Source organism: Elgaria multicarinata, chromosome 8, assembly GCF_023053635.1.
Source record: "Elgaria multicarinata webbii isolate HBS135686 ecotype San Diego chromosome 8, rElgMul1.1.pri, whole genome shotgun sequence".
Lineage (NCBI taxonomy): Eukaryota > Metazoa > Chordata > Lepidosauria > Squamata > Anguidae > Elgaria > Elgaria multicarinata.
Window position 1 is genome coordinate 85,182,774 of NC_086178.1, and position 144,179 is coordinate 85,326,952.

The 144,179-nt window shown below is 42.9% G+C and overlaps 1 protein-coding gene across 1 annotated transcript; it reads right to left on the reverse strand.

The window, feature by feature from the left end:
• Positions 1-18,809: 18,809 nt before the first annotated feature.
• On the reverse strand, positions 18,810-109,274 carry LOC134403173 (lysosomal acid lipase/cholesteryl ester hydrolase-like). The gene is made up of 10 exons (XM_063133281.1): positions 108,727-109,274; positions 68,358-68,478; positions 62,128-62,245; positions 50,595-50,793; positions 50,095-50,204; positions 49,358-49,494; positions 48,009-48,149; positions 46,420-46,491; positions 43,944-44,015; positions 18,810-19,107 (listed from the first exon to the last, which is right to left on the reverse strand). Exons 1-10 carry the CDS (start codon positions 109,272-109,274, stop codon positions 18,874-18,876), a joined length of 1,752 nt encoding a protein of 583 aa, XP_062989351.1. The 3' UTR covers positions 18,810-18,873.
• Positions 109,275-144,179: the final 34,905 nt, after the last annotated feature.

A 144,179-nucleotide genomic window follows, 5' to 3' on the forward strand; every position in this document is an offset into this window, starting at 1 on the left:
CATGCAAATTGACGGAGCTATGCCAAGGGGTCTGAATGGGGTGCCCGATTGTCAAAAATTCCCCAAAAATCAGGGGATGATGGGATTGCCTTGAAACTTGGTGTGCGTGTGTATACGTCCATGAGGTGTCATGGTGCCAAATGTGAGGTTTCTAATTTGAACAGAAAAAAAGTTGTTTACTTTTTTAGCTTTCAATGCAACCCTATGGGGGGGAAAAACGGAGCTCCGATCCAGATCTGGAGCTCCGAGCGGAGCAGAGAGGAAATGGGCAGAGCGGGGGCGGGGCGAAGCGGCCTGATCTGAAAATCACGGATCTGGAAGTGAAGTGGAGCGGGGGGTCCGTGCACACCCCTAGTTATCATGTATAATTTCAGATTGGTGTTTGTCAGTATCACCAATCATTTCCTTGTTCTTGGTTTCCTTCTTAACTTTTGGGCCTGCTTCCTGCTTAGGACTTTTGTCAAGAAGTTTGAAGCGTTTCTCAAATTCCATTTTCTTGTATCTTACAGGGTTAGCATTTTTTACATCTTTGGTCTTCTTTAAATTATTGCCCCCTTTCCACCCTGAACAACCCAACAACATACCATGAGTTCTCAAGTTGGCTTGTTCAAGGAAAAAAAAGCCACACTGCATGGTTAATAAGCCACCCTGCAGAAAATACATTTTTGTAGAAAACCTATACCGAAGTGGGAAAATGCAAGAAGTGGATTACATTGTATTGACAGAATGGTATGAGTGGATCATAAAGAATATGACTATTTCCATTGATCTGATAGTTTACCTGCAGACCTCTCCTGAGATATGTTATGAGAGACTGAAATTCAGGTGCAGGGATGAAGAGAAAGTCATTCCCATGCAATATTTAGAAGCTATTCATCAGCTCTATGAATAGTTTAAGTTTAAGCACTGTTTAATTTTAAACACTGTTTAAAATTCCTTCTCCAGTGCTTGTACTTCTGGCTGACCACGGCCTACAGGCTATGATGGGAACATATGACAAAAATTGGCAACATGCAGCATTTGCAACATGCAGCATTGTCTGCAGAAATAGATTTACCCTGTCATGTATGGTTTATAGAAACTGTGCTTTGTTTTTTGCCGAGAGAGAGAGAGAGAGAAAGAGGAGAGAGAGAGGTACCTGGCATACTGTGCATGCTCAGTTGGGCTTCTGACAACTGTGCTAGCAGCATCCCTGTGCACAGCATGGCTGGTGGGTTTTGAAACCAGAGCGAGTTTCCGAAATGGCTTTGCGTTATCATTGAGAAGCTGGTGTCAAAGAAGAACCAAGATGGCCTGTTTTGTCCACAGCTCAAGAGGTTCTTCGTATTGTGGCCTGCACCATGCAAAACCTAGCTCCTTGCACTCACTTCTCAATCTCAGGGTTTCCTTTTCAGAAGGAACAGCTCCCCCATCCTGAGTCCCCCTGTGTTCTTGGTTCTCCCCCCTCCCAACCAAATGCAGTTTGAGGATTAAGTGTGAGACATTTCCAAAAGAGGGAAATGACACTTGCTACCCCTGAGTTCTTTTCTACTTAATTTTTGTGAACCGCCCAGAGAGCTTCGGCTATTGGGTGGTATAAAAATGCAATAAATAAATAAATAAATAAATAAATAAATAAAATGTCCTGGGTTCAAACAACACGCTAACCAATGGTTCAACAAACAACCCACACTTAATCACTGATATCCACTCAAAATACATCATACTGTTGCCTTACAGAAGCCATTTCTTGCCCAATCTACCTCAAAATTGGTATGAACCATCCCCAAAAAACTTCTTCTGCTAATTCCAGATATGTCCATTGAATTGTTTCCTCGGGGTAACCCATAGTACCTACTCCCCAGTTCTGGTTATAATGGCTGGATGCAATTTACCCTTAACACAGGCAGTGGCCCTCTAATGTTAGATATTTCCTATTAGAAATATTTCCCTGTAAGACAAATGTTTGCTGTCATATCTGTGATGAGTTTTCCCCTACCCTGAAATAAGTTTGAAGAAATACCCATGGACTCTGCTATTTTAGATTTGCTTCTGATCAGTCAGAAAACATAAAGCTAAAAAAAATAGTAATCCAAAAATGAAAGTTGACAGGTTTTAAATTATGTTGTTCTGCCATATGAAATGTACTATAATAACGTAATCACATGAAGGTCCTTTCCCAACCCATAGCTTTATTAATTACCATCATAATTAGCAAGGACAGCCCTATTGCAAAGAGCGAAATAATAGGCAACATCAAAGGGATTTAGTTATTCATCTTCAAATATTCTTCATCAATTGCATGTTTGTTCTGTTGCATCAGAACAGTGTTGTGGATATTTCTTCATCCAACTGATCAGCTCAGCTGCAGTAATATTTCAAAGCAGTACTGAGTTGCATAACTGATTTGCAGTCGTAGATATTAGCCGTGTGAACAATTTTTCAAGACTTCCAAACATCTCCTACTAGAATTAAATCTTCTTCATGATCTCAATCATATCCATGTATCGAATCAAACCCCCAAAGTGTTGCCATTCAGGAAAGTCAGGTTGCTTACCTGTAACTGAAGTTCTTTGAGTGGTCATCTGTGCATTCACACTGAAGGGCTCTGTGCCTGTGCGGAGCTTCATTCAGGAAACTTCTATAGCCTAGAGTTTTGGCATGAACCCAGTCCGTATTGCGCATGTCCCCAGGGGTTCCCGCCTGAGCCCCTCAGTTCCTAAGTGATCGACATTGTGGCCAACCCAGTACTGAGAGGAATTAAAATTTTGCAGTATGCAGATATACGTACATAGACGCACATAACACCATAGTGGGGAAGGAGGGTGGGTTATGTGAATGCACAGATGACCACTCGAAGAACTTCAGTTACAGGTAAGCAACCTGACTTTCTTCTTCGTGGTCTCTGTGCATCACACTGATGGGTGAGTAGCAAGCTAACCTGCCTTGGAGGTGGGATGATGTTGTCAACATAGAATCTCTGAAAGAACAGCTTGACCAAAAGCACAGTCCTGTCTGGCACGTACATCGAGACGATAATGTTTTATAAACGTAGAGGGTTTCACCCATGTCGCCGCTCTACAGAGTGCTGCTAGTGAAACGCCTTTTCCAAAGGCAACTGACGTAGCAACCGCCCTTGTTGAATGTGCTCGAACTTGTGAGGGGATAGGCAGCTTTTCAATTTTGTAAGCTAATCTAATAGTTTGCACAACCCAGGTTGCCAGTCTTTGAGCAGAAATGGCTGATCCCTTAGACTTACCCCCATATGATATAAACAGTCGAGGCGTAAGCCTAATCGATTTGGTTCTGGCTTTGTAAAAGGCCAGGGCCCTGCGAACGTCTAGGAAATGCAGAGTACGTTCTAGTGGTGTTGACGGTGTAGGAAAAAAGGACGGAAGAATAATGTCCTGACCTAAATGGAAGTCCAAAACGACTTTAGGGAGGAAAGTGACATCAGGATGCAAAATAACCTTGTCTTTATGGAATGCCAAGTATGGGGGATCTATCCTGAGAGCTGTCAACTCTCCAGCTCTTCTCGCTGATGTAATCACGACTAAGAAGGCTAGTTTAAGAGTCAAAAGCCTCAGATCAATAGTCGCTAGAGGCTCAAATGGAGCTTTAGTGAGCACATGTAAGACTACCAATAGACTCCAGGCAGGGACTACGGAATGGGTTGATGCAGATGTATTCCGCAGACCTTTCAAGAAACTTCTCACAAGTGGATGTGAGGATATCGGATATGAATTGCTGTGGCCCTGATATGCTGCAATTGATGCTAGATAGACCTTTTGGGATGCTGGTTTAAGACCCGACTGGTGTAAAGAGTAGAGAAACTGTAAGACTTCAGGCACTGATGCCAATAGGGGTTGAACTTGGTATTTTGTGCGAAGACTGTAAATTTTTTCCATTTCGATGCATAGCGTAGCTGGTTTCCTCGATACAAGTATAATATGTTGTATTGGCTCTGGTAAGGATTGAGGATCTAAGGTATGATCCTCCAAGCTGTTAGTCATAGTGTCTTAATGTTGGGATGTCTGACTCTCCCTTGATGGATTGTCAGCAGGTCTGGTAGTTGAGGAAGTTTGTAAAACAGGTTGTTGGAGAGGAGAAGTAGCTTGGTGAACCATGGTTGGCGGGGCCACCAAGGGGCTATCAGGATACAGTTCGTGTTGTCTTCCTCTATTTTCGACAACACCTTGGTTATCAGTGGGAATGGGGGAAAGAGATAAAAGAATGTCCCATTCCAAGACAGGCTGAAGGCATCACCGATTGAACCTGGACTGTTGCCTGCTCAGCTGCAAAAGCGAGGGCATGCCGTGTTGAGTTGTGTAGTGAACAGATCTATCATTGGTGATCCCCATCGAGTAAATAGACGGGTGATGACTTGATGATGCAGTTTCCACTTGTGTATGTTTCGCATAGTGCGGCTCAGTAGGTCGGCGATAGTATTGTCTTGGCCAGCCACGTGTATTGCTGTCAGATGTATATGGTGCATAATGCAACATTTCCATATCGTCTTGGTGAGGCAAATGAGGCGGTTGGAACGTGTTCTTCCTTGCTTGTTCAGATAAAACACTGCTGTGGTATTGTCCGATGCCACTGTGATGTGTCGATGCCAAAGGGTAGTAGCTAATGATCTTAGCGCTTTCTCTATCGTGAGAAGTTCCAAGTAATTGATGTGGTTGGCAGCTTCTGCTTTCAACCAAAGTGCTTGTATTCTGAGTGGGCCGCAGTGTGCTCCCCAGCCGGAAAGTAAGGCATCTGTTGACACCATCCTGGTTGAAGGTGGTTTGCAAAATGGAACACCCCTGGTGAGGTTGTATGTGTTTTCCCACCATAATAGGGAGGTTTTTACCTTCTCGGGTATTCGAAGTGTGGTGTGCTGGTTGTCAGATTGAGCATCGAAGACCCGTATGAACCAGTTTTGAAGGTCTCTCATGTACAGTCTCGCATAGGCAACCGCAGCCGTGGTCACTGCCATGTAACCCAATAGTCTTTGAATGGTATGAGCAGAGACTGAATTGCGATTTTGCACTTTCCTGGCCAGGGAGGATAGCACAAGTGCTCTTTGAAGGGGAAGAAATGCTCTGTTTTGTATGGAATTTATGTCTATTCCTATGAACCTGATGACATGGGTAGGCTGCAATACTGACTTTTCTGTGTTTACGCACAGACCGAGGTTGTACAATGTCTCTAGAGCAACAGAAAGATGGTCTTGGAGTTGTTGGTAGGACTTTGCTACTAAAAGCCAGTCGTCGATATACGGGTACACTTGTATGCCTAGAGTTCTTAGATGAGTGCATACAACGGCCATACATTTTGTGAATACCCGTGGTGCGGTCGCTAGGCCGAATGGAAGTACTGAGAATTGGTCAAACTGGTTCCCAATCGAAAAGCGGAGATATTGTTGACTTTTCTGTCGTATGGAGATGTGAAAATATGCGTCCTTGAGGTCTATTGTGGCGAACCAATCACCTTGCATCAGAAGGGGGGTGATAGCTGCGAGGGTTACCATCCTGAATTTATGTGTTGTTATAAATTGGTTCAGATCCCTGAGATCTAAAATGGGTCTGAGGCCTCCATCCTTTTTGGGAACTGTGAAGTACTGGGAGTAAAACCCTCTGAGTATTTCGTGCTGGTATAGTGGCCGAATGGCCCCTTTTTGTAGCAGGGAGTCTACCTCGTTTTTCAGTACAGCAGACGGGGTTGTTAATTTCAGTCCAGAAAAGGGTGGAAGGCTGTCGAACTCTATTGCATAACCACTCTGGATTATGCTGAGTACCCACTTGTCTGTTGTTATGCTTTCCCATGCATGCAAAAATCTGGATAGGTGGCCGTCGAAGAAGATGGTGGTTGCATTGTGTAGACAACGATGGTAGTCAAATGCGCTTATTTTTTGAGGGATCCTGGCGATTACGGTAAGTTTGGAACTTCCCTGAGCCATATTGGGTGCGTTTAGCTTGAGATTGTTGTTGTTGTTGATGGCGAAAAGGACGGTCCGCTTGAAAGTGGTTAGGTGGCTGGTACTGCTGTCGGTACCAGCATCTTTGTCTGAAAGGTTGTTGAAGTGGCATTAAGCCCATCTTTTTAGCATTAGCTCTAGCTTTCTGAACAGAGTCCATAGTGTCATCCATTTTTGAGTGAAATAACCCGATGCCGTCAAAGGGAAGATCTTCTATTCTTGTCTTTGCCTCCTGTGACAAGCCTGTGGAACGGAGCCAGGCATGCCTTCTTAGGGCAATTGCAGCCATCATTGTCCCGGTTCTGCAATCAGTTTGGTGTCTGGCTGAATGTATTTGCTGTTTAGCAATCTTTGATGCTTCAGCTTGAAAGATCCTAGCTAAGTCTCTACGATCATCGGGGAGTTCGTCACACAATGCCCCTATCTTCTCCCATAAAAAGAGCTGATACCGAGCCATTGTGGCTTGGTAATTAGCTACTCTCATAGTGAGAGAGGCTGAGGTATAAACTCTATGCTCCATGAGGTTAAGTCATCGTCCCTCCTTGTCTACAGGGGATGCATGCACTTTCCGAGACCTTCCCTGAGATGACTCTACTATCACCGAGTTAGGGGCTGGGTGTTTTGAGAGAAACACCACTTCTCCTTCTTGGACTTTATACATATTATCCAGGCATTTAGAGGCTGGAATCATTGAGGATGGGTTGTTCCATGCTTGTTCTGCTGTTTGCAAAAGTGTGGGCAAGTACAGTATGGAGACTGATGTTGGGCTCTCTGTCGTCACTGCGTCGAAAATGGGGTCTTTTGGACGTTCTACTTGCTGTTGTGTCTCTAAGCCTAATGTTCCAGCCATTCACAGAATGTGTTCTGAAAAACTCGCTATATCCTCAGGTGGAGAAGGAGGCTGCTGTGACCCGACTGCGGCATCCGGCGATGGAGTGGACGGCGCTACGGATGGTACGGAGGAGGAGTCAGACTGATAGTCATCAGTGGGGGATTCATGTGACTGAATTTCCAGTCGTCGTAGAACAAGGTTAGTATCTGTTGCTGGTGACAGTGGGCGGCTCAGTATCAATAGCGTGCCTCCATGCCGTATCGGTACCGATGGTTGCCTTCCGTAATCTCTTTGTCTTTCCTGTCTTGGCGTCGATGGTGATCGACGTCAATACGGGGCGGGGTCAGATCGGTGTGCGTGCCTTGGTGGCGAGGAAGACCTGGGTCAGTACGGAGTGGAATGGTAGTCCTGGTATCGATGTGAGTCATGCTCATAGCGAGGTGGGCGATAGTATTCCCACTCTGAATACTCTGGTCTCCTGCTCTGGGAGTACTGAAATGATCTATCCCAATGAGGGGATCTGGGTCTGTCTCTCCGATATCAAGTTTGGTCAATTCCTGTTTCTGCTGGGATCGAGACCAGAGGCTCTAAATGGCTAGGTGAGGCTGGTAAGGTAGCCTGTTCTGCCATAATAGGTGGTGATGGTTCCACCAACTCTTCTTCAGAGACCGAAGCTGTCGGTAGTGACCGAGATGTCGGTACCGGGGGGGATAACCGAGGAGGTGTAAGTGTTCTCCTCAGTACCGATGGTTCTTCTGTCCTGAGGAAGCGGCTTTGCAACCAGCCACTTTTAAACTTATCTACATGGGCTGTGTGCCCAGACTGGGAAGACCGCCAGGTACCAGCAAACACACCAAATGAAGAGATAACACTTAATTTGTATTTCTCACACAGTTCAAAACATAAAGAAACAGAACAGTCTTTCTGTGCTTACGCCGAAGTCAAAGCCAGTCCATAAATCCATCCAGTTGTCATAAAGGGTCTGGGAGAGAGGGTCACGAAAGTCCACAAAGCCAGTCCAAGTTCCAAAGGGCAGGAGAGAGTCACAGAGTCCAAGAAGTCCGTAGTCCAACCGGTATAGCACAAACACGACAAGGCCAAGGTTTCAAGGTCCAGAGCTTTCTCAGGCAAACCAGATTAAGTCTGACAAGATCCTGGCCTGGGCACTGTTACTTAAATACCCAAGCCCAGAATCACAGCTGTTCCCTGTTTATCTGGCATTTAGTAGCAATACGCTTGGATCTGCATAACACCTCCTTCTCCGCCCTTTGTTGTTTGAACGATGGCACCGGTAAGATGTTTGTTTGCTCTTCCTCTAAGGCTGAGCTGGAGGGAGCCTCTGCTGGCTGCTGCCCAGCCATGCTGGTACTGGGTCCAGCCTGCGGCTCTTCATCCCCAGACTCCTCATCATCAGATACCTCACAGTTCCTAACATCTTTCTCCACCGGTGGCGTGGAGGGCACCGGGGTTATCTCTCTACGGTACGGAGATTTCTGCTCCTTACGTCTCTTTTTCTTTTGAGGGTCGAGATGCTTGGTCTTCTTGACTTTTTTTGCATGCTGTTTAGCCGCAGAGGGCTGAGGAGGTTCAGGCATAGTAAAGATTGAGGACGACCTAGCCAGGGAGACTTGTATTATGTTCAGCCCGCTATTATCCTGAGCTTCTCAGGATAATAGCAAGCACCATCACAAATTGCAGTGCAAGGTAAAGTATTATAACTACCCCATGCCTTGGATTCTCTTTTCTTGCCACACCCTTCTCTAGATTCTCTGTTGACTTGCCTTCCTCAGCTAGATTTTGGCAAGCGACACCTGTTCACAGCTTTATTAAAGTCAATGCAGCAATATCACTCCATTGGCTGTCAAACAATGGCTGGAGAAAGAAGGAAACCCACCACTGTCACATTCCCTTTTACCCTATGGGACGTTAGTGCTGGTGTGCTTCTCCCAGCCCCCTCCTTCAGCCTTTTTCTTTTTGGCTGGTCAACCTTTCTCCATCTCTACTAAAGGAGCTTGGGTGTTGGCAGGTGCCAGTGTACCCATATTTGCTATATTGCTGACTCTGTTTCAAGAGAATCCCCTGTACAATAGAGCTTATTATTCAGACATATTTATTGGACTCCCATGTCTGGTGCTAGAGGTCTTATAGCACACAAGAGGATTCTGATAGCTTATAGGCTGACACAGGTAAATTATATTGTCAACTTAGGCTAGGTGCATGCACAGCAAATCTCCATTTCAGAGGCTGAGGGCCAAACTGAACTTTATTATTCATTTGTTTATTTATTGCATTTTTATACCATCCAATAGCCAAAGCTCTCTGGGTGGTTCTGTATGTACAATGTAGAATTTTGCAAAAACAAAAAATGGGGGGGGGGAGATGGGAGAATGAGACAAAGGTTTAATCCCCCCCTCTCAGACTTTCTCAGGGTGTATCAATATGAGGGGAAAAACCCAGGGTGGCGCCGCAGTGGCGCTGTGTTGTTTCTAAGACACAGAAACCATTGCAGGGCCATCCACTGGCTCCCCCCCCCACCCCACCCGAAGATCCAAAATCAAAAAGTCAGGGACTTAACCTGACTTTTTCCCTCTGCACTGAAGCGATGATGGCACATCTGCCATCTGTTGCCATTCTGTACTTGTGGCAGGGGTGTGGCTGAGCAGATGGTGACCCCTGATTGATCACCATCTGCCCGGACAGGGGGGAGGGGGCGAGCCAATGAGATAAATGGTCACTGGAGCACTTCCACACTCCCCATGCTGGCATGGGGAGAAGGAGAGGTTTTCTTTTCTCCATCTCCCCTTCTTCTGGTTGCAGCATAAACAATGGGCATTGCATGAACAAATGGAGGTCTTCTACTAGCAGTGAGGTGGTTGAGTAGACCATGGTACCCCAGCTTTGCACCCCCTCTCTTGCTGTCTGATCATTGGCTCCCAAACCTGTTAATCACCAATGACCAGGAAGTGAGCCAATTGTATCAGTTATACATGCGGGGGAAAGGCTTGGCCTGATCTGTTGGTACTCCCTGGGTTTAGTTAGGATGAGAAAAGGAATGCAATGTGACAGGATGAAAGCCAAAGAGATGGAAATGGGAGAAGGAGGGGGAAAAAGAGAAAAAGAAAGTAAACATGGAGGTCCGCGCAGATGCTCAGTGGCGCCTGTGTGGTAATGTGCAGTTGCACGCCCATGCATGGCACAGGGGTGGCTCCTCTGATGCAAACCTCATGCTCGCTCCTTAGCATGGGGACAATCCACAGGAGCACAAGCAAGGTGTTTTGCGGGCTTGTGGTGCCAATGTGTCATGATGAAGACAGCCTCTCAGTCTTGAGGAGAGACAGAGCTCTGCAAGTTGGCCTTGGCAGCGTCCAAGCAAGCTGTTGGGGATGGATCCTCTTGCTGGGAGAAGAGCCTGTTTTCCATCTGGGCAAACCAGTTGAAGCTGTTCGTCTCTCTCCACATCCCTCCAGGTATTTACTGCATCTTGGCAGAAATGAAAACCTTTGGCAGGTACTAAAGAGCAAGAGGCTTTCAACTCTTAGCCTGTGGCTTTTGGTCTGTGGCATCAGTGGCGATTGCACCAGAAACATTATATAAGCCCAGCCCAATGCATCCCAGTAACCAACCAGAGGAAACTGCAGTAGCCAGAAGAGCAGGTAGGGACATTCCAAACCATCTAATGGCTTAGTGCCTATTCCTGCACTGAAAGAGGACCAAGGCCAGCAGAGAAGTCCCTCCTCCATTACCAGGGCCAGTGCTACCATAGAGGCCACTCAGGCGAGCGCCTAGAGTGCCAAGCTAAGAGGGGCACTGGGCGCCATGCAGCACTCATGCGTGTTGTTGGCTGTGAGCTGGCCCAGCCTGGCCTGAGGATTCAGCTGGGCCTGGGTGGGCGAGATGGTGCCCTGCTCCCGCCCAACCGAAGCGAAGCCAGGGGCGCTGGGGTGGGGACGGCGGCTCCACGTTTGGACTTCCTCCTGGAAGCCGCCCTCCCAGAGCCACTCTAGCTGCCCATAAGCTGCCCTCCCAGAGCCGGGAGGCCGCCACTGCCAGAACAAGAAAAAGCACGTGGCAAGCTCGACCCTGGCCCAAGCCAGCCTCTGCCTTACTCCCGAGGAAAGGGCACTGGGTCACCTCACCTCTCTCCTCAAACAGGCCGCGATGTCCAGGCAAGTGGGCAAGCAGGACTCCCTCTCCCTTCCCCAGGAAAGCTAGGGACTTGTGGACTCCTCGCAAGGCAAACTCTCCTGCTTCCTGATCCTGTGCGCGTGGATCAACAGGACTTGCATCTGAGAAAGCGTTGCACCAGGAGGCACCAGTGCAGCCCGATCTGCCTATGCCTCCTTACTCGGAAGCCTTATTCCCCCGAGTAAACATGCGGAGGCGATCAGGATGCTAGGCTGCATAGTGGGTTGCGTTCGCACAGAAGTAAGTCCCAGTGAATTCCAGACTGCTCGGTCCCAAATCAAAGTGAGCCAGTCCCAGCTCTCCACTCAGAACACACGTTCGGACTTCCACGCAATTTGGGTGTGTGTGTGTGCAAAATAGTCTGGCCCTGGCCCTGTCCATTACCGATCAACATCTGGCTTTCATTTTGGGAGGGTGCTTATCTGCCAAGGGAAAAAAAGATTTCTACCCGGTGGCAGTGGAAAGTCAACAGAAATGTGGAAAAGTGTTATCTTAAACCAAAACCAAACCTGAAAACAAAATAACTTTAAGGAAACTGATAAAGACAATATTTCAAATTTTGGTATGCTTATTACAATAAAATCATATTGTTAGTAGAAAATATTTTAAACTTGAAACAAATACATACATTTAAAATTTAAACAGAATACTCCACATACAACAGTGGAAAGTCACCAGGGAAGAGCAAACAGCAGTAGGGTACTCTATGTCGCCTGGTCTGCCTTTCAGATGTGGGTCAGGATGCAGCTGGCAATGTATGCCCTGGCAGTGGGCTTTCAGTTTTTTTCAGGGTTACCAAGGAGACAAAAGTAGCCAGACTCTTAGGTTTGCTTACAAGGAGACTAGCTTACTGGCATATTTCAGCACATTCAAGCATATCCCAATAAAGTGGACCAGACTGCGAAAGCTCTCTCTGCACAGAAGACCCTTCGAGCAGTCTGAACCCCCACCCCTGGGCACAAAAACAATTATACTATAACTGAACTTGGCATTGCTGCCAAGTTAAGCAAGTGACTAATTGCATGGGATTAATAACAAAGCAGTTCTTCTCATCATAAGAATAAATCGCATAAATCTACATTGCTAATGATAAACAAGGCACTACTTAGCATTTCTTTGGCTCACATAAGCACCCCCTTAATCCAGGTTAATTGGATGGAAAGACTTGAAAGTCAGCTTGTCAGAGACATACAGTACCAGGCTACATAGATGTGATCACTGTAATTGTGCTTTTGACCCATCTTTCCCATACCATAAAGGAATGTTGCTGACTGGTACAGACTGAAATAACAGTTTGCTAGCTTAGAAGCAGAAGCAGCCACTCACCCAGAAGCCTTTGCGGGCAGCCATGGTTTGCAAGCCTCTAGGCCGTACAGGCACACACGCTTTATCTGTGCAAATGCACTCTTGGCCACCGCCAAGACCTGGACATCCAGGCTCAGGGCTGAATCCGGAAGTACACCCAAGCTGCGAACCTGTGTCTTCAGGGGGAGTGTAACCCCATCCAGTACAAGCTGAATTCCTATCTGCTATAGGTGCTAAACTGGCGGCTAAATGCTCCCAAAGTACTGACTGATAGCACAAAGTCTATTAACCACACACTGCCAAGTTGCAGGTCAGTTCATTGAACTCTTTTCTCAGAATAAGCCATAGTACCTAAGTCCCTGTTTCTGGTTATAATGGTGGAATCCAACACAGGCAGAGGCCCTATCTTAAATATTTCTTATTGTAGATATTTTCCTATTAGAAAAATGTTTGCTCTCCTATCTGTGATTGGTTTTCTCCTCCCACATAATGAGTTTGGAGAAGGAACCAAGGATGCTGTTATTTTAGATCTGTTTCTGATCAGTGGGACCACAGAAAAGTAGAAAGAAATCCCAAAATGAAAGATGCCACACAGGGCCTTTCCCAATCCATAGCTTTATTAAATACCAACAAATTTACAAAGACAACCCAATTGCAAAGTAGAAAAGAAACAGGCAGCAGAAAAGAGATCCAGTTCTTCATCTTCAAAGCAGCAGCACTTCCTGGATGACAGATACTCATCATTATCTCCATGTGTGTGGGGGGGGGTTTGGTTGCATTAAAGAAGCCTTATGAAATTCTCTTTGTTTAAATCATCAGCTCAGTTGCAGTAAGACTTCTAAGGAGCACTCAGTTATATAAATGATTTCCAATCCTACCCATGTAACTCATTAATCAAGACTTCTAAACACATCCTAATAGAATGAAATATTCTTCATTTCCTCAATCATTTTCACGGACATGCGCTCAGTTGCATCAAGCCCCAAAACGAAGTCTTGGTGTTGCCATTCAGGAATATGGTTTTCATAAATGAGATTCCTAGTCCATGGCTGTAACATTGCAACTTCTTTCAGGTGCAGAAAAAAGACTCTCTCTCCAGTTCAGTAAGCAATAGGAGATATATATATATATTCCATCTTGTACAGTGGAGGAGTTGTCTGGGGACAACAAGAAGAGTTGAGAATGCTCAATTTGCAAATGGATAATGTAGGAATTTTCACATGAGTTTTTATTATTCCTGATAGAAATGTCTGGAGCTGACTTTAAAAAAAAAGGGGGGGGGGAAGAGAAGTTGTAGCATTAGAAGTTGGTACTATATAAATAAATAATTGATTGTGCAATAATAATAATAATAATAATAATAATAATAATAATAATAATAGTTATTCTATTTAATTATACCATACCATACATCTTTATTGTGATCCATAGATCCATGAGAAAACAAGAATCAAACATGAAACATCAGACAGTTAGAGCTATTGTCAACTTTCGTCTAATACACAGAGAGATCTAATCCTGGCCACCACTGTAAGAAATTTAGCAACAGCCAAAGTTACTTTTGAGGACTTATCTTCCAACAGAAACTTAACATAAAATTTGTCTGAACTTCTGGGCAGTTTACTCAACAATGAGTCATAAAATGAGTCATAAGATCATAAGATGACGGGCCTGATTATAAAAGCTACAGGACAGAAGGATATGCTCCACTTCCATATTCCTACAGGGGCACCATCGTTCCTGATAAGGGACATCAGCATATCTGCCCCGAAGTAATTCAATAGAATAAACATTGCATCTGGCCTTGGAGAAAGCAATACGATATTTAGCCACTGACAGGTTCTTTAAATAGTCAGCCAGCTGAAGAAGCCCAACGTAATGAATGTGCAATGCACTGGGAGAGCAAGAAACTTAAGAGCGAGTGTGTAAGTCGCAGAAGGCTATGTCCCACAGTCTTTGTTTAACAGATTTAAAAGCAAAATTCAAGCCCAGATTAAGGAGGAGGGAAGAGGAGAGACCGATTGAAGCTGCCTTCCTGGCAAGAAGCCTGGACCAGCTGTTCACATAGTTGTCCTGAGCTAGACACGGAAGCAGACCTGAGCCCCTTCCAAAAAGACTAACTTCCATCCAAAATTTTAAGGCAGACCACCAAGCCCTAACCGAAAGAGAGCTTTCCCCGGTTTCCAACAAAAGTACAGAATTAGGGACACACTTTGGGAGTTGAAGAAGGGTCCTCAAAAACCTTGTCTGTAGACTATCTCAGATGTTGGAGGTATATAAAAGCTGGGCTGCAGGCTTGGCATTAAACACTTTGATGGCAGACAGTATAAACATTCCCCCTTTAGTAAAGAAAAAACGTGTTATTGCGGCTGAACTGACTGAAGCTTTATTAAGGGTGGCCGATCTATGGGCACTCCAGGACAAGGTATGATGGAATAACAGCCCCAGGTAAGATAATTTTTTCACCTGTTCCAGGATATGCCCATCAAGGGACTACTGGCATTGAGAAAATCTATTTTCAAAGACTATGACTTTAGATTTCTCAAAATTAATTTTCAGATCGTTAGTCAAGCAAAAGTTGGAGAATTTCATTAAAAGATGTTTCAAACCAGGTCTAGAACGGGAGAGAATAACAGCATCGTTTGCGTAAAGTAAAATAGGAATTTTCTTTGCGCCAAGTTTGGGCAAGTGTCCTTCATGGTCAGACAGGGCCTCCTCAATATCGTTTATGTATAAGTTAAATAACGTGGGTGCGAGGATACAGCCCTGCCTTACTACTCTAGACATAAGAATTTCAATTGAAAGCTGTCCCTGTGTGCCACATCTAACTCGCATCCTGCTGTCGCTGTATAGAACCATTATAAACTTAAGAAGTCTTTTGTCCACCAGGATTTTATCTAATTTCTCCCATAGTTTGGTTCTAGGGATGGAGTCAAAAGCAGACTTCAGATCCATGAAGGCGACAAACAGTTTGCTACGTAGAAATTTAAGATATTCCTCCTCTAAGTTAAAAAGAATCAGACCATGATCAGAGGTGGAGTGATTCTTTCTAAAGGCAGCTTGGGCCTCCGTGACAACATTATTGGCCTTGAGGATGTCAGTTAGTCTATTAGATAGAAATCGAGCATAGAGCTTGCCTATTATTGAGAGCAGGCTAATAGGTCTAAAATTCCCAGGGTCCTTTGGGTGTCCCTTTTTGTATATCGGAACCACAATTACGTGTCTCCGACTGTCAGGGATTTTGCCAGATTGATTTATAACGGTAAAAAGGGTGGCTAACAAAGGGGCCCACCATTCTATTTAATTTGAAAACATTGATCATTTGTTGTGTACTGAAAGATCTCTGTGCTTGGTTTAGGTTTCTGCTGATCCACAACAATGATAGCTTACTGTAGTGTGAACACATATACTCCTGTGTGTTAGAAATACATGTGTGCACGCATGCACGCGCGCACACACACACACACAAGTTAAGTTGCATCAGAGAGTTGGGCAGATCCTAATCATTTGAAATGTATGACATGACTTGGGCTCCACCTGATGGCCTTTCAAGGGTGAAGAATTTCCAGATGGGTGGAGATGTGGGTTGGAGAATTCAAAAGTCAAACTGAATCCACAACCTCATTGTACCAGAATGGAAACATCATCTGATTCGTTAGTAAGAAAGGACTGGTCTGGTCAACAACTGGTCACTGGATGATTGCTCTAAAGGCAGTCAGAAAAAGAATAAGTCAGAGGGGAACCAAGGCCCCATCAGTCTGTTCCTGACCAGACCATCAACTTGCTTTTGAGAGACAACTATTCTCTTACCAAGAACTGGGAAATTGGTAAGATACCATAAGATATCATAATTAGGAATCATTAAACAACTTTTGTAAACTGGCCAGAGAGCTTCGGCTATGGGGCGGTCTATAAATGTAATAAATAAATAAATAAATAAATCATGTGTACGCTGTTTTATCTTAAGTTTGCTGTGAATAAACAATGCTCTGAACTTGCATTCTGAGTCAAGTATCTCTTTGCAACATGGGCTGCCTCACTGTCTCTGGGAACAATATATAAAATCCATAGATATCTGCAGGAAATCTTTACTTTGGTGGGCAAGTGACCTTCTTGTGCATCTGTCCAGCTGTCCGGTATAATGTCAGACAGTAATATTTGTGTTTCAAGACTCCAGAGATCTTTCCTACCAATAAATATGGAGCGTCATCAGATGGGGGGAAATTGCGTTTTGCTACAGTTGCTTTTCTGTCCCACAATAGGGATGAACAGATTTCTTTTCTTCACATCGGAAAGAAAGAGGAAGCAGCAATGACCACATGGCCCATTAAGTGTTTTTTTTTTTTAATTTTTTTTGCTGCTTTTCCTGCCTGCTCCCGGGATCCCCTGTGTATCATTTACATGAACAGGGATGACCCCGGGATGATCCTGGGATAAACCTTAGGTCTAGCTAAGGCCTTAGTATTTACAGAGAGTTGGATCCAGTAAGCTACTGTACTGGCCCTGCACGGGTGTCCCAGGGGCCATAGAATACATCAGATTAATTTGCCCCCAGGGTCTGAATTCAGCTTGCAGGCTGCATGTTGCCCACCCTAGTCTAACACTATGGACATCTCTAATGTCTTCAAACATCTTGAAACTTAATTGTGTTTTAAAAGCAGGAAAAGGGTGTGGAAGACGGGGGAGGTGCCGGACAACTGGAGGAGGACTAACGTTGTCCCTATCTTCAAAAAGGGCAAAAAGGAGGAACCTGGGAACTACAGACCAGTCAGTCTGACATCCATCCCTGGGAAAATTCTGGATCAGATTATAGAGAAGTCAATCTGTAAACACCTTGAAATCAATGCAGTGATTACTAGAAGCCAATATGAATTTGTCAGGAACAAATCCTGTCAGACTAATTTGATCTCATTTTTTGATCGGGTAACCTCCCTTGTGGACTGTGGGAATGCTGTGGATGTCATATATCTTGACTTCAGCAAAGCTTTTGACAAAGTACCACATGACATTCTGATTAACAAACTAGCTAAAAGTAGGCTAGATATTAGGTGGATTCACAGTTAGCTACAGAATCGGACTCAAAGAGTACTTATCAATGGAACCTTCTCAAACTGGGGAGAGGCAACGAGTGGGGTACCGCAGGGCTCAGTCCTGGGCCCAGTGCTCTTCAACATTTTTATTAATGATTTGGATGAGGAGGTGCAGGGAATGCTTATCAAATTTGCAGATGACACAAAATTGGGTGGGATAGCTAATACCCTGGAAGACAGAAACAAACTTCAAAGTGATCTTGATAGGCTGGAGTGCTGGGCTGTAAACAACAGAATGAAATTTAATAGGGATAAATGCCAAGTTCTACATCTAGGAAATAGAAACGAAATGCACAGTTACAAGATGGGGGATACTTGGCTCAGCAATACTACAAATGAGAAGGATCTTGGAATTGTTGTAGATCACAAACTGAATATGAGCCAACAGTGCGATATGGTTGCAAGACAGGCAAATGCTATTTTGGGCTGCATTAATAGAAGTATAGCTTCCAAATCACGTGAGGTACTGGTTCCTCTCCATTCAGCCCTGGTTAGGCTTCATCTTGAGTATTGCGTCCAGTTCTGGGCTCCACAATTCAAGAAGGATGCAGACAAGCTGAAACGTGTTCAGAGGAGGGCAACCAGGATGATCAGGGGTCTGGAAACAAAGCCTTATGAAGAGAGACTGAAAGAACTGGGCATATTTAGCCTGGAGAAGAGAAGATTGAGGGGAGACATGATAGCACTCTTCAAATACTTAAAAGATTGTCACACAGAGGAGGGCAAGGATCTCTTCTCAGTCCTCCCAGAGTTCAGGACACAGAATAACGGGCTCAAGTTAAAGGAAGCCAGATTCCAGCTGGACATCAGGAAAAACTTCCTGACTGTTAGAGCAGTACGACAATGGAACCAGTTACCTAGGGAGGTTGTGGGCTCTCCCACACTAGAGGCATTCAAGAGGCAGCTGGACAAGCATCTGTCAGGGATGCTTTAGGGTGGATTCCTGCATTGAGCAGGGGGTTGGACTTGATGGCCTTGTAGGTCCCTTCCAACTCCGCTATTCTATGATTCTATGATTTAGAAACAAGTTAACACCAGCTGCATTTTTTGGAGAAATTCTAGACCTCTAAAAGTTAGCAGATTTGTTTGCAATTATTCCAAAGGGTATGCTTTACATTTGCTTATATTGTTCTTTACTTGTTGCAGAAATTTGTCACCATGGTGGAAATACAGTTCAAAAACAAATACCACAAAGCAATATGCAGTATACAGCAATGAATCTCCTTATCCATCCCATGTCTAAGGCTGCAGCCATATGCAGACTTATTTGCAATTTAGTCCCATGGAATTTAATTGGCCATACACTCAAGTAAACATGGATCAGTCTGGGCTGTAAGAGTGCAATTCCTACAACTCCAAGCATTATCCAGTCAGCCGTGCTAGCCGAGGAATGCTGGGAGTTGTAGGATTTTCTTCTGCCTAAACGTGTATAGTTTTAAAAAGAAAAAAAATCAACAAACTTCTGCTAGTATGGCAGATCACTCAGCTGCTGTTCAATTCTGCCACCTTTTTGTGCTGGATTATGCATGTTGCTTCATCAGATAGATTATTTCATTATACATGCGCTGAGGGGCATCCAGACCCCAGATGAAATCTAGGTGAGCCCATTCTGGGACTAATGTATACGAAACCAGATTTTTGATTTGCGGGAGTAATAGAGAAACATCTTTTGGGTCTGAAAACAGGTCATTTCCTCCAGACCACACTGCAGTTGGTACAGTCATGTCTTCCACTTTATATAAAGGAGGGGTGATCTAGAAAACACATATATTAAAAGAAAAGAAATTAGTGAAGACATTGCCTGTTCTTAAATTAAAAACTTAAATAAATGGATATATATTTAACACATACTTTCCCTTCTGAATTATAATAATCTCTTACCTCTTTTGAATTGATCTCATATCATTCTCCATCTTTACTAAGGCCTGGATGCAAATTTATCCTGGCTCAATGGCGTAATTTGTTCCTGACATTACTCTTTTTTCCAAAACAGAATAATGTTGGGAACAAATTTCACAGGACTAGGCATCAGATGTACGATGCCCCTCAGGCTGCAGATGTATAGCCAATGAGAAGCTTCAGTTGTGCCATTTGGTCCAGCCTCCTGCTGTGACTGAGTAGACTTCGGTCTGCTACACTCTGAGACAGCGGGTCAAACTACAAGTGAAGTCAGCTGAGATGAATGATTGCATTTAATGTGCAGCGTTGTTGTTGTTGCTGCTGTTATTTTTAAATACAAATATCATCAGCTTAGCTTGGGTGTGTGTGTGGTGGAACTCAAAATGAATAATCTACACTGTAGGCAAAAATTTATGTTAACAGGTGCTATATGTTAGCATTTACATTTACACACACACACACACACACACACACACAGAGTATATATAGATAGATATTATGTACATTGTTTTTGTTCTTACTGTTTGTGGTTATTTTTCTTGTATTCATGTTTTCATAAAGAATATGACTAAAGAAGTGTATATGTTAATAAAGCTTCAGAACATCACAGCCAATGACAATGGGTTATACTGAATCAAACAAATGGTCAACCTAGCTCCCTCTTATTCACATGGGGCTAACCTATTCAAGACACCTAACATAGAATTAAAAATTGTGTGATTGGCTTTTAAAAATAAATTCCATGTTTGGGGAGGGGAGGGGTACCTGTCAAGATTGTGGAATGTGGGCATTAACGCTTTGTCTCCTGGTGTGATAAGGGTGACCAGATGACCCGGAAAACCCGGGAGACCTCTGGAAAAATGGAGATCTCCAGGGCAACCGGGACTGGCATCCAATTTCCTGGGGAAAAGGGCTGAGGGGGAAGGCCTCCATCAGCCCTGGAAGGGGTTGGGGGCCGCGTTTTTGGACTTCCTGGAATGCAGCCTCCAGTACTCCCATGGCGATCCTCAAAAGACCTGGGCTTTTTTGACAGAACATTTATATCCCACCCGCCACCCAGAAACGCATGGTGAACTACAATGGCCTTTCCCAATTTTGTAATAACCCTGTGGGATAAGTTAGGTTGAAAGATGTGAATAGCCACAGGTCATTGTAAGCTTCATGATGGAATGAGACAGGCCAACCCCAACAATGCCATCATAGACTGATATTTTAAGCACACTATCAAACCACATGACAACTATGGGCTTCTGTAGGAAACCATCTTTGCAGAACTTCACTCTGGATTCTGAGAAAGTTTATTAAATGTTCCAGTTAGTACAATGAAAGTAGTTTATTTGATTGCATTCACACACATAGAAGTTGCCTTTCGAGGCAATTTCCCGACATTAGATAGTGCCTCATTTTCCTCACCCGTAATTTTCTTTTCCAGCTAATTTTGGGAATATGAACTATGGCCTGGAATGGGTAACAGAACCTGACTTTCATGGAAATTTCAGAGGTTATTATATCAGTCCCATCTAGTAATGTGCTTCTGGTGAGTTTGGTTGACTTACCTCATTGGGAAGCTGCCGTTGCGGCTCGTTTTGGGCAATATAGACTTTTGCCCGGAACGGGTATCTGAACGTGGTTTCGGGGCAACTTTTGGAGCTTTTTACATCTGTCCCACCTAGTAATGCGTATCTGGTGAGTTTGGTTGACTTACCTCATTGGAAAGCTGCCGTTACGGCCCATTTTGAGCAATATGGGTTTTTGCCTGGAATGGGTATTGGAACCTGGTTTCTGGGCAACATTTGGAGCTTTTTATATGTATCCCATCTAGTAATGTGCATCTGGTGAGTTTGGTTGACTTATTGGGAAGCTGTCGTTAATGTCTGTTTTGAGCAATAAGGACGTTTGCCCAGAACGGGTATCTGAACGTGGTTTTGGGGCAACTTTTGGAGCTTTCTATTTTTGTCCCACGTTGTCATGTGCATCTGGTGAGTTTGGTTCACTTATCTCATTGGGAAGCTGCTGTTACGGCCCTTTTTGTGCAATACGCGTTTTTGCCCGGAATGGGTATCTGAACGTGGTTTCGGGGTAACTTTTGGAGCTTTCTATATTTGTCCCACCTAGTTATGTGCATCTGGTGAGTTTGGTTGACTTTCCTCATTGGGAAGCTGCCATTACGGCCCATTTTGCGCAATACACGTTTTTGCCCGGAACGGGTATCTGAACGTGTTTTTGGGGCAACTTTTGGAGCTTTCTATATTTGTCCCACCTTGTCATGTGCATCTGGTGAGTTTGGTTCACTTACTTCATTGGGAAGCTGCCGTTACGACCCGTTTTGCGCAATATGCGTTTTTGCCCGGAACGGGTATCTGAACGTGGTTTTGGGGCAACTTTTGTGGCTTATTGCATCCCTGCCATTTAGTTATGCATGACTAGTGAGTTTGGTTGATATCGCTCGTTCCCTAGTGGCCGTTCCAGCCATCCCATTCTGTTCCGGACGTCGTTTTGGGAGTTTTGGGGTTAATAGTGATATAATTTTGGTATGATTTTAGTCCTAAAATATTGTTCTCAAGTGTTGCTAACACATGCCACTGTTTTTGGTATGGTTTTTTAATATAATGGTGCTGTTCCAGCCTGTTCCGTTCCGTTCCGGCTTTTACATCATCCCTATAAAAAACTCACTTAGGACTACTAAATATGAATTATTAATTGATTTAAGACACTAGAATCAACAAATAATGTAGTTAGAGCATTTAAGCATTGATATTTGAAAAGTTCCTTTACACTAGAATAATTCTGAAAATTTATACATGGTGCAGCGACGAGACTTCGAAGCCACAGTTGGTGGGTCAATCTTCCTAATCACTAGGGGTGTGCACGGACCCCCCGCTCCGCTTCACTTGCAGATCCGCCATTTTCCGGATCGGGCCGCTCCGCCCCGCCCCCGCTCCGCCCACTTCTGCTCCGCTCCGCCCGGAGCTCCGGATCCGGATCCGGAGCTCCGTTTCCCCCCCCCCAATAGGCTTGCATTGAAAGCTAAAAAATTATACAACTTTTTTTCTGTTCAAGTTAGAAACCTCATGTTTGGCACCATGACACCTCATGGGGATATACACATGCATGCCAAGTTTCAAAGCAATCCCATCATCCCCTGATTTTTGGGGATTTTTTGAAAATCGGGCACCCCACACACAACATCCCTGCGAGGTGGGCAGGGGAGGAGGGAGGGAAGGCAGGCAGGCATGCAGCTGGCATTTCTGGGGGCATAAGGAAGTGAGCCAAGGATAAGCCAGTAATGCATATAAAATGGAATAAATCAATAAATAAACAAAGGAGGGGTGGAATTAAAAGCAGCAGTGTTGCTCAATAAACAGCAAGAAGAATTTTTTTAAAAAGGCTATATCTGTCTTTTACCAGCAATAGGGGGACGTGCCCGGGGGAGGGGGAAGTAGCTGCCAGTTCAAGACAGCCACCAACAGCTCTGAGAAGAAGTAAAACGCTCACTTCAACTCATAACAGGCATTGCTCCACCACTGAAAAGTGACCATTCACTTCAACTCATGATAGGCATTGCTCCACCGTTTTACTCTCTTTGGAAGGCTCTAATGGCCTTCCAGTGCAGGAGAGAGTGGGGGCACGTCCACAATGAGATGCCCTAGGGGAGCTCATCCCCTTGCACCACATCTATTCAGTTGTTCACCAAGGTTAGGGTGGGGAGCAGTGCTGTGTTTCTATCTCTTATTCTTGGCTTAGTATATGATTTCAGGTTGTGTTTGTGCATTTGGTGGGGCTACTGTGTTAAAAAACACGGGGAAAAGCCCGTTCAGATGAAGAAAGAGAAGTTTCCCAGAATCCCAAGTTACCCGTTTTGCCTATGCCCTCCTCCAACTTTGGGATCATCATGACCGGGAGCTGACTCTGCCCCTCAGCCCTTTGAAAAAGGTATTTTTCCCGCCGATTTTTTAAAAACTTCTAGCGCGCGACCTGTACGATGCAGAAAGTTGAGAGTAGTCTCAAAATGACCCCCATCCACGACTCTCTGTGCACAAGAATTTTCAGAATGATAGCTTAAACCCCCCCCCAGTTATCCCCAATTCTTTCCCTCAATGCAATCCTATGGGCGAAAAGCTGAAAACGCCGTTTGAGCCGCGCGGTTGACCCGATTTTCAAAAAAATATAGCACGCGACCCAAACAACGCAGAGAGATGAGAGTGGTCTCAAAATGACCCCCATCCACGACTCTCTGAGCACAAGAATTTCTAGAACGATAGCTTCAAAAACAACCTAGTTATGCGCGATTATTTGCCGCAATGCAATCCTATGGCGAAATGTTTTCAAGATGGCGACCGGAGCGCTCCGCCTGAACTAGGAGCTCCGAAAAATGGCCGCTTCTCTTCGCCTTGCTTCTAGGGAGTCCGCGGTCCGCTCCTACTCCGCCTCTGGGTAAGGCGGAGCAGGCCAATCCGCTACTGCTTCTACGCTCCTAATCGGAGCGGATCACACTCCTACTAATCACACCATTAAAGGAGTATGTAATACAATCAGGAGTGTGGGGCCACTTATAATGATATTTGTTGGCAGGAACCATTACATTCACTTTAACTCCATCCATGCCACAGACTTCCATAACACTGCCTGGGTAGGCCACCTTATTATAACTTACCAAGCATCAAGCACCTATATTGAGTTTCACATTTGAAGTAGGCCTAGTAACAGGAACAGATTCTTCACTCTCCGGGGCATGGTGTTTGAAGGAAATTAGATTGTTTGGTTTAGCCTGCACAATATGATATGATGCTATCCCAGGCACAGTGATAGTTCCTTCCCAAGGCTTGTCTTTCTCTACTTGGGAATGTATTTCACTCTGGGAAATGTACAGAGTGCATATTGAGGGAGCAAGTTCATTTGCTAACTGTGCAAACTTCACTGCATTCTGTACGACACTGACATTGCCTTGGCTCATGGTCTTTTGTCGTACAAGCCTTTTCATATTGCCTCCCACACCATCAACTAGTCCTTTGCCATGTGAGGTGGCAAAATATTTCCAACTGAACTTTCTTTGGTATTTTTTTGCTAGAAGCTTCAGCACATGCACCATGTATTTGTTCTTGAATTCGGATGCAGGTCCATCACTCCAAATGATGTCCTGAGTAACACCAGCTTCTTCACTCATTATCTGATAGAGTTTCATCAGCATTACATACACAGTGTGTTTGAACTTCTGTGTTATATCTGAGCACAAGAGGAAGGTTCTACAAGATCTATTTAAGAAAACAGCTGCAGTGAAAAGTGTTACACTTCCTCAAGACCAAAGGGCACTCTGAATCTCGTTCTGATACTCACAGCTATAAGATATAGCAAAATCAATTTGCAGCACTCTTATACTTTCCAGTTTTTGATCACTTAAGAAAGCATTTGCTTGTATTCTTTTTATGTGAACATGACCCAGAAAGTTTTCATAACTTGAAACAATATCTTCGTGTAATTCACCAGCACAACCAACTTTCATGCTTAACACTAGTCTTCCCTCAGCATCCTTTTCCCACTGCTTCCATGTGACGTGCTTTGCTGGCTCTTCAGGAAATGGAATATTTTTTCCACTGAAACATTTTTCACATGTATTTAGCCAACAGTTGGAAATTAAATTGTCATCACATAAAACAGACTTTAAAAATCCTGGGTCCCCTCCAATTCTAAGGCCCTTTAACTTGAGTTTAAAATTTTCATGGATTTTACATGAATGGATTTTACATCCACTGGAGTATCCTTCAGTAGAAGAACATTTTTTGGACGTAGACTACAAAATTTTGCAAAACTCATTTTAACTTCAGGGTGGCCATTTTTAAATACAAAAAATGCCTCTCTTAAAAACATAGTGAGAAAAAGTTTTTGAAGTCTAAGTTTCTTTCCTTCTTCCCAAACAGTTATGCAGTCCTTCAATCCAGGAGCTGTATAAACAATATCATTGCGAAAAAAGAAGCTCTTAACAATGTTTATGTCTTCCTTTAACATGCCATGCCCTTGTGAGAAGGAACTATGCATTTGATTAACTAGTTTAATATCTACTCTTTGTGCTAAACCACTGACTACAGCTCTCTGTTTTCTTGGTGATTTCGGCAATGACTTTACAGTTCTATTCACAGCTTTTCCATAGCTCCGTCTGCTCTGGTAAGGACTTACTATTATATTTTTTTCTGCATCACTGTCAGCAATAGTTTGGTTTTTTTTTTGCGTGCTCTCCGCAACCTCTTTTGATCTCTTTCATACTTCTTCCTCTGCAACTTCTCTCTGATACTCATAAACATATTTTTCTTTCTTCTCAGTTCTTTTAACCTTTCATTTTCCTTTTTTTTTTTGAAATTCTGGATCCTCCATCTTCTTCTTTAGTCTCATTTTCTTCATTCTTTCAGCACTAGTGCTCTTTTTATTTTCAGTTGACACATTCATTGTGCATTATCTGCATAATAAGGGTCACGTATGGGACAATAAATAAAGGGACGTATAAACTGTTTAAAATACAAAATTAACATTAAGAAAATATTTCATTCTGGACAACATTATCTTTGTTTTAAATCTGCTTTACTACATTTTAAATGCTACAAATAACACATATAATCTAAAAAATGCACTTTTTCATGTCATGTATGGGATAGCAAAACTATATGCATAATTAGCTATATATCTGCTAATAAACACACAGTTTCTAGTGTTTTAACATGTAGGCAGCTACTTTAGGACCTTACCTTTGCTATCAGAATGAAAACAACATTTAATTCACTATACAATACAATGCTAACACTTAATCAAATATAACCTCATTTAGCATGTGACTGATCTTGACAATGGTAGCCATTTTGAAAACCAGGTTGTGCAATAATAATAGAAAAAAAACCTGTCTTCATCAAAATACCCTCTTTCCACTATATATAACTAATACAGTACAAAATATTAACTAATTTTTCATTTTGAAATTTCATGTGTTCTGTCCCTGTTTCAGTGGAATGCTCCTGTAAATGCTTATAAGTGCCATAGCTTCCCCTCAAAGATGGCTAGGAGAATTATTCTTTTTCTTCTCAAGGTGCTTAGAATTATGTATTAGAATTCCCATGAATTCCATTCTGCTTTTGAAAACCACCAGGTGGCAGCAACAATGAAACACTGATGGGAGCAAAGCATCCGTTGTTGAAATAAACCCCACATATCAAAACAAAATACATTTGTATTTTATACATTTATTTCCGCTGCCGTAAATATAACTACACAGGGTTTGGTATGATATGCACTTTTAAAAAAAAAAACTATTAGAAAATGGGATCCCTGCCTTTCCAATGGTAAAAATATATATAATAAAATAAGAAATTAGACCAAAACTGGTTGCTAGCCCCTTAATTTACTTATATCCAATAATATAAGCAATAGAGTTTTCAAACAAAAAGAGATTTTGAATTTGAGTACACAGAATGTTCAAGCACACATCTTTTGAGGAGTCATGTGAGGAGTAATAGTGGGCTGGGTTCGCTTGCCCCACTCCTTTAGCACTAGGGATGGATGGAAGCACTGGAGTCCAGAGTTGCGAGGGCTCATGGCCGGGCCCCACAAGCTCCCTGGATTGCTCAGCAGGCAGCCTGCGAGCACCCACAGCCTTCCGCTTCCCCCTGCAAGCCCACTGTGAACTGACATTTTCTGTATTAGCTGGGCTTTCAAAAGAGCACAGATGTGATCTTGGGCACAACGGCTGCCATAAATGGCCATTTCTGCAAGATTAAAGCCAGTTCTGGACCCATGGGATTCCTGGACCCAACCGGATGCCCACGACATCCTTCCTTAGCACATCTCTGTCGGCACTTCCAGTGTATGGAAGGAAGGGCAAAATCTGCAGTGAGGAGTGTGTTGTCCTCATGCAATTTGTGCAATTTAGAACCCTGATCTTGCTGGGTTCCATATTGTGCAGGGACCATACACAAATACAGCAGGCTCCCTGCTGCAGACATTCCCCTTCTAGTGGAAAAGGCAAGGAGCGCATGACAGAGGGGATGGGATGAATGAGTGCAGTCCTGCTCTCTGTTCTCATATGATTCCCCTCATGGGTGATCTGTTGCCCAAATTAGCTTACATATTCATAAAACTGTAGCATGATTCTAAAACATCACATTCAGCACACATCAGCAAGCATCCAGCCCACCATTTTTCTACACTGTGGCTTCTGTAACATGGGTGTCCACTCTTTTCAAAACCAATTCCCAACATCTGAACATCTTTTAACTAGGTTCTGCTCCACTACAAAATTCAGAGTGGAACTCAGATGAAGATCCGCACCATCAGATTACCCCTCAGAGCTCTGATCTGTTTTCAGATAAACATTCTATTATAGTCTATGAGATTAACAAAAATGCTTACATCTCCGTCATTTTTAAAGATAAAGAGATGAAACCTGCCACCATGATAGCTCTTAAGTAGGCTTTAGCCATGATAGCTCTGCTTGAAGAGAGAAAAGGAAATAAAAGTCATAGCATGCAGGTGTTCTGGGAGGCACTTCCAAACAAAAGGGGTAGAAAAGAAACAATGGCAGAATCATCTGAGAGAACAGGAGATATTCAAGGAGAAAGATGCTTAGGGCTGCTTACAACCTGTCCTTCAACCTTCATTCATCAGTGAAGGTGGGCACAGAACACTTCTTTTTAGGATGGTGGGAGGAACTTACTATTTGATGAGGCGGCTGAGTGGTTTCTGTATTTATTTATTTTACTTTAAACCATTGTTGGCTGCTGCACTCAGCAGCTGACTGCCAGCCATATTAAAAATATACTTTTTTTTTAGGGATGGAGATGGGACATCACCACTTGATGATGTAGTATGGCTCCTAGCGACGTTGGATAGGAAAAAAAGATGGCTGCCCCCTGGGCATGTTGGAGCACCCATTTTTCTCTCCTTCACAATGTTGCCTGGAACCATGCTACATCACCACAGAGCAATGTTCCCAGTGCTATTCTGAAAAAGGTGCAGCAGCTTGCCCTTATTGAAAGTAAAAAAAAAGAAAGGGGGGGATCACTCAGCCACTTCAGTAAATAATCGTTCAGCCCTTTTCTGACCTTTGTGAAGGGTTTTGTCCCTCCAGCTCGCCCACTGAAACTGCCAATCATCCCACCGGCAAAACATTCAGATCAGATGTTTTTCAGATCTGTGCAATTTGAAGAACCCACTTAATTTCCATTCCTGGTTTGATGGCTGACTGTAGTCAGATGAGCCATCTAGAGTTTTCTGAAAATGTAGATCAGATTAACAGATGCATACTACAACCATAGAGTATATGAGAAGCACAGTGTCCTCTTCCTTGAAAAATAAAAGGTACATTGATGGGGAATCATATTAGGACATGACTGTAAGTGTGGACTGAAGGTTGTACCTTTTGGTTCTTTCCAGTCAGGAAGGACAGCCCTCCACTACGCCTGTGAAATGAAGAACCAGGCCATCATTCCTTTACTAATGGAAGCAGGTGCTGATCCTTCCATAAAGGATAAGGTAAGATAAAACTTAAAACAGCTACAGTTTTGACTGTTTACACTTAAGCCTCTGGATCACCCTATGGTTTGGACTACCACAGCTCTTGTGAAGGAGGTACCTCTCTCTGCACATTTCTGGAAAAGGAGGGTAGTGTTCTCTTTCCCTGTTGAAAACACAGCTTGTTCATTGACCTGCCCCCTACCCCACTTGCAGACTGAGGAAACCCTTAATATTCATCCATTATTACAAAACTCTCTGGGTGGTTTAGAAAGATGAAAAAAACTTTAAAATTCAATATTGTAAACAATACAAAAGCTGTTTACATACAAACATGAAAACAGACAGTACACACATATAAATCCAAACAGTTTTAACAACCCACAATAAAAAATATCCCATGACTTAATTTAAAAACTTATCATATTCTGCCAAATGCTTGAGAACACAGGAAGGTCTTAACCTGATGCTGAAAAGGTAGCAATCAAGTTGTGGAGATCATTCCATAACCAGGGGGCCTCCACTGAGTAGGCCTTCTCCCTTGTTGCCACCTTATGAGCCCCGCCTCGGAGTAGGACCTGAAGGAGGGCCTTATATACACTTAGTGGCCTTGTTCAGACAACATACTAAACCATGCTGCTTAACCACAAAATGGTTAACGGAATGCATTCCATTAACCATTTTGTGGTTATGCAGCATGGTTTAGCATGTTGTCTGAACGGGGCCACTATCTAAAGTATTGCACTCCCAAGCCATGTAAGCCTTTATAGGTCAAAACCAGAAGCATACCTGCACCCATTGAAAGCAGGCCAGAATCAATATTATATGTTTGGACCTTCTGGACCCTGTTATTAATCTGGCTGCTGTATTTTGCACAAGCTGCAACTTCTGGACCATCTTCAAAGGCAGCCCCAGATAGAGCACATTGCAGGAGGCTCTCATAGCATACATGACTGAAGCCAGGTTATCCCTGTCCAGATAGGGGCATAGTTGGGCCACCAACCCAAATTGGTAGAGAGATACTCCATGCCACCGAGTCCACCTGAGCCTCAGAATTAGAACATCAGTGAATATTTTGATCAAAGGTTATTCTTTCCATTGTAATTCTTTTGTATTGAGTTTAAGTAGGGGAGATCAGCTTCAACGAATAGCTTTAATGCATTAACTTTGAGCATTAATTTTAGTGGGGGGAGGATTTGGACTATTTGTCATCATCCCCAGAACCTACAGGAATTTACTTTGAGCCTCAAAAGTTGGCCACTGTGGGCACAATCTAAAGGAAAAGTCTGCTGCACAAGATTGGCCCTCTTGCCCCCAAATACTCTTTCATATCCAGTGATATGTACAAGATATCTTTGTTGTTGTTCACTTGTCATGTGAAAATGTCCTGTTCATAATCCCAACATGAGCAGATACTTTTTAAAGAAATGTTTGCCTAAAAGAAGGAGGAGGAGGAGCAGCAGCAGCACTTTGAAATGCACATTTTTGAGAGAAATAAAAAGCTTTTCCAGGCTTTAGTCAATGGGAGTAAAGTGCTTTGTTGGTTGTCCCATTCCTAGAAATTGCAAAGGATAATTTCTGTATGGATTGTATACATTCATACTACCTTCTCTAATTACTTTTATGATTGCTTGTTTTACTTCTTCATTTCAGGAAGAAGAGACTTCACTGGACATAGCAAGAAGACTGAAGTTCAACAATATAGAATGCATATTAAAGAAAGAATCCTAGAGCATAATGGGACATTATCAAGTTTGTTATGAAAAGAAAGCTACGATGTGGCTCAATTCACTGTAATATGTGCTACTGCATTGCAATGTTGATCTCATGTTTACAGCAGCTGACAAGTTTATGCAACATAGAGTGCATTAAATCTGCTCTCTGGGTTCATGGGGTTGTGATTTGATCAGAAGGGCATGAACAATTTTGTAAACATTAAGAGGTTTAGCGGTTTCCATCTTCTTACCAAAGTACGACGTTTCTAAGAGTATGAACAATACTATTTATTTGATCTATTTGTAAAAGTTGTGATTCAAAACTTTCATCAATAAAGACCTGTTTTGTAATTCTCCCATTGCGCTTCCCACCCCAGTATGCCATAAGGGGTATCTGGTGCTTTTTAAATACAGAGAATAACAATAGAATTTGAAGGAGCCAAAATACTCTCTTGTCCAAGAATATTTGAGCACCTTAAATTATTTCAAATTCCCAGGTCCAGATGAATTGCATCCTAGGATGTTGAAGGACCTAGTGGAGGGACTTGTGAAACCTCTTATTGAGAAATCCTGGACAACAGGTGAAGAGCAAGTGTTTGTTGTTTATTCGTTCAGTCATTTCCGACTCTTCGTGACTTCATGGACCAGCCCACGCCAGAGCTTTCTGTCGGCTATCGCCACCCCTAGCTCCCCCAAGGTCAAGTCTGTCACCTCCAGAATATCATCCATCCATCTTGCCCTTGGTCGGCCCCTCTTCCTTTTGCCTTCCACTTTCCCTAGCATCAGCCTCTTCTCCAGGGTATCCTGTCTTCTCATTATGTGGCCAAAGTACTTCAGTTTTGCCTTTAATACCATTCCCTCAAGTGAGCAGTCTGGCTTTATTTCCTGGACTATGGACTGGTTTGATCTTCTTGCAGTCCAAGGCACTCTCAGCATTTCCTCCAACAGCACAGTTCAAAAGCATCTATCTTCCTTCGCTCAGCCTTCCTTATGGTCCAGCTCTCGCAGCCATAGGTTACTACAGAGAATACCATTGCTTTAACTATGCGGACCTTTGTTGTCAGTGTGGTGTCTCTGCTCTTAACTATTTTATCAAGATTTGTCATTGCTCTCCTCCCAAGAAGTAAACATCTTCTGATTTCCTGGCTGCAGTCAGCATCTGCAGTAATCTTTGCGCCCAGAAATACAAAGTCTGTCACTGCCTCCACGTTTTCTCCCTCTATTTGCCAGTTGTCAATCAAGCTGGTTGCCATAATCTTGTTTTTTTTTTTGAGGTTTAACTGCAACCCAGCTTTTGCACTTTCTTCTTTCACCTTTGTCATAAGGCTCCTCAGCTCCTCCTCGCTTTCAGCCATCAAAGTGGTGTCATCTGCATATCTTCAAATAGAGCAAAAAGGAAGATGCAGGAAAGTATAGACTAGACAGTCTGACATCAATACCAGAGAAGATTATAAAGCAGATTATGTAGCACTCTGTCTGCAATGATCACTGGGAGACAGCATGTATTTGTCAAGAACAAGTCCTGCTGGACTAATCATTTCATTTTTCAATTGAGTAACTTCCTTAATAGATAATGGAAATGCTGTGGACATAGTACATCTTAATTTCATCAAGGCATTCGATAAAGTGGCCCATTATAGTTAAGTGTGGGCTGGATGGCATTATTACTAGGTGGATCCATGGCTGGCAGGAGAACTATACTCAAAGGGCATGTCTACACCAGCACAGTGTAGAGGGAGGGAGGGAGGGGGGAATCTCGCAATATGGTGATCGCGAGATCTTCAACCCAGTCTACATGTGGTGCGCAATGTCCTGGGAAGACGGAGCATGTTGCACCCACCATTTTTTTTAAAAAATATATATTCAAGATGAGTGCTCTAGCGCAAACAGTGAGATGTTTTTTTAAAAAAACAAACAGTTTTAACAACCCACAATAAAAAATATCCCATGACTTAATTTAAAAACTTATATTCTGCCAAATGCTTGAGAATACAGGAAGGTAGGGTGACCATATGACCAGATTTGCCCAGATTTGTCTGGGCTTTTGATGGCAAATCCGGGAGGAGGGGAAATCCGGATTTTTTTCAAAGAGCAGCTCTAATGGGAATTAACAAAAATGCTTATAACTCTGTCATTTTTTAAGATTAAAGATATGAAACTTGGCACAATGGTAGCTCCTAGGAAGGGCTTTAGTCATACCAAATTTGAAACAGATCCGTTCATCCATTGGTTTTTTAGGATTTTTTTAAAAATTGAGGTTTTAAAATTATTATTTTCAAAATCGTCATTTTTAAAGATAAAGAGCCTAAAGTTGGCACCATGAAAGCTTTTAGGTAGAGCTTTAGCCATACAAATTTGAAACAGATCTGGGGGCAGTAGCAAACCCTGTTAACAACAACAGCAGTTTGCAATGAATGAAGATACAGTCAGAAAAGATATTTGAGGGAAGGGGAGAATGTAACACACAGAGTATAGCAAAAGCTTCAAAGTACAGCAAAACCTACAAAAGTAGGAGTGAGTGAAGTTAATTTCAGATACATTGAATCTCTCACTTGTTCTTTATTTCAGTGATTTTAACATTAACATGTTATGTAGAACAGATTTGTCTTAAATGTGTGCTGTAAAATCAGACATGTGACCAAGACTATGTTTGGGTGGGCACGCCCCCTTGGTACTGGACACACACCCTTGGGAGGCGACCATGTTGTCCTCCTTTTTGGTTTCCAAAATATGGTCACCCTATCTTAACCTGATGCTGAAAAGATAACAATCAAGTTGTGGAGATCATTCCATAACCAGGGGGCCTCCACTGAGTAGGCCTTCTCCCTTGTTGCCACCTTATGAGCCCCCCCTCGGAGGAGGACCTGAAGGAGGGCCTTATATACACTCAGTGGCCTTGTTCAGACAACACGCTAAACCATGCTGCTTAACTACAAAATGGTTAACGGAATGCATTCCATTAACCATTTTGTGGTTATGCAGCATGGTTTAGCATGTTGTCTGAACGGGGCCACTATCTAAAGTATTGCACTCCCAAGCCATGTAAGCCTTTATAGGTCAAAACCAGAAGCATACCTGCACCCATTGAAAGCAGGCCAGAATCAATATTATATGTTTGGACCTTCTGGACCCTGTTATTTATCTGGCTGCTGTATTTTGCACAAGATGCAACTCCTGGACCATCTTCAAAGGCAGCCCCAGATAGAGCACATTGCAGGAGGCTCTCATAGCATATATGACTGAAGCCAGGTTATCCCTGTCCAGATAGGGGCATAGTTGGGCCACCAACCTAAATTGGTAGAGAGATACTCCATGCCACCGAGTCCACCTGAGCCTCAGGATTAGAACATCAGTGAATATTTTGATCAAAGGTTATTCTTTCCATTGTAATTCTTTTGTATTGAGTTTAAGTAGGGGAGATCAGCTTCAATGAATAGCTTTAATGCATTAACTTTGAGCATTAATTTTAGTGGGGGAAGGGTTTGGACTATTTGTCATCATCCCCAGAACCTGCAGGAATTTACTTTGAGCCTCAAAAGTTGGCCACTGTGGGCACAATCTAAAGGAAAAGTCTGCTGCACAAGTTTGGCCCTCTTGCCCCCAAATACTCTTTCATATCCAGTGATATGTACAAGATATCTTTGTTGTTGTTCACTTGTCATATGAAAATGTCCTGTTCATAATCCCAACATGAGCAGATACTTTTTAAAGAAATGTTTGCCTAAAAGGAGGAGGAGGAGAAGCAGCAGCAGCACTTTGAAATGCACATTTTTGAGAAAAATAAAAAGCTTTTCCAGGCTTTAGTCAATGGGAGTAAAGTGCACATTTTTCATAAGTATGACTAGAAATCCACAGTTTCCCCCTACAAAATGGGCACTTTCCCATTTCAACAAGCCAAAAAATGACCTGAAACAAGCTTCAAAGTGATTTTTGGAGAATTTAGGTAAGCTTGAAAATTGTTGGTTCTCCCATTCCTAGAAATTGCAAAGGATAATTTCTGTATGGATTGTATACATTCATACTACCTTCTCTAATTACTTTTATGATTGCTTGTTTTACTTCTTCATTTCAGGAAGAAGAGACTTCACTGGACATAGCAAGAAGACTGAAGCTCAACAATATAGAATGCATATTAAAGAAAGAATCCTAGAGCATAATGGGACATTATCAAGCTTGTTATGAAAAGTAAGCTACCATGTGGCTCAACTCACTGCAATATGTGCTACTGCATTGCAATGTTGATCTCATGTTTACAGCAGCTGACAAGTTTATGCAACATAGAATGCATTAAATCTGCTCTCTGGGTTCATGGGGTTGTGATTTGATCAGAAGGGCATGAACAATTTTGTAAACATTAAGAGGTTCCATCTTCTTACCAAAGTTTGACATTTCTAAGAGTATGAACAATACTATTTATTTGATCTATTTGTAAAAGTTGTGATTCAGAACAATCATCAATAAAGACCTGTTTTGTAATTCTCCCATTGTGCTTCCCACTCCAGTATGCCATAAGGGGTATCTGGTGCTTTTTAAATACAGAGAAAAGCAATAGAATTTGAAGGAGCCAAAATACTCTCTTGTCCAAGAATATTTGAGCACCTTAAATTATTTCAGATCCCCAGGTCCAGATGAATTGCATCCTAGGATGTTGAAGGACCTAGTGGAGGGACTTGTGAAACCTCTTATTGAGAAATCCTGGAGAACAGGTGAAGAATCAGAGAACCGGAGGAGGGCAAGTGTGCCTATCTTAGAGCAATAAGGAAGATGCAGGAAAGTATAGACTAGACAGTCTGACATCAATACCTGAGAAGATTATAAAGCAGATTATGTAGCACTCTGTATGCAATGATCACTGGGAGACAGCATGTATTTGTCAAGAACAAGTCCTGCTGGACTAATCATTTCATTTTTCAATTGAGTAACTTCCTTAATAGATAATGGAAATGCTGTGGACATAGTACATCTTAATTTCATCAAGGCATTCGATAAAGTGGCCCATTATAGTTAAGTGTGGGCTGGATGGCATTATTACTAGGTGGATCCATGGCTGGCAGGAGAACTATACTCAAAGGGCATGTCTACACCAGCACAGTGTAGAGGGAGGGAGGGAGGGGGGAATCTCGCAATATGGTGATCGCGAGATCTTCAACCCAGTCTACATGTGGTGCGCAATGTCCTGGGAAGACGGAGCATGTTGCACCCACCATTTTTTTTTAAAAAAAAATATTCAAGATGAGTGCTCTAGCGCAAACAGTGAGATGTTTTTTTAAAAAAAACAAAAACAAAAAACACCTCCCACCCCCTGAGGAGCTCTGTGCCCCATGCCCAGCTCCTCACAGTTACTCGTGAGGTGCCAGGATGAAACTGGGACGGGTGCCCACATGTCCTGCAGTCTCGGGACGATCCTGAGACCGTGGGAAAAACCGGGACAAAAGTGATGCCTGTTATCCCAGGGCAAGGGAAGGATCATCCCTCCCTGCCGCTGGGATCCCCTGTGCATCATATGGATGCACAGGGATGATCCTGGGGCAATCCCCGGGATAAACAGTCATCTAGCCATGCCCAATGGTCCCTCAGCAAACTGTTGGGAGATATCGAGTGGGGGTGTGGCAGGGCTTGGTCCTGGGCCCTGTACTCTTCAACATTGTTATTAATGATTGGGGGAAATGCTTAGCAAATTTGCAGATGACACAAAATTGGGTTGGGATAGCTAATGCCTTAGAAGACAGAAACAAAATTCAAAATGTTCTTCATCGATTAGAACTGGACAAAACAAAATAACAGACTGAAACTTAACAGACAGAAGCACAAAGTTTTTCATTTAGGAAAAAAGGAATCAAATGCACAGGCAGAAGATGTGGGATGACACAATTGTGTGTGTGAAGAGAATCTTGAAGTTGTAGTCTATCATAAGTGGCATATGAGTCAGCAGTGTGATGTGGCTGCAAAATAAGGCAAATATTTTTTAGGTTGCATCAATAAGTATAGTTTTAAAATTACTTTGGAAGTGATAGCTTCACTCTACTCAGCACTCATCAGACTACACCTTGAATACCGTGCTAGTTCTGGACAACATTCTTTAAGAAGGATTCAATAAATTGGAATGGGTTCAGAGAAGGATAACAATGATGATGATTATATTTATTTACATCCCACCTTTTCCCCAGTACTGGGACTCAAGGTGGTTCACAAGATTAAAACATGTGCAATTAAAACATATAAATATAAATTCACAAAAGTTAAAATAGAATTAAACCTAACGTTATTTATTTATTTATTGGGGGGAAAAGTAACAGATTAAAAGGGGGGATCCAATACATTAACACAGGTCCAGAGCAGTTCCAAACGCCTGCCGATACAAAAACGTTTTTGCTCCTCTCCGAAAGTGTAGCACAGAGGGAGCCAGCCTAGCCTCCCTGAGAAGGGAGTTCCAGAGCCTTGGAGCAGCTACCCAGAAGGCCCCCTCCCGCATACCCATCAGATGTGCCTGGGATGTTGGTTGGACTGAGAGAACGGCCTTCCCAGAAGATCTCAGAGCATGGGCAGGCTCATATGGGAGAATACGGTCCTTCAGATAACCTGGACCCAAGCCGTATAGGGCTTTATGGGTGATAAACAGCACTTTGAATTGTGCCTGGAAGCCAGTGAAGCTGTTTTAATAGGGGAGTTGGATGCTTGTTAACCTTCTCTTTGCTGAACTTGTTCCCACACTAGAAGTGTTCAAGATGCAGCTGGACAGCCATTTGTCAAGTATGCTTTAATGTGGATTCCTGGATTGAGCAGGCGGTTGGACTTGATGGCCTTATAGGTTCCTTCCAACTCTACTATTCTATGATTCCATGATCAGGAGACTAGAAACTAAGTCCTTCAAGAAAAGATTGGAGGAAATGGGTATGTTAGGCCTTGAGAAAAGAAGACTGATGGGTGATACGACAACTTTTCAAGGACCTAAAGGGTTGTCACACAGAACCTGTTCTCTGTCATCCAAGAATGTAGGACAAAAAATAATGAGCTTACAAGAAAGCCATTTTTGGTTGAACATCAGGGAAAATGTCCTAATAGTCAGAGCAGTCAGACCATGGCACCAACTTCCCAGGGAGGTGGTGGGCTCTCTGTGGAGATATTCAAGCTGAGAGTGGACAGCCAATTGGCTGGGATGCTTTAAACTGGATTCCTGCACTGAGCAGAGTGTTGGACTCAGTGGCCCCTTCCAGCACTATGTTTCTATGATAAGAAATGCAGTTTGTTTACCTGTAACTATAGTTCTTTGAGTGATCACCTGTGCATTTGCACATATGGGCTCTACACCTGCACAAAGACTTGAGTCAGGAAACTTCTGCAGTTGAAGATCATTTTGGCAGGAACTCTCCCTCACCACCCTACTGTGCCTGCTTCTGGCAGGTTCCCATCTAATCCCTCAGTTCATTGAGCCTGCCTAATGTGGCCTCAGATCCAAAGGCAGCACATAGTTCAAGACCAGTATTGCTACCAATACTGACACCAAAGCAGGGACAGTGAGTGGGTGGTGTGAACGCACTGATGACTGGGGTTCAGGTCACAGCAGAGATGGTTTAAATCTAGGCACAGCTCAGCACACAGGCAGGCAGGCAAGAGGATCAGGCAACAACAATAAGGGTGGTCATGATAACAAGGAGGTCAAACACTGTAAATCACTTAGGTACTTTATACATTTCAGCAACAGGGGCGTTAGGCAGTCCAAAAGGACAAGAAGCACAGCATTGATCACAGGCCTGGTTCCAGAGACAAGATGCACAGTAAAGGCAGGATAGACCAAGTTGTTCAATCACTGGGTTTTCAGTGAAGGCTTTTAAACCCAAATCCTGCTGAACCTCACCCAGAGCTCAGTTGTAGTAATGAAGCCTCCCTTTCCAGAGCCTTACTCCTGAGGAATCACTTTCGCCTGAGGAGACCTTTTCTGGAGGCAAGCACTCCTTCACAAAGGAACCGTACTCACCTGTCACTTGATGTGGTGAGGCTCCCAAAGGTCAGGGAGTTGCTCAGCCTCTGCCTCAGAGGCAAAGTCCCTTTTCCCTGACAGGGTTGGTCCTGCAACCATTTCCCCTGAGGCTCGAGCTCCTGTGGGTCTGGTGGGAGCCTCTGCTCTGGAGTGCCCTGGATTTCTGGGGCCCTGGCTCTTCCTCTAAGGAGGACTCCTCCAGTGGGGGAATGACAGGGAGCTTAAAGCCTCCTCTCCTGAAGAACCATGATCCTGCTCTAAATCAGGGCCCCACACACTTCCACAGAGGTAAAGTGACCTAGCACCCATAGCTCCACAATGCTGGCTAAAGAGAATATTTTGCTAGAGATTGGAATAGCTTTAAAAGAAATCTAGACAAATTCATGAAGGATGAGGCTTTTAATCACTACTCATTGTGGCTATACAGTACTTGTAGGATCAGAGCCAACTTGCATCTGAATGCCCATTGAGGGGGGAACAACAATGGGAGAGGGCGATTTATTTAATGTCCTGATTTGGGACTTCCCATATGTGTCTGGTCATCCACAAATAGGCCTTTCATCTGGTCCTTTAAATAAGGAGCCCAAAGTCATCACAGTTGATGGAAGGAATTGAAACAAACAGCAGGTTGAACAATATTAACCTACGAGATCACTTTTCATCTTTCCTAGTCGACATGTTTACCTAGCAGACAATGTTTGCTATCTTACCTCTGATGACCTTCCCCTGTCCTCTAGGACTCTGAAGAAATAACCAGTGACTCCAATATTTTAGATTTGTTTCTAATTGATGAGACAACATGAAACTAGAAAGATACCTCAAAATGAAAGACGCTAGGTTTCAATGATGTTGCTTTGTCATATAAAATGTACTATAATAATGTAATCACACAAAGGGCCATTCTCAACTCATAGCTTTATTAAATACCAACAGAGTTAGCAAGGGCAGCAAAGTATGAAACAAGCAGGTAGCAGGAGAAGAATTCACTTCTTAATCTTCAAGGAAGCATTTAGTGGATAATGAATATGCTTCAGCATGTGCATGGGTCTGTTCTGTTGCATCAAAGAAGCATTATAGATGTTTCTTCCTCATCTAAATTATCAGCTCAGTGGCACTAAGACTTCAAAGCAGTATTGACTTGCATTATGGCTCTCTCATCTTATCCATGATCTCTGTGTATACGTAGTACATTTATCAAGACTTCCAAACATCTCTTAGTAGAATTAAATATTCGTCATTATCTCCATTATTTTCATGTACATTTGCTCAGTTGCATCAAGTCCGAAGACGAAGTCCATGTGTTGCCATTCAGGAATATGTTTTTCATAGATTAGATTCTTAATCCGTGGCCGTAATGCTGCGACGTCGTTTGGATGTACAAACAAGTCTCTTCCTCCAGTCCAGTATGCAATAGGGGTTTTTATATCTTCTACCTTGTATACAGGAGGAGTTGTCTGGGGACAAAAAAACCAAAACATCAATTTGCAAATATATCACAATATAGGATTTTTCACATGAGAGTATTATTATTATTAATTATTATTATTAATTATTATTATTATTATTCCTGATAGAAATGTCTAGAGCTGATTTAAAGGGGGGAGTTGTGACATTAGAAGGTATTGGCCCCATACACACACACACACACACACACACACACACACACGGGTGTAAGTATGGGACCAGTGCTTCAGGGAGGGGTAAGAAAAACACTGCAAGGGGGGCCATCACATGACCATGAATGACAGGCTGCCCTGTGGCTCACTTACTTCTCCCTGCCCTTACTCCTCCCATGCCATCCTTACTCCTCCCTCCCATGTCATCCTCTTTCCTCTTGGTATCCCAATGGCAGAGGGTGGCCAAAAATGTGCATGCCAACCGCTACGTATACAATATAGAAGGCAGCAGTTGAAATAAACAGCAAAAAGTGGCGCTAACCAGCATACAAACTGCAATACTAAATGAGAAACAGAAATGGGGTAAATGGTTTAAGGAAACATTTTATATAATATCAAAATAGTACCACAAATTATTTACAATGTAACAGAAGGTTGTTAACAGTACCAAGCATGTAATGTTTACCACACAAACAGAAAGTTATTAACAGTTAGAAGTTATTTATAGTAGCGAGACGCTTGATAAGAAACTTGTTATACTCAATTAAACAAAGGTTGTTTATAGTTGCGGGACGCTTAGTAAGAAACTTGTTTGTAAGAAACTTGATTAACAGGCTGCCGGCTTAATAAACCTGTTTCGCGTTAAGCTTCTTCAGACACCACCATAGCATATTTCGCGTGGGGAGAGGGGATGAATTAAGGGTTCTTTTCTCAAATTGAACAAAAATTGTTATCATCCGTAGTAGGTATTCACTCTTGCTTCTTGACCCAAGCACGCAAATTCTCCAGATCAGTATATTCTCTCTCACTCAGAATTATTGGTGAGATATCATATCTTGGAATCATTATTCATATATGATGGTGTTTTATGTTATGTTTCCTATGTGACTAAATAATGCTTTGAATTTGCGTACTGAGCCAAGTATTTCTTTCCAACATGGGCTGCCTCATTGTCTCTGGGAACAACATACAGAATCTATAGCTGTTTGCAGGAAATCATCACTTTGGTGGATAAGGTGACTTTCTTGTGTAAATGTCCAGCTGTCCAGTGTTATGTTTTATAGGAATATTTGGGTTTTCAAGGCTCCAGAGCTTTTTTCTATGAATAAACATGGCCTTGCAAAGGATGCTTTGAACTTCTACTGACCAGGAAACCCAAAGAAACACAGTATGATTGTTAGTCTGACACTGAAAGGACTTAAATAATTTTGCCAACAAAAGACTGAACAGATGGCTTCAACTTCAAATTGCAGATGGCTAATTTGATCTGTACGGGTTAAATGATCTGAATGAGGGTTTTGGGGAGAGCTAAACAACCACCTCCTGAAAGACCCCCCAGAAGATTTATATTCCAGGCCACTGACCAATGTGAAAACTCCTGCTAGAATGGTGGGTTTTATACCAATTTTATGGCATTATAATAACTCTGAGACTTCAGAGAGCTGGCTTTGAAAAGTAAAGTAAAGAAAAATGCAACAGCTTATTGCTAAAACAGAAATGAGGTCACTGCAAGCTGAATTTTGCAGAGCTGCTGATAAGAAGCAGAGGAAAGATCTACTGACTCAATGTTCAGACACCAATCAGAAGGAAAATCTGTTGCTGCATAGCTCATGTTGTGCAGCTGGGGCATGTCTACATGGGACATTTACTCCATCATGGCTGTTAAGTTGCGCACCTTTGTTTATATGACACAGCCACCAGTTCACAGTCCCATTGTGGTTTCTGTCCTGAAGCTGTGCATTTTCTCGGTCCCATTTTACCATATATTTTAATTTTGCTCTGCTATCGCCATAGTTCTCTGTGCATCTGTCATTGGTGGGTTTTTTATTTATTTATTTATTTATTACATTTTATACCGCCCAATAGCCAAAGCAGCTTAGGATGGCGGGTGTACTTTGGGCACTGACAGACAGAAAGGAAAATCATGTAGGGCAAGGGTGTGGGGAGAGCAGAGATTTAACCATGTCTACTCAGAAGTAAGTCATCGTCTTCAGTTGGTATTTTGGGAGTACAGGAGTAGAGGGATTTGTAGAATTCCTTTGCTAGCCCCTTTTCATTAAAAACTCCTGCATTAGGAATGTGGGCTCAGTCACTGCCTCTTGCTTTAGATATTCATTGGCCCCATTCAGACAACACGCTGAAACGTGGTGCTTAACCACAAAATGGTTAATGGAATGCATTAACCTTAATGCATTCCATTAAGCAGCATGGTTTAGCGTGTTGTCAGAATGGGGCCATTGAGTGCTAGGTAATCATGAAGTAGGAGTATGCAAACTGAGCTTTGGGATGTATGACACATCAGTGCTTTGTAAACCTCTTTCTCTCTCGTCCCCTGCATCCCCTCTGGGCTGCAGCCACAACTCAGGGAGGAAAGCAGCACCAGCTTCTTCTAGTACTTCTAGTAGTAATATTAGTACCGCTGCTGCTAATGCTGCTCTCAGTCATTCAGGGCCACAACCAAGACAGCCCCTACTACTATTTTTAGTAGTAGGAAGTAGGGTGACCATATGAAAAGGAGGACAGGGCTCCTGTATCTTTAACAGTTGCATAGAAAAGGGAATTTCAGCAGGTGTCATTTGTGTATATGGAGAACCAGGTGAATTTCCCTCTTCATCACAACAGTTAAAGCTGCAGGAGCTATATTAGAGTGATCAGATTTAAAAGAGGGCAGGGCACCTGCAGCTTTAACTGTTGTGATGAAGAGGAAATTTCCCCAGGTTCTCTATATATACAGATCACACCTGCTGAAATTCCCTTTTCAATACAACTGTTAAAGATACAGGAGCCCTGTCCTCCTTTTCATATGGTCACCCTGCATTATTATTATTATTATTATTATTATTATTATTATTATTATTATTATTATTATTGCTACTGCTCAGTCCTTCACAACATAGGGCTTAAGGGCACCCTTCCAACCACAGGGAGAGAGAGGGATGCAAGGGTGGATGTTTGCATGTCTACTCAGAAGTAACTCCTCCATTTCACTTTATGATTGGGAGGGTGGGGGAATTTTGTTGATCCAAAGCTTCACAACTACGAAGGAGCACAGCTGAGAGAAGGTGGGGGAGCCTGTTGATTTGAAGCTGCATAGGTGTGTGGAGCAATCTTGTCATTTCTATGGAGTTGAGCAAAGGAAAAAAAGCTACTTTCAGAGCCCCCTTGTAATTCACTATTATGGTTGTGTAACTGATCCTGTGAATTATTTCCAGACGTGATTAGAGATTAAACTTTTAAAATGTTTTTAACCCCAAATTTACCAAACCCTCTTAAGTGTCATTATATTTTAGATTCTGGAATGGAATGTAAACTTAGATTTTAGATATTATCCTTTAGGCTGACCATATGAAAAGCAAGACAGGGCTCCTGTATCTTTAACAATTGCATAGAAAAGGGAATTTTAGCAGGTGTCATTTTTATCTGAGTAGCTTGCATTCACCAGACTGAACAAAAATAAAGAGCAGGAGCCCTGCTCTCTTTTATATTTGGTCACTCAGGGCAGAGTTCCTGCAGCTTTAACTGTTGTGATAAGGAGGGAATTTCACCAGGTGCTGCCTGCCCACAAATGACACCTGCTGAAATTCCCTTTTCTACCCAACTGCTAAAAATACAGAAGCCGAGTCCTCCTTTTTATATGGTCACCCTATGCGTAAAACAGACTTTAGTTGGTTGATGAGAGAAAAAGTACAAGTAATAATCTCTACTCAGCTATGTGTGATAGGCATTCCTCTGAATATTAGCTCAAAACTATTGTTGCCGAATTTGTATGATTTGGTAAGAGGCACCAAAAATAGTTTGATTCAAAGCAGCAAAAACACCAATCAGAGATGTAATTCTGATTTCAAAAGTACAAGTGCAGAGCATATAACATATTAAGTATTTTACTTTCCTACCTGATTGTACTTTGCCATATTCTTTTCCTCAGAGCCATGGTCATATGCTCGGAACACCTTTCCATTTAATAGCTACAAATAAATAGTGCATAGTTATAGACATGAACAACCACCTTATTAAGAATGACACTGATAATTAGTATTTACATAGAGCTGGATGCAGAGAGCAATTGTATCGTCCCTGAAAGTGTGTCCCAGTGACTCATAGGATATGGCAGAATGAATCCTTACTCACACTGGCTGGCTATAGTCAGAACTATGACCTGGCAGGCCTGAGATCCCTCTGCAGATTCCCACCTCATCCCACCCAGCTGCCACAGAAAGCTCTATGGTAGCTCCTTCAAAGTCAGCATCATGACCTTGCAAGAGGATGACGGAGGGGGGAGAAAAGGGCTGGGGTGGCTGGGGAGTGGACATGGGTTCATCAGATCTGCAAGTCACATTTCCGAATCTGAACCTAGCAGTTGGAGGTTGAGGGGTCTAAGCATTCCAAAGTGGTCTGCTGAAACACGTATCAGGCAAATGGCAAGGTCTCAATGGTCCAGGTGACAGGCAGCAAGGTCTCAAGATAACACGGCAGACCAGGGGTAAGCAGAAGGAGACTCAGCGCAGTGCAAAAGTACTGACGCCAAAAAAAAGACCCCATTCAGATGTGCATGGAGCAGCAGTGGGCACAGGATCCACGTGGCAGGGAAGAGTAGGAAAACCACTTCAAGGGGGGCTGTCACACAACCATGAAGGGCTTTCCCGTGGTTCACTTACCCCTCCCTGCAGCATAGGTCCCAGGTTGTCCTTGCTGGCTATGCAACGGCTATCATGGAGAAAGTCCACACTGGCAAGAGCACCACCAGAAGTACAGGTTGCTCTTGCCAGTGGACTCTATGGCCAGCTGGGGTGGGTGGGGAAGGAAGCGGAGGAACGAAAGGAAGAAATCACAGGAAACCACATTGTAGGCTATAGAGATCCTGTTAGCATTGTCTAAGGGCATGACTAGACCAGTCGTTATCCCGGGGATCATCCAAGGATTGTCCATGTACATCCAGATGATGCACAGGGGATCCCGGGAGCAGGGACGGATGATCCCTCCATTTCCCCAAGATATCAGCAGGCCCTTTTAGCCTGATTCTTCCTGCAGTCTCAGGATTGTCCCAAGTCCACGGGAGTTGTGGGCGCCCATCCCAGCTTCGTCCTGCCTCCTTGCAAGTAAATGTGAGGAGGTGGGAACCAGGCAAAGGGCACAGAGCTCTTAAGATGCTCCATGCCCATCGGGGTTGGGGTTGGGAGTGGGTATTTTTTTAAAACAACAACAACTCACTTTTAGTTGGAGCGCTCATCCTTCTGTAATTTTTTTTTTAAAAATGGCGGGCGTGACATCTGTCCTTCTGGGATGTTGCACACACATCTGGACAAAGGGGAGGATCTCGCAAGCAGAATATCACGAGATCCTCCCCCCTCCCCCCGCAGTCTAGTCATGCCCCTAGATAGACTCACTAACTGCAACACTGCCCACTTATTATTTATTTATTTATTCATTTAGCACCATCAATGTACATGGTGCTGTACAGGCAAGCTGCAATATTCCCAACAAAACCAAGGGATTCTTCCAACTATTAGAGCGAAGAGGTGAAGACTAGAGTCCGAACCAGGGAGCAAGAGCCAGGAAAGATGATCAATGTCCAGTCAAAGTCCCAACTTGAACAGGAAGCCTTGATAACTTTCCTGTATGAAAGAGCCAATGGTGATGGAGCCACTTCAGTACCTTAACTCTTCACTGCCTGGGGAGGGATACACCAACCTGTGGCCCTGGTGGCTCAGCACACAAGATAACAATGCAAAGGGGGCTCCCTTTAATGAACATTTGGAACTCATTAAAATGAGTGCTGCAGCTGTAATGTCTTTACTACTATTGCTTGGACAGGTATCTAATACATAGTACCTGGCTTAATTTAAAAATATCTTCAATGCTTTGGAGTGTGTGTGTGTGGGGGGAAATGAGCCATCAAAAGTTAGGGAATGCCACAGTCCCAGTGTGGGGCCCAGACTGTGGAATTCTACCCCGAGATATTAAAACATTCTTCTCTTTTTCTGCATGCAGCTGATAAGTTAAAAACTGCTGCTTGGATATGGGAAGCTGAGACAGAAATTATATAAAGCAATAAATTTCAATAGGGGCTCCTTGAAGCAAACTGAAATGGTTCAATATTCTTTATGTACTTGTGTTAATGTGTTAATATTGTATTACTGCATTTGGAATATTTGTTATTTCACGTGATTATACTCATTACCTACTAGGGATGGAAAAATAAGATATATGTGTTTTAATAGGGATAGATCCAGCTGTAGTCATATTTATTAGGCAGGCCCATTGAAATCAGGGACTAACGTAAGTTCCATTTTCAATAAATTTATTCAGAGTATGACTAAGTCTGGATTCAATCCATTATAAATAAATAAAATATTTTAAAAATCAATATACCTGGTGCCAATGAAGGCCATTTTGTATAGATGTTCCAGCAGGAAAATGTGCTGTATACATGTCAATTCGGCTCTGAAATACAACAGTTATTAATCATATTGTCTTAATGAATGACATCTACCCCATAGCTATAATTCAAAGGTACTTTATTGGAATCTAAGAGTTCTTACCTATTACAGAACAGGGGTGATGTGGTCAGAGCCACAAACGTGATGTGGTCAGAGCTAGGGTGGCCATATGGAAAGGAGGACAGGGCTCCTGTATCTTTAACAGTTGTACTGAAAAGGACATTTCAGCAGGTGTCACTTGTGTGCATGCAGCACCTGGTGAAGTTCCCTCTTTATCATAACAGTCAAAGCTATACTAGAGTGAGCAGATACAAAAGAGGGCAGGGCTCCTGCAGCTTTAACTGTTGTGATGAAGAGGGAATTTCATTTCATTTGTACTGCGTGCGCACAAATGCCACCTGCTGAAATCCCCCTTTCTACACAACTGTTAAAGACACAGGAGCCCCGCCCTCCTTTCCATAGGGTCAGCCTAGTCAGAGCTATACAAATTTGCAGGAGAGTAAGGAAAGGTTGGCAGAATCTGTTTGTGGGGGAGACTCTCTTGCAGGGAAGAGAGTCCGTTTTCCATCTCACCGAAAGAGGTGGAGCTGTTTGTCTCTCTCCATTCTCTGCCTGGTATTTAGGGCTGCTCCTTGGCAGAGGTGCCAGGCTTTGGCACAAACCAAAGAGCAAGAGCCAAGGGGTTTTTAGTCTTTGGCATCAGTCAGGACAGCACCAGAAACATTATATATGCCCAGCTCAATGCACCCTAGCAACTTGTAGCAGGAAACTGCAGCAGCCAAGACAGCAGTGCGGGTAGGGACATTCCACACCATTTAGTGGTTTAGTGCCTGCTCCTAGTTAGCTGTGGCACCAAGAGAGGACCAAGGCCTACAGAGAATTCATTCCTCCATTTCCAATTAACATTGGGGAGGTTGCATGTCTGTCAGGCCGGCGGCTCTCTGGGTTAAACTGTAATTTTAACACGTCCCTGAGAAATTCACTGGGTAACCTGTGAAATGAAGAAAGCAAGCAAACCGTGCACTTCCCTCATAGCCTAAAGCACACAATTGCACAGGTATGAGTGCACATGAATGCACATTCATGCAATTGAGATTTTTGTGAATTCGCATTTGTGCAAATTTGGACCTGTGCAATTGTGCACTTTAGCCTTGGGGGAAACACACTTTTTTGGTCTGTTTTTGCTTATTCTCCAAAGGTTTATTTGTGACCCCCACATTTGGTAAATAACCAATCATAGGTTTAAAAATCCCTAACTGATGACATGATAACCCACAGTGAGTCAAATAATCCATGATGGGTTATTTAACCCAGCATGGGTTATCATGTTATCCAAACCCAGTCAGGGAATCAAAACCATTCTCTCAGAGATTTCTAGTAGAGCTCAGGTTGGTCTTACTTAAAACATCAGGGAATCCCAGAGAAAGAATAACTTAGCCTTCCATTCTCCTCCCAAGACAACTGAATGTAAATACAAGCTTGCCTCAGATTTCCCTCAAGTTTTACAAAATTCCCACTTACCATGTTTAAATTGGCAATGTTTTCTCCAGCCAAAAAATTAATTGCACCAGCGCACAATTTAGGTTGATGACTACAAACCGCAGCCATCAGCTTTCTCAGAAATAAAGGCAACTGAAACAGTTCTTTGTTGCCCAGTATAGCCTGAAATATAAATAAATAAATAAATAAATAAATAAATATTTGTAATAAATTACCACTAAGACAAATCAAATATCAACCCACCATTGCCCTCTGCTATACACATCCTGCTCTGTCTTTCTTTACCATAAACTTAATGGAAAGCCCCTTTGAAAATGGGAACAAAATATAGGACCTCTTCCAGCTCTCGTGTCCTCGCTTTCCAGCTAAATTAGCTGAATTTAATTATGCAAAGATGTTACTCTCTTATAGTTATGCAGAAGTTAATCGCACAATCCTATACATCTCTACTCTGTACTAAGCACCACTGAATTCAATGGGACTTACTCCCATGTAAGAGAGCATAGTATTGCGGCCTAAGAGATCGGGTTATGAATCAAGAAGGCCTCAGTTTGAATCTCACCTCTGCCATGGGTGCATGGCCCACTAGGTGGCCTTAGGCAAGTCTCCCACCCCCAAAAGCTGCAATATGAAGGACCTCAATACTGATTTTATCTTACAGGGGTTTTATAAGGATTACAGTCAGATAACATGTATGAAGCACTTTAAATACATGAAAATACCATACAAATGCTAAGTATTATAATTGTTAGCATTGTTATCATTACTGTTGTTACTACTACTACTACTACTACTACTAGAGGAAGGAAGGGAGGAGAGAGAGAAGGATTACAAATCTAACAACACAATCCTATGCATTCTTACTTGGAATAAACCCAACTTCTTTCAATGGGACGTACTCTCTGGATAATATGCACAATATTGCAGCCTTAAGCTACAAATATTTGCTTATTTATTTATTGTTGCATTTATATCCAATTAACTGAAGGCGGCATACATCCTTCTCCTCCTCTCCATTTTATCATCACAACAACAACCCTGTGAGGTAGGTTGGGCTGAGAGTTTGTGACTGGCCCAAAGTCACCCAGTGGGTTTCCATGGCCGAGTGGGGACTAGAACCCAGTTCTCCCAACTCCCAGTCCAACACCTTAGCCACTACACCACATCGGCTCAGTATATACAAATATATAGGAATAGGTCCCATTGAGTTCAGTGGGACTTACATCAATTTGTTTCTAGTTATGTGTCTGATAGCAGTTTTTGGAGTTTGCGACACAATAAAAGTAGGATCAATGCTTAAATAAATATTGGTATTTGATTGGACTATGCATCATTCTATAGTAATATGAATAAAGTCCAGGAAGACTTACGCGTAATAACGATGGAGGAAGTAGTCCCAATTTTACCAAGGGGGTTGTAGCAAATGTTACAGTTGTTATGGGTGCCAACGCAAAAAACACTTTCACTCTTTCTGCCAGTTTTGGCCAAGAAGAGAAAGCTATGAAACCTGAGGAAATAAAAGATATGCCAAGTCATCAAGGAAATTTACCATTTTTTTCCCAGTGAGACATGATCCTCACAGCTTTTCCAGGTGATAAAGAGGTAATGGTATACTCCTGCTAAACCTCAGTGTCAATAGGATTCTATCACTCTCGTATAGTGGAATGGGAGGGTCGTAGGCTTGCTGAAAAGGGGAGAGCCTTATTGCACAGTAGGGATGGGATTGACAGAAATGCCACATGGACCAATGATCTGACTCCGTATAACTTCCCTATGTTCCTAAAATGAACACTTCAGAACAGTTTACAAAAGCCTGCACATATGGAGAGAGTGAGAAGGTGGCTTGTTCATCGCTGTTTCTGACTTGGCCATCAAGAAATACTTGCCAGGGACAGATGGGCTACCAGATTTCCACACTGCAGGCATTCACAATTGATCAGCATGGGAAGAGGGTGGCATGATGCACTGTGATGTAATGTATGTTTTTTTTCTCCAATGTCTTTGCTTCTTTTTAGACCTGAATTCTCCCAATGTGTTTTTGATGGAACATTTCCCAATCCCTTTGAGAAGCTCTTTTCCCATCCCAACCCTGCGTTTTGTAACGTACCAACTGTTGTGCCTTCAGAATAGCCTACATAAGATAATTGTTGCTGACCGGTTTTATCCAGAATGAAGTATATGACTGCTGGAATGTCATAGTATCCCATTTCATGAAAACTGGAGATAGAAACAAAATTATGGGGAAGGGTGAGTTAATGCTTTATCAGATTTAATGATGTGCAAATCAGATGTAAGGATTAGCACAAATTGAAGGGAAAATATGCATGGAAAACTAGAACTGGCTCATAATGACATAATTTGAGATCTTTTTACATGCATCTTTGGTTGAAAATGTTAGATCTTCTCCATTTATTGGGCTATTCAGACAGCAAACTAAGCCATGGTTAGTCCGCTAACCCTTTGTAAAGACCCAAGAGAAAACAAACATGGCAGCTGTAAACATTTCTAATTTCATTCTTAGTCACATAAATAGTCACATTCATAAATATGATGATAGAGAGAAGTATTAGTTTCACATCAACTGTTACTGTCCATGTGCTTTGTTACCTGAATTTCCAGAAGTCATTCTTTTTTGGGTCCAGTGTCTTATGTTTTGAAGACCACAAGTTCCCTCTGCTGTTCCCAAGCCAAACATCATATCCAGCATCTGCTAGTATGAAACCCAAACTGTTGTTGGGCTGGTTTGAAATCCATTGGGAAGCATCTCCAACCACACAATGTTGCAGAAGCACAGCAGGCCGGGGACCTGTAAAATACAAAGAGGTGCATTGCAATTCCTCATTCATGGTAGCTTATGGGTGCTTTAGTCACCATCAACTGCCAGTATGACTTCTGTGTTTTTTAACCACTTTCCCAGATTGTAGGGGGTGGTGGGGAGAAGGAAAGATGTGGTTATTTTTGGAATCATGATATAAAGTGCAACTCTCTACCAGAGTAGATCCATTATTCTGCTTCATACCAATACACCATAGCATCTCCTAGAGGTTATGTAGCAGAATCTACAGAAAGGCAGGAAAGGAAAACAAAACTGTTGTGTAGAGATCCAATCCTAATTCCATGAAGAATCCAGAAGCAGAAGTAGCAAGCTTAAGGCACATCTTAAAAAGGTCTTCGTAAAGGACGCCAGATTCCAATTCTCATTAACTGTCAATGGAACTTAGACAAATTAGTATTCTTTACTTGTACCAGTTCTGATAAAGACAGATAATATTTAATTAGTAAATCAGAATGTAAAAGAGCCTTTGCTGGGGTGATGGGGTGGTGTTTAGCTTGTTTTTTGCATTCCAAAGGGAGTAATATGTCACAAATGTATGTGTACAAAAACATTGTGATAGATCTGTGCCCAGAAAAGACTACTTTTGTGCATGTCTTTGTAGTTTACAAAAATGTTGAACCAGCAAACTCTGCTTACTCTCAATTATCCATATATTATACACACACGCACACACACGCACACACACACACACACACGCACACACACGCACACACACGCACTGGATTGGATCTAGACTTAGCACTATGTAGAAGATACCCACTGAAATCATGGGACATCAGTTAGTGGTGACTAACTTATGTCCTATTGATGCCAATGAAGGTACTCTAAGCATGACTAAATCTAGATTCATCTCATTGTCCCCAACGCTACTCTGGCATATTCTGCAACCTAAGTCCAGAACACATGATGTTGTCTCCCACTATATTAGGTGGCTGAGAGGGAAGCTGATGACCAGAGTAGTTCAACATATCAAAGACTTGGTTCAGATGACATGATAACCAACAGTTGGTTAAATAGTCAATGGTGGGTTAAATAGTCAATGGTTGGTTAATGTGTCATCTGTCTAGACCAGCGTTTCTCAACCGGGGGCCATATGCCCCCCTGGCCCCCCCCCCCGGATATTCCAAGGGGGCCGCAGGTGAAAATCTCGTAAATGGGGGGGCACAGCATGAGACTATTCATGCTAAGGCAATTCCACTATAATCTGAAAGGAAAAAACAAAGCAGAAATAGACAATATGGATGAAAAGGAGTCCCTAGAGGTGGTGACCTGCAAAGGGTGTGCAATGTTCGTATTTGTGCCTGAGCTCAACATGGCGTACACCTGCAACAAGTGCAAACTGATGGCACTTTTGGAAGAAAAAGTGAGAGGACTTGAGCGGCGAGTGTCCACCCTCCAAGGAATAAGAGAAGACGAGAAGTTCTTAGACCGAACGGTGGAACTGCAACAGCAATAAGAAGCACATGAGATTGATGAGCATCAGCCAGTTGAAGCAGTAGTGGAGTATGCTGAGGGGAGGAAAGCCAATGAAGAGGAAACTCTCTGGAAAAGAGTGACAGTTAGGAGCAGAAGAACTAGAAGGCATTCTGCACTGGTGGAACCATTAGAGTTAAGCAACCGCTTTCAGCTACTGGAGCATGAGACTGAAGGACAGTTTGCAGAGGAAGAAGTACAGGAGACACCATGCAACAGTGAACAAGAGACAGAAGGTAGGTCAACCAAGAAGAAGAGAAGAGTAGTCATTGTGGGAGACTCCCTGCTGCGTAGGATTGAAACCCAAGTATGTCGTGAAGACCCATGGACTTGCCAGGTGTGCTGTCTCCCTGGAGCACAGATTAGAGATGTGACTGAAGGGTTACCAAAGCTCATAAAGCCCACGGACACATACCCCTTTCTTCCCAACCATGTGGGAACAAATGATGTCACCAAGCAGAGCTACGAAGAAATCATTTCAGACTTTGAAGCTCTGGGAAGGAAACTGAAGAACTTTGGGGCCCAGGTAGTTTTCTCATCCATCCTCCCGGTTCTTGGAAAAGGATTAGAAAGGGAAAGAAAAATACTCCGGATGAACGACTGGCTACGAAGGTGGTGCTGACATGAGAGTTTTGGATTCTGGGACCACGGGCTACGCTACTTGGAACATGGACTGCTGGCAAGGGATGGGTTGCACCTCACAAGGGCTGGAAAGAATGTGTTCGGCCACAGCATGAAGAACTTGATCAGGAGGGCTTTAAACTGAATCTTATGGGAGACGGAGACGTAAACTTCGAGGCAACAATGGATGAAGGCCAATGCACCACAGTACAGAGAACAGCTCCAATAGTGCCCCAAAATAGTGTCTGCAACAATGTAGGAACAAAGCCAGACTATAAAACACATGGTCTTCGATGTCTATATACTAATGCCCAGAGCATGGGAAACAATCAGAATGAACTTGAACTCTTATTACATGAAGGCAAATACGACTTGATAGGTATAACTGAAACTTGGTGGGATGACTCCCATGACTGGAATATAGCAATTGAAGGATATAACTTGTTCAAAAAGAACAGAAGAAATAGAAAGGGAGGTGGAGTTGCACTATATGTTAAAAAACACCTATCCCTGCACAGAAATACAGGCGGATCAGACTGGGAGCCCCATTGAGAGCGTCTGGATTAAAATAAATGGGGCAAGGAATAAAAAGAACATGATAATCGGAGTCTACTACTGACCACCCAATCAAGGAGAGGATGAGGATGAAACTTTTGAGAAACAAATTGCCAGTGTTTCAAGGAAGTACGATGAAGTAGTGATGGGGGACTTCAATTACCCTGAAATCTGTTGGGAGACCAATACTGCCAAAAGCAGCCCTTCCAAGAAATTCCTGACATGTACGGGTGATAACTTTTTCCTACAGAAAGTGGAGGAAGGAACTAGAGGATCGGCAATCTTTGACTTGATATTGACCAATAGGGATGACCTAGTGGATAAAGTGGCAGTTACGGGAACTCTGGGGGAAAGTGACCACGTCATACTTGAATTCTTGATTATAAGGAGACAAAAGTTGAGTGTAGCCATACACGTACTCTGGATTTTAGGAAAGCTGATTTTAATAAACTCAGAACTATGATAAGTAAAGTCCCGTGGCAAGTGAGCCTAAGTGAAAAGGAGTGCAGGATGGGTGGGAGTATTTAAAAAAGGAAATTTTAAAGGCACAGTTACAAACAATTCCAACAAGGAGAAAAGATAGAAGACAACAGAGGAAACCAATGTGGCTCCACAAAAAGCTTAGAGATGACCTGAAAACAAAAAAAGGATACATATAGGAAGTGGAAGGAAGGCCAGGCTACAAAAGAAGATACAGACAAGTGGCACAGAAGTGCTGAAATGGCGTCAGGAAGGCTAAAGCAGTGAATGAGCTGAGATTAGCAAGGGATGCTAAAAGCAATAAAAAGGCTTTCTTCAGATACGTGAGTAGTAAAAGACAGAGGAAAGAAATGGTGGGGGGCGGAGCTTGGCGGCCATGGCGGCGGTGAGTTTCTTTTGAGGCTCTTATCGGCTTTGCCGGGAAAAGCAATTATCTCTTTTTTAATGGGCATAAATCTTTGAGCAGTTGATGGAGAAGGACTATGAATGCTGAAGGCATTGGGAAAGCTGAAAAAAATAAGGTGAGATAGAACGGAATGTTTGTATAAGCTCGGCGGCGAAAGTGAAACTGGACTGGACAAACTGCGCAGTTTGTTTTTGTTAGACGCTGACCTGATTTATAGCGATTCTCACCTTTCATCTTCTATCTTAAATGGAAAAGACTGAAATACTGGCTTTGTAAAGTGGAAGCAGTTTGCTGTTGATATCGTCGGGGCGAGAAGGGGGTGTGTGAAGGGGTGGAAGAAAACAGCGTTCGGTGAGGGGCGAAGTGAGACATTGACAGACTGTATGATTAGTTCTGATCCCCTCTAGTGAATGCTGTTGTGAATTGGATATATCACCCCCCCTTGGAAAGAAGGAAGAGTGTTTACACCTACAGAAGATAAGCTAGTAAAAGCAGCCAAGAAAGTGAGCTGGACTCTAAGATTTATGCCCTGCTCAGAAGAGTCCTATGTCTAACATTAAAAGAAGAATTAGAAAGTGGGAAAGGTTAAATACACAAAAAAAGAAACCATCCAATCATAATCTCTCCCACCTGGAAAATACAGTCCCTGAAGCAGAACAGGAAGATGAAGATACAGGCCCAGTTTTCTTAGACACAGCACCAAATAAAGAAAAAAACATGGCTGAAGGGGGAAAAGAAATTGGCAGTCAGCCACCCTCTTTAGTGGAAATTAAAGCGGCAATAGCCAAGAATAATATTGTTATTTTTAAAAAAATGGATCAGCAAATGGATGTTTTTAGACAACAAATGTGTGTTCTGGCTGATAAGACATCTGAAAATTCAAAAAAGATTAAAAATTTGGAGGCAAAAGCTGATTTGGACCAGAAGAAGCAAGAGGCTTTCGAAAAATCAACAGAGATTCAATTTAAAGATTATCAATTAAGACTGATTGCCTTGGAGGATCAATCTCGTAGATCGTCGATTCGTATAAAACAGCTGAAGCAGACACAAGGAGAAGATCTAAGAGAAATCATTCTGAATTGGTTCAAAGAGCTGATGCCTGACCTATCGATAGATGGATCGGATTTAGATCGAGTTCATCGTGTGGGGGGGCAAAACTACAAAGGGACTAGAGACATTTTGGTGAAATTTGGTAATTATTACAAAAAAGAGCAAGTAATGAAAGAATTGAGATCTATGACCCAGTTGCAGTACAAAGGCAAAGCAGTGCAAATTTATAATGATCTTTCTCAACACACACTAAATTGGAGACGCAGTATTAAACCAATAACTGAAACATTAATGAAGAACAAAATCCCTTATGCATGGGGTTACCCTGTTTTTCTGAGATTTACATATGGGAGGGGGGAACACAGAGTAACCTCACTGGATCAAGGTAAAGAGTTGCTGAAGAGGCTGGGTCTGTATGGGGAAGCAAGTGGGACTGGTGTGGGTGGGGGGGAATGAGGCTGGGACATCTGGGGAGTAATAGAATTGTTAATTATGTCTTGAGATAATTGCAAATAGAAATGCCAACATAGAAACTTGCCGGACAGGCGCAGCACTGCCTCCCCCCTCCCTTTAAAGTAGATGGCTGGAGTATTAGGCTCACGGGGATATGGGGGGGATTAGAGTGGGGGGTGGGGAGGGGGGAAGGTAGGAGGGAAGGGGTTGGGGTAGGAGGGTGGGGGTTTGTTGTATGGAGTTTGTGTTGTTATGTAAGTAAATTTGAGTTGCAGAGCACAAGGGATCGGAAGAGATTTCAAAAGGGTGAATATGGATAAAAAGATAAAAGTATCAACACTCAATGTTAAAGGTTTGGGGGCAGTCGTGAAAAGGAGGAGAATAGAACAAATGTTTAATAAAGAAGGATTGGATATTATAATGGTCCAAGAAACACACCAAGGCTTCGAGAATTCGAATATGATAAAATTAAAGTGGGTAGCTTATTATGAAAAGTCGTTAGGGACATCAAAAAAAAATGGAGTGGCCACTTTGATTTAAAAAAAAAGTGGGTTTATATTAGAAGAAACAAAAAAAGATGATAATGGCAGATATCTTATGTTAAAAGGTAAAATTGAAGGAAAGGTATATACGCTAATTAATGTGTATGCCCCAAATGAGAGACATAGAGAGTTTTTTATAAAGCTATTTAAAGAAATAGAAGAATTCAAGGAGGGGTATGTCATATTAGCTGGGGATTTTAATATGGTTATGGATAATAGATGGGACAGGTCAAATCCCACTAATGTTGAAAAGAGGAATAATATAACTATATTGAATAAATTAGTAAAAGAAAATGATTATTCAGATTCGTGGCGTTTACTCAACGGGATTAGGCCTGGATTCTCGTACTTTTCCCCAGTTCATCATACATACTCCAGGATAGATTATATATTTGTCTCAAAAGATTTTGTAACGAAGATTTGTAAAATGGAAATGGGGGTAATAAAAGTAACTGATCATGCCTTGTTAAGTTTAGAATTTACAGTTAAGAAGAATTATAAAGAGGCATATAGATGGAAGTTGAATACAAAAATATTGAAATATAATAAAGTGGTAGAGAAAATTCAGAAGGAATTGTCGGAGTCATGGGAAATTAACGAAAAGGGAGGAACAGCTGGGTCAGTCGTTTGGGACACCATGAAGGCTGTAGTAAGAGGAATCTGTATTAGAGAGATGTGTAGCTTAAAAAGACAACAACGTGCAGAGCAGGAAAAGTTAGAGATAGAAATTAGAAATTTGGAGGAAGAATATTGGCGAGGTAAAGATAAATATAAATTAGTAGAAATACAAGCTAAGAAGAAACAATTAGAAAATTTAAATATAGAGGAGGTTCAAAAGAATTTAATTTACATGAAAAGGGAATATTTTGAAAACAGTAATAAGAATTCTAGGTTGCTTGCCAGACTCACACAAAAAGAAAAAGGGAGGAATGGGATAGAAGCATTGAAGGATAATCGAGGGAATTATTGTCATATAATGAAAGATAAAATAAAAAATTTTCAGGAATTTTATCAGGAACTATATAAGGGTAAAGAACTCAACAAGAAAAGGTGGAGGAGTATATTGGAAGGTTTATAAAGAATGGAATAAAACCAGAATATAAAGAGTTAATGGAGAAAGTAATAACTCAAAGAGAAGTTGAAGATGTTATTGATAATTTAAAAGTTGGTAAATCACCGGGAGCAGATGGTTTAGGACCAGAATATTATAAGGTCTTCAAAGAATTTTTAGTTCCAAAATTATTGGAACTTTATAATAGGATATTATTAGGAGAGAAGATACCTGAATCATGGGAACATTCATTGATAATTCTGATCCCAAAACCAGATAAAGATTTGACTAGTCCCGATTCTTATAGACCTATCTCGTTAATAAATCAGGATGCTAAAATTTTCACATCTATTATGGCTAAACGATTAAATAAATTTATATCAGAATATATAGGAGAAGATCAATGTGGGTTTGTGGCAGGAAGGCAGATGCATAATCTAGTGGGAAGAGTTTTAAATGTAATAAATGTAATAAAAAAATCAAATATTAAGGCAGGAATTTTGGCACTGGATATTTTTAAAGCTTTTGATTGTGTGAGCTGGCAGGCATTAAAGATTATTGTAGATAAATTGGGATTTGGAAATAAATTTAAAAGCGTAATAGAACAGTTATATTCCCAAAATACAGCTGTAGTGGTGGTAAATGACGGACTCACTGAAAAGATACGACTAGCCAGAGGAACAAGACAAGGATGTCCGCTCTCGCCGGTCCTGTTTGTAATGGTTATGGAAGTTTTGGCGAAGGCACTAAGGGAGGATGAAGAATTAGAAGGAATTGGAGAGGTAAGGGAAATAAAGTTAAACATGTTTGCGGATGATACTTTATTGACCATTAAGAACCCAATAAGAAAATTAGAAAGAATTAAATATCAGTTGAGGGAATTTGAAGAAATTACAGGGTTAAAAATAAATTGGTCTAAATCAGAGATGATGTTGTTTAATTATACGAAGAAGGAGGAAAAGGATTGGGAACATAAGGGAATAGAAATGAAAGTTAAGGAGGAGATTAAATATTTGGGAATTAAAATTACAAAAAATTTAGAGAATCTTGAAAAGGAAAATTTAATGAGGTTAAAGAAAGCGGTATTAGAGAAATTGGAGAAATATAAAAGATTAAATTTATCTTGGTTCGGAAGAATAGCCTTAATAAAAATGAAGATATTAGCTAAAATTAATTTTATGTTTAGGATGTTACCAATAAAAATATCAGAAACTGAGATAAAAAGTTGGCAAAATATTATTAATAAATATTGTAACGGAGAAAAGAGAGCAAGAGTGAATAAAAATAATTGGTATCTAAGCCAAAAAAAGGGTGGATTGGGTCTCCCAAATATAAAATTATACTACGTAGCAAATAGATTAAGACATATTGTAGAAGCAATTATAGGAGTAGGAGATCTATACTGGATGGAAGAAAAAACTATAAGTAATGTAGAGATGAATTTGGACAATGTTTTTTTTTAAAGATGGAGGGAGAAAGTGGGTTGGAAGTATAGATAATCCACTCCTGAGGACTAAATGGGAAATTTGGAGTAAATTTAAAGGGAAGCTGCTTCCGAGCAACTCTCCCTTAGCACCGATAATAATGTTAAAGAATTTCCCAGAGGATCTGAAGGGTAGATTATGTAAAATATTAAAAGAGAAAAGTAAAATGAAATTAAAGGACTGGTTAAGAGATATAAAAACAAGAGAGGATATGGAAAAATTGTTAAAGGAGAAAAAATTATCTTGGTTAGAATATGGGCAATTAGAACAATGGATTAAAAAGTGGATTAAAGATAATAGAGTTTGTAGAAAGATGACGAAGTTTGAAGAGTTAATAGTAAATAAGGAAAAAGGGAAAGGAGGTAGTATAGTTTTAAAAGGGTTAATGAGTGAAATATATAAATTATTGTTAGAGAAGGAGTTTAGAGAGAACCCAGAGAAAATGGTATGGGAGTCAGATTTGAAGGTACAAATAGGGCGACAGAGCTGGGAGGGACTATGGAAACAAAGAGTGTTGAGAAGTTTATCAGTGAGAATAAAGGAGAATTATTTTAAAATTTTATGGAGGTGGTACCTAACCCTGATTAGATTGAATAAGATAAATGATCAGCATTCAGCAAATTGTTGGAGAGGTTACGTATTTACATATGTGGTGGCAATGCAAATATGTACAAAGATTATGGAAGATGGTGTTTTCAGAAATTGAAGAAACAGTGGGAATGAAAATAGAACAAACACCAAAGATTGCATTGCTGTCACTATTTGAAGATATAAAGTGTGGAAAAGGAACTATAGAGCTGATATCGAGTTTGCTGGTTGCAGCGCGATTGATGGCAGCTAGGAACTGGAAGATTCAAGGGGAATATTCTATTGAAGAATGGTACAAAGAAGTATGGGATATAGCCATTAATGATAAATTGACATGTAATATTAAGTGGAGAAAAGGCGTAACTAAAATAAATGAGTTTGAAGGAATCTGGAAACAGTTCCTAATATTTGTGTTTACTAAGGGAAGTGGGAAACTGCCAGCAGAGGAAACGATTAGATTTTGGACTCAGGAATGATCCCGAGGTGGGGGGTGCACTTTTATGTTAAGAATGATTATGTTATAGTATGATAATGTATAGGTAATAGTTATTCAACATATATGTACTCAACATTTATTCAATATGTATGTAGCAGTTGTTTAATGTTTTTCTTTTGTTATTATTATTACTATTGTAATGTTTTATGTATGTTTATATAGTGTAGAAAACAAATAAAAACTATATATAAAAAAAAGGAAAGAAATGGTGGTTCAACTGCTTAATGAGGATGGCAAATTGATAACAGATGACAAAGAAAAGGCTGACGTGCTCAATTCCTAAAAAAAAAGCCCTATGGAGAGAGACGGAAAGAACTGGGCATGTTTAGCCTGGAGAAGAGAAGATTGAGGGGAGACATGATAGCACTCTTCAAATACTTAAAAGGTTGTCACACAGAGGAGGGCCAGGATCTCTTCTCGATCCTCCCAGAGTGCAGGACACGGAATAATGGGCTCAAGTTAAAGGAAGCCAGATTCCAGCTGGACATCAGGAAAAACTTCCTGACTGTTAGAGCAGTACGACAATTGAATCAGTTACCTAGGGAGGTTGTGGACTCTCCCACACTAGATGCCTTCAAGTGGCAGCTGGACAACCATCTGTCAGGGATGCTTTAGGGTGGATTCCTGCATTGAGCAGGGGGTTGGACTCTATGGCCTTTTAGGCCCCTTCCAACTCTGCTATTCTATGATTCTATGACTAGGAGGCCACAGAGGTTTCAAAACTTGGTTTCCAATAACTAGCAGGGTGCTTGCATGAGACAAAAAATCACCTAGTTTTCCTCTTTGGCAGCAGTTAGTGATGAAAGATGTTGAAATAATTGTGTATGTGGATCATTTGATGCAGCTTTATAATGATATGGAAGTTCGTTTCCGTGATCTGTTGGACATGGATATTCCGGCCTGGGTAGTTGATCCATTTGATGCAGCTTTATAATGATATGGAAGTTCGTTTCCGTGATCTGCTGGACATGGATATTCCAGCCTGGGTAGTTGATCATTTGATGCAGCTTTATAATGATATGGAAGTTCGTTTCCGTGATCTGCTGGACATGGATATTCCGGCCTGGGTAGTTGATCCATTTGCTGTGAATGCTGCTGACATTGATGATTCTTTGACAGAAGCGCTCATAGAACTACAGAGCGACATAGCAGCCAAATTAACTTTCAGTCAAGAAAAACCCCATTTTTGGATAAAGAGTACAATATCTAAAAAGTCTCCACAGCTTTGGGATAAAGCAAAATTGTTTTTCATGGCATTTCCTACTTCGTATTTGGTAGAATCAGGTTTCAGTCATGTGAATTATTTACTCAGCCTAACGCGGAATCACCTTAACATAATGGACAGAGATGATCTTCGGTTATCCCTCACAGCAATAGAACCGGATATAAAAAAGCTTGTTGCTGGTCATCAAGCACAAGGGTCACATTGATCGAGAAATACTTAAAGTATACATTTTTATGTAATTGTTATTTGTATAAATTATAAAAATTATAAATAAAACATGTTCTATTTACAAATAAAACATTTAAATAGCTACCTTTCTACCGGTAGGACAGGGGGGGCACAGAAAGGAAACAAGGTCGGAAGGGGCCACAGTTGGAAAAAGTTGAGAAACACTGGCCTAGACTTTTTCACACCATGGTTGGTTATTAGTTTAGCTCCCACTTTAATGTGAATTTACCTAATTTTGTGCTTTCTATGTTCTAGAATGCAAAAAGAAATGATCCCATCAGCATTGCAATTCCTTGAACCACCTAATGCTAGCGTCGCAATACATGTTTGTATTCTACTCCAGTCCAGGAAGCCGGAGAAAAAGCAGACTTGTATTGTTGAAAAGAATTCCCTCAGTGGAGCAAAGGTCTAAACAGACTCCTGGACCAATTCAAAACTCTAACATGGCTGTCCTGGAGTTTGCTTTACCTCTCTTTTCCCCAGAGGGAAGCTTGGTTTCTCTTAAAGGGATAATAACATATATAAAGTAGAAGCAACAGGAAATCTTAAGGTAGACACTGAATAAGCAAAATATTATGGCAAACAAATTACATGAGTAAATTAAAGGGGGGAAATTGGTATTTGATTCACTTAGTTTTTCCCATGGCATTACCTTTGTTTCCATCATTATATCTCCCATGAGGTATTCTGTCAACTGTGAGTATATATCCATCTTCTGTCTCAACCTGATATTCCTCACTTGGGTAGCCATGATAATGGATAATCTCAGTCTGTAGGAGGAAAACACAGTAGGCTTATTTGAAGGAATCCTCTACCTAAATGAAGCATTTATTTGGAACAAGAAGTGACTTATTGTTAATAGAAGCCAAGAATAATGACAATTAAACATGAGTAGTACAAGTATGAGCATCCATCAAACTCCTAAGCCCCACCCCCTGACAGGTGCCCCTCCCCTTTTAGGGCGGAAGTCCCGCCTTAGACGGAAGTCCCGCCACCGGAAGTCCCTCCTCCGGAAAGAGTGGTCACCTGACATGGATCACATGACCCCAGCGGGGTCATGTGACCCCTCTAGGGTTGCGTCAGACCCCCCTCGACCAATAGGAAGGGGTTTTAGAGCCCTAACCCTTACGGGATTGGAGAAATCCCCCCTAGATTGATATCTCAATGTTGATTGGTCCAGAGGGGGTCATGTGACCCCTCTAGGGTTGCGGAAGGCTGGGCTCGACCAATAGGAAGGGGTTTTAGAGCCCTAACCCTTACGGGATTGGAGAAATCCCCCCTAGATTGATATCTCGATGCTGATTGGTCCAAAGGGGTCATGTGACCCCTCACGGAAAGCGGAAGGCCGGCCTCGACCAATAGGATGGGGTTTTAGAGGGTGCATGTGGTCCTGTAAGGCCAACCCCCTCGCTCTAGACGCGTATAGAAGGGAGCCCCCCATTTTGCCTGCCCAGACATGTTTTCCTGCATAGAGAAGATGGCGAATCCAACCCCAGCCAGCGGATCTTCAACAGTGCCTCCACAGACCCCCCTGAGGAATCAAAACAGAAAGATGAATAAGATGGCGAATCCAACCCCCGCCAATGGCTCTTCACCAGTTCCTCCACAGACACCCTTGAGGAATCAAAACAGAAAGATGAATAAGATGGCGAATCCAACCCCCGCCAATGGCTCTTCACCAGTTCCTCCACAGACACCCTTGAGGAATCAAAACAGAAAAATGAATAAAGCCTCACGAAAACGGTATATCAGCTCTAGTTCTGAAGATGATGTTTTCCTCCCATGTAAACGTCTAGACATGGAACAAACGGATCAGCCTGAGACACTCCAAATGTGGCACAGCGTCTTAGAAGTAATTTCTGCAGAGAACCTTGAGGTAATCAAAAATCAATCTATCCGTCTCTGTGCAATACTTACCTGTGGTATAAAGGCCCTCATACATGTTTTATTTATAGGCATCCGCTGTGAAAACACCCACCACAGAAAGTTCAGAGGTCCCCCCACTTGCGGCCTTGATAAATATGTCTTCAAATGGAAATGCTGAAATAGAGGTGTGTGATTAATTCTATAATTTTAGACTGAAAACTCTGATGTGTATCTTTAATATACTAACCACCATCTTATAATTATTTTTTCAGGATTTTAATCTTACAGCTGGTCAAACAGGACCCGTCCACATGTGTGAGATTCTCGGGCTGCAAGCTAGTGAAATAGCTTATACCTCTCCACGAAAGAGACGCAAAGCTATGGATATGCTAGTGCGATCTACAGTTTTTGCAATTTTGAGACATTGTTTAAACCAGTACCTGCATGAAACCTGCATGGGTTGTACTTTGAAGGCGCCTGGGCAATCCGCACACGAGTGTCTAGTCTGGCCCAAAAGTGTCATATCTAGAAAATTGCGAATTGTATGTGGGAAAATCAGTTTTAAAAGCATATTACATGTTGTCATTCTAATTGGTTACAGTTTAAACTGTCTTGTTCTCACACCAAGGCATGTTGATCAAATTTTGATATTAATTACAAAAATTGGGAGGTCACACAACGCCTTGAAAACATTAAATACACTCCTGAGACCAGTACATGAACCGTTTTTAAACCGTGTCGTACATGTTATTCAGAAAAGAAAATATCAATACTTCATGCAGTAGGTATAATAAAAGTGATTTATTTTTTTTAAAAAAAACATTAGTGTTTGCCTGTTTTGTAAAAAGAAAAAAGAAAAATCATAAGTTGATCCATGCAGGGGCATTGCGCTGCCTTTGCTTTTTAGCACTTCTGTGAGAAAGGATAGCTGTGTGAACTGTTGTTGTTGTAAGGCTCTTGGGGGATTTTAGCTCATCCAAAGCTTCTCTGTTAGCAGGGTTGCCCACTACCGAGGTTGGAACGTTCAGTTCAGCCAGTGCCCTCATAAAAACATCCCAGCCTTTAGGGGTGCGTTTGTTTGATAGGGCATGTGTTTGCATGACTCCCTTAACCAAATCCATCATATTTGAACCAGATATAACAGCTCCCTTGTACACAAAGGTACCTTTCTCATCCCATGAGGAAACAGCCTTGTTTTTCTTCATTTTGTTTAATAGGAGTCTTCCATGTTTTTTATATCTAGCTGGTAGGATGTCGAGTACTTCTTGGTAGACATGGTCAGAAACCCCGGGCGCATCATCCATGGGTGGTGTTGTATGATCTATGGTCTGTGTTGTCTGCGGCAGAAATAAGTTTAGGGTTTCTTTCTCAGCCTCCCTCTGTCTCACATGTGTTAGATATTTTTGCAGCAAAGAATCATACTGTTTGGCTTTTTCATATTCAGTTAAACCCTGTCTGTTAAGAATGTTCTGCATTTCAACATCCAGAGAGTTTATTGTTGCACTCCTAATGTCCTCTTCCTTAGGTTGGCTCTTTAGTTTTTCTAGCTGGTGGCTGGGGACCAAATACATCTTTTCAGCATACTCCATTAGCGACTGGTTAAAAGACCAGTGATCAGGGGGATTGCAAAACTTAGTAAGGGTCGAAGAAACCCACCAGATTGTTTCACCAGATACTTCTTCCTTCTCAGCGATATTTTCTTGTTACTCAACTTTTTAATAATGGCCCTCTTCTTTCTTAATACACGTACCTGCTGAGGCGATAGAGGTATGTTGCCTTTTAAAGTATTGAGGGCTATTTCCACGATGGCAGCGACCAGGTCATCAGAAGCCGAACATAAAATAGCTTTTCTCTGACGCGGAGAGGCCTTAATAAGATGTTTTAAGAGAAACAGATTTCTTTTTACACGGACTGACATGTTGCCTTCCAGTCGGTCTGTACATCAATATTTAGTACAACACTAAAGGCGGCGCTTTTTGTTACCCCCTGCAGTTTTTTTCATAGTGTACACTACAGGGAGGTCTGGTGGGAAAAGACCTGTTCTTAGTCTATAAGATTCAGGGGTAGTGTACAGCATCGAGATATCAATCTAGGGGGGATTTCTCCAATCCCGTAAGGGTTAGGGCTCTAAAACCCCTTCCTATTGGTCGAGGGGGGTCTGACGCAACCCTAGAGGGGTCACATGACCCCTTTGGACCAATCAGCATCGAGATATCAATCTAGGGGGGATTTCTCCAATCCCGTAAGGGTTAGGGCTCTAAAACCCCTTCCTATTGGTCGAGCCCGGCCTTCCGCAACCCTAGAGGGGTCACATGACCCCCTTTGGACCAATCAACATTGAGATATCAATCTAGGGGGGATTTCTCCAATCCCGTAAGGGTTAGGGCTCTAAAACCCCTTCCTATTGGTCGAGGGGGGTCTGACGCAACCCTAGAGGGGTCACATGACCCCACTGGGGTCATGTGATCCATGTCAGGTGACCACTCTTTCCGGAGGAGGGACTTCCGGCGGCGGGACTTCCGGTCTAAAAGGGGAGGGGCACCTGTCAGGGGGCGGGGCTTAGGAGTTTGATGGATGGTCATACTTGTACTACTAACATGGTGGAGCCAGGGTCAGATCAGATGTGTCCTTATAGGTTAAATTACACATATTCCAAGGTTGGCCCAGCAAAAAGTATCTGGTCACTCTATTATAGCTTCTGCAGTTTTAACTGTTGTGATGAAGAGGGAATTTCACCAGGTGCTGCAAACATACAAATGACACCTGCTGAAATTCCCTCTTCTATGCAACTGTTAAAGATACAGGGGCCCAGTCCTCCTTTCCATATAGTCACCATAGATAAGGAAAATGGACTTGGACACTTATAGGCTGTATTTATGACATGCAACTCCACCCCCTGCATCTCCAAACACACATTCATTCTTGAGCTGAAAGCTGTAATGAGCAAAAGATTTCAAGTGCTGTAATTTATTAAAATATTGATAGATCAAACATAACTCTCACTTTCTGGCAGATACAGTTAGCCAATAAATGGAGGCTCATCGAATGGTCCACCATACATGGCTGCAGTCAGTTTGGTGGGTCACAACATATGCAGTACTCTGTTACAATAGGGCCCACAATTTGTGCACACGTCTGCATCCATGCCAGTGCCACTGTTCCCAATCTGCACCCATATGGATCCTGATGTTGACCTAGCCACTCGGCAGGGCTGGCGCTACCATTAGGCCGCCTAGAGCGCAGACCTCAGAGGGGTGCAGTATTGACCTTTAGGGGTCACAGTTTTATACAAATTAGCTGTTTTAAGAAAAAAAACATAATAAAAGGAAAATATAATAGTTCAGAAACTCTTCTTGAACAGCTGAATCAAAGTTGGCAATTTGGGGTGTGTGTGTGTGCAAGTAGCTCGCCTTGCCTAGGGTGCAAAATAGTCTGGCACTAGCCCTTGTGGGGTTCTTCTGTGTGGTTTTGTTTATTTGGAACTGCTGGCTTACACTTGCAAAGGTCTTCTCAACACAAGGCAGTGGCTGTACATAACTAGTTCCTTCCATTTTATTCTAGTTCTTCTGATTTTGTACCCTTCAATTTTTTACCCATGGGTTAATTGAAAAACAAACAAATAAACAAACCTACATAGTGTTGGATCCAGATGGAGTCATAATTAGAGTAGACCCATTGAAATTGTGAGCCATTTCTTTCAACGGGTCTGCTCTAAGTATGACTAAGTCGGGATGCAAAGGATAGTTTGATGGTGCTTAGTGGAACAATTTATAAAAGTGGAGTTGACAAAATATAATTCCTTTTTTTAAAAAAAAATGAAAATAGAAGTGGTTCGCCAGGCCAGCACTTCCATTTTAACTTTTAAGGATCCATTATACTGTTACTAAAAATCCAGAGTAGGGTGATGGTGATGTGGGGAGTTACTGCATGATTGGCCCATCCAATGCCATATTTAGTATTGGGGGAGGGGGGGATGGATCTAGATGTTACGGAGTCCACATGCAGGTTTCCATAAAGTCATTACCTGTGGTGTAGTTTCTTGCCGAAGAGCTGTTCATTGAACCATGCCTTGTCATTTGAGTGCAAAATATACACACTACATTCCACCGACGCCAGACCTGGAATGCGCTCATGGTGACATGACACACATTCATCCATTGCCATCTCAATGCCTCCCGTTCCCTCAGCAGTCTCTATCCTTTCCCCCTTTTTGCCCATATGCTTGAAATGGGCAAGTATGTGGATGTTCGTTGTTATGTAAAAGCTGTGTAAACAGAAATTTGCACAAATTGTGACTGCAATATGTGTAATTTGTGCAGATTGCAGTCACAATTTGAGCAAACTCTGCAAATTGCAACTGCAATTTGCATAAACTGTTGTTGTTTTTTTAAAAAAGCACTCAAAAAGTTACTGTATTTTGGGAAGAAACTTGTGTCTTGGCTTGAAAGGCAAGCGGAGTCATTTGAGTGCAAAATATACACACTACATTCCACTGACGCCAGACCTGGAATGCGCTCATGGTGACATGACACACATGGGATGGATCTATCAAACCGTTCATCCATTGCCATCTCAATGCCTTCCGTTCCCTCAGCAGTCTCTACCCTTTCCCTTTCCCCCTTTTTGCCCATATGCTTGAAATGAGCAAGTTTGTGGATTTTCGCTTAAGCCCATAGTTCCCATGCCCTGCTGTAATTGCTTGAAGAATCCAAAGTGAAACTGGGAAGGATTTGAGTTCACCACATCACAAATCCTGCTCGCTTGCAGTTCATATCAACAGCAATGAGGAAATTAGCTATACCAGCTCCATGGCTACTGTTCCAGGGAAATGGAGTGGCTTTGGATGCAGCAGATAAGACCTTGTGCGGAGTATGAACCCTTATTCATTATTTGATTTAGTTGATTTGCACCCCACCTTTCAACTAAAAAGAATGGCACTTAAGGAGTCTAATGCTTCCATCTCATCTCTCTCACCAGCCATCCAAAAGACCAATGTTCAAAACTGTCTTCACTTACAACATTCAAAAAGCATTCAGGATCCAATGTAGTCACAGGTTCTTGTGGAATTTTGAATGCTTCTGTCCTGAAAATTCCTTGGCAGAAACAGGCTACTATAATAAAACCCAACATCTTCAACCTGTATGGAACAAAACAGTTGTTTATTAATAAGATTAACATGATTTTGACAAGTTTAAAGCAACAATCGCAAGCCCACAGCTTTGAGTTGACAGGAAAAAAACAATGATTCCCCTTGAACCTGAACCTTTGAGATTCTTCTACATGGAAGAAAACCCCATTGAACTCAATGAGTCTTATTTCTGGATAGACTGCATTGTTAGTATCTTCCCAGAATGAGGGAAGTATGCCCAGACTCCTCCGAATAGCAGATTTCCAGTTTGAATTGTGATGAAACTTTGGCCCTAGATGGAGGACAGGAACAAAACCTTCCAAAATTCAGTAGTTACCTCAAAGCAATCTTTCATCAAACCAAACCCCAGGGAACACTGGAAGAAGTCATTTAGCACAGCAGTGAATGACGAAGTAAGATTTTATCATTTATACCTCACAGTCACAGGTAATATATGACAGCTAGAGTGATGGGAACACATGGTGGCTCCCCAAAGGAATGATTTTCAACAAATGAAATCATTGTGAACACATCAGTTTCCCTGTCCCTAACTCTAGGGCTAACTGAAATCCTGGACTCTGAGGGACAAGGCAGCAGTGATTTGAGGAAAGTGTGAGAGGCTGAGAGATTGTTCATATGCCTCTCATACCCAAGATGCTTCATAGATGTTTAAATGTGTGTACATGCAGAAAAGTCAGTCAGTAATACTAGGGCTCTGCTCTGCTCCGTTTTGGGTCGGAGAAGCGGTAGCAGATCAGGGTGCTTCGCCTTCATTTAAGGTGGAGGCGGATCAGATCGGGGGGGGCAGCAGAGCACCATGGAGCACCGTTACGTGGAGCTCCGCGTCTTTACGGAGCTCCGTCCACTATCTTGGATTTTTCCCCATAGGATTGCATTGGGCAAAAACATGCCTATAACTACTTTGTTTTTTTTTTGAGCTACTTAAAAAACAACTTACTGTGCTTAGAGAGTGATGATTGGGGGTCATTTGTGTCGATTTTCAGAATTTTTCATCGTGGGATTTGCATGCTATTAATTTCTTTAGAATGTCTAAAAGCGGGAGAAGGGAAGCTCTTGTTTTCTCCCTTGATTGACAGATTCAAGTCCCTATCATGATGATAATGTGAAGCACCCTCCAATCCCAATGCTGGAAGGGGGTGGGACTAAGCCAGAGGGAGCCAGAGACAGTTTCCTTTCTCTGGAGGGTTAGTTGTAGCTGGGTTGGCTTGGGGTGTGTGTTCGTTTGTTTGTTTCTGACTTTTTGCTTAGCTTTCCTTTGTTATGTTTTGACTTATTACTTTATATAATTCTTCATTTGTAGTGTTTGTTTGTTGTTTCCCACCCACAACCCCTTCCCTTCCCAATCTATCCTCTCTTTCTCTCTCTCACTCTCCCTCTGTGTGTGTGTGTGTGTGTGTGTGTGTGTTTGTTGTGGCTGTGATTGGGTGTGCTGTGCACTGCTTGTTAAGTGCAAAAAGCAAATAAAGTTTGAGCATTCAAATAAAGTATGGGCAAAGCACAATACACACTTTTCCCATTTCCCCAAATAATAAATACATCTGTATGTAGAAAAATGATGGAGATATTGTCCTATAGATTGCAATGGGCAAGCGCTTTGCAATGGATCCCTATGGGCAAGTTTGTTTCCCCTATGGGCAAGTACTGTCCTTTGCTTTCTAATGCTTTTCTGAAAATGGGGTGGGGGAATTTTCAAATTTCCTCCCAAAATCACTGGAGGCTTGGATTTGCTTCATACCGGGCAAGAATGTGGATACGTGGATAAGCTCTCAGGTTGGTGATTTTGAGGTTTCTAACATGAAAACTGACAGAGTTCTCGAAAGGGGTGTGAATTGGGGTTAGGGGATGATGCTTAAAATGAAAAAAAATGCCAAAAATCAGAGCATGGTCAGATTTGCTTGAAACATGCCATGAATGTGGATCTAGGTGGCATCTGTGAGGGTGCCCATTTGCAAGTTTGTATCTGTAAAAATGTCAGGGTAAAACCCATTTCTGAAAATGGGGTGTAGGATTTTCAAAAATTCCCCCAAAATCAGTGGAGGGTCAGATTTGCTTCCAACTGAGCATGAAGGTGGATACATGTGTAAACTCTTATGGTGGCGATTTTGAGGTTTCTAACATTAACAGAAAAAAGTTACAGGCTTTTGAATTTCAATGCAAGTCTGGGGGGGGGGGGGAACACGGAGCTCCACAGCGGAGCATAGGCAGATCTACACAGAGCGGACTCAATCTGGAAGTTGCAGATCAGGATCCAGAGTGGATCGGGGGCATCCATGCACAGCCCTAAGTAATACAGCACATTTCCATTCTGTTCCCTTTACATTCTAGTATTAAAAAGAAGGGTAATGCTTTTTTATATATCAGAGACATGAAAGGGAGACATATATAGGTGAAGATTTGAGGGCTACAGAGGCAATGTAATAAAGTCAGGCTTAAAGGCCTAGGGTTTTTCTGTTGGGAGGGATATCCCTAGACTGATCAACTGTCTGGTTTCTCCAGGACAGGTCCAGAAAATGGGGAGGCAAACCAGGGTCCGGGGGAAATCTCCCCAAATTTCTAGAAAATCGTGGACTCCCAGCCCATAAGGCACGGTGATCTGGGCATTTTCTTGGCCCCAGATGGCTGTGTGGAAGTTGGGAGGGGCTTGCAGATTGCATTTCCAGAAGTGCAGAACATGGCCTACAAGCTCCTCCCAGCTCCCATACAGCCATCCGGGGCCTCTTCTTGGCCAGTGCAATGTCACCGGCAAATAAAAGGCCTGGATCTCCAAGTGGGAGGGGCTTGAAGGTCACATTTCTGCACTTCTGGAAATGCAGCCTGCAAGCCCCTCCCAACTTCCACACAGCCATCTGGGGCCTTTTCTTAGCTGGCTCAATGTTAGATAGCCATAAAAGAGAATTTAAGAAAGCACCTTCCTGGGAAAATAAAGTATTCAGACAACTTTGAAACATGTTTGGGGTGAGTATGGATTGATTTTTATGCAGTCACATTTTGAGATAAGTTCCCTTTTGCATTTGTTGCCATTTTCCTTTTTTGACTATCCTTTCAGAGACACTCCAGTATCCAAGAAAGTGTACAACTAGTTCTGCAAACCCAAAGGGTCCTTAGAGGTGTGTGTGTGTGTGTGTGTGTGTGTATGTGTGTGTGTGTGTGTGTGTGTGTGTGTGTGTGTGTGTGAGAGAGAGAGAGAGAGAGAGAGAGAGAGAGAGAGAGAGGAGCAGTCTCTTTCCCCCAACTGCACTTCTTGGCAGAGATGGCAAGTGTTGTGTTTACAGGTGGGTCGTGTCCTAAGCCAGGTTGGCAGGGCAAGCAGTCCAGGTCCTCTCAGTGAAATTCCAGTCAGGTATCGCAAAGCAGAAGTGTTGTCAGGTCACTCCGTAGTCTGTTGCCAAGGGGTCGTGGAGCCAAGCATCTAAGCACTCAGGGAGCGTCCAGAAAAGTAGTATCAGAAATGTTGCTGAGGGTCTAAGAATCAGAGTTGTGATGCAGGAGGTGAAGAAGTCAAGGAAACAGACAGTTTGCCTTCAGCGAGGTATGCCTGGTCCTGGTCTGATTTATACTGTAGCTGGCTATTAATTAGCACAGCTGGGTCTCCAAGGCTATATGAGGTACTTAAGTGTTCTCTCCTGCTGTGATTGGCTTTTCCTCCTTCACTGTTCCAGCCGTTTGCTTTTTCTCCGCTGCGCCAGCTGAACTACATCCAGCTCCACCTTCTGCAACTCAGGCACCTCTGGCATGCAGCCCAATGTGCCAGGCTGCCCTTCTGCCTAGGGATGTGCTCCGCTTCTCCTCGGACTGGAGAAGCAGGAGCGAATTGGCCTGATCCGCCTTGTCCAGAGGAGGAGGAGAAGTGAGCCAGGGGCCTGGAGAAGCATGGCGAAGAGAAGCGGCCATAGGCGGAGCGCTTCTCTTTTCGCGGAGCATTCCGCCCGCCATTTTGGATAATTTCGCCCATAGGATTGCATTGCAGAAAAGATTAGCGTATAACTTTTTTGTTTTTAAAGCTATCTTTCTGATACATGGTGTGCTTAGAGAGTCATGGGTGGGGGTCATTTTGAGCCTACTCTCAGCACTCTGCGTGGTGCGGTTTGCTTGCTATAATTTTCTAAAAAATAGGGTAAAAAAAGCAGGAGAGGTACCTTTTTGAAGTGCTGAGAGGCAGATTCAACTCCCAGTCATGATCACCTGATGAAGCATCCTCCAATCCCAAAGTTGGAGGAGGGGATAGGCAAAACGGGATACTTAGTAACTTGGGATACTGGGAAACCTCTCTTTCTTAGTCTGAACAGACTTTCCCCAGTGTTTTTTTAAAACAGTAGCCCCACCAAATGCACAAACACAACCTGAAATTATATACTAAGCAAATAAATAACAGATAGGAAACACAGCACTGCTACCCACCCTAACCTTGGGGAAGAACTGAATAGATGTGGTGCAAGGGGATAAGGTCCCCTAGGGCATGTGGACATGCCCAGTGCACACACACACTCCCGCCCCTAGAGGGTCATCAGAGCCCTCTAAAGAGTAACCAGTGGAGACTAATGCCTGTCATGAGTTGAAGTGACAGGTAGCTTCTTAAACACTGGTACTTACTTAGGGCCAGTCAAAAATTGGCATATCCCCCTCCCCCTGGGCACGTCCACTTTCCTCTTATTGGTAAAAGACAGACATAGCCTTTTTTTAAAAAAAATTCTTGTTGTTGTTTATTCAGCAACACTGCTGCTTTTAATTCCACCCCTCCTTTGTTTATTTATTTATTTATTCCATTTTATATTTACACCCCATAGCCCAAGCTCTCCTGGCTTTTCCTCTTCAGTAAAGTCAGGCAGGCTTTCATTGTGGTTCAACTCCTTGTTGTTGTTGTTGTTGTTATTGCTATTAATATTAATTAGGACTGCTATTATTAATGTTACTATTGTTGTTGTTGTTGTTTAATAATGGCTGTGATCACAGTGCAGTCAATCAACTCTGAAGCAAGGATCACAAAGCTTTACTCTTATACTCCTAGCCTCCTAGTTATGGGATGCAAAACAAAAGGCATCTCTCTGTGCTGCTCCTGCCTCACAGGGATGGTTTGCATTACTGGCTTTGAAACAATCCTTGCCTCACTTCCTTGTGCCCCCAGAAATGTCTGCTGCCTGCCTGCCTGCCTGCCTGCCTGCCTTCCCCCCAGGGTGCTGCTGTGGTGGGGCATCTGCCGGGACTGACTTCCCCATACTAGATCTATGGCATATCTTTGCCTGGCTCTCTGCCCACCTGTCCTCCTCCTTTGTGACTGCCTCACAGGGATGGTTTGCAATGTGTTACTTACTGCTGGCTTTGAAACAAACCATCCTTGCCTCACTTCCTTGGGCCCCCAGAAATGCCTGCTGCCTGCCTGCCTGCCTTCCCCCCCCCCGGGGTGCTGCTTTGGTGGGGAATCTGCCGGGACTGATTCCCCCATACTAGATCTATGGTATATCTCTGCCTGGCTCTCTGCCCGCCTGTCCTCCTCCTCTGTGACCGCCTCGCAGGGATGGTTTGTGTCTTGCTTTGTCTCAGGGAACAAGTCCTTTCTGCGCCCACTTAGACATTTTAAAGTTCCAAATAAATTTTTCAAGTGTGGAAGAAGATTCATATTTAGGGTTATCTACTCCCCAATTCATGGCATGTTGGGATTTCCTTTGAAATGGCCCCATTGAGCTGTCTGCAGCTTTAAATCCCTGAGATACTGGGGTGTCCGATTTTCAAAAATTCCCCCAAAATCAGGGGAGGCTTGGATTGGCTTGAGGCTTGGCATGCATGTGTATACGTGCATGAGGTGTCATGGTGCCTAACTTCAGGTTTCTAACTTGAAAATTGACAGAGATATCGAAAGGGGTGTGAATTGGGGTTAGGGGTGCTGCGTTAGGTTAAAGCCCCCCCCAATCAGGGGATGATGGAATTTGCTTGAAACTTGCCATGAATGCGGATGTTCCTGCTTCCAAGTTTTTATCTGTCAAAATGTCAGAGAAAAGTCCATGTCTGAAAATGGGGTGTCTGATTTTCAAAAATTCCCCAAAAATCAGGGGAGGCTTGGATTGGCTTGAGGCTTGGCATGCATGTGTATACATGGATAAGCTATCATGGTGCCAACCTTGAGGTTTCTAACATTAACAGAAAAAAAGTTGTAGGCTTTTTTGGATTTCAATGCAAGCCTATGGGGGGGAAGCGGAGCTCCGATCCGGATCTGGAGCTTCGCAGCGAACCGGAGCGGATGATAGGTGGAGCGGAGTGGACCAGATCCGGAAGTTGCAGATCTGGAAGAGAAGCGGATCGGGGGGGCAGTGCATACCCCTACTTCTGCCTCCTGCACTTGCGAAACCTCTGAAACACTGTCAATCAGGGCCTCTCCCCCTCCCTGTGCCTCTGGCTGTGGCACCATGACCTGGTTCTCTTCCTCAAAGGATTCTTCTTAGAGTTGAGGCATGACAGCAAGCTGCTTTTGAAATGGACAGAAGCAATGAGTGTCTCTCAGGAAGGACAGCACTCTCAGTGGGTTCCCTTAACAGAGATAAAGCAAGGCATGCAAGCTGACAATTCTCTCATCCCTTCCCAACCTGGTTCCATGCTGTCTTGAAATGATGGGAGTTGCGATCCAGCACATCTGAAGGGCACTGGTTTGGGGAAGGCTGCTCTAACCATTTTAAATGTTCCATGCAAAGAATGATGGTGGCAGTGCTTTTGAGGGCCAAGGAGCCCTTTGATAGTCCAGTGACCTCCCGCTAATGCTCTTGAATGAGCTCTCAGTGGAGTTTCAAAAGATGTTTGTGATATGGCATGGTATGTGTGTGTAGGCATGCGTGCTCTTCAAAAAACAAAGCAAAATGCAAGTTCTTGGATACACCTAAAATAATTCTTTGGACCCCAGCCATGGTCTGATTTCATCAGTTCCTATGTACTTATTAACATACACTCAAATTCCAATACAGAACTTTGGGTGTGTCATGTAGATTATGAGCTGAAGATATATCATTAAGCGCTACAATTATGAGCATTTACAATGTATATGCTCTACTATTATTGAGCATATACTATTACATAATGTGTGCTCATTAATAATAATAGTAATAGTAGTAGTAGTAGTAGTAATATATTTATTTGTTACCCACCTCTTCCTCTGGATCGAGGTGGGGTACAACACAAATAAAAACACCATAAATTACATACAATTAATTCAAACATTTAAAACCAGTGCATCATTAAAAGCAGCACCATTAAAAACTATTTAAAAAGTACTGGTTCCTATTCCATTTAACTCTCCTTTTTCTGGTTCAGAGTATATTTATTAGTAAATGATGCCCCAAGTCTCAATATTATACTTAGAGCAAATAGTAATTCTGCTGTTAACCAGTTGGCAAATCAGTATCATACTAGTTTGCCTTAGGCAACCATTTTAAGGAAATGGATAAATGAGCACACCATGGAAATATCACCCACACTATTATAATTTTGTCCAGTGAGAGCAGCAAATTGAGGATGCTGGCATATATATATATATATATATATATATATATATATATATATACACACACACACACACACACACACACACATTTTTAATCATGAATTGCCAGATGTACAAGCTGGGTTTAGAAAAGGCAGAGGAACTAGAGACCAAATTGCCAATATCCGCTGGATAATGGAGAAAGCCAGGGAGTTCCAGAAAAACATCTATTTCTGTTTTATTGACTACTCTAAAGCCTTTGACTGTGTGGATCAGAACAAACTGTGGAAAGTTCTTGGTGGTATGGGGATACCAAGTCATCTGGTCTGCCTCCTGAGGAATCTGTATAACGAACAAGTAGCAACAGTAAGAACAGACCACGGAACAACAGACTGGTTTAAGATTGGGAAAGGAGTACGGCAGGGTTGTATACTCTCACCTTATCTATTCAACTTGTATGCAGAACACATCATGCGACGTGCTGGGCTTGACGAATCCAAGGCTGGAGTTAAAATTGCAGGAAGAAACATTAACAATCTCAGATATGCAGATGACACCACTTTGATGGCTGAAAGCAAGGAGGAGCTGAGGAGCCTTATGACAAAGGTGAAAGAAGAAAGTGCAAAAGCCGGGTTGCAGTTAAACCTCAAAAAAACCAAGATTATGGCAACTAGCTTGATTGATAACTGGCAAATAGAGGGAGAAAACGTGGAGGCAGTGACAGACTTTGTATTTCTGGGCGCAAAGATTACTGCAGACGCTGACTGCAGCCAGGAAATCAGAAGACGTTTACTTCTTGGGAGGAGAGCAATGACAAATCTTGATAAAATAGTTAAGAGCAGAGACACCACACTGACAACAAAGGTCCGCATAGTGAAAGCAATGGTATTCCCCGTAGTAACCTATGGCTGCGAGAGCTGGACCATAAGGAAAGCTGAGCGAAGGAAGATAGACGCTTTTGAACTGTGGTGCTGGAGGAAAATTCTGAGAGTGCCTTGGACTGCAAGAAGATCAAACCAGTCCATACTCCAGGAAATAAAGCCAGACTGCTCACTTGAGGGAATGGTATTAAAGGCAAAACTGAAGTACTTTGGCCGCATAATGAGAAGATAGGATACCCTGGAGAAGAGGCTGATGCTAGGGAAAGTGGAAGGCAAAAGGAAGAGGGGCCAACCAAGGGCAAGATGGATGGATGATATTCTGGAGGTGACAGACTTGACCTTGGGGGAGCTAGGGGTGGCGACAGCCGACAGAAAGCTCTGGCGTGGGCTGGTCCATGAAGTCACGAAGAGTCGGAAATGACTGAACGAATAAACAACAACAAACCATCCAGAGAGCTTTGGCTACGGGGCAGTATATAATGTAATAAATAAAATAATAATATTGGGGGGGGGGAGAAATAACCTATTAAAACACTATCACAAGAAATAATTGTCCCATCCCCTTCCTCTTCCATAATAGATGTCAACCAAGTCTACTACATCAAGTTCCGCTTGATGTATCCAGTCCCTCTCGTGGAATAGAGGTGAATCATGACTGCAAAGGTGCATGCATGGAAGACCCCACAATGTCTCAGGAGCCAAGTAACATACACTCCTATACACAATACTTGGAAATGCTCTGCAATTGATTTTCGTCATCATCAACTTTATTATGGTTACCAACCAGACTTTACACATATAAAAGAGTAGGGCGAAGTTACATGCAAATTTGAGAAGTATGCAGCAGAATCAATTCTGGAGAGACCTAATTCTCATAGCATTCAAAAATAATTTTGCAAAAGCGTCAATTGTGTCTCTGTCCTCTGTGGCCCTGAAGCAACCAAGAAGTGCATTAATTTCTAATCTGGTGTCAAGCAACAATTTCTCTCTAATCCCTCTATAAAAAGAGCAACAGAGTAGAACGTGGATAACCGATTCAATATCATTGCTTCCACATGGGCATAAGCGATCTGGAGAACTGATTTTCTGAAACCTCACCTGTAACAGAGCAGATGGCAGGACAATAAATCTTGCCAGAGTTAATGCACACTGATATTTAGGGATGTTAAGTATTTAAAAATATTTCGCGTCTGCCATTCTTTAACTCAGGTTAATGCCTAAGAACAGAGGAGAGCAAGTTCTATCTGCTGCAGATCTTAAAACCTGTAGGTCACAGTCTCTTACCCTTTGAGACAAAAGGGTTTTGGCACAATTGATTTTAAATATATATAAATGTAAGGTGAAGGATGATTGAAGGGTGGCTCTTTAAAAGGTGAAAAGAAAAGGCTGTCTACATTACAGTTCTCCCCAGAACATTGCTGATGGATTATTTTATTTTAAGAAGAAAGAAATATCTCTGTAAAAAAAGACTACTCACCCCAAAGCAAGGTCCTCACGCTTCCTTACAGATATTCAGCTTTTCTGGTATTGAGCTAGAGCTCCCAGAGTGGTAAAGGAGAAATTTCTCTGCAAATGTTAATGGCACCACAAAATTGTTTTAGCTTAGTTTCGACTTCATTTGAAGGCAGTAGAAACAGAGAATTGAGGAAGCTTCTCAGGCACCTTTATATCAGATAGGTGGTGGAAATCACACTCGAAATAAAACTATAATTATTCCATTGTATAATGATGTGATTGCAAATCATGTGGCGAAGATCCAAAGAATTAGCTCCTACCTCACAACCCAGAGGGATGTATCCACATGTTTTCTGAACAGCAGCCACCCACACAACTCCCCTCTTTACTTGAGAAATCCCTTTCAAAATGGTGGGGACTTTTCAAAAGCATAAAACATGGGCTTTGATGTTCAAATCAAAGAAGTCAAAATTCCTATCAAGGAACCCCTTCATACATGCATATGTAGTTTGGGGAGTCCCAGGAATGGGGGGTTGTCTTGATGAGGGGAAAGCCCCGGGGTGGCTCTGCATTGGCCCTAGCTCAATTACATGACGCAGCAGCCATTGCAGAGCCATCCCAGGGCTTTTCCCCTGAAGCTCCAAATTTAACAAGTTGAGGACTTATCTCGACTTCTTCCTCTTGTGGCGAGGCGACGGCAGCATCTGCCATCTGTCGCTTGCTTCTGTCTTGCATTGAAGGCATGGCTGAGCAGATGGCGACCCCTGGTTGGTTGCCATCTGCGGACAGGGAAGAGGAGGAGGGCCAGTGAGCTGCAGGCAATGGGGGTAGGGGAAGGAAGGGAGCGTGGCAGGCCTCTTCCTTTCCAGTGAGGCCATACCCTCCCCAAAGCGATGATGACACTGGCACTGGAGTCACTAAGATCCTCCTCCCACATCTGGATCCTGCCCCCCTATCCCTTTCCCAAAGGAAGAGGAACACTCTGATGGATGATTAACTCTGATTGATGAGATACTTTTGTGCCTCTGTGCTTCTCCCTTGTGGGGAGAAGGAAATGAGGGGAAGGGGAAAACAAAAGGTTAAAAAACACATAGAGGGGCACACGGAAGCAGTTGCACAGCAGTGCACAGGTGTGGTGGCAGCTCCATCAAGGCAAACTCTGCGCTCACTCCTTGCATGGGGATAACTGGCAGAAGCACACGAGCAGGTTAGTGGGGGCTTTAGGTGCCAATGCAACCTCGTATAGACACCCCCTGGGCTCTTTTCCCTTAGCAATTTCTTCCCCAGGAAAATACATACCCCCTTTTCTGCTTGTCTTTTAATAACAACAACAACAACAAAAAATTATTTCTTACCCACCTCTCCGTTTGGATCACGGCAGGGAACAACAATAAGTATAAAATACATAAAACTGAATTAAAAACATTATTAAAACATCTTAAAAACATCCTAAAAAAGCTTTGGAAAGCCTTTAGAACTATTTTATCAGTTTGCATTTGGGTGATTTTATGGTGTTTTGTTTTAACTGATTTTTTTTTTATCCGCTGCTGTTATTGTTTTATTAGTTTTCTTTTAAAAGCATTTCTAATTTTTGCTATCTTTATTAGCTGTTAGCTACCAAGCCACAAACAAGGTTATGTTGTTATCCTACAAAGCCCTGAACAACTTGGGACCAGGATACCTAGCAGACCGCCTTCCCTTATATACACCCAGATGACAGCTATGGTCCTCAGAGGCAGCCCTACTGGCCAATCCAAGATGAACGGAATGCCGCCATGAAGAACGTCAGCGGCAGGCCTTCTCTGTGGCAGCACCCATCCTCGGGAGGACCCTCTCTCGTGCGGTTTGGGAGGCGGAAAACATAATATCTTTTAAATGTCTCCTGAAGACATACCTTTTCACACAGGCTTTCCGTGGTCTTTAACATAACTGGTTTTATATTGCCTTTTAAACTTTTTATGTTTTAAATTTATACTTGTATTTTATGGTATTTAATTGTCCACTGCCCAGAGAGCTTTGGCTGATGGGTAGAATAAAAATGTAATAAATAATTTTTTTTTAATGTATGTACATTGCATTTGGATGCAGCCCAGAGCCCAAGCAGAATTGGGCCAATTGGGCCAGGTGAAGTGGACTTTCTTCCAAAGCCAACACATCCAGAGACTTCTACAGCGACTCATGTTTTGAAGATGTTTCATGGATTCATATTTCTTGATATGCTGCTTATGAGCAGGAGAAGAAGGAAGGGAGTGTGGATGAGTGAATGGCATGTCCACCTTCTAATCCTACAGCACATTTTACCATGGGTTTCAGTCACTGTGCTTTGTGGGAGGGATTGCATTCTCTTGAGTGTTTCATTAAAATAATAATAATAATAATAATAATAATAATAATAATAATAATAATAAATTTATTTCTTACCCGCCTCTCCATTCTGATCGAGGCGGGAAACAACAATAAAAGATAAAATTCTCACTCTTCCATTTTTTTGCTACAGCATAGCAGCTGAGAGCTGAAAGAAGGGAGTGAAGTGATAACCTCTTTCTTTCTAGCTGGGGTGGGGTGCCTTGCCTTCAATTTTGTTTAGATTAATTTCATTCAAAGTTACCCTTTCCTTTGTACTGAAATTCAATCCTTCTCTCAGTATTTTCCCTGCAAAAGCTTTTTGAGATTTGTTTTTTCTGTCGTTCTGCATTGTCTTCTCTCCCTCTTTGCCCGCATGTGTATATGTCTTTGTGTAGAATTAAGTCGTGAATAATTTCCCCCTCCCCTATGGTGGTTTAAGTAGTCAGCCATCAGTTGAGTGTTCAATGGTTGGTTATTGTGTTGTCTGTCAGGCAAAAACCACCCCACAGTTGACTATTTTCCCAAAGTAACCAACTGAGATAACTAGGGGTGTGCACGGACTCCCCGCTCTGCTTCACTTGCAGATCCGCCATATTCAGAGCGGGCCGCTTCGCCCCGCCCCCGCTCCGCCCATTTCCGCTCCGCTCCGCTCGGAGCTCCGGATCCGGATCGGAGCTCCGTTTTCCCCCCCATAGGGTTGCATTGAAAGCTAAAAAAGTAAACAACTTTTTTTCTGTTCAAGTTAGAAACCCCATGTTTGGCACCACGACACCTCATGGGGGTATACACACACATGCCAAGTTTCAAGCCAATCCCATCATCCCCTGATTTTTGGCGAATTTTTGAAAATTGGGCACCCCATTCAGACCCCTTTCCATAGCTCCGTCAATTTGCACGTTAGAAACCTCAAACTCACCACCATGATAGCTTATCCATGTGTCCATATGGATGCCAAGTTTCAAGGCAATCCCATCATCCCCTGATTTTTGGGGAATTTTTGAAAATCGGGCACCCCATTCAGACCCCTTTCCATAGCTCCGTCAATTTGCACGTTAGAAACCTCAAACTCACCACCATGACAGCTTATCCAGGGATACACATACGCCACACACCAAGACTCAAGGCAGTCCCATCATCCCCTGTTTTTTGGCGGAGCTTAAACCTGCAGACCTCTCAATGGGGCCATTTCAAAGGAAATCCCAACATGCCATGAATTGGGGAGTAGAGATCAACCCATATGAATCTTCCTCCACACTTGAAAAATGGATTTGGAACTTGAGCACAGGAAGGACTTCTCCCCTGAGTCAAAGCCAGACACACACAACATCCCTGCAAGGCGGGCAGGGGAGGAGAGAGGGAAGGCAGCAGACATTTCTGGGGGCATAAGGAAGTGAGCCAAGGATAAGCCAGTAATGCATATAAAATGGAATAAATAAATAAATAAATAAATAAACGAAGGAGGGGTGGAATTAAAAGCAGCAGTGTTGCTGAATAAACAACAAGAAGAACTTTTAAAAAAAGGCTATATCTGTCTTTTACCAGTAATAGGGGGACGTGCCCGGGGGAGAGGGAAGCAGCTGCCAGTTCAACTCAAGACAGCCATTGCTTCACCAAGAGCTCTGAGGTAAACGCTCACTTCAACTCATAATAGGCATTGCTCCACCGTTTTACTCTCTTTGGAAGACTCTGATGGCCTTCCAGTACAGGAGATAGTGGGGGCACGTCCACGATGAGATGCCCTAGGGGAGCTCATCCCCTTGCACCACATCTTTTCAGTTGTTCCCCAAAGTTAGGGTGGGTAGCAGTGCTCTCTTATTCTTGGCTTAGTATATGATTTCAGGTTGTGTTTGTGCATTTGGTGGGGCTACTGTGTTAAAAAACACTGGGAAAAGTCCGTTCAGATTAAGAAAGAGAAGTTTCCCAGAATCCCAAGTTACCCGTTTTGCCTATACCCTCCTCTAACTTTGGGATCATGTGATCATGACCGGGAGCTGACTCTGCCCCTCAGCCCTTTGAAAAAGGTATTTTTCCCGCTGATTTTTTAAAAAATTCTAGCGCGCGACCCGCACCACGCAGAGAGGTGAGAGTAGTCTCAAAATGACCCCCATCCACGACTCTCTGTGCACAAGAATTTCCAGAATGATAGCTTAAAAATCAACCCAGTTATCCCCGATTCTTTCCCGCAATGCAATCCTATGGGCGAAAAGCCGAAAACTGCTGTTTGAGCCGCGCTGTCCCTGTTTGTTGACCCAATTTTTTTAAAAATATAGCACACGACCCGCACGACGCAGAAAGGTGAGAGTAGACTCAAAATGACCCCCATCCACGACTCTCTGTGCACAAGAATTTCCAGAACGATAGCTTCAAAAACAACCTAGTTATGCGCGATTATTTCCCGCAATGCAATCCTATGGCGAAATGTTTTCAAGATGGCGACCGGAGCGCTCCGCCTGAACCAGGAGCTCCGAAAAATGGTCGCTTCTCTTCGCCTTGCTTCTAGGGGTCTGCAGTCCACTTCTACTCTGCCTCTGGGTAAGGCGGAGCAGGCCAATCCGCTACTGCTTCTCCTCTCCTAATCGGAGCGGAGCACATGCCTAGAGATAACCAACGCTCTGCAGAGTTGGCAATCTGCACAACCGTTGGTTAGTGTGTTGTCTGTCGGGCTCAGTGAAATATTTTGCAGGGTTGAGTGGAGTATTTTGGCTGGCTACAGAGTTTCCAGGCAGGAGTGCCCAAAACTGCACTGGCAGCTCTGCTACAGTTAGTACAACTTGCAGAGGCTGCTGGGATAGCACTGGGATGACGTGGGGAGAGAGGCGGGGGTTGTGTCAGTCAAATGCTGTGTTAACTATTAGTCCACTCAACTAGGGTGACCATATGAAAAGGAGGACAGGGCTCCTGTATCTTTAACAGTTGTATTGGAAAAGAGAATTTCAGCAGTTGTCATTTGTATATACGGAAAACCTGGTGAAATTTCTTCTTCATCATAACAGTTAAAGCTGCAGGTGCCCTGCCCTCTTTTAAATCTGGTCACTCTGGTATAGCTCCTGCAGCTTTAACTGTTGTGATGAAGAGGGAATTTCACCAGGTTCTCCATATATACAAATGACACCTGCTGAAATTCCCTTTTCTATGCCACTGTTAAAGATACAGGAGCCCTGTCCTCCTTTTCATATGGTTACCCTAATTAACAGTTAAACAAAAGTTATCTGTAGTAGCAAAATGCTTGATAAGAAACTTGTTAGACAAGAGTTATTTATAGTTGCAAGACACTTTGTAAGAAACTTGTTTTACAGGCCTCTTGGTTAATAAACCCGCTTCGCATTAGCTTCTTCAGACACCATCATAGTGCTTTTGGTGTGGGGAGAGGAGAGGAATTAAGGGTTCTTTCCTCAAATTAAATTTATCATCCATAGTAGGTATGCACTCTTGCTTCTCAACCCAAGCATGCAAATTCTCCAGAGTGGTATAATCTTGTCCAGCTCTGGAGAACTTGAGTGCTTGGGTTGAGAAGCAAGAGTGCATACCTACTATGGACGATAACAAATTTAATTTGAGGAAAGAACCCTTAATTCCTCCCCTCTCCCCATGCTAAAAATGCTATGATGGTGTCTGAAGAAGCTTAACGTGAAATGGGTTTATTAACCAAGAGGCCTGTAAAACAAGTTTCTCCCATTCTTCTGGGAGAATGGTCGGAACTGTTTTGGATTTGGGAATACAGCAAGTCTATAATAAAAGGCTTACAAGTCCACATGTATCGGTTTGGAATTTCAACTTCAGCTTTTAAAGTCTGAGAAAAATAACAACATTTGTAAATACCTACACACTAGAACACGATTTCAGAATGACATATATACGCCAACTGGAAATAGTTTTCAGATGTGTATGTATTAGAAGAAATATATGTGACTGGAGAAGAAGGATTAAATTATCGGAGGTGGACTTTGATTAAAATACTTACCTATGCAAAGCTGTTCTGTGTGGCCATTTCAAAATACTGTATAGGTGTCAACTTCAATTAATTTTAAAGGCAGGGCCATTGTAAAAGATGCCCATCCTGTCACAAATAGTAATATGCAAATAACCTTACAAAGTATAATTACAGTTGGATCAGGACTTCTAATACCACGCAAAAGTGTAGAGTGTTTTGGAATTGATTTGAATAAATGGCTGAGCCTGAGCCTGAAGAAACCTAACAGGGCATTTGGAAATGAGCTGTATACAGAAATAGGAAGTGAAGTGGGGGGAGGGGGGAACCATCAGATCAAGAATTGATTGTGCATGTGTGTGTGGTTGAGACGATAATCCTAGACATACTTACCTGGAAGTAACTCCCATTGCTTAATAAGACTTACTTCTGAGTAGACATGCAAAGACATTTGCTGTAGATTTAACATTCCCAAGGCGGCTCCGAGATCCCACTGAACACAGTAATGCTTTCTTCAGAGTAAACACATGGATGTAAGGCTGCAGTCCTCTTGCATCACTTTTAAAAAATAACAATAATACAAGTTTCACTGTGATGGAATAGGGGCAAGCTATGCTTTTTTCTTGCAAGAGCTTCCTTTAAAAAAGATAGAAAGGGTGATCTTGTTTATTCCAGGCGCTGGAGTCCTCAGAGTGTTTGGGATCCAGCATCAGTTCACTCCTGGGACTAAGTGCCATTGAACTCAGTGGGGCTTGCTTCTGAGTAGACTTGCACAGGAGTGCACTGGCAGTGTACTACTAAGGGCAGCAGCCTCTTAACCTCCCCATCTCCAATCTTCACATCATTTACTTCAATCAGTCAATCAAATAGTTTATTTGTGTAGCAGAAGCCATTACAATAAAACAGAACACATAAAAACAAGAGTAAAATACACATAGCGTTACCATATGGAAAGGAGTACAGGGCTCCTGTATCTTTAACAGATGTGTAGAAAAGGGGATTTCAACAGGTGTCATTTGTGTGCATGCAGCATCTGGTGAAATTATCTCTTCATCACAACAGTTAAAGCTGCAGGAGCCCTGCCTAGCATGTTCAGATACAAAAGAGGGCAGGGCTCCTGCAGCTTTAACTGTTGTGATGAAGAGGGAATTTCACCAGATGCTGCATGCATATAAATGAAATTCCCCTTTCAATACAACTGTTAAAGATACAGGAGCCCTGTCCTGTATCTTTAATATATGGTCACCCTAAGTAACGGATGGCTCCTCAAGGCAGTTCCACTTATCACAAACTTTCCCCCTTAAAATTGCTGCTCATTAAAGGGAAAGTGTGACATCAAGTCTGCCTCTCATCCCCTGCCAGTGCATCCTGAGGATTTTGATCTCCTCATGTTCTCTTTCCAAGGCCAGTTCTATGTGGATGAGACCTCCCATATCATGCTCCATATTTGAAAAGTTTAGCACCTTTTTTTGAGTGGGCTAGGAGGCCCTGTACCAGTTCCCTCAACTCAGTTCATTACTTAGATGATTTTTCTCTTTGCGGGTGACACTCAGTTCAGACCAGTGCCATTCACACATGTCTGAATTTGAGGCATTGGCTAGGGAGTTGGGCATCCCACTTGCCAGCGAGAAAACAGAGGGCCTGGCAACAATCTTATCCTTTTTAGGTATACAACTAGAGTCTGTATCCCAGTGCTGCAGCCTACCTAGCGATAAATTGGACACCCTCTGGGGCTAATCTCCCAGGCCCGCTCTGCGCACAAGATCATGCTGCAACAGCTCCAGGAGCTGGTTGGCCACCTCAGTTTCACAGGCTGCATGATAGCTCCTGGAACGGCATTTGTTCGGTGGCTGTGCGATGCCATGTGGGGGGCAAAGTGCCCCCTTCATCGCATTTGCATCTCAGCTGAAATCAGAGCAGAAATACGACCAGTTTTTAGACCAATACAATGGGGTTTCATTCTGGAGGCAGGAATTACTTTTGGAGATGCCCCTTCAGGGGCATTCTGATGCTTCTGGCACCTATGGTTTTGGTGTTATTTTGGGAGATCGCTGGTGTGCTGAGCAGTGGCCCCAGCATTGCTGGGCATCCAAAATTGAGAGGGACCTCACCTTCCTTGACCTCTTCCCAACTGTTGTGACCGTTTGGCTCTGGGTGGAATTTTTGGCTAACTCAGCAGTACATTTCTGGTGTGACAACCTTGCCACAATCCACTTTGTGAACTCACCCTAGGGTGATGGGTCTCATCAGGGCCTTGACTGCCCTCTGTCTACATTTTAATCTCACCTTTCTCACCCGCCACGTACCAGGGCTGGATAATGGAATCGTGGAAGCCTTGTTACACAACCAGATGTCCAGATTCCAACAGCTGGCCCCTATGGCCAGGCAGCACCCAAATCCAATGCCCCCTGGGAAGTGGTGGAAGCTATGATGCAAGTCTGGCCCCTAGCACATGGGCATCCTACGCGAGAGCAGGTAGGGAATTCACCAATTTTAGGGCTGGCAGCATCTTGGCCCATTCTAGTCGACCACCTGCTGGCATTCTGTGTCCACTGCAAGGGCTATCCATGAGCATGGTGTGGGGTAAGCTTGCAGGTTTATCCTTCGTGGCCAGGTTGGCCAGACTTTCTGACTACTCTACAGATTTCCACATCAGGAAGATGCTGGAGGGTTGGATTAGGCCCCTCCTAACCGTCCAGATTGGCACAGCCCCATCATGCCTGAAATTTTGTCAGGCATGAGGGGGCAGTGGGAGACTCTCTGTTCCTCCCCATTCGAGCAAAGCCTGTTCCACACAGCAGCCCTTACTGTCTTTTTCAGAGCATTTAGGATAGGGGAGGTCCTAGCTGCCTCCAGATCCGACACCTCTGGCAGGGCGCTCCCGTTTTCTGACATCCAGCTTCAGGCTGGTGCAGTAATCCTGCACCTCAGATGGTCTACAACAGACCAATGCAGGTCGGGCACTAAGGTGACACTGGCTGCTGCCCCTAGGCAATTTGTGTGGGAATCTTAGGAGCAGATGAGGTTGGTGAGCACTCGTTGGGCACCTTTATGGTGATTGGCAGGTTCTGAGGCCTGGTTCTCTGGGGGTTCAGTGGCTCTCGACCCAGGATACAGCCTGCCTCTGGGGACCTTACTGTCTCACCTACTTGGTATTAAGCAGACCGAGCGGCGGTGGGACAGGGTGGTTTCCCTCAAACACAGACATGTCGACACGCGTAAGAAAGGAGCTGGGTTTTACCCAACTCCTGGTTTGGCCAAGTATCTCGCCCATAACCAAGGCTAATTGCCTGGAGAAATCAGATTCCTGCACTGTCACATTCAGATCCAGGGAGGGGTGAATTTCCTAATATTTAATAATGAGGCCCTAGTTTACCCAAGTTCTGGAGTCTGAGTTGTTATTTCCTGACTTCCTCTTCTATCTGCAAGTCCCTTTCATGCCCTGCCAGCATGGCCAGGATGGGGGCGGGCTTTTTCAGGAGGGAAGAGGGGGAATGACGACCCATCTGTGAGGCACCTTCCCAAGGAGAGGCGTGTATGGGGCTCACCTTTAAAAGTGGGCCCAGCATGCACCCCAGGCCTCTTTCTTCATTTTGGCCCTCCCTCTCTAAAAGTCTAGCATGGGACTAGCCAGTCACCCCTTTTGTATGGGGGGCTGAGTAGGAATTTTGCCTGACACACATTGGCTCTGTGTACTGGTTTTTGCCTACTCCATACTGGAACTCAGTATGTCTCAGTAGAGGGTGGGTAAATAGGTCAATTAGATTCAATTAACTTCAATTAATTTTAAAGGCAGGGCCATTGAAAAAGATCCCATCCCTATCCATTTTCTGGCACAAACAGTAATATGCAAATAACCTTACAAAGCATAATTACATTTGTATCAGGAGTTCTGATTAGGGATGTGCTCAGCTACGATTAGAAATGGAGAATCAGAAGCGAATTGGCCTGCTCTGCCTTGCCCAGAGGCAGAGTAGAAGCAGACCGGGGACCCTTAAAGCATAGCAAAGAGAAGCAGCCATAGGAGAAGCGCTTCTCTTTTCGCCGAGTGCTCCGCCCGCCATTTTGGATAATTTCGCCCATAGGATTGCATTGCGGAAAAGATTAGGGGATAACTGTGTTGGTTTTTTAGCTATCTTTCTGAAATTTCTTGTGCTTAGAGAGTCGTGGCTGGGGGTCATTTTGAGCCTACTCTCAGCACTCTGCATGGTGCCGTTCACTTGCTATATTTTTTTAAAAAAAAATGTAAAAAAAGCGGGAGAGGGTAAAAGCGGCAGGTTTTTTTTTTAGCAATGACAGGCAGATTCAACTCCCAATCCTGATGAGAATTGATAACCTCATGAAGCATCCTCCAATCCCAGCGTTGGAGGGGGGACTAAGGCAGAGCCACCCTGAGAGCTTTCTGCTTTGTGTCTCTTTGTGGGTTGGCGTTCGTGGAGAGAGGAGTTAGTTATAGGTGCTGCTGCTGTGTTTGGAGTTGGAGGAGATTACATTAGGATTTAGCTAGGGTTGTGTGTGTGTTTGTTTGCTTGTTTCTGACTGTTTGCTTAGTTTGCTCTGTATTTTTCCCTTACTTTGATTTTATATAAACTTTATTGTTAATTTTTGGAGTCTTTGGTTGGTTGGTTGGTTCCCCCCTTCCCCCTCTTAAAGCCTGACTGTGTTTCATCTTCCTTCTTTCTTCTATATAAAAAAAAAAAATACAAAAAAATACAAAAAAAATATTCTCTATTTCTTCTCTCTCTCTCTCCCTCCCTCTCTCTCTCTCTCTCTCTCTGTTACTTGGACTGTGTGTGTGACTGTGTGTTATTGTGTGAGTGTGCTGTGTGCACTGCTTGTGAAGTGCAAAAAAAGCCAATACAGTTTGAGCATTTTAAATCCAGTTTGTTTGTTTTTTAAAATTATTATTTTTATTTTCTACAATACTTAAACATACACCATTACAATTAAAGAAAACAACATACTACATAAATGTTGAGTAACATTAATATCATATCTATATAACATAATCAAACTTAACATATAAGTGCACCTCCCACCTCGGGATCTCATTCCTGATTCCAAAATCTCATACTTTCTTCTGCTGGTGGTTTCCCACTTCCCTTAGAAAACACAAATATTAGGAACTGTTTCCAGATTCCTTCAAAATCATTTGTTTTAGCTATACCTCTTCTCAGTTTAATATTACAAGTCAATTTGTCATTAATATCTATATCCCATACTTCTTTATACCATTCTTCAATACAATAATCCCCTTGAATCTTCCAGTTCCTAGCTACAATCAATCTTGCTGCAGTCAGCAAATTCGTTATCAATTCCTTAATTTCTTTTTTACATTTTAAATCTTCAAATAGTGACAGTAATGCAACTTTTGGTGTTGCATCATTCCCACAATTTCTTCAATCTCCAAAAACACCATCTTCCACAATTTTTGTACATATTTGCATTCCCACCACATATGTAAATACGTTCCTTTTCCCCCACATCCTCTCCAACAATTTGCTGAGTGCTGATTATTTATCTTATTTAATCTAACTGGGGTTAGGTACCACCTCCATATAATTTTAAAGTAATTCTCTTTTATTCTCACTGACATATTTCTCAACGCTCTTTGTTTCCATAGTCCCTCCCAGCTGTTGTCCTATTTGTACATTCAAATCTGTCTCCCAAACCATTTTTCCTGAACTATCCATCGACCCTTTCTCCAACAATATTCTATATATTTCACTCATTAACCCTTTTGATGCTGTTCTTTTTCCCTTATCATTTTCTTTTTTAACTATTAATTCCTCAAACTTCGTCAACTCTCCATTTTCTCTTACCCACTTTTTGGTCCACTGTTCTAATTGCCAATAATTTAACCAAGTTAATTTTTTATCTTTTAAAACCTCTTCCAAATCCTCTCTTGTATTCATTTCTCTTAACCATTCCCTTAATTTCATTTTATTTTTTTCTATTAAAACTTTACTTAATCTACTCTTTAATTCCTCCGGGAAATTCTTAAGCATTATTACCAGTGATAAAGGGGAGCTGCTCTAGAGCAACTCCCCTTTATATTTACTCCAAATTTCCCAGTGAAACCTCAAGAGCGGATTACCTATACTTTCAGCCCATTTTTTTCCTCCTTCCCTAAAGAATACATTTTCCAACTTCATCTCTATATTTGTTGTTGTTTATTCGTTCAGTCGCTTCCGACTCTTCGTGACTTCATGGCCCAGCCCACGCCAGAACTTTCTGTCAGCTGTCGCCACCCCTAGCTCCCCAGTAGTTTTATCCTCCATCCAATCTAAATCTCCTACTCCTATAATTGCTTCCACAATATGTCTTAACCTATTAGCTACGTAATATATGTTAATATTTGGGAGACCCAATCCTCCCTTTTTTTGACTTAAATACCATTTATTCTTATTTACCCTCACTTTCTTATCCCCATTACAATAATTGTTTATGATATTTTGCCAACTTTTTATAATTCTGAAATTTTTATTGGTAACATCCTGAACACAAAGTTAATCTTTGCTAAAATCTTCATTTTTATTAATGCTATTCTTCCAAACCAGGATAATTTAATCTTTTATATTTTTCCAATTTTACTAAAATTTCTTTTTTAAGCTATTTAAATTCTCCTTCTCTAAACTCTCTAAATTTTTTGTAATTTTAATTCCCAAATATCTAATCTGTTCTTTGACTCTCATTTCTATTCCCTTTCCTTCCCATTCCTTCTCTTCCTTTTTAGTATAATTAAATAACATCATCTCTGATTTGGACCAATTTATTCTTAACCCAGTAATTTCCTCAAATTCTCTCAATTGCTGTTTAATTCTTTTCATCTTTCTTATTGGATTTTTAATAGTTAGCAAAGTATTATCCGCAAACATATTCAATTTTATTTTTTTAATACCGCCTTTTCTTTCTATCTCCCCATCATCTCTTATTGCATTCGCCAATAATTCCATAACCATTACAAACAGGACAGGTGAGAGTGGATATCCTTGTCTTGTCCCTCTGGCTAGTCGTATCTTATCCGTAACTCCGTCGTTCACTACCACTACGGCTGTATTTTGAGAGTATAACTGTTCTATTGTAGCTTTAAATTTATTTCCAAATCCCATTTTATTTAAAACCATCTTTAATGCCTGCCAGCTCACACAATCGAAAGCCTTAAAAATATCCAGTGCCAAAATTCCCGCTTTAATCTTAGACTTTTTTATCACCTGTATTACGTTTAAAACTCTTCCCACTAAATTATGCATTTGTCTACCTGCTACAAACCCACATTGGTCTTCCCCTATATATTCAGCTATAAATTTATTTAACCGTTTTGCTAAAATAGTTGAAATTTTTTTAGCATCTTGATTTATTAGTGAAATAGGTCTATATGAATCAGGGACAGTCAAATCCTTATCTGGTTTTGGAATTAAAATTATCAATGAATGTTCCCATGATTCTGGTGTCCTCTCTCCTTCCAATATGGCGTTATACAACTTCAATAATTTTGGTACTAAAAACGTTTTAAAAACTTTATAATATTCCGGTCCTAAACCGTCTACCCCAGGTGATTTACCCACTTTCATATTCTCAATAACCTCTTCAATTTCTCTTTGGGTTATTACCTTCTCCATTAACTCTTTATGTTCTATTTTTATTCCCTACTTTATATACTTTTCTATATAAACTTCCAACTTCTTTTTTTGAGTATCCTTTTCCTTATATAATTCTTGATTAAATTCTTGAAATCTTTTTATTTTATTGTCATTATATGACAATAATTCCCTTGCTTATCTTTCAATATTCCTATCCATTCCTAGCTTTTTCCTTTTGTGTGAGTCTGGCTAGCAATCTAGAATTTTTATTACTATTTTCAAAGTACTCTCTTTTCATATAAATCATTTTTTTCTGAACTTCCTCTAAATTTATATTCTCTAATTCTGTTTTCTTTGCTTGTATTTCTATTAATTTATGTTTATTTTTAAATTGCCAATAACCTTTCTCCAAATTCTTAATCTCTTCCTCCAACTTTTCCTGCGCTGCAACCTGTTGCCTCCTTAAATCACACATTTCTTTAATACAAATCCCTCTTGTTACCGCCTTCATGGTATCCCAAACAACTGCCCTTGCCGTTCCTCCCTTTTCATTAATTTCCCAAGTCTCTGACAGTTCCCTCTGCATTTTTTCTACCACTTTGTTATATTTCAATATTTTTGTATTCATTTTCCACCTAAACGCTTCTTTATAGTCCTTTCTAACTGTAAATTCTAAACTTAGCAATGCGTGATCTGTTACTTTAATTACCCCCGTTTCCATTTTACAGACCTTAGTTGCAAACTAAGTGTGTATACGTCCATGAGGTGTCATGGTGCCGAACTTGAGGTTTCTAACATGAAAATTGACGGAGATATAGAAAGGGGTGTTTGAATTGGGGTTAGGGGTGCTGCATTGGAGGTTAAAGCCCCCCCAAATCAGGGGATGATGGAATCTGCTTGAAACTTGCCATGAATGTGGATGTGCCTGCTTCCGAGTTTTTATCTGTCAAAATGTCAGAGAACAGTCCATGTCTGAAAATGGGGTGTCCAGTTTTCAAAAATTCTCCAAAAATCAGGGAAGGCTTTGATTGGCTTGAGTCTTGGCATGCGTGTGTATACTTCCATGAGGTGTCATAGTGCTGAATTTGAGGTTTCTAACATTAACAGAAAAAAAGTTGTAGGGGTTTTTGGATTTCAATGCAAGCCTATGGGGGGGGGGGGAAAGCGGAGTTCCGATCCAGATCCGGAGCTTCGCAGCGAACCGGAGCGGACTATAGGTGGATCGGAGCAGAGTGGAGTGGACCTGATCTGGAAGTTGCGGATCTGGAAGAGAAGCGGATCGGGGGGTCCATGCACACCCCTAGTTCTAATACCACACTAAAGTGTAGAGCATTTTGGAAAGAAAGGGATATTGATTTTAGGGATGTGCTCCGCTTCTCCTCGGACCGGAGAAACAGGAGCAGATCGGGGGGCTTCGTCTCCCCTTAAGGCGGAGGTGAAGAGGATCGGAGGAACTGTGGAGCATTGCAGAGTGGATCGAGGTGAAGGTGGATCCTTCGCCTCGATCCGGAGCTCCGCAAAAAAGGTAAGGGGGGTTCACTCGGCCCTGCCGCTGTCGCTGCCGCCTATGCGGCGACAGCGGCAGAGCCAGGTAAGGGGGAGGGGGTCTTACCTGCATCCGTCCGCGGTCCCACGGCTGCTTCAACTGAGCCCGAGGACTCAACCAGGAAGACCATGATTGCGGGTCTAGATGGCATTTGTGAGGGTGCCCACTTCCCTTTTTTTATCTGTCAAAACGTCAGAGAACAGTCCATGTCTGAAAATGTTCATAAATTCCTCCAAAATCAGGGGAGGCTTGGATTGGCTTGAGTCTTGGCCTGCGTGTGTATACGTCCATGAGGTGTCACACCCTGGTGTGTTTGCTTCTATTTCAAGGATCATCAGTGCTTGCTTCTATTTATAGCTTACTAGTCTCATTTAATAATGCCTCCCAAGAAGGGTGCTGAGGGCAGGAAGGGCAAAGGCAAAGCCCAGCACTTGCCAGCCAAGCACACACACCCCAGCCACTTCCTTCTTCATCAGAAGGTGAAGGGCCTGATATCACCCAGGAATTGAGGCACATTGTCGCCCTTGAGGAGGATAATGCCCAGCTGAAGCATGAACTGGAGGTGGCAAAGACTGCTTAAACACCCAGGGGTTCAGGCAGGTGGGCTGCTAATTACGAGTGGCTTGCTATTTCAGGGAGAGTCGCTGCATTGGAAGTGGATAGGCCAGCAGGTAGCACGCCCTCCACTGCTGCACCAGGACAACCACCTCAGGCTGAAGACTCAGTCCCCTCTGCGGTTGCAAGTGAACCTGCTCACGGTGAGTCCTCTCAGTAATCCTCTGTGGGATGGCCAAAATGGCATATGTTGGGGCCATGGGGTTCCCCATTTTGGAGCATGGGTCAGAACTGGCCTTTCTCTAAACCCATAGAGTCAGAGGAGGCTGGTGGGGCTGACAATACACAAAAGGAACCTCTGGGGGCTGCATGCCAGACGGTGTGGCAGCCAACCACTCCTGCCCCAGAGCCTGAAACAGTGGCTAGGATAACCTCAACCATGACAACACAAACTACCCAAACAGAGTCTGAGTCTGTTACGCCTCCAGTTAGCAATGATCCTTATGCCTAAGCCAAGGGTTCACCAGTACCCTATGGAGTAGTATCTACCCCCCTGGGTTACCACCTCCACTAAAGAGAAAATATGGAAAGGGGAATATGTGGACACATTCCAATTCAGGGAGGAGGAGCGCAATGATAAAGAAAAGGGTAGGGACAGAGACCAGGAGAGGGTGAAGAAGGGAAGGTTGAGCAGAACTGGGTCAATTGGCTTACAGGCAATATCATATTCATGATAGCAGAAGCACCCGGACAAAGGGACGGTGCTAACCAAATACCTCGATATGATATACAGGTGCTACTCGGAATACCTTGGCCCGGTCTGGCTCGGCTACGATGAGGCATTCAGGCTTAAAGCTGCCTTCCACACCAAGGAGCCTGAGCTATGGCTCCAATTTATGACCCCAGCTCACCCTGTCATAGGTGATAGGGCTGATAGTGGGCACATCCTCTCCTGCCTGGCTGGGTCCGCTCCAAGTCAGGCAACAGCCAGGCAGGCAGTTCAATCCCACCTACTATGTTGGGAGTTTACTATGTTGGAGGGGGGGTTGCACCCAAAATCCATGCAAGTATAGGCATGAATGATCTGTATGCAGGGGCCCTCACCCTTTCTCAGGGTGCTCCTGGCTTAAGGGGGGTAGGGACCCAGGGACAACCACCAAGGACAGAAGCCAGCTGCCCCCAGGTCTTTGCCAAAAGGGCCCCAGTCCAATTAAGTTGGAGGTGTTGGCTACGCTTCTTCAGGGCTACCCCTGTGGAGGTGACACTGACTTTCTCTTCAATGGCTTTTCAGTGGGTTTTAGGATCCCGTCCTAGACACACACCCCCAGACCCCTTATTTGAACTCAATTCATTACTTAGATGATGTTCTCTTTGAGGGTACACTCAATTCAGACCAGTGCCATTCACACAGGTCTGAATTTGAGGCATTGGCTAGGGAGTTGGGCATCCCACTTGCCAGCGAGAAAACAGAGGGCCTGGCAACAATCTTATCCTTTTTAGGTATACAACTAGAGTCTGTATCCCAGTGCTGCAGCCTACCTAGCGATAAATTGGACACCCTCTGGGACTAATCTCCCAGGCCCGCTCTGCGCACAAGATCATGCTGCAACAGCTCCAGGAGCTTGTTGGCCACCTCAATTTCGCATACTGCATGATAGCTCCTGGAACAGCATTTGTTCGGTGGCTGTGCGATGCCATGTTGGGGGCAAAGTGCCCCCTTCATCACATTCGCATCTCAGCTGAAATCAGAGCAGATATGGGACCAGTTTTTGGACCAATACAATGGGGTTTTATTCTGGAGGCAGGAATTACTTTTGGAGATGCCACTTCAGGTGCATTCTGATGCTTCTGGCGCCTATGGTTTTGGTGTTATTTTGGGAGATCGCTGGTGTGCTCAGCAGTGGCCCCAGTAATCCTGCACCTCAGATGGTCTACGACAGACCAATGCAGGTCGGGCACTAAGGTGACACTGGCTGCTGCCCCTAGGCAGTTTGTGTGGGAATCTTAGGAGCAGATGAGGTTGGTGAGCACTCGTTGGGCACCTTTATGGTGATTGGCAGGTTCTGAGGCCTGGTTCTCTGGGGGTTCAGTGGCTCTCGACCCAGGATACAGCCTGCCTCTGGGGACCTTACTGTCTCACCTACTTGGTATTAAGCAGACCGAGCGGCGGTGGGACAGGGTGGTTTCCCTCAAGCACAGATGTGTTGACATGCATAAGAAAGGAGCTGGGTTTTACCCAACTCCTGGTTTGGCCGAGTAGCTCGCCCATAACCAAGGCTAATTGCCTGGAAAAAGAACAATCAGATTCCCGCACTGTCACATGCAGATCCAGGGAGGGGTGAATTTCCCAATATTTAATAAAGAGGCCCTAGTTTACCCAAGCTCTGGAGTCTGAGTTATTTCCTGACTTCTTCGTCTATCTGCAAGTCCCTTTCATGCCCTGCCAGCATGGCTAGGGTGGGGGCGGGCTTTTTCAGGAGGGAAGAGGGGGAATGATGACCCATCTGTGAGGCACCTTCCCAAGGAGAGGCATGGATAGGGCTCACCTTTAAAAGTGGGTCCTGCATGCACCCTAGGCCTCTTTCTTCAGTTTGGCCCTCCCTCTCTAAAAGTCTAGCATGGGACTAGCCAGTCACTCCTTTTGTATGTGGGGCTGAGTAGGAATTTTGCCTGACACACATTGGCTCTGTGTACAGGTTTTTGCCTACTCCATACTGGAACTCAGTATGTCTCAGGAGAGGGTGGGTAAATAGGTCAATTAGATTGGTGCAGGTTTGTGCAGGAATCTTAGGATCAGATGAGGTTGGTGAGCACTCGTTGGGCACCTTTATGGTGATTGGCAGGTTCTGAGGCCTGGTCCTCTGGGGGTTCAGCAGCTCTCGACCCAGGATACGGCCTGCCCCTGGGGACCTCACTGTCTCACCTACTCGGAATTAAGCAGCCCAAGTGGGGGTGAAATGGGTTGGTTATCCTCAAGCACACACGTGCAGCATAAGAAAGGAGCTGAGTTTTACCCAACTCCTGGCTTGGCTGAATGGCTCGCCCATAACCCAGATCCATGGAGGGGTGAATTTCCCAATATTTAATAAAGAGGCCATAGCTTACCCAAGCTCTGGCATCTGAGTTATTATTTTCTGACTTCTTCCTCTCTTCAAAAGATTTCAAATATCGAGAAGCTGTTTCACAATTTGAAGAGCTCAACATAACCAAAGAGAGTCCATACATCTCAATAATTTCCTGATTCCAGGATAAAAACACTCTATTATTAAAGTTCAACAACTCCCTGAAAGCAATTAATACTAAGATAGACCCTATTCACTTTTTCAGTTTCAACCAATATCTGAGGGCAAGACTTTATACTTTAACCTTCAGTGAACAGAAGCAAGCTTCCAGTCAGAGAATGGAGGACTCGGTTGCCTTACGTAGCTCAAAGATAGCTCATAGATATTTATTTTGTGGTGTTCACTTTCTGAAAAGACCCTCATATTTGAGCACCATAGCAAAACTGTGGCCTCGTAGGTTTTGAGAGCTGGGAGAGTCTGGCCATAGCTAGACCAGGCCTATATCCCAGGGTCATCTCTGTGCATCTAAATGACACGCAGGGGATCCAGGGAGCTGGCAGGGATGATCCCTCTATTTGCCTGGGATAAACCTTAGGTCTAGCTATGGCCTCTCTGTCTACCACCTTTGCTCCAATAAAACATTAATAGGGAAGTCATTTGTTAGTAGCCAGTTTTTTCATTACTAAATGAATATTCAGTTTCTTGTTGAGGAAAACCATAAGCCCAATTTTTAAAAAGATTTCACCTGGGCAGGATCTACACTACTGCTTTAAAGTGCTATAAAACTGTTATAAAGCACTTTAAAGCAGTAGTGTAGATCCAGCCCTGCTCTATAAGGCATCCGTCAATTTGCCACTTGTATATTTTGAATCTATTGGCGAAGACCAACACTTTTGTCTTTTTAATAGTTGTTTTCAGCTTTGCTTGTAGAGCCAATTGATTGAAAGATTTTAGTAGTCTCCTTAGTCCTTGTTGCATCTGACATAGTAGAATAGTGTCATCAGCATACATAAGAAGCGTAACTATCCTAGATTCCAATTTGGGGGCACATAGTCAATTATTAAAGAATGAACATACATGTTAAATAGTGTCGGTGCTAATAAACATCCTTGATGAACACCTCACATAGAATTAATCAAGTCTGAGAGGGAAACTGAAAGATCTGCCCCAACCTGGATTTTTGTATCAGATTTAAGTCTCTGCATCAGCATCAATGATCTTTTGTCAATTGAGGATTTGTTTAGTTTATCCCCAAATCAGTTGCAATCAGCTTGCTAGACTCAAGCCAGCAATTTAATTTATTTAATAGATAGCTGGAATAAATTTTAGATGAAATATCCAGCAAACTAATAGGATGGTAGTTGGCTGTGTTTACTAGGTCACCTTTTTAAAATATGGGGGTCACCATACTGATATTCCATTGCAGGGGGACTATTATTAATTTCTGTAAATAAAGCTGCAAGGACACCAATTGGGGGGGCACTTTGTAAACTTTCCCAATGATTCCATCTTCCCCAGGTGCCTTCCTATTCTTTAGAGTGGTCATTAATTAACAGATGGATCCCACACTAGTGGTCAGTCCTCTATGGTGGTGGCGGTAAGTGTGGTGCTATCTATGATTTCTAGAAATACTCTTGGGTGATAGGTTCATTGAACAGGCCTTGAAAATGAGCCTCCCATACATGTGAATGGATATTTGTTTCCCTCAATAAACAACCGTTGGAACTCAATTTGTTGATACATTTCCAGAATCTCTGTGAATCATTACTTTGAGCAGCCATTAGGAGCTCTGTCGTTAAGTCTTAGCATATAGAGACTTTTTATGTCTTAATAATATCTCGTAGTTACATCGTAACTGACTGTAATAAGAAATTAGTCTAGGGGCTTGAATCTTATGAGCTATTCTTGCAAACACTTGAAACTTTGATTTAGGCAATTTCCATTCTCTACCATACCACTCAAAAGAAAAGGTGGAATTAGATGGATTTAGGGACACCTTTTTAGAAAATAGAGGTTTTAGTATCTGTAAAATGTTAGAAAACTACAAAACCAACTCCTTGCACTCTGGGTTAAGGATAAAATTACTACATAGCCAAATCCATTTCTCATCATACAGAATCTCAAGCAATTGATGCCCCCACTTGAGCTGACCATCTAATTCTTTTGGAAGGGTTAATAGAGAGCTTATTCCTAATATTATCCACTTGCAATTAATGCACAGCTGTCACCATAAATGATTGGTGGAATGAGTAGTGGTAACTCTCAAGATAGCAATATACTTCAAAACTACTAATATGAGGAATCCAATCAATTGAGACAACCATGTAGTCTGTAACACTTCCACCCTGGCCAAAGAAAAAGGTTATATTACCTGGTTTATCATTCGGGTGATTGCCATTAAGAATATAAAAGTGTATTTCATAATTAAACTGCAAAAAAGCCTTATCATAATCATTAATCTTATTATCCCTCGATTCCCTACCTGCATTTAAAGGGGAGAATTGGGCTTGTGAGTTGCACAGCATTTACTTGGATCTTCTCACCCTCATCCCCCCCATTTGAAGTTGACTTCTATGAGAAAAAAGAGGTAACAACACATTATTCTGCCCATCCTCATCCAGTTGCTCTTGGAGGAATGGCATGATCAGCTTTCAAATGTATTTTTTTAAAAAGAGTTACTTAAAGAGATTGTTCATCTTTCAGGCACAGTTAAGGCAGTTTGCCAAAGTTCTGCCTCCTTTTAGAAAGCATCTATAAGGAAGTGTATATACCGATACTGGAGGCTTGGTTACCATTGCTTGTAAAATGGCTTAAGACACACGCACACCTCATCCATTTTTCAACAGCTCCTCATCAGGTAATGATGAAATCACACTGCCACAGAGAACTTCTCCAGTAAGCAGAATCCCCCCCACTATGAAAGTTAAATGAAATTCTACCCCCACGCCCACACAAAAGGGAGATAAAGAGCTGCCTCTTTCGCAGGAGGCAAAAAAAATCTCCAAAATGGAGGGGGCGTTTTCTGAACAGCACTAAGATGGAGAATGCAATCTGAGTATAACATCTCAGATGTTGCTTTGTCTAGTTTAGCAGACCACCTAATCAGTGAGGATCTCATTTCTACCTCTGCAATAATTGGAAAATCATGATCAGCATGCACATTAAGGTTTCTCAGGTTTAGGGATAGCAGTAAGGGTAGATGGTCACTCTCAACACAGTTACTAGGCATGTGCTCTGCTCCGATTAGAAGCGGAGAATTAGAAGCGAATTGGCCTGCTTCACCTTGCCCAGAGGTGGAGTAGAAGCGGACCATGGACCCCTAGAAGCAAGGCAAAGAGAAGTGCCCATTGGCGGAGCGATCCTCTTTCTGCGGAGCGCTCCGATCGCCATTTTGAAAAATTTCGCCCATAGGATTGCATTGTGGAAAAGAATAGGGGATAACTGTGTTGTTTTTTAAGGTATCTTTCTGAAACATCTTGTGCTTAGATGGGGGTCATTTTGAGCCTACTCACAGCTCTCTGCATGCTGCGGTTCGCTTGCTAGAATTTTTTTAAAAATAGGGTAAACAAACAGGGACAGCGTGTAAACCGGCAGGTTGTTGTTGTTTTTTGAAGCGATGACAGGCACATTCAACTCCCAATCCTGATGAGAATTGATCACCTCATGAAGCATCCTCCAATCCCAGCGTTCGAGGGGGGGACTAAGGCAGAGGCACCCTCAGAGCTTTTTGCTCTTAGCGTCTTGTGGGTTTGGCATTCGTGGGGAGAGGAGTTAGTTAGGTGCTGCTGCTGTGTTTGGAGGTAGATTTAGGATTTAGCTTGGCGTGTGTGTGTGTTTGCTGAAAGCAGTGGTCAAGGCAAGGCTCAGGCTGGCACCAGTAAGCAGGCTGCCTCTCCTGCTGTGAAAATCAAACGGGCAACTCCTTGGCTGGCTGCTCCGCAACAGAAGCAGGAGAAGCAGCAGGCAGAGGCACTCTCTTCTGCAACTTGTGCCCGGCGTTCTCTTTTTGAGGGTGGGAATGGGAAAAGTGCCCCTTTGCAAGAGGCAGATGGCAGCAGTGCCATTAGAGGAGGAGGATTGGAAGAAGATTTAGGTTTATCTCATGGCATGTTGGGATTTCCTTGGAAGTGGCCCCTGTCTGCAGCTTTAAATCCCTAAGATACTGGGGTGTCTGGTTTTCAAAAAATCCCCAAAAATCAGGGGATGATGGGATTGCCTTGAGTCTTGGCGTGCATGTGTATCCCTGTATAAGCTATCATGGTGCCAAGTTTGAGGTTTCTAACATGCAAATTGCCAGAGCTAACAAAAGGGGTGTGAATGGGGTGCCCAATTTTCAAAAATTCCCCTAACATCAGGGGATGATGGGATTGGCTTGAAACGTGGTGTCCATGTGGACACATGGATTAGCTGTCATGGGACCGAAGGTGAGGTTTCTGACATGCAAATTGACGTAGTTGTAAAATGGGACTTGATTTGGGATGAGTTAAAAGGTTAGAGTCCCGCCAAAAATCAGGGGATGATGGGATTAGCTTGAGTCTTGGCATGCATATGTATCCCTGAATAAGCTATCATGGTGCCGAGTTTGAGGTTTCTAACGTGCAAATTGATGGAGCTATCGAAAGGGGTATGAATGGGGTGCCCAATTTTCAAAAATTCCCCAAAAATCAGGGGATGATGGGATTGGCTTGAAACTTGGCGTCCATGTGGTCACATGGATAAGCTATCATGGTAGTAATTTTGAGATTTCAAACATGCAAATTGACGGAGCTATCGAAAGGGGTGTGAATTGGGGTTATGGGTGGTGCATTAGAGGTTAGAGCCCCGCCAAAAATCAGGGGATGATGGGATTGGCTTGAGTCTTGGCATGCATGTGTATCCCTGGATAAGCTATCATGGTGCCGAGTTTGAGGTTTCTAACCTCAAAACTCCGTTTCTAACCTCAAAACCTCCGGAGCTCCGTTTTTGCCCCCCATAGGGTTGCATTGAAAGCTAAAAAAGTATACAACTTTTTTCTGTTCAAGTTAGAAACCTCACGTTTGGCACCATGACACCTCATGGGGGTATACACACGCACGCCAAGTTTCAAAGCAATCCCATCATCCCCTGATTTTTGGGGAATTTTTGAAAATCGGGCACCCCATTCACACCCCTTGGGATAGCTCCGTCAATTTGCATGTTAGAAACCTCAAACTCGGCACCATGAAAGCTTATCCATGTGTCCACATGGACGCCCAGACTCAAAGCAATCCCATCATCCTCTGATTTTTGGAGCGGCTCTAACCTCTAACGCACCACCCATAACCCTAATTCACACCCCTTTCGATAGCTCCGTCAATTTGCACGTTAGAAACCTCAAACTCGGCACCATGATAGCTTATCCACGTGTCCACATGGACGCCAAGTTTCAAGCAAATCCCATCATCCCCTGATTTTTGGGGATTTTTTGAAAATCGGGCACTTCATTCACACCCCTTGGGATAGCTCCGTCAATTTGCATGTTAGAAACCTCAAACTCAGCACCATGAAAGCTTCTCCATGTGTCCACATGGACGCCCAGACTCAAGGCAATCCCATCATCCCCTGATTTTTGGCGCGGCTTAACTCACCCCAAATTGTCCCATTCTACAACTACGTCAATTTGCATGTTAGAAACCTCAAACTTGGCACCATGATAGCTTATCCACGTGTCCACATGGACGCCAAGTTTCAAGGCAATCCCATCATCCCCTGATTTTTGGGGAATTTTTGAAAATCGGGCACCCCATTCACACCCCTTGGGATAGCTCCGTCAATTTGCATGTTAGAAACCTCAAACTCGGCACCATGATAGCTTATCCATGTGTCCACATGGGCGCCCAGACTCAAGGCAATCCCATCATCCCCTGATTTTTGGCGCGGCTTAAACTTTTTAACTCACCCCAAATCAAGTCCTATTCTACAACTACGTCAATTTGCACGTCAGAAACCTATCCTTTGGTCCCATGACATCTTACCCATGTGTCCCCATGGACACCAAGTTTCAAGGCAATCCCATCATCCCCTGATGTTAGGGGAACTTTTGAAAATCGGGCACTCCAGTATGTCAGGGATTTAAAGTTGCAATGCAGACAGCTCAATGGGGCCAGTTCCAAGGAAATCCCAACATGCCACGAGATAACCCTAAATCTTCTGGCACATTTGAAAAAGGGATTGTTGAACTTGATAAAGTCTAAGTGAGCGCAGGAAGGACTTCTCCCCTGAGTCAAAGCAAGACACATACACCATCCCTGCAAGGCGGGAAGGGGAGAAGGGAGGGAAGGCAGGCAGGCAGGCAGGCAGCATGCATTGTAGTGCCGCAAGGATGGCTTGAGCACTAACGCATAGCAAACCAACCCGTAAGCGGGCGCAAGGAGCAAGTGAGGCAAAGATGGCTGGTTCTTTCTTTCTAAGCCAGCAGTTACGCCTTGAGGGGCACAGAGGAGGACGATTGGGAGCAAACCAGGCACCAGGCGGGCAGAGAGGCAGGCAGAGTAGGCGAGGAGTCAGTCCTGGCAGATGCCCCACCACAGCAGCACCCCGGGGGAGGCGGGCAGACAGGCAGGCAGGCATGGGTTGGGGGGCCCAGAAAAGCTGGTACCTTGCACAAGTAAGCCATAGATCTGCGGGGGAGTCAGTCCCAGCAGATCCAGCTACCTCGCAAGGACGGCTCCCAGGCCTATTCAGCATGCCTGCTCCCTCTTTTCATGATGACTAATAAAATATTAATACTACTAATAATATGTATAAGGTACTACTAAGAATATGTATAAGAAGAATATATGTTTAAATGTAGGGAAATGGGACAAGAAGTGTGTATGCTGTATAAAAAGAATAAAATATTATACTACTAAGAATATACTAATATATATAATACTAAGAATATCTAATAATATGTTTAAGAATATTACTAATAAATGTAGGGAAATGGGACAAGAAGTGTATATGCTGTATAAAAAGAATAAAATATTATACTACTAAGAATATACTAATATATATACTACTAAGAATATCTAATAATATGTTTAAGAATATTACTAATAAATGTAGGGAAATGGGACAAGAAGTGTGTATGCTGTATAAAAAGAATAAAATATTATACTACTAAGAATATACTAATATATATACTACTAGCAGCCCACTCAGTCCAAGTTACACAGAGAAGAAAAAGAGAATAATTTTTTTTTGGTATTTTTTGGTATTTTTTGGTATATAGAAGATAGAAGGAAACACAATCAGGATTTAAGAGAGGGGAGGGGAGGAAAGAACCAACCAAACACTACTACTAATATGTATAAGAAGAATAAAATATGAATACTACTAATAATATGTATGAGATACTAATATACTACTAAGACTATGTAAAAGAATATAATAAAATATGTTTATTACTAATAAATGTAGGGAAATGGGACAAGAAGTGTGTGTATGCTTTCAAAAGAAAGCTTTCACAAAAGCAGAACAGTCAGGGGGGGGGGGCAACCAACCCAACCCACCAAACACACACTCCAAAATTTAAAAATAAAGTTTATATTAAATCAAAGTAAGGGAAAAACACAGGGCAAACTAAGCTATAAGTCAGAAAGAAGCAAACAAACACACACACGCGCGCCAAACTAAATCTATCCTAATCTATCTCCAAAGTCCAAAGCAGGAGCACTAACTAACTAAGTGTTCCCTCCACGAACGCCAACCCACAAAGTGACACAAAACAGAAAGTTCTCAGGGTGGGTCTGCCTTAGTCCCCCCTCCAACGCTGGGATTGGAGGATGATGCTTTCTGAGGAGATCAATTCTCATCAGGATTGGGAGTTGAATGTGCCTGTCATCGCTTCAAAAAAAAAAACAAAAAAACCCAAACCCCAATTTTTTAAAAAATATTCCACAAGAACCACAGGACGCAGAAAGTTGAGAGTAGTCTCAAAATGACCCCCATCCACGACTCTCTGTGCACAAGAATTTTCAGAACGATAGCTTAACCCCCCCCCAGTTATCCCCGATTCTTTCCCTCAATGCAATCCTATGGGCGAAAAGCCGAAAACGCCGTTTGAGCCGCGCGGTTGACCCGATTTTCAAAAAAATATAGCATGCGACCCGCACGACGCAGAGAGGTGAGAGTGGTCTCAAAATGACCCCCATCCACGACTCTCTGAGCACAAGAATTTCCAGAACGATAGCTTCAAAAACAACCTAGTTATGCGCGATTATTTGCCGCAATGCAATCCTATGGCGAAATGTTTTCAAGATGGCGACCGGAGCGCTCCGCCTGAACTAGGAGCTCCAAAAAATGGCCGCTTCTCTTCGCCTTGCTTCTAGGGGTCCGCGGTCCGCTCCTACTCCGCCTCTGGGTAAGGCGGAGCAGGCCAATCCGCTACTGCTTCTACGCTCCTAATCGGAGCGGATCACACCCCTAATTTCTACTACACCCAGATCTCTCTGTAAACCTTTCTCCCCTCCATTGGAGCCATTTCCAACTCCCCTCCCTCTGGTTTGATAATTTTTTCTGGTGGATTAGGGCACAGTCCTCTACTGGCCCAAGTGCTTCCCTCTTAGCCAATGGGCTTGCACATTCTGCTTGCCTGGTTATCAAATGTTCTTTCAAAGACGTCAGACGCCTCAAGATATCATTTTGTGCTTCTAAGGTCAATGCACAAAAAGAGTCCAAAAGGGCTATCTCCTCATTAGTATAGAGTTCATCATCCTTATAGTATCTGTTCCACTGATCCCATACTGGTTTTGATCAGCTGGACCTTTAAGCGTAGGAGCCCTTTCATGGGTCATATAAAAGATGGGAGTTCCACGGGCCGCCCCTGAATCTGTGGAATAGATCAAGCTTTTTGAGCTGTTGGCCTGCTTCTTTCCACAGTGCTCTGGGTGTTTTTATTATATCCTCTTAAGTCCAGCAGTGATTCTTGTTTTTCAAGAGACCTTGACACCCTCATATCACTATAAATAAGATCTTCCTTACTATCCAAGTACTTCTGGGTACTTATATCTTTATGTAAGTAATAGTAAGTAATAGTAATAATTTATTAATGCTTAGGCCATAGGCCATTCGCATACAGAATATATACATTATGGAGAAACAACAATATAAAAATACTACATATAATCACAAACAGATCATACATAATAAAAGAGTAAAATTCAGTACAATTAAAAACATAATTTTTGTAGTTAAATAAGAGCATCTCCAGCACAGTCAACTGCAATCTCAGTAATAAATCTTCCCCGAATATTCATTGCTGCCCGGGCAAAAAGAGATACTTTGTGCGTTACCCTAGACTCAGTGTCAGACAGGAGACAGAAAATCTTTTCTGAAGTGGTATTGAAGTGTAGTTGATATAGAATAGATTCCAAAAATTTGGTTCTTGGTTCAGAGTATAAAGAACAGAAGAGCAAATAATGAGGCAGATCCTCAATTTCTGGGGCCCCACAAATACACAGACGGAGGGCCAAAGGGGTGCGCTGATATCTGCCATCCGTCACAGCTGTGGGCATAGTTTGAAAACGGAGGGCTGTAAATGCTTGCCTAAGCTTTGGGGATGTAAGCTTTACCAGGTAAACAGCCATTTGATGGTCAAATTTATAAAGCCTATACCATTTTGAAAATTTGGAATTGTTAATAGCTTGTCTGTCCAGCTGAGCACCATAGTTAAAAATATATTCCCGAAGTTTCTCTCTTGAGTTCAAGACAGAAAAGTTGTCAAGAAGAGCATAATACAATTCAAGCAACTTGTAATATCTTGAACTCCAGCTTTTGCAGTTTAATAGCTGTTCAAAACATAGCTTGGGGAAAATCCTAACTGAGGAATCCTGTATAATTCTCCAATAGTTAAACAAAATAAAATGAATGCGAGATCTAATACAGGGGAGATTATTCACTCAGTATTTTAACACTTAATTTTAACTTAAATTTAAATTTTACTCTGTTTTTACTCTGTATTTTAACCTTATATCAATTTTGCTGCGTGGTTTTATCCTGGTTGTGCTTTTTATATTGTATTTTGTATTTGTATTTTTAACTTGTTGGTTGTTTTATGATGGTTTTAATTTTTGTGAACCGCCCCGAGAGCTTCGGCTATTGGGCGGTATAAAAATGTAATAAATAAATAAATAAATAAATAAATAAAATAAATAAAGGGGAGATCTACTTCTGTCCGGACCAATGCTGCAGGAGTGCCTGGAGGAAGTCTTAACAGTTTTTTAAGAAATGTGTTCTGTAGTACCTCCAGTTTAACCATTTGAGAGTCATCCCAGCCCCAGACAGCAGCACCATACAGGATCTGGGCAATGACTTTACTTTGAAATATTTTCAGAGCTGGAACAACCAGGTGTCCTCCTGTAGTGTAATAAAATCTAAGAATTGCTCCAATAGATCTCAAAGCCACTGCTCTAATAGCTTCTATATGTGGCTTCCAGGAGAGGTTCTCTGCAAAGTGAATGCCAAGGTACTTAAATTCCCGGCATTGTTCAATCTGATGACCATTGATAGACCATTGGAAATGAGAATGTCTTTTCCCAAACACCATCACCTTTGTCTTAGTATAATTAATGCTCAGTTTTTCTTTAGTACAAAATACACTGAGCTTAGAGAGCAGCCTTTTCAAACCTACATGGGTAAGTGAAATTAGAACCATACCATCAGCATATAAAAGGATAGAAATCTTCTTTGACCCAACTGAAGGCGGAAAAAATTCTGGGCCAGACAATGCTGGAATTATGTCATTCAAATATAAATTAAAGAGTAATGGTGCCAGTAGACATCCTTGTTTTACTCCTTTGCTTGTGGCTATAGAATCAGTTAATGAGCCAGAAATTCCAACTCTAATTCTAGCAGTTGTATTGGAGTAGAGTTCCTTAATTAGAAACAATAGGCGCTTATCTATATTAGTGTTGGCCAGTTTATCTATATTAGTGTTGGCCAGTTTATTCCACAACAAGTTTCTATCTATCGAATCAAAAGCTGCTGCTAAGTCAACAAAGGTGACAAATAAATGTTTGGTAGGACCAGCAATTCCTTGTTGGGCTAAAAAATAGAGTCAAACAGTGGTCAATAGTGCTCTGCCCTTTCCTAAAGCCAGCCTGTTCAGGGTGGATAATATGGTTGGTAAATTCCCAGTTCTCCAGGTTTTTTAGTAGGTGTTTACTGTATAGTTTGGAGTCAATATAATTATCTTATATCTTTATGGCTAAAGAGAATTCCTTCTGTGGTATCAAGGTCGATTAAGTTTGTAGTGACACAGGTCTCCTTCTCTTGGTTTTTTTTTTTGGGGGGGGTATAAGGAATGGGAGGGACCTAAAGCCAAGGGAGGTGTCAGATTTTCAAAGAATCTTGAGATAAAAATACCACTCCCAGCAAAAGCATCTCTGCTGTCATATATAATTTTGGCCTTGCCCCCACTCAGTGAAGGTAACCACGGCATGAGCATGCATGTAATTATAGTATAAATATTCCACGTGGGCGATATTATCTGAAGTAATCAGCCCTGGGAGAACTGCATCCAAGATTATCATTAAGTGCAGTTTGCGTTCATACTGGGTGAAAAGTCCTGCAGGCTTAGGATAATTCACTAAAACCAACTTTTGACGATCCAGTGTTAAGTTCCAGTTGGAATCTTTTGCTCTCTTCATCTGGTGGGGCTTCTTTCTCAGTGGGGCTAGTATCCAAGGATCCTGCATATCAGAAACTTGGATCTGATCCTGTACTGCTTTTAGTGAGATGGGCTGTAGGGGGTTATCATGTATAATTTCAGATTGGTGTTTGTCAGTATCACCAATCATTTCCTTGTTCTTGGTTTCCTTCTTAACTTTTGGGCCTGCTTCCTGCTTAGGACTTTTGTCAAGCAGTTTGAAGAGTTTCTCAAATTCCATTTTCTTGTATCTTACAGGGTTAGCATTTTTTACATCTTTGGTCTTCTTTAAATTATTGCCCCCTTTCTTCTTAGCCATTCTCCTGCTCACCTTCCTATTCAACATAGTAGGGTTGTTTGTTTGTGCCCCAATTTGACTCAGCTCCATTTCTGAGGCCACTTCTCCAAGCTCAAGGGCATCTTTTGTATGTACTTCAACCAATGTTGTAAGGAGGTTGTTGCATTCTGACAGAAAGGATTTAATTATGTTCTAGAATCTAGATCCTTCATCACCAAAAGAAATCAACCTGCAAATGGTACTTTCAAATCATTGTCCTTCTTTGCTTCCTCCAATTCATTACAGAACTCTTTTTTATTTCCTTTCCAATCACTACAGGCCAGCTCTGCTACTTGTTTTAGCATCATTTCATTTCATTGATTATCCTCTTAAGGATTATCCCTGAGGGTGCCTTATGCTCAGCACAAGCCAGCTCTTGTGCAAGGTTCACAGAGGGTAAATCCTCATTTGAGTAATGTGCATTGGCGTGCGGACAACAGGTTCAAAGGGTTCAGTTGAACCCCCTAATCCGCATGCCAATGCTCCTCCTCCAAGAAATTTGAACTGTAGCAAATAACTTTCAGGCTCTTTTCTCTCAATAGCAGGGCTGGTGCTAGTTCTAGGCAAAATAGGTTGTGGAGGTGACGGGGGGGCGGCGGGCGCTGGAACGGAGCAGGAAAGAGCGACAAATTCATCCTCCTCCAGAAGGCTTTTTTCATGGGTGCAGCCACTGAACCCCCACCCCCCAGTTCGCTCGCTCGCTCTTTCACTCACTCACTCAGCTGCCCCCAGCTGCTCTGCCTGACCTCTCACGACAGTTGCTGAACAAGGTGGGAGCAGCAGCCACGCTGGAGCCAGGAAGCAGCATGTGGTGGAGCGGAGGAGGGGACTGTTTCTGTAAGGAGTAAGATTGCCCAGAGCTGCGGATTGGGGCCCTCCCCCCTTCGGAGCTGCTGCCCTCCTCTCCTCATCAGCCCTGCAAGTACTGTAATGTTTGGGAGAGAGAAGCTGTATGTTTACGTGCCTTCTCTCCTCATCGCTGCCCCACCACCCACCCCAGTCTGGACTCCAGCAAGAGAAAAGAAAGGGAGAAGGGGGAAGAACTGCAGTGCCCCCCCAGGACCTCCTGAGGGTTCATTCAGCAGCACTTTTTTCAGAATGCTTGCTAAAACAATTCCTATCTGCCCCTGCTTATTTTAGGGTGTCCAACCCTCTTTTTTCAATCCGTTCTTTTGGTAAACATGGTATGTGTGTATCTTGTGTCACTTTAAAACAGAGCTGCAGCACAATCCTATGTATGTCTACTCAGAAGTAAGCCCCACTGAGATGAATCAAACTTGCTCTGAGGTAAATGTGCATAGGATGCTGCCTGAAAACAAAGAGAGGATGAAGAAAAGACAGGAGAAAAAGAATTGTAGAAATAGAATAGCAAGATAACTGTGGGACATTTAACCATATTAAAAGACAATAAATACAGTAAAATTAGTGCCCCTCTACTTTAGTCCCAATCAAATAATTACAACAGTGAACCAGCCAGGTCTTCACTCTGTACCAGGTGATAGTTATTTTTAAATTTTAATTAAAAATATACTATCCTTTCCTATAACAAAATGGTACTTACTCCTAAGTAAGTGTGTCCCACTGAAGAAGGAGATCCTATTTGATTCCTGTATTCATGTTAGTGTGACATTATAAGTTAAAGGCACAATTTTATGCACGTTTAGACAGAAAAAAGTCCCTCAACTCCTAGAATCCCCTAGCCAGCATGGCTGGCTGGGGTATGCTGAGAATTCTAGGACTTTTTTTCTTTCTAAATATGCACAGGCTTGCACCTTAAATGAGTTTAAAACATGAAACTCCTCACATATGTCGAATCATATATATACTATTGCTCTAGTATCAGGAATGTAGCAGCTGTCAGTGTGGAAGATATATCTGCCATTTGAACTGAAGCAATGCATTTTAAGACATAAAGGGCCCTATAAGACTATTTCATCTGGTTTCTAAAATTGCTTAACACCATTGTAAGCTACTACCTGATTATGCAGAGAGAGATGCCCAGGCAATTACTATACTTTGCCATTATAGGCAGCGTGGCTCCTGGCAAGGGGAGGAGTGGGTGGACTGGCTGTTGACATGTTCAGTGGAGTGCCATAGGCCTTCTTTACCTGTGGCTTCTTCCAAGCTGCCCAGGCCCCTTATCTGGGTCAAGGGGGCAGAAGTGGCACTGCAGCAAAAAGGGATGAGAGCACCAATGTTTGGACAAGGGCAAAATAATACAGTATGTGGGTATGTAGTGTGGTTTGGCTTGAATTGCTTGTGTCTGGATTTCCTTTCTGGACTGTACTTGCTGGTTACATGACCCACAAGGCCAGGTTGTGGTATAGTCCTCTTCTTCTTTTGTGTTCAAAAGCCGTAAAGTATCCTGTGATATCTGGAAGACTCACAACTTTATTGTGGCATAATAAGCTGTTGTCAACTGGCCTCAAGTGCCAAAATGACTTTACTGGCTTGGCACTGTGAGTTTGGGGGTGGGGTGGGGGTTATGTCATTTGCTATTCCGCTTTAGGCAGCAAAATGTCTTAGGCCAGCCCTCGCAAGAGCTGTCTATAATTTAGATACTGAACAACATGCATTGGGTTTCCTAGATGTACAGGGCCCAGGTGTCTCAGGCAGGATCTACACTACTGTTTTCATAGAATCATAGAATAATAGAGTTGGAAGGGGTCTATAAGGCCATCAAGTCCAACCTCCTGCTCAATGCAGGAATCCACCTTAAAGCATCTCTGACAGGTGGTTGTCCAGCTGCCTCTTGAATGCCTCTAGTGTGGGAGAGCCCACAACCTTCCTAGGTAACTGGTTCTATTGTCATACTGCTCTAACAGTCAGGAAGTTTTTCCTGATGTCCAGCCGGAATCTGACTTCCTGTAACTTGAGCCTATTATTCCGTGTCCTGCACTCTGGGATGATAGAGAAGAGATCCTGCCCCTCCTGTGTATGTCAATCTTTCAAGTATTTGAGGAGTGTAATCATGTCTCCCCTCAGGCTTCTCCTCAAGGCTAAACATCACCTCTGTTTCCTCTCCCCTCCGGGACACTCATACCTCTCCTGTCTGCACCCTCTCTCCCTCTTCTACCTCACTCATAGGGGCATTTCTCTCTCTTCTTTCCCCCGGGGTTCCTCCCATGCCAATCCTCTTCTTCTGCCCTTATTTTATTTAGAGTATTTTTATTTATCATATTTATACCCCGCTCCTCAGCCAAAAAAGGCTCTCGGAGCGGCTTACACTTAGCAAAATGAAGTGCCCTTGTGACAGTTTCCCATCCTCTCTTTTCTCCTTCATCTCCTGTCTTCTGCCAATAGCCCCTTCACGGCCTTCCAGAGATGTCCCTAGTTCCAGATCTCCTACATTCCCCCAAGTTCTCCAAATCTTGCCAGCCAGCCCTCTCTTATGCTAGGCCCGCAGCCACCCCTTGTCCTCACTGTATTCACCCCAGAAGTCTCTCTCCCGGACCTCATTCCAAATTCTTTGCTCAGCAGCACACAGGACGGTCTTTTAAAATCATTATTAGGGCATTTAATGTATGGTGTATTCTATGTATGGTGCTGCAACTAGATGACACTCATTATTGTTAATATGATAGAATCTGTTTTAAATGTGAATCTTTTTCCGTAAGTTTAGATTAGGTCATAATCTGATTAAATTTAAAGATGGTGAAAATTGACTGTATCTTTATATATGCCTGGTTATCACTACAGCAAAAAAATAGTATTCAGAGCCTCCATTTTAAAATGTGTATTTTTAAAGTACAGATTACTTGTTAATTAAAAAAAATACAGTTTACTTCAGTTTTCGTTTATTTTGTTTGTTTGATGAATGAAAAAAGTCCTTTATTATTGTATATTCAATCAATGTTTACCTAAAAAAAAAAAAAAATCCCTGCCCGAACCACCTAATGAAATGTGCTGTGCACGCCTATGGTAATGTGTATAACCTTTAAGATCCAGGGCCCAGTCTAAAATGGAATTTTGGGAGTCTGGGGCATCTATAACCCTATCAGCAGCTGTGGCGTTACACCCCACAAGTCAATTCCAAATGTATGTCTGCAGTTTATAAGTCTGTGGTTTGCAGAATGTTGGCCTGAGTGGGCGGAGTTAGAATGTCTTGGGAGGGGGGAGGAGTGATATATAAGGGAATGACTGAGGGGATTGAGAGTTCTTTCCAGGGAGACTTGTTAGGTACTCTTAGAGTCTGTAGTGCTCTCTGTGTTCAGAGTACTTGGGTCTGGAGAGTTTGAGAGTCAGTGTAGTGAGTGGTGTCTTTAGAGTGTGGTGTGCACGTAGTGGATGTATATTAATCAATACCGATAATAAAGAAAGTTCAAGAGTGATTGTGTGAGAGAAAGGAAAGCGCAAATGTGAGAGTGACCGGATTGTATGAAAGGTTTCAAAAAGGTTTTTAAATGTTATTTGAAACAAAGCTTATGAACTTTTAAAAATAAATTTTGATTGTTTTGTTTTTAAAACTACCACAAAAATCCCACGTGTCTGTTTGACATTTATCATCTTAAGTTTACACATTCAGCACCCACTCTGACAATCATTCACCTAAGCAGATATAACTCACAGCGTATTATTATATATATTAAAATCCATTCTCCATTTTAAACCCCTTTCTCCACATAGTTTGGAGGAAGGTGGGTTTTATCCCTTGCCTCAGGCGTATCAAGTGGTGGTGCTTGGCTTGAGCAGGGAGTAGCCTCGGCCGGGTCTGGTGTTCAGAGCCTGTATCGCCCCATAAGAAGTGGTGGTAGTGGTAAGGTCTGTTGTTCAGAGCCTGTGTCATGGCAGCAGCCCCTTCTGTTGCTCTGGCATATAAAATTGTGTCATTTTTGTTTTTTTGTTTTGCTTTTTTGGAGAAATGTTCCCAGTGGAGGGAGTGATACCTAATACCTGATATCCCCTTCTAGTGAGCACCATTTCATTGCAGGAGTTATCAACACTGATGGAAAGGTTATAAGAGCAAATATGAATCTCTGGATGTCAAGGGGAGACTGACAGCAATGAAAAAATGGTTAAAATACTTATTTAAAAAATAAAACAAAACAAAAAAACTTAAAATATTTTTGTATTTTTTTTATCTTTTTAAAAAATATGAAACAGACTAAAAGCTAAAGGTATGTAAACATTCTGTAACTGGGATTGTTTTCCGTGGGCCCAGAATTTTAGTTGCCAGAAAAGGGTATTTTACCCTTATCTGCCCTAAAACTGTATAAATCGCAATGCTATAATTCTAACGAAGTAATAAAATAAAATGTGGGTGCATATGGTAGTTAGGTCTAAAATAGTAACCCCAACAAATGAGGCTAGCATGGCAGCTCCTTCCCACAGGCTCTTCCCCAGCAGTTCCTGGCAGCCTTGCCTTGGGTACCTGGAAACAGGGGCAGGAACAAACACAGGCTCAGCGTCCATAGGTGAGGGTAGCATGGCAGCTCCTTCCCACAGACAGCTCCTTCCCACAGTGGCCAACCAGCGATTGGCCAGGGACCAACAAAGCAGGACATGGTGCAACAGCACCCTCCCACCCATGTTCCCCAGCAACTGCTGCACACAGGCTTACTGTCTTGAATGCTGGAGATTAGGGCTGTGCACTGCTCCATTACTGAAGTGGAGTGGGCTGATCCGGACCTCCGAAGCCCGGTTCCAGAGTGGATCAGGGGAGGTCTGGATTGGGGAGAAGCAGATTGGTCCGAAGAGATTTGGACTGTTCTGAAGCTCCAGACCCAGGTAAGTGGGGGGGGAGGAGGGCTTACCTGGCACTTCCGCCACAGCAGTCTGTGTGGTGATGGTGGCGGAGCCAGGTAAGGCGGCAGGGGGGAGGGGGGCTTACTTGGCTCTGTCGCGGTCCGAGCGGTGGCTTCAACTGAGGCCCAGGCCTCAGGCCAGAAGCAGGCTCCGACCTGTTTCTGCTTGAAGCCTGGGCCTAGGCCGCAGTTGAAGCTGCCACCCAGACCACAACGGAGCCAGGTAAGTGGGGGGGGGGAAGGGGGCTTACCTGGCCCTGGCCCTGGCGCTGTTCATGCGGCAATGGCGGCAGAGCCAGGTAAGGGGGCAGGGGGGCTTACCTGGCTCTGTTGTTGTCTGGGTGGTGGCTTCAACTATGGCCAAGGCCTCAGTTGAAGCCGCTGCCCAGACCATGATGGACGACAGAGTCAGGTAAGTGGGGGTGGGGGAGGGGGGCTTACCATGCGGCAGTGGATGGCGAAGCCAGGTAAGGAGGAGGGGGTCTTATTCGGCCCCCATTTTGTCCCCCCTTTCCCACTTACCTGCCTCTGCCGTCAGCCTGGTTGAAGGGAACTCTGACAACTGGATACAACTCTGAAGGGAAAGAGCAGCCAACAGGGGTATGTGTGATGGCAGGGTGGCTTGTTAACCATGCACTGTGGCTTTTTAACCACCCTGAACAACCCAACAACATACCATGAGTTCTCAAGTTGGCTTGTTCAAGGAAAAAAAGCCACACTGCATGGTTAATAAGCCACCCTGCAGAAAATACATTTTTGTAGAATACCTATACCGAAGTGGGAAAATGCAAGAAGTGGATTACATTGTATTGACAGAATGGTATGAGTGGATCATAAAGAATATGACTATTTCCATTGATCTGATAGTTTACCTGCAGACCTCTCCTGAGATATGTTATGAGAGACTAAAATGTAGGTGCAGGGATGAAGAGAAAGTCATTCCCATGCAATATTTAGAAGCTATTCATCAGCTCTATGAAGAATGGCTCATTAAACAAACACTGTTTAAAATTCCTTCTCCAGAGCTTGTACTTCTGGCTGACCACAGCCTACAGGCTATGATGGGAACATATGACAAAAAATGGCACCGAATATTGAACCTTTGCAACATGCAGCATTGTCTGTAGAAATAGATTTACCCTGTCATGTACGGTTTATAGAAACTGTGTTTTGTTTTTTGCTGAGAGAGAGAGAGAGAGAGAGGAGAGAGAGAGAGAGATGCCTGGCATACTGTGCATGCTCAGTTGGGCTTCTGACAACTGCGCCAGCGGCATCCCTGTGCACAGCATGACTGGTGGGTTTTGAAACCAGAGAGAGTTTCCGAAATGGCTTTGCGTTATCATTGAGAAGCTGGTGTCAGAGAAGAACCAAGATGGCCTGTTTTGTCCACAGCTCAAGAGGTTCTTCGTATTATGGCCTGCACCCTGCAAAACCTAGCTCCTTGCACTCACTTCTCAATCTTAGGGTTTCCTTTTCAGAAGGAACAGCTCCCCCATCCTGAGCCCCCCTGTGTTCTTGGTTCTCCCCCCTCCCAACCAAATGCAGTTTGAGGATTAAGTGTGAGACATTTCCAAAAGAGGGAAATGACACTTGCTACCCCTGAGTTCTTTTCTACTTAATTTTTGTGAACCGCCCAGAGAGCTTCAGCTATTGGGCAGTATAAAAATGCAATAAATAAATAAATAAATAAAATGTCCTGGGTTCAAACAACACGCTAACCAATGGTTCAACAAACAACCCACACTTAATCACTGATATCCACTCAAAATACATCATACTGTTGCCTTACAGAAGCCATTTCTTGCCCATTCTACCTCAAAATTGGTATGAACCATCCCCAAAAAACTTCTTCTGCTAATTCCAGATATGTCCATTGAATTGTTTCCTCGGGGTAACCCATAGTACCTACTCCCCAGTTCTGGTTATAATGGCTGGATGCAATTTACCCTTAACACAGGCAGTGGCCCTCTAATGTTAGATATTTCCTATTAGAAATATTTCCCTGTAAGACAAATGTTTGCTGTCATATCTGTGATGAGTTTTCCCCTACCCTGAAATAAGTTTGAAGAAATACCCATGGACTCCGCTATTTTAGATTTGTTTCTGATCAGTCAGAAAACATAAAGCTAAAAAAATAGTAATCCAAAAATGAAAGTTGACAGGTTTTAAATTATGTTGTTCTGCCATATGAAATGTACTATAATAAAGTAATCACATGAAGGTCCTTTCCCAACCCATAGCTTTATTAATTACCATCATAATTAGCAAGGACAGCCCTATTGCAAAGAGAGAAGTAATAGGCAACATCAAAGGGATTTAGTTATTCATCTTCAAATATTCTTCATCAATTGCAGGTTTGTTCTGTTGCATCAGAACAGAGTTGTGGATATTTCTTCATCCAACTGATCAGCTCAGTTGCAGTAATATTTCAAAGCAGTACTGAGTTGCATAACTGATTTGCAGTCGTAGATATTAGCTGTGTGAACAATTTTTCAAGACTTCCAAACATCTCCTACTAGAATTAAATCTTCTTCATGATCTCAATCATATCCATGTATCGAATCAAACCCCCAAAGTGTTGCCATTCAGGAAAGTCAGGTTGCTTACCTGTAACTGAAGTTCTTCGAGTGGTCATCTGTGCATTCACACTGATGGGCTCTGCGCCTGTGTGGAGCTTCATTCAGGAAACTTCTATAGCCTAGAGTTTTGGCATGAACCCAGTCCGTACTGCGCATGTCCCCAGGGGTTCCCGCCTGAGCCCCTCAGTTCCTAAGTGACCGACATTGTGGCCAACCCAGTACTGAGAGGAATTAAAATTTTGCAGTATGCAGATATTAGGGATGTGCTCCGCTCCGATTAGGAGCGTAGAAGCAGTAGCGGATTGGCCTGCTCCGCCTTACCCAAAGGCGGAGTAGGAGCGGACCGTGGACCCGCTAGAAGCAAGGCGAAGAGAAGCGCCCATTTTTCGGAGCTCCGAGTTCAGGCGGAGCGCTCCGGTCGCCATCTTGAAAACATTTCGCCATAGGATTGCATTGCGGCAAATAATCACGCATAACTACGATGTTTTTGAAGCTATCACTCTGGAAATTCTTGTGCTCAGAGAGTCGTGGATGGGGGTCATTTTGAGACCACTCTCACCTCTCTGCGTTGTCCGTGTCGCGTGCTATATTTTTTTGAAAATCGGGTCAACCGCGCGGGTCAAACTGCGTTTCGGCTTTTCGCCCATAGGATTGCATTGAGGGAAAGAATCGGGGATAACTGGGGGGGGTTTAAGCTATCATTCTGAAAATTCTTGTGCACAGAGAGTCGTGGATGGGGGTCATTTTGAGACTACTCTCAACTTTCTGCGTGCTGTGGTTCACGTGCAATATTTTGTTAAAAATCGGGGTTTGGGTTTTTTTTTATTTATTTTTTTATTTTTTTGGAAGCGATGACAGGCACATTCAACTCCCAATCCTGATGAGAATTGATCTCCTCAGAAAGCATCCTCCTCCAATCCCAGCGTTGGAGGGGGCACTAAGGCAGACCCACCCTGAGAACTTTCTGTTTTGTGTCTCTTTGTGGGTTGGCGTTCGTGGAGGGAACACTTAGTTAGTGCTCCTGCTTTGGACTTTGGAGATAGATTAGGATAGGTTTAGTTTGGCGCGTGTGTGTGTTTGTTTGCTTCTTTCTGACTTGTAGCTTAGTTTGCCCTGTGTTTTCCCCTTACTTTGATTTAATATAAACTTTATTTTTGAATTTTGGAGTGTGTGGTTGGGTTGGTTGCCCCCCCCCTTCCCTGTATTAAAGCCTGACTGTTCTGCTTTTGTGAAAGCTTTCTTTTGAAAGCATACACACACTTTTTGTCCCATTTCCCTACATTTATATTCTTAAACATATTTTATTATATTCTTTCACATAGTCTATTAGTATATATTCTCATACATATTATATTAGTAGTATTCATATTTTGTTCTTCTTATAGTAGTGGTTGGTTCTTTTCCCCCCTCCCCTCTCTTAAATCCTGATTGTGTTTCCTTCTATCTTCTATATACCAAATATACCAAAAAAAATTGATTCTCTTTTTCTTCTCTGTGTAACTTGGACGGAGTGGGCTGCTTTTGTCAAGTTCAACAGGCAGCCACAGATTGAGCATTTTGGGGAAAGCATACGCACACCATTTCCCTATTCTTAAACATATTATATTATATTCTTTTACATAGTCTTAGTAGTCTATTAGTATACATTCTCATACATATTAGTAGTATTCATATTTTGTTCTTCTTATAGTAGTGGTTGGTTCTTTTCCCCCCTCCCCTCTCTTAAATCCTGATTGTGTTTCCTTCTATCTTCTATATACCAAAATATACCAAAAAAATTTGATTCTCTTTTTCTTCTCTGTGTAACTTGGACAGAGTGGGCTGCTTTTGTGCAGCCACAGATTGAGCATTTTGGGGAAAGCATACGCACACCATTTCCCTATTCTTAAACATATTATTATTATATTCTTTTACATAGTCTTAGTAGTCTATTAGTATATATTCTCATACATATTATTAGTAGTATTCATATTTTGTTCTTCTTATAGTAGTGGTTGTCCCATTTCTTGTCCCATTTCCCTACATTTATTAGTAATATTCTTAAACATATTATTATATTCTTTTAGATATTCTTAGTAGTATATATATATATATTAGTATATTCTCATACATATTAGTAGTAGTATATTTTATTCTTCTTGTCCCATTTCCCTACATTTAAACATATTATATTCTTCTTATACATATTCTTAGTAGTACCTTATACATAGTATTAGTAGTATTAATATTTTATTAGTCATCATGAAAAGAGGAAGGAGGCGTGCTGAAAGCAGCAAGGCTCAGGCTGCCAGCAGGCTGCCTCTCCTCCTGTGAAAATCAAACGGGCAACTCCTTGGCTGACTGCTCCAAAACAGAAGCAGGACAAGCAGCAGGCAGAGCCACTCTCTTCTGCAACTTGTGCCCGGTGTTCTCTTTTTGAGGGTGGGAATGGGAAAAGTGCTCGTTTGCAAGAGGCACGTGGCAGCAGTGCCATTAGAGGAGGAGGAGTATCCCCAACTCCTTCATTCTCCTTTCAGCCCACGAGCCCGATGATGGACCTAGACGAGGTCCTCAGCACAGTGGAGGGGGGGGAGGAGGAGGAGGCGGTGGGCCTCCAGGATGTGGGGGCTGAGGAGGAGCAGCAGCAGGCCGAGGCTCTCTCCCCAGTCTCATCCCACACCCCTGTTTCTGTGGCAACACCAGAGAGCTCAGGCGGGCAATTGGTGGTGTCACCACGGAAACGAAAGACAAGCATCGTGTGGGACCACTTTGAGTTGGGAGCGGATCCCCGCTTTGCTGTCTGTCGCCACTGCAAACTCAGCCTAAGCAGGGGTTCATCGACAGGGCATTATGGAACCAGCAGCATGAAGATGCATCTTCATAGGCAGCACCAGGCGATCTTGCTGGGGAAAGAGGCGGGCAAGGCGACTGGTTCCAGGGGAAAGCCGAAGGCTGCTGCTGGCACTGCCACTCTAAGCTCTCCATCTCCCATCCCCACAAGGGTTAGGCAGGCAACCCTGCAGGACATGGGGTGGGGGAAGTATTGACCCACAAGATGGCGTTTTCCAATGCCCACCCAGGGTGCTACTGTGTTGGGGCATCTGCCGGGACTGACTCCTCCCCAATACTAGATCTATGACATGTCACTCTGCCTGCCCCTCTGCTAGCCTGTCCTCCTCGGTGACCGACTCGCTGGGATGGTTTGCGTTTGCAATGCGTGACTAACTGCAATGCTGGCTTAGAAACCAGCCATCACTTCCTTGTGCCCCCAGAAATGCCCGCAGCCTGCCTGCCTGCCTGCCCGCCTGCCCGCCTCCCCCGGGGTGCTGCTGTGGTGGGGCATCTGCCAGGACTGACTCCTCGCCTACTCTGCCTGCCTCTCTGCCCGCCTGGTGCCTGGTTTGCTCCCAATCGTCCTCCTCTGTGCCCCTCAAGGCGTAACTGCTGGCTTAGAAAGAAAGAACCAGCCATCTTTGCCTCACTTTGCGCCCACTTATGGGTTGGTTTGCTATGCGTTAGTGCTCAAGCCATCCTTGTGGCACTACAATGCATGCTGCCTGCCTGCTTTCCCTCCCTTCTCCCCTTCCCGCCTTGCAGCGATGGTGTATGTGTCTTGCTTTGACTAAGGGGAGAAGTCCTTCCTGCGCTCACTTAGACTTTATCAAATTCAATAATCCCTTTTTCAAATGTGCCAGAAGATTTAGGGTTATCTCGTGGCATGTTGGGATTGCCTTGGAACTGGCCCCATTGAGCTGTCTGCAATTGCAACTTTAAATCCCTGACATACTGGAGTGTTCAAATTTCAAAAGTTCCCCTAACATCAGGGGATGATGGGATTGCCTTGAAACTTGGTGTCCATGGGGACACATGGGTAAGCTGTCATGGGACCAAAGGATAGGTTTCTAACGTGCAAATTGACGTAGTTGTAGAATGGGACTTGATTTGGGGTGAGTTAAAAAGTTTAAGCCGCGCCAAAAATCAGGGGATGATGGGATTTGCTTGCAACTTGGCGTGCATGTGGACACATGGATAAGCTATCATGGTGCCGAGTTTGAGGTTTCTAACATGCAAATTGACGGAGCTATCCCAAGGGGTGTGAATGGGGTGCCCGATTTTCATAAATTCCCCAAAAATCAGGGGATGATGGGATTGCCTTGAAACTTGGCGTCCATGTGGACACGTGGATAAGCTATCATGGTGCCAACTTTGGGGTTTCAAACATGCAAATTGACGTAGTTGTAGAATGGGACAATTTGGGGTGAGTTAAGCCATGCCAAAAATCAGGGGATGATGGGATTTGCTTGCAACTTGGCGTGCATGTGGACACATGGATAAGCTCTCATGGTGCCGAGTTTGAGGTTTCTAACATGCAAATTGACGGAGCTATCCCAAGGGGTGTGAATGGGGTGCCCGATTTTCAAAAATTCGCCAAAAATCAGGGGATGATGGGATTGCCTTGAAACTTGGCGTGCATGTGGACACGTGGATAAGCTATCATGGTGCTGAGTTTGAGGTTTCTAACGTGCAAATTGACGGAGCTATCTAAAGGGGTGTGAATTAGGGTTATGGGTGGTGCGTTAGAGGGTAGAGCCGCGCCAAAAATCAGGGGATAATGGGATTTGCTTGCAACTTGGCGTGCATGTGGACACATGGATAAGCCGCCCTGGTGCCAAGTTTGAGGTTTCTAACATGCAAATTGACGGAGCTATCCCAAGGGGTGTGAATGGGGTGCCCGATTTTCAAAAATTCGCCAAAAATCAGGGGATGATGGGATTGCTTTGAAACTTGGCGTGTGTGTGTATATGCCCATGAGGTGTCATGGTGCCAAACGTGAAGTTTCTAACTTCAACGGAAAAAAAGTTGTTTACTTTTTTAGCTTTCAATGCAACCCTATGGGGGGGCAAAAACGGAGCTCCGGATCCGGATCCGGAGCTCCGAGCGGAGCGGAGCGGAAGTGGGCGGAGCGGGGGCGGAGCGGAGCGACCCGCTCCGGAAAATGGCGGATCTGCAAGTGAAGCGGAGCGGGGGGTCCGTGCACACCCCTAGCAGATATACGTACATAGACGCACATAACACCATAGTGGGGAAGGAGGGTGGGTTATGTGAATGCACAGATGACCACTCGAAGAACTTCAGTTACAGGTAAGCAACCTGACTTTCTTCTTCGTGGTCTCTGTGCATCACACTGATGGGTGAGTAGCAAGCTAACCTGCCTTGGAAGTGGGATGGTGTTGTCAACATAGAATCTCTGAAAGAACAGCTTGACCAAAAGCACAGTCCTGTCTGGCACGTACATCGAGACGATAATGTTTTATAAACGTAGAGGGTTTCGCCCATGTCGCCGCTCTACAGAGTGCTGCTAGTGAAATGCCTTTTCCAAAGGCAACTGACGTAGCAACCGCCCTTGTTGAATGTGCTCGAACTTGTGAGGGGATAGGCAGCTTTTCAATTTTGTAAGCTAATCCAATAGTTTGCACAACCCAGGTTGCCAGTCTTTGAGCAGAAATGGCTGATCCCTTAGACTTACCCCCATATGATATAAACTGTCGAGGCGTAAGCTAATCGATTTGGTTCTGGCTTTGTAAAAGGCCAGGGCCCTGCGAACGTCTAGGAAATGCAGAGTACGTTCTAGTGGTGTTGACAGTGTAGGAAAAAAGGACGGAGGAATAATGTCCTGACCTAAATGGAAGTCTGAAACGACTTTAGGGAGGAAAGTGACATCAGGATGCAAAATAACCTTGTCTTTATGGAATGCCAAGTATGGGGGATCTATCCTGAGAGCTGTCAACTCTCCAGCTCTTCTCGCTGATGTAATCGCGACTAAGAAGGCTAGTTTAAGAGTCAAAAGTCTCAGATCAATAGTCGCTAGAGGCTCAAATGGAGCTTTAGTGAGCACATGTAAGACTACCAATAGACTCCAGGCAGGGACTACGGAATGGGTCGATGCAGATGTATTCCGCAGACCTTTCAAGAAACTTCTCACAAGTGGATGTGAGGATATCGGATATGAATTGCTGTGGCCCTGATATGCTGCAATTGATGCTAGATAGACCTTTAGGGATGCTGGTTTAAGACCCGACTGGTGTAAAGAGTAGAGAAACTGTAAGACTTCAGGCACTGATGCCAATAGGGGTTGAACTTGGTATTTTGTGCGAAGACTGTAAATTTTTTCCATTTCGATGCATAGCGTAGCTGGTTTCCTCGATACGCTATGCATTGAAATATGTTGTATTGGCTCTGGTAAGGATTGAGGATCTAAGGTATGATCCTCCAAGCTGTTAGTCATAGTGTCTTGATGTTGGGATGTCTTTTTTTATTATTATTTTTTATTATTATTAGTTACATTACATTAAATAAAACAACAGTGCAACCATCACCAGGACCAACTACGCCTTCATCCCTTTTCCCAAAATTGTAATATTTCTTGTACAGGTGTACATCCTTTCCCTCTTAACAAAACAAATTCCAAAAATGGTTTCCATATGATCTCAAATTCATTATAATTACATCTTCCTTTTTCTATTTTAATATTACATGTTAATTTATCATTGATGGCTATGTCCCATAATTCTTATACCATTCCTCAATCTGATACTCACTTTGTATCTTCCATTTCCTAGCTATTATTAATCTTGCTGCTGTTAATAAATTTGTAATCAAATCCTTAATAGGTGGTGTGCAGTTCACCCCATCGTATATTGACAACAGTGCTACGCTCGGGGATAACTCTAAACTTATTCCAGTTATCTCTTTTATCTCTTTATACACCAATTGCCAAAAGTTTTGTACACATTTACATGTCCACCACATATGAACATAAGTGCCCACCTCCTGGCATCCTCTCCAACATAATATTGAATATTTCTTCTCGATTTGATTTAGTTTAACTGGTGTTAGGTACCACCGCCATACCAATTTATAAAAAAATTTCTTTTATCCTTACTGATAAGGTTTTCAAATTCCGTGTTTCCCATATCTTATCCCATCTCTGGTTACTTATTTGAAATTTAATATCATTTTCCCATACCAATTTATAACCATCTTCCTGATCCTCTCTTGCCATCAATATTCTATATATTTCACTCGTTATTCCCTTTGTGATCAAATTCCCTTCTTTCTCTTGTCTTTGTACTATCATTTTTTCAAAACTCATTTACTCTCTAAGTTGTTTATTTTCTTTTATCCATTTCTTTACCCATTGTTCTAACTGCATATAGTTAAACCATGACAACTTTTCCCCCATCAAAATTTCTTTAATTTGATCTAACTCCTCTATTTTAACCACCCTTTCCAACCTATTTATATTCCGTTCCTTTAATACCTTCCCTACCACCTTTTTTAAATTTACTGGAAAATCCTCCATCATTACCACTGGAGTTAATGGGGAAATGGCAGGTATTAATTTTATTCTATTTTTAGCCCAAATTTCCATAATATTCTTTAATAAAGGATTCCCTATTCTTTGTAGAAATTCCTTAGTAATCTTATTAAAACAAATATTTTCTAATTCCATTTCTAATTCTTGTGTTTCAGTTTCCAACCAAGTCCTTTCACCTACTCCCAGAATACCCTCCACCACATATCTTATTTGATTAGCTATATAATATCCTTTTAGATTTGGGAGACCTAGTCCTTCTGTCTTCTGTTGTTTATACCAAACTCTCTTGTTTACCCTAGCCTTTTTATCTCCATTGCAGAAATTATTCAACATTATTTGCCACTTCTTTAACTCTGTATCCGATATTCTAATTGGCAACATTCTAAATAAAAAAATAATTTTAGGTAATATCTTCATTTTAATTAATGCTATCCTACCGAACCATGACAGTCTTATTTTCCGATACTCCTCTAATTTTATTTTAATATCCTGCCTTAATCTATTATAATTTTCTTCTTCTAACTTTTCTCCCTCCTCTTTATAATTAAACAACATCAGCTCTGATTTGGACCAATTTATTTGTAACCCTGTCAGTTCCCCAAACTCCTTCAAATGCTTTTGTACTTTCTCCATTTTCTCCAGCGGCTTTTGAATCATTAATAAGGTATCGTCTGCAAACAAACTGATCTTAATTTCTTCTCTTATCCCTATCCCTTTTATACTTTCATCCTCTCTTATTGCATTTGCTAGTACTTCTATAACTATTGTGAATAATATTGGGGAAAGGGGACACCCCTGTCTAGTGCCTCGGGCTAAGGAAATTTGTTCTGTAATACCATCATTCACTATTACTTCTATATTTTGCGAATATAACTGATTTATCAATCCCTTAAATTTCTCTCCAAATCCTATAGTATCTATTAACATTTTTCGTGCTGGCCATTCCACGCAATCAAAGGCCTTAAAAATATCCAAAAATATCCCGCCTGCAAATTATTTTTCTTTATGTTATTTATTGTATTCAATACTCTACCACTTAAATCTGACATCTGTCTTCCTGATACAAATCCACATTGATCCTTTTTAATATATTTAAACATAAATTTATTCAACCTTCTTGCCATTATTGCTGTCAATATTTTAGCATCTTGATTTAATAAGGATATAGGTCTATAAGATCCCGGGTCTGTTAAATCTTTATCTGGTTTTGGAATTAAAATGATTATAGACTGTTCCCATGATGGAGGGGCCTTTTCTCTGTTTATTATTTGATTATATAACATCTTCAATTTTGGTATCAACATTTTTTAAAATATTTTATAATATTCTGGACCCAATCCATCCATTCCAGGTGATTTCCCTACTTTTAAATCATCAATTATTCACTCTATTTCATTTTCTGTAACCGGCTGTTCCATAACCTCTCTATCTGTATCCTGTATCTTTATTTTCCAATTTTTCTCAATATAATCTTTGATCTCCTTTAAAGGCCTCTTATTTGATGTATATAACTTTTGGTAAAATTTTTGGAAGACTTGTAATTTCTCTCTCATTAAATTATGCATTTTACCTGTATTGTCTTTTATTGCCCCAATTTGGTTCTTAATTTTTTTTGATGGTGTGGATCTGGCCAACATTTTAGAATTTTTATTACTGTATTCAAAATATTCTCTTTTTAAATAAATCAGATTCCTCTGCACTTTCCCTATTTCTAAACTCTCCAATTCCTACTTTTTTGCCTGTAACTGTGCTCCAATATATTTATCCTTCTTTTTTATATATTTTCCTTCTAACTCTATAATATTTGCCTCTAAATTTTTCCTAGCCTCTTCCTGTTGTCTTTTTAATTTAAATGACTCCCTGATACCGATCCCTCTCATCACCGCCTTCATAGTGTCCCAAACTATTGCATGGGTCGATTGCCCTTTAATATTAATTTCCCATATATTTTGCATTTCTTTCTCAATTTTCCCTATTGTTTGCTTAGATTGAAAAATCCTAGTATCTAATCTCCATCTTTTAACTACTTTATACTCTTTTTTAATTTTTATATCCATATTAATCAGTGCATGGTCCGTCACTTTAATGACCCCTTTCACTGTATCTATTACTTTTGATAATAAGCTCTTTGATATAAAAAGGTAGTCTATCCTAGAGTAGGTCTTATGTACCGATGAGTAAAATGTGTATCTTCTCTCCTCCCCCTTAATCTCTCTCCAAACATCTACCATTTCTTTCCTTTTCATCCATTTATTCAAACTTGTTATATTTTTACCCCTTTCTTCTATGGTGGGGTTCGATTTATCCTTATTTTTATCCATTACCATGTTGAAATCCCCCGCCATTATTATATGACCCTTTTGTATATTTTCCATTTCTTTAAACACTCTACAATAAAAGGTTGCTTGGTTTTCATTTGGGGCGTAAACATTCACCAGTGTATAATATTCATCTGCTATCTTCCCCCGTATGATTATAAATCTTCCCTTTTCATCTTTTTTTATCTCTATATCATGAAGACCACATTTCTTTGATATTATAACAGCTACCCCTCTAGACTTTGACGTTCCATATGCTTTCTCATAAATATTCGCCCACCTTAACTTAAGCGCATTAATCCCTTCTTTAATTTGAAGTGTTTCTTGCAGGAATACAATATCAGCCTTGTCTCTATTCAGTAGTGTTTCTATTCTTTTCCGTTTAATTGTTGTCCCTAGCCCTTTAACATTCAGTGATGTAACTCTTAATCTACTCTCCATATTGTTGTTGATAAAATTTAATAGTATTTGTTGGTCCCAAATAGTGTCCTGACCCCCCCTCCCCCACCTCCCCCTCACACCATCCATACTCCTCTCCCCCTCTCTCCTCCCTGAGGTGGTTAGCCTCGTTCATAGATCAATCAGATCCACGGGGTGGGGAGAAGCTTCTCCGAAGTCCCCAGCAGCAGCCATCTTCTTCTCCCTGTCAATATGTCTCTCATCCCCTAAAGTTATTGTCTTTAATATGTGTCTTCTACTCCTTATTTCCTCTATCTGCTCCCTGTGTTTCTTCCTCCGGTTCCAGTAATCCCAGCTTCCGTAGTAGTTGTATTCCTTGTTCCAGCAATGTAATTCTGTGTTGTTGTCTTTTCCATTGAAATTTTAGAAAAACTGGGTATCCTCAAGAATATTTCACTCCATTTTCCATCAAAACCACCACACATGGTTTCACACTTTTCCTCCAGTTAATTGTCTCAGGACACAAATCATTATATATTTGTACTGGGTTGGATTGGTACATCAGTTGACCCGAACTTTGTCTAGCTGCCTTCATCAATAGTTCTTTTTTATAATAATTTGCAAATTTAATAATAATGTCTCTGGGCATCTCTCCCCTTTTAGGGCCACTCCTATGCAGTCTTTCTATATCCGAATCCTCCCATGTGACATCTGGTGCTATAACTACAATCCATTGCATAATTTGGTCTCTCAATATTTTGGGATTCTCGCCGGAAGTTTCTGCAAAGGCACGAAGTCGTAGATTTGATCGTCTACCTCGATTTTCCAAATCCATCAGCTTTAGTTCCCATTGCTGGAACTTAAGATTTTGTTCCTGTATAGATTTTTCATTTGCTGATATACTTTTCTCCATCTCTCCCACTTTACCACTCACTTCTTTCAACTGTTTTTGAAATTCAGAGATGGTTCTTTTCATTTCAATTGATATCTCAGACACAATTTGTTTTTTGAGAATCTCATTATTATCTTGCATCATTTCCTTGATGCTCACCAGCATCTGCTCCATCTGCATTTCCTCCTCTTGCTTTTTAGATCTATTTGCTGTTCCAGGCAGGCTGGCCCCACCTTCTTTCCCCTTCCCAGCTGTTTGTGAGTCCTCGGTATTATTATTATTTTTAGCGTTACCACTTTCCAACTCCAAGTCAATCCTGCCAAGTCTGGCTGTTCTACAATCCGAGGGTTTATCTTGTAGTTTGCCTCTTATCCATGCAGGGAGAGTTTGTTGTTTTTTTCTGCCCTTCCCTGGCATTTACCCAACAACTCCCGAAGCTCGGAAAGTGAAAGTAGCTTATTATAGCTAAATTGTTTATCAACAGTCAGTTTTTTCTCCACTTTCAGCTGCTGTAGGCTTTCCAATACAAGAATCCCTCTTTATACTCACTTTATCTTGCTTTGGGTGAGATTAATAGCTTTCCAAAGTTTATTTGAGACCGGAGCTTACAGATTCTGCTGCTACCCGTTCACCCAGAAGTGCATTCCCCGATGTTGGGATGTCTGACTCTCCCTTGATGGATTGTCAGCAGGTCTGGTAGTTGAGGAAGTTTGTAAAACAGGTTGTTGGAGAGGAGAAGTAGCTTGGTGAACCATAGTTGGCGGGGCCACCAAGGGGCTATCAGGATACAGTTCGTGTTGTCTTCCTCTATTTTTGACAACACCTTGGTTATCAGTGGGAATGGGGGAAAGAGATAAAAGAATGTCCCATTCCAAGACAGGCTGAAGGCATCACCGATTGAACCTGGACTGTTGCCTGCTCAGCTGCAAAAGCAAGGGCATGCCGTGTTGAGTTGTGTAGCGAACAGATCTATCATTGGTGATCCCCATCGAGTAAATAGACGGGTGATGACTTGATGATGCAGTTTCCACTTGTGTATGTTTCGCATAGTGCGGCTCAGTAGGTCGGCGATAGTATTGTCTTGGCCAGCCACGTGTATTGCTGTCAGATGTATATGGTGCATAATGCAACATTTCCATATCGTCTTGGTGAGGCAAATGAGGCGGTTGGAACGTGTTCTTCCTTGCTTGTTCAGATAAAACACTGCTGTGGTATTGTCCGATGCCACTGTGATGTGTCGATGCCAAAGGGTAGTAGCTAATGATCTTAGCGCTTTCTCTATCGTGAGAAGTTCCAAGTAATTGATGTGGTTGGCAGCTTCTGCTTTCAACCAAAGTGCTTGTATTCTGAGTGGGCCGCAGTGTTCTCCCCAGCCGGAAAGTAAGGCATCTGTTGACACCATCCTGGTTGAAGGTGGTTTGCAAAATGGAACACCCCTGGTGAGGTTGTATGTGTTTTCCCACCATAATAGGGAGGTTTTTACCTTCTCGGGTATTCGAAGTGTGGTGTGCTGGTTGTCAGATTGAGCATCGAAGACCCGTATGAACCAGTTTTGAAGGTCTCTCATGTACAGTCTCGCATAGGCGACTGCAGCCGTGGTCACTGCCATGTAACCCAATAGTCTTTGAATGGTATGAGCAGAGACTGAATTGCGATTTTGCACTTTCCTGGCCAGGAAGGATAGCACAAGTGCTCTTTGAAGGGGAAGAAATGCTCTGTTTTGTATGGAATTTATGTCTATTCCTATGAACCTGATGACATGGGTAGGCTGCAATACTGACTTTTCTGTGTTTACGCACAGACCGAGGTTGTACAATGTCTCTAGAGCAACAGAAAGATGGTCTTGGAGTTGTTGGTAGGACTTTGCTACTAAAAGCCAGTCGTCGATATACGGGTACACTTGTATGCCTAGACTTCTTAGATGAGTGCATACAACGGCCATACATTTTGTGAATACCCGTGGTGCGGTCGCTAGGCCGAATGGAAGTACTGAGAATTGGTCAAACTGGTTCCCAATCGCAAAGCGGAGATATTGTTGGCTTTTCTGTCGTATGGAGATGTGAAAATATGCGTCCTTGAGGTCTATTGTGGCGAACCAATCACCTTGCATCAGAAGGGGGGCGATAGCTGCGAGGGTTACCATCCTGAATTTATGTGTTGTTATAAATTGGTTCAGATCCCTGAGATCTAAAATGGGTCTGAGGCCTCCATCCTTTTTGGGAACTGTGAAGTACTGGGAGTAAAACCCTCTGAGTATTTTGTGCTAGTATAGCGGCTGAATGGCCCCTTTTTGTAGCAGGGAGTCTACCTCGTTTTTCAGTACAGCAGAAAAGGGTGGAAGGCTGTCGAACTCTATTGCATAACCACTCTGGATTATGCTGAGTACCCACTTGTCTGTTGTTATGCTTTCCCATGCATGCAAAAATCTGGATAGGTGGCCGTCGAAGAAGATGGTGGTTGCATTGTGTAGACGATGATGGTAGTCAAAGGCGCTTATTTTTTGAGGGATCCTGGCGATTACGGTAAGTTTGGAACTTCCCTGAGCCATATTGGGTGCGTTTAGCTTGAGATTGTTGTTGTTGTTGATGGCGAAAAGGACGGTCCGCTTGAAAGTGGTTAGGTGGCTGGTACTGCTGTCGGTACCAGCGTCTTTGTCTGAAAGGTTGTTGAAGTGGCATTAAGCCCATCTTTTTAGCATTAGCTCTAGCTTTCTGAACAGAGTCCATGGTGTCATCCGTCTTTGAGTGAAATAACCCGATGCCGTCAAAGGGAAGATCTTCTATTCTTGTCTTTGCCTCCTGTGACAAGCCTGTGGAACGGAGCCAGGCATGCCTTCTTAGGGCAATTGCAGCCATCATTGTCCCGGTTCCGCAATCAGTTTGGTGTCTGGCTGAATGTATTTGCTGTTTAGCAATCTTTGATGCTTCAGCTTGAAAGATCCTAGCTAAGTCTCTACGATCATCGGGGAGTTTGTCACACAATGCCCCTATCTTCTCCCATAAAAAGAGCTGATACCGAGCCATTGTGGCTTGGTAATTAGCTACACTCATAGTGAGAGAGGCTGAGGTATAAACTCTATGCTCCATGAGGTCAAGTCATCGTCCCTCCTTGTCTACAGGGGATGCATGCACTTTCCGAGACCTTCCCTGAGATGACTCTACTATCACCGAGTTAGGGGCTGGGTGTTTTGAGAGAAACACCACTTCTCCTTCTTGGACTTTATACATATTATCCAGGCGTTTAGAGGCTGGAATCATTGAGGATGGGTTGTTCCATGCTTGTTCTGCTGTTTGCAAAAGTGTGGGCAAGTACAGTATGGAGACTGATGTTGGGCTCTCTGTCGTCACTGCGTCGAAAATGGGGTCTTTTGGACGTTCTACTTGCTATTGTGTCTCTAAGCCTAATGTTCCAGCCATTCACAGAATGTGTTCTGAAAAACTTGCTATATCCTCAGGTGGAGAAGGAGGCTGCTGTGACCCGACTGCGGCATCCGGCGATGGAGTGGACGGCGCTACGGATGGTACGGAGGAGGAGTCAGACTGATAGTCATCAGTGGGGGATTCACGTGACTGAATTTCCGGTCGTCGTAGAACAAGGTTAGTTTCTGTTGCTGGTGACAGTGGGCGGCTCAGTATCGATAGCATGCCTCCATGCCGTATCGGTACCGATGGTTGCCTTCCATAATCCCTTTGTCTTTCCTGTCTTGGCGTCGATGGTGATCGACGTCGATACGGGGCGGGGTCAGATCGGCGTGCATGCCTTGGTGGCGAGGGAGACCTGGGTCAGTACGGAGCGGAATGGTAGTCCTGATATCGATGTGAGTCATGCTCGTAGCGAGGTGGGTGATAGTATTCCACTCTGAATACTCTGGTCTCCTGCTCTGGGAGTACTGAAATGATCTATCCCAATGAGGGGATCTGGATCTGTCTCTCCGATATCGAGCTTAGTCGATTCCTGTTTCTGCTGGGATCGAGACCAGAGGCTCTAAATGGCTAGGTGAGGCTGGTAAAGTAGCCTCTTCTGCCATAATAGGTGGTGACAGTTCCACCAACTCTTCTTCAGAGACCGAAGCTGTCGGTAGCGACCGAGATGTCGGTACCAGGGGGGATAACCAAGGAGGTGTAAGTGTTCTCCTCAGTACCGATGGTTCTTTCTCCACCGGTGGCGGGGAGGGCACTGGGGTTATCTCTCTACGGTACGGAGATTTCTGCTCCTTACGTCTCTTTTTCTTTTGAGGGTCGAGATGCTTGGTCTTCTTGACTTTTTTTGCATGCTGTTTAGCCGCAGAGGGCTGAGGAGGTTCTGGCATAGTAAAGGTTGAGGACGACCTAGCCAGGGAGACTTATATTATGTTCAGCCCACAATTATCCTGAGCTTCTCAGGATAATAGCAAGCACCATCACAAATTGCAGTGCAAGGTAAAGTATTATAACTACCCCATGCCTTGGATTTTCTTTTCTTGCCACACCCTTCTCTGGATTCTCTGTTGACTTGCCTTCCTCAGCTAGATTTTGTCAAGAGACACCTGTCCACAGCTTTATTAAAGTCAATGCAGCAATATCACTCCATTGGCTGTCAAACAATGGCTGGAGGAAGAAGGAAACCCACCACTGTCACAGTCCCTTTCGCCCTATGGGATGTTAGTGCTGGTGTGCTTCTCCCAGCCCCCTCCTTCAGCCTTTTTTGGGGGGCTGGTCAACCTTTCTCCATCTCTACTAAAGGAGCTTGGGTGTTGGCAGGTGCCAGTGTACCCATATTTGCTATATTGCTGACTCTGTTTCAAGATAATCCCCTGTACAATAGAGCTTATTATTCAGACATATTTATTGGACTCCCATGTCTGGTGCTAGAGGTCTTATAGCACACAAGAGGATTCTGATAGCTTATAGGCTGACACAGGTAAATTATATTGTCAACTTAGGCTAGGTGCATGCACAGCAAATCTCCATTTCAGAGGCTGAGGGCCAAACTGAACTTTATTATTCATTTGTTTATTTATTGCATTTTTATACCATCCAATAGCCAAAGCTCTCTGGGTGGTTCTGTATGTACAATGTAGAATTTTGCGAAAACAAAAAAGGGGGGGATGGGAGAATGAGACAAAGGTTTAATCCCCCCCTCTCAGACTGTCTCAGGGTGTATCTATATGAGGGGAAAACCCCAGGGTGGCTCCGCAGTGGTGCTGTGTTGTTTCTAAGACACAGAAACCATTGCAGGGCCATCCACAGGCTCCCCCCACTCCACCCCACCCGAAGATCCAAAATCAAAAAGTCAGGGACTTAACCTGACTTTTTCCCTCTGCACTGAAGCGATGATGGCACATCTGCCATCTGTTGCCATTCTGTACTTGTGGCAGGGGTGTGGCTGAGCAGATGGTGACCCCTGATTGATCACCATCTGCCCGGACAGGGGGGAGGGGGCGAGCCAATGAGATGAATGGTCACTGGAGCACTTCCACACTCCCCATGCTGGCATGGGAAGAAGGAGAGGTTTTCTTTTCTCCATCTCCCCTTCTTCTGGTTGCAGCATAAACGATGGGCATTGCATGAACAAATGGAGGTCTTCTACTAGCAGTGAGGTGGTTGAGTAGACCAGCTTTGCACCCCCTCTCTTGCTGTCTGATCATTGGCTCCCAAACCTGTTAATCACCAATGACCAGGAAGCGAGCCAATTGTATCAGTTATACATGCGGGGAAAAGGCTTGGCCTGATCTGTTGGTACTCCCTGGGTTTAGTTAGGATGAGAAAAGGAATGCAATGTGACAGGATGAAAGCCAAAGAGATGGAAATGGGAGAAGGAGGGGAAAAAAGAGAAAAAGAAAGAAAACATGGAGGTCCGCGCAGATGCTCAGTGGCGCCTGTGTGGTAATGTGCAGTTGCACGCCCATGCATGGCACAGGGGTGGCTCCTCTGATGCAAACCTCATGCTCGCTCCTTAGCATGGGGACAACCCACAGGAGCACAAGCAAGGTGTTTTGGGGGCTTGTGGTGCCAATGTGTCATGATGAAGACAGCCCCTCAGTCTTGAGGAGAGACAGAGCTCTGCAAGTTTACCTTGGCAGAGTCCAAGCAAGCTGTTTGGGATGGATCCTCTTGCTGGGAGAAGATCCTGTTTTCCATCTGGGCAAACCAGTCGAAGCTGTTCGTCTCTCTCCACATCCCTCCAGGTATTTACTGCATCTTGGCAGAAATGAAAACCTTTGGCAGGTACTAAAGAGCAAGAGGCTTTCAACTCTTAGCCTGTGGCTTTTGGTCTGTGGCATCAGTGGCGATTGCACCAGAAACATTATATATGCCCAGCCCAATGCATCCCAGTAACCAACCACAGGAAACCGCAGTAGCCAGAAGAGCAGGTAGGGACATTCCAAACCATCTAATGGCTTAGTGCCTATTCCTGCACTGAGAGAAGACCAAGGCCAGCAGAGAAGTCCCTCCTCCATTACCAGGGCTGGTGCTACCATAGAGGCCACTCAGGCGAGCGCCTAGAGTGCCAAGCTAAGAGGGGCACTGGGCGCCATGCAGCACTCACAGGTGTTGTTGGCTGTGAGCTGGCCCAGCCTGGCCTGAGGATTCAGCTGGGCCTGGGTGGGCGAGATGGCGCCCTGCTCCCGCCCAACCGAAGCGAAGCCAGGGGCGCTGGGGTGGGGACGGCGGCTCCACGTTTGGACTTCCTCCTGGAAGCCGCCCTCCCAGAGCCACTCTAGCTGCCCATAAGCTGCCCTCCCAGAGCTGGGAGGCCGCCACCGCCAGAAGAAGAAAAAGCACGTGGCAAGCTCGACCCTGGCCCAAGCCAGCCTCTGCCTTACTCCCGAGGAAAGGGCACTGGGTCACCTCGCCTCTCTCCTCAAACAGGCCGCGATGTCCAGGCAAGTGGGCAAGCAGGACTCCCTCTCCCTTCCCCAGGAAAGCTAGGGACTTGTGGACTCCTCGCAAGGCAAACTCTCCTGCTTCCTGATCCTGTGCGCGTGGATCAACAGGACTTGCATCTGAGAAAGCGTTGCACCAGGAGGAACCAGTGCAGCCCGATCTGCCTATGCCTCCTTACTCGGAAGCCTTATTCCCCCGAGTAAACGTGCGGAGGGGATCAGGATGCTAGGCTGCATAGTGGGTTGTGTTCGCACAGAAGTAAGTCTCAGTGAATTCCAGACTGCTCGGTCCCAAATCGAAGTGAGCCAGTCCCAGCTGTCGTGGAACCCAAAACCACGGGTCCCTGTGGTTCGCTGAGTGGTGGTCACAGACTCTCAAGACAAAATTTCTCTCTCTTTAGAAGGTTTATTACAAGCAGCGCTGCAGGGTGGCAGTTTGAGGAACTGCCCAGCAATTTCAGGAAATGTTAATATTTTTATAGGGTCAGGTCCCCTCAGATATAATGTCAGAACCTTCCTGCCAATCATAATACACCAAATCATCATATAGAATACAGCTCAGCAACACAACAACCAATGAAATAGCAAAGCACCTAGGCATATACAGAGTTCAGGTACTTCTCTGACTAAAATACCATAATGGGTATTGTAATAGCTACAGGAACTACATCTCCATCTGTTTCCTAGTTGTGGTTAGCGTGCCTTACAAAATATACTACAACTGTTTAACTATCTTATGACATGTTATTTCAACATCAGCAAATGTAACATTAAAAAAATAGGTTTTAATTAAGCAAGAAGATATAAACTTTATGATGTATGTGTTATAAAGCTAGTTTTCTTATATCTGTGGGCATTAGGTAAAAGAACCAGTTTAATTTCCGCGACACAGCTCTCCACTCAGCACACACGTTCGGACTTCCACGCAATTTGGGTGTGTGTGTGTGCAAAATAGTCTGGCCCTGGCCCTGTCCATTACCAATTAACATCTGGCTTTCATTTTGGGAGGGTGCATATCTGCCAAGGGAAAAAAAGATTTCTACCCAGTGGCAGTGGAAAAGTGTTATCTTAAACCAAAACCAAATGTGAAAACAAAATAACTTTAAGGAAACTGATAAAGACAATATATCAAATTTTGGTATAACTACACTTATTACAATAAAATCATATTGTTTGTAGAAAATATTTTAAACTTGAAACAAATACATACATTTAAAATTTAAACAGAATACTCCACATACAACAGTGGAAAGTCACCAGGGAAGAGCAAACAGCAGTAGGGCACTCTATGTCGCCTGGTCTGCCTTTCAGATGTGGGTCAGGATGCAGCTGGCAATGTATGCCCTGGCAGTGGGCTTTCAGTTTTTTTCAGGGTTACCAAGGAGACAAAAGTAGCCAGACTCTTAGGTTTGCTTACAAGGGGACTAGCTTACTGGCATATTTCAGCACATTCAAGCATATCCCAATAAAGTGGACCAGACTGCGAAAGCTCTCTCTGCACAGACGACCCTTCGAGCAGTCTGAACCCCCACCCCTGAGCACAAAAACAATTATACTATAACTGAACTTGGCATTGCTGCCAAGTTAAGCAAGTGACTAATTGCATGGGATTAATAACAAAGCAGTTCTTCTCATCATAAGAATAAATAGCATAAATCTACATTGCTAATGATAAACAAGGCACTACTTAGCATTTCTTTGGCTCACATAAGCATCCCCTTAATCCAGGTTAATTGGATGGAAAGACTTGAAAGTCAGCTTGTCAGAGACATACAGTACCAGGCTACATAGATGTGATCACTGTAATTGTGCTTTTGACCCATCTTTCCCATACCACAAAGGAATGTTGCTGACTGGTACAGACTGAAATAACAGTTTGCTAGCTTAGAAGCAGAAGCAGCCACTCACCCAGAAGCCTTTGCGGGCAGCCATGGTTTGCAAGCCTCTAGGCCGTACAGGCACACACGCTTTATCTGTGCAAATGCACTCTTGGCCATCGCCAAGACCTGGACATCCAGGCTCAGGGCTGAATCCAGAAGTACACCCAAGCTGCGAACCTGTGTCTTCAGGGGGAGTGTAACCCCATCCAGTACAAGCTGAATTCCTATCTGCTATAGGTGCTAAACTGGCGACTAAATGCTCCCAAAGTACTGACGGATAGCACGAAGTCCATTAACTACACACTGCCAAGTTGCAGGTCAGTTCATTGAACTCTTTTCTCAGAATAAGCCATAGTACCTAAGTCCCTGTTTCTGGTTATAATGGTGGAATCCAACACAGGCAGAGGCCCTATCTTAAATATTTCTTATTGTAGATATTTTCCTATTAGAAAAATGTTTGCTGTCCTATCTGTGATTGGTTTTCTCCTCCCACACAATGAGTTTGGAGAAGGAACCAAGGATGCTGTTATTTTAGATCTGTTTCTGATCAGTGGGACCACAGAAAGTTAGAAAGAAATCCCAAAATGAAAGATGCCACACAGGGCCTTTCCCAATCCATAGCTTTATTAAATACCAACAAATTTACAAAGACAACCCAATTGCAAAGTAGAAAAGAAACAGGCAGCAGAAAAGAGATCCAGTTCTTCATCTTCAAAGCAGCAGCACTTCCTGGATGACAGATACTCATCATTATCTCCATGTGTGTGTGTGTGGGTTTGGTTGCATTAAAGAAGCCTTATGAAATTCTCTTTGTTTAAATCATCAACTCAGTTGCAGTAAGACTTCTAAGGAGCACTCAGTTATATAAATGATTTCCAAGCCTACCCATGTAACACATTAATCAAGACTTCTAAACACATCCTAATAGAATGAAATATTCTTCATTTCCTCAATCATTTTCACGGACATGCGCTCAGTTGCATCAAGCCCCAAAACGAAGTCTTGGTGTTGCCATTCAGGAATATGGTTTTCATAAATGAGATTCCTAATCCATGGCTGTAATATTGCAACTTCTTTCAGGTGCAGAAAAAAGACTCTCTCTCCAGTTCAGTAAGCAATAGGAGATATATATATATATATTCCATCTTGTACACTGGAGGAGTTGTCTGGGGACAACAAGAAGAGTTGAGAATGCTCAATTTGCAAATGGATAATGTAGGAATTTTCACATGAGTTTTTATTATTCCTGATAGAAATGTCTGGAGCTGACTTTAAAAAAGGGGGGGGGAAGAGAAGTTGTAGCATTAGAAGTTGGTACTATATAAATAAATAATTGATGGTGCAATAATAATAATAATAATAATAATAATAATAATAATAATAGTTGTTCTATTTAATTATACCATACCATACATCTTTATTGTGATCCATAGATCCATGAGAAAACAAGAATCAAACATGAAACATCAGACAGTTAGAGCTATTGTCAACTTTCGTCTAATACACAGAGAGCTCTAATCCTGGCCACCACTGTAAGAAATTTAGCAACAGCCAAAGTTACTTTTGAGGACTTATCTTCCAACAGAAACTTAACATAAAATTTGTCTGAACTTCTGGGCAGTTTACTCAACAATGGGGTGGTCATAAGATGATGGGCCTGATTATAAAAGCTACAGGACAGAAGGATATGCTCCACTTCCATATTCCTACAGGGGCACCATCGTTCCTGATAAGGGACATCAGCATATCTGCCCCGAAGTAATTCAATAGAATAAACATTGCATCTGGCCTTGGAGAAAGCAATACGATATTTAGCCACTGACAGGTTCTTTAAATAGTCAGCAAGCTGAAGAGGCCCAACGTAATGAACGTGCAATGCACTGGGAGAGCAAGAAACATAAGAGCGAGTGTGTAAGTCGCAGAAGGCTATGTCCCACAGTCTTTGTTTAACAGATTTAAAAGCAAAATTCAAGCCCAGATTAAGGAGGAGGGAAGAGGAGAGACCGATTGAAGCTGCCTTCCTGGCAAGAAGCCTGGACCAGCTGTTCACATAGTTGTCCTGAGCTAGACACGGAAGCAGACCTGAGCCCCTCCCAAAAAGACTAACTTCCATCCAAAATTTTAAGGCAGACCACCAAGCCCTAAGCGAAAGAGAGCTTTCCCCGGTTTCCAACAAAAGTACAGAATTAGGGACACACTTTGGGAGTTGAAGAAGGGTCCTCAAAAACCTTGTCTGTAGACTATCTCAGATGTTAATCCCCCTATCCAGATGTTGGAGGCATATAAAAGCTGGGCTGCAGGCTTGGCCTTAAACACTTTGATGGCAGACAGTATAAACATTCCCCCTTTAGTAAAGAAAAAACGTGTTATTGCGGCTGAACTGACTGAAGCTTTATTAAGGGTGGCCGATCTATGGGCACTCCATGACAATGTATGATGGAATAACAGCCCCAGGTAAGATAATTTTTTCACCTGTTCCAGGATATGCCCATCAAGGGACTACTGGCATTGAGAAAATCTATTTTCAAAGACTATGACTTTAGATTTCTCAAAATTAATTTTCAAATCGTTAGTCAAGCAAAAGTTGGAGAATTTCATTAAAAGATGTTTCAAACCAGGTCTAGAACGGGAGAGAATAACAGCATCGTTTGCGTAAAGTAAAATAGGAATTTTCTTTGCGCCAAGTTTGGGCAAGTGTCCTTCATGGTCAGACAGGGCCTCCTCAATATCGTTTATGTAGAAGTTAAATAACGTGGGTGCGAGGATACAGCCCTGCCTTACTACTCTAGACATAAGAATTTCAATTGAAAGCTGTCCCTGTGTGCCACATCTAACTCGCATCCTGCTGTCGCTATATAGAACCATTATAAGATTAAGAAGTCTTTTGTCCACCAGGATCTTATCTAATTTCTCCCATAGTTTGGTTCTAGGGATGGAGTCGAAAGCGGACTTCAGATCCATGAAGGCGACAAACAGTTTGCTATGTAGAAATTTAAGATATTCCTCCTCTACGTTAAAAAGAATCAGACCATGATCAGAGGTGGAGTGATTCTTTCTAAAGGCAGCTTGGGCCTCCGTGACAACATTATTGGCCTCGAGGATGTCAGTTAGTCTATTAGATAGAAATCGAGCATAGAGCTTGCCTATTATTGAGAGCAGGTTAATAGGTCTAAAATTCCCAGGGTCCTTTGGGTGTCCCTTTTTGTATATCGGAACCACAATTGCATGTCTCCAACTGTCAGGGATTTTGCCAGATTGATTTATAACGGTAAAAAGGGTGACTAACAAAGGGGCCCACCATTCTGTTTAATTTGAAAACATTGATCATTTGTTGTGTACTGAAAGATCTCTGTGCTTGGTTTAGGTTTCTGCTGATCCACAACAATGATAGCTTACTGTAGTGTGAACACATATACTCCTGTGTGTTAGAAATACACGCACACACACGCGCACACACACACACACAAGTTAAGTTGCATCAGAGAGTTGGGCAGATCCTAATCATTTGAAATGTATGACATGACTTGGGCTCCACCTGATGGCCTTTTAAGGGTGAAGAATTTCCAGATGGGTGGAGATGTGGGTTGGAGAATTCAAAAGTCAAACTGAATCCACAACCTCATTGTACCAGAATGGAAACATCATCTGATTCGTTAGTAAGAAAGGACTGGTCTGGTCAACAACTGGTCACTGGATGTTTGCTATAAAGGCAATCAGAAAAAGAATAAGTCAGAGGGGAACCAAGGCCCCATCAGTCTGTTCCTGACCAGACCATCAACTTGCTTTTGAGAGACAACTATTCTCTTACCAAGAACTGGGAAATTGGTAAGATACCATAAGATATCATAATTAGGAATCATTAAACAACTTTTGTAAACTGGCCAGAGAGCTTCGGCTATGGGGCGGTATATAAATGAAATAAATAAATAAATAAATAAATAAATCATGTGTACGCCGTTTTATCTTAAGTTTGCTGTGAATAAACAATGCTCTGAACTTGCATTCTGAGTCAAGTATCCCTTTGCAACATGGGCTGCCTCGCTGTCTCTGGGAACAATATATAAAATCCATAGATATCTGCAGGAAATCTTTACTTTGGTGGGCAAGTGACCTTCTTGTGCATCTGTCCAGCTGTCCGGTATAATATCAGACAGTAATATTTGTGTTTCAAGACTCCAGAGATCTTTCCTACCAATAAATATGGAGCATCATCAGATGGGGGGAAATTGCGTTTCGCTACAGTCGCTTTTCTGTCCCACAATAGGGATGAACAGATTTCTTTTCTTCACATCGGAAAGAAAGAGGAAGCAGCAATGACCACATGGCCCATTAAGTGTGTTTTTTTTTTAAAAAAAAAAATGTGCTGCTTTTCCTGCACACAGCAGGAGATGGCAGCAAATTCCAGTTCAATTTTAAAAAAGGATTTTCTAGGTCTCATTTTGTCATGGAAAATAGAGCAGAAGGAGCAGGAGACGTGAGAGGTGGATGGCGAACAGCGTCGTCAAAAGGACCAGTGAACATCCATAAGTGATCAGTAATGAGTGTGCTATAAAACGCTCATCTGATGATACTCATGGTCTTGCAAAGGATGCTCCTAACTTCCTATTGGCCAGGAAACTGAAGAAATGCAATATGGTTGTTATCTTGGCACTGGAAGTGTTAAATAATCTTGCTTAGAAGAGACTGAAGAAGCTACTTTAAACTGCCGATAGCAAATTTGATTTAGAATGATTGAATGGTCTCAATGAGGGTTTTGGGGAGACTTACAAGAAAGTCCCCAGACTCACATTTAAAAGTTCCCAGACTCACATTTAAGAAGACCACAAACACATTCCAGACCACTGACCCAGGGGTAAAACGTCCCTGGAACTGTGATTTCATACCAATTAATGTTATGGCATTATAATACGTCTGAGACTTTAGAGTCATGGCTTTGAAAAGAAAATTTGTCTGATTTGGTGTAAGGCAGCAAAAATGTTTTCATGGACATTACACCAATCATAAAAGCCATTCTGATTTCAAACGTACAAGTGCAGATCACATAATGTAACTATTTTACTGTCCTACCCAATTGTACTTCACCCTTCCCCATATTCTTTTCCTCCGAGCCATGGTAATATGCTCAGAACACCTTTCCAATATGTATCTATAATTAAGTAGTGCATAGTTATAGAACTTTATAGAACATTATAGAATAATGTTATTGTCAATGATACTGATACTTAGGCCTTAGCTAAACCTAAGGTTTATCCCGGGATCTTCCCGGGGTCATCCCTGCCTGCTCCCGGGATCCCCTGTGTGTCATTTACATGAACAGGGATGACCCCGGGATGATCCTGGGATAAACCTTAGGTCTAGCTAAGGCCTTAGTATTTACAGAGAGTTGGATCCAGTAAGCTACTGTACTGGCCCTGCACAGGTGTCCCAGGGGCCATAGAATACGTCAGATTAATTTGCCCCAGGGTCTGAATTCAGCTTGCAGGCTGCATGTTGCCCACCCTAGTCTAACACTATGGACATCTCTAATGTCTTCAAACATCTTGAAACTTAATTGTGTTTTAAAAGCAGGAAAAGGGTGTGGAAGACGGGGGAGGTGCCGGACAACTGGAGGAGGACTAACGTTGTCCCCATCTTCAAAAAGGGCAAAAGGAGGAACCTGGGAACTACAGACCAGTCAGTCTGACATCCATCCCTGGGAAAATTCTGGAGCAGATTATAGAGAAGTCAATCTGTAAACACCTTGAAATCAATGCAGTGATTACTAGAAGCCAATATGAATTTGTCAGGAACAAATCCTGTCAGACTAATTTGATCTCATTTTTTGATCGGGTAACCTCCCTTGTGGACTGTGGGAATGCTGTGGATGTCATATATCTTGACTTCAGCAAAGCTTTTGACAAAGTACCACATGACATTCTGATTAACAAACTAGCTAAAAGTAGGCTAGATATTAGGTGGATTCACAGTTAGCTACAGAATCGGACTCAAAGAGTACTTATCAATGGAACCTTCTCAAACTGGGGAGAGGCAACGAGTGGGGTACCGCAGGGCTCAGTCCTGGGCCCAGTGCTCTTCAACATTTTTATTAATGATTTGGACGAGGAGGTGCAGGGAATGCTTATCAAATTTGCAGATGACACCAAATTGGGTGGGATAGCTAATACCCTGGAAGACAGAAACAAACTTCAAAGTGATCTTGATAGGCTGGAGTGCTGGGCTGTAAACAACAGAATGAAATTTAATAGAGATAAATGCCAAGCTCTACATCTAGGATATAGAAACGAAATGCACAGTTACAAGACGGGGGATGCTTGGCTCAGCAATACTACAAATGAGAAGGATCTTGGAGTTGTAGATCACAAGCTGAATATGAGCCAACAGTGCGATATGGTTGCAAGAAAGGCAAATGCTATTTTGGGCTGCATTAATAGAAGTATAGCTTCCAAATCACGTGAGGTACTGGTTCCTCTCCATTCAGCCCTGGTTAGGCCTCATCTTGAGTATTGCGTCCAGTTCTGGGCTCCACAATTCAAGAAGGATGCAGACAAGCTGGAACGTGTTCAGAGGAGAGCAACCAGGATGATCAGGGGTCTGGAAACAAAGCCTTATGAAGAGAGACTGAAAGAACTGGGCATATTTAGCCTGGAGAAGAGAAGACTGAGGGGAGACATGATAGCACTCTTCAAATACTTAAAAGATTGTCACACAGAGGAGGGCCAGGATCTCTTCTCGATCCTCCCAGAGTTCAGGACACAGAATAACGGGCTCAAGTTAAAGGAAGCCAGATTCCAGCTGGACATCAGGAAAAACGTCCTGACTGTTAGAGCAGTACGACAATGGAACCAGTTACCTA

Bases quoted from the DNA above. Each gene is read 5' to 3' on its own strand.
- LOC134403173 (XM_063133281.1), bottom strand. From the start codon at position 109,274: ATGGCTAAGAAGAAAGGGGGCAATAATTTAAAGAAGACCAAAGATGTA. The intron at 50,794-62,127 runs GTAATGCCATGG...TGTATTTTACAG, and splicing joins ATATAATGATGGAAACAAAG to GTCCCCGGCCTGCTGTGCTT. The intron at 49,495-50,094 runs GTACGTTACAAA...TTATTTCCTCAG, and splicing joins TTCTGAAGGCACAACAGTTG to GTTTCATAGCTTTCTCTTCT.